Source organism: Anopheles ziemanni, chromosome 3 (assembly GCF_943734765.1).
Source record: "Anopheles ziemanni chromosome 3, idAnoZiCoDA_A2_x.2, whole genome shotgun sequence".
In the NCBI taxonomy this organism is placed as follows: Eukaryota; Metazoa; Arthropoda; class Insecta; order Diptera; family Culicidae; genus Anopheles; species Anopheles ziemanni.
In genome coordinates this window covers 16,370,802-16,514,980 of record NC_080706.1, presented here as the reverse complement: position 1 = coordinate 16,514,980, position 144,179 = coordinate 16,370,802, and the positions used below count along the sequence as shown (strand labels likewise).

General features: G+C 45.4%; 2 protein-coding genes across 2 annotated transcripts; both read left to right on the top strand.

Moving 5' to 3' along the window:
* Positions 1–26,629: 26,629 nt before the first annotated feature.
* On the top strand, positions 26,630–50,084 carry LOC131289333 (zinc finger CCCH domain-containing protein 13). The gene is made up of 8 exons (XM_058318566.1): positions 26,630–26,674; positions 38,488–38,647; positions 45,647–45,708; positions 45,803–46,779; positions 46,848–47,274; positions 47,359–47,516; positions 48,140–49,476; positions 49,552–50,084. The coding sequence occupies exons 1-8, from the start codon at positions 26,630–26,632 to the stop codon at positions 50,082–50,084; spliced, it is 3,699 nt and encodes a 1,232-aa protein (XP_058174549.1).
* Positions 50,085–66,637: 16,553 nt separating this feature from the next.
* On the top strand, positions 66,638–122,914 carry LOC131284214 (splicing factor 3A subunit 2). The gene is made up of 4 exons (XM_058313069.1): positions 66,638–67,190; positions 118,140–118,437; positions 118,545–118,884; positions 122,831–122,914. The coding sequence occupies exons 1-4, from the start codon at positions 66,638–66,640 to the stop codon at positions 122,912–122,914; spliced, it is 1,275 nt and encodes a 424-aa protein (XP_058169052.1).
* The last annotated feature ends 21,265 nt before the right edge of the window (positions 122,915–144,179 follow it).

Here is a 144,179-nt window from a genome sequence, read left to right as displayed (position 1 = left end):
TGACTAATGGTTGTGACTAGCAGGATGTTGTTATATTGCGCCGCAAATGCATTGTGATGAATAATTTGGTAGCTGCCTTGCTGTCAGCATCCGAGGCTGTGGGAAGCGGAAGTAGAACTCTGTCAGCAATGCATGTTGATTCTGGATAGCCATGTCTGGGCTACGAATTGTTTTATGGAATGTTTACTTCTTATAGAAGTGATGATAATATCAATCCATTATCCAAGCTGTTCAACTTAAGTAAAACATATATTGATAAAAACTGAAGAAGTCATCAATCAATGTTACATTCTTTGTCCTTTTTTCTGATTCAGTTCGACCAACAATTTTAAAATCAATATCCTTCCCACTATTTCTTCATCCTCAACCTACATTTCGATTCGCGCTCCGCTTCGCGTGAATGTCAAGCAGAAATGTTCAAATGTGTGAATTTTAACAAAAGAAACGAACATGATTTTCCATCGAACAACGCCTCACAAACCTGCACGCAAGCTGTTACACCCTCTTTCGCTGATTGATATGAAATATTAACGCAAAGCGCGTGTTCGTTTTCCGAAACTCATTACCAAAGTTCAACCATTTTTCACACGTTCCACGACCGTCAGCCAACCGTCAATTACCTTGCGAGTGGGCAAGGAAGGGAAAGTTTCTGCATGTTGAGGTAATGATTTTTTGGTTTCGAAGAAAGTTGAGTTACATTATATCCCCAGGTGCACCCAGGTTATAGTCCCGCAAGGAGGAGAGCCCTTGTTTATGACTGAGGATATTCCGTCGGCCGGGGAAGAAAATGGGAAAATTTATCAGGAGACAGTACGGGGGTCGATTTATCCCGCATTAAATAAACCGCCTCCTTGCATTCTTCCCTGAAGCTTTAAAGTGGGTTCTTCAGGCGCGAGGGCGAAAACCGTCCCGGATCGTATGAATATTCATGAGTTTTGTTGCAATAATAACAGATCGTCTTACAAAGAAGTCGATGTCGAATTGTCGTAGCTTAGTCCCACAACCGCCTGAAAGTTGTTTCTCTACCCGGGCTTAGATTATATCTCTCTTACATCCCAAATCTCGTAACCCGCTGGGGTTCCGTAGCTGCCTGTGCTCCAACTTTTCCTAGGAACGCTCCAGAGCGATTTGGTAATTACCTCAGTTGGTGTCTTTTTCGACGTGAGGCAGCAACGGGACGCGAAACAAAACCAAAACCCGGACGTGGAGGTTCCCAAGATTCCCCGATTCTCCATTAGGATTTCCGGCCCGAGATAAAACGGGACGCTTTCAATGGTTTTCCTTGGAGTTGGATTGGCTTAGTTTTTGGAATAATTGAATTTTAGTTCGTGATTAGAACGAATGTCTCTTGTCAAGGTTCTATCCGATCCTGGAACAAAATTGAAACGTGCTGACAGACTTCCCACAGTGCCATAGGTTTCACTAGGACACGCTGCCTCGAGTGAAGGAAATGAGTTTTTACCACGCGCCAACTCACATACACATCTCATGGGATGCTTAATTTCCGAAACGTGCCCCTTTCGTGTCGATTTCGTTCGGAAGGAAATTAAATTACAAAACTTTGCCCTGTAACAAAACCCGCCTTGTTGCAATGCTGGTGGATCCCTTCGGTCGCCAGTATTTTAACAGTGACGATACTCGCTTCCAAGGCTCGTTGGGATGCTCACAACCGTGCGATGCACGTCCGACGACGGGTGATAATGGCTGATGGTAAGTTTTTCCCCAAAGTTTACCCGTTCTCTGGCACGTTTCTTGTAACGATCTCTTGTGCGTTTGCTTATTCTAAACTTTTGCGGGTACGATTATGCTTCTCCACCGAAAGGTGATAATTGAGTCGTTTCGGGGATCTTTCGGGGAAGCATTTTTGGGATCCGTAGCGAAACTTTGTCCACGTCGACGAAGAATTGGGATTGCTCGAATGAGTGAACATTTGTCACAGCCGTTTCACCCGAGGTGTTGGAAGAAGTTTGCAGGCGACAATTACATGCGTTTTACAGCTTCATCAACTCGTTCGCTTTCGTCTTCAATGCATTGTGTTGCTTGCTTAAGACGTTTAACAAACCCTCTTCAGAGCAGGGAAGGATGGAAAATCTATTCCCATCTAGCCTATCAGCCAGATGCTGAAGTGGGTGTGATAATGTTTTCACAGCGCCGAAGCCTCCCACTTCCTGCGGGACGTACGACTACTCTCCACGGGCGGGTGACACGAGATTGGCCGTAAGTGGGTGACAGGTTTGCGCCTCGTTTGCTGCGAACAAGTGTTTGTACTCCCCGTTTAGCGATGCGTGGCGTTGTAGGGTGCGACAACAAGTGCGGTCAAAGTACATGCGGAGCAAACCCCTCGACAAAACTGGCATCCGTATATGCAAGAAGCAAGCCCCACTCGAATTATACAATTTTTTGCATAACATTACCCTACGTCGGATGAACCAGAGTTGTCTATGTAGTTGTGTGTGTGGTGTGACTAAGGACAGCAGATGGCTTGAAGAAGGTCCGCTTTCTTCGCTGGCTTCTTATGCGTTCGCTAAAGTTCACCAGACCGCAGCAAACTCTCGCACAACTTGCCACGTCGTGACTCGTTGCAACGGGCTTGGAAGGTAAGAGGTAATGTAATTATGGTGTAGAACAGCAGTGTGCCCTCCCACCTCCACCACCATCACCACCACCGCCATCATCATCATCATCTTCCTCGGTGCTTGCCGAGGCCTTGGGGCTGCGCTAATTCCAATGCACTTGTTTTTAGCGGCGATGGCAGCGCCTCCATGCAGCGCTAATGCGATGCAACTACGACGATGACGGATGACATCAGCAGTAGGCGTCACCGTGCATCGCAGACATTATGACATTAAGGACACGTTTTCCGGCTTGCTGAGACCGCTCATAGTACGGCAAACTTTGAGTGACATAATTCAGAATGTGTAACGAAGGTAGAATAAAAACAAAGTTTGACAGTTTAGTGGCACGGTGAAGGGAAAACATTTCTCCGTCGTGTGGGATGACTCTTTTCTGCTTGCTCAACGATGAACATACTTCTAAATGTAGTTAAACGGTTATGCTTGTTCCATTGTGCTTTTTTATCCACGCTTTGCGTTTACTCTCTCTATGGAATCAACGTTTACATGTTTCTCTGTTTTTTATCTTCATGTTAGGTTTATATCAGATGAGTTTTTTGTTTCAAAAATGGTTGCATACCATAGACCTTCTCTTTTTTATTGCGATTTGTTCAATGGCAAGAAACTTACGCAACATAATTTTCCCCGCTTCAATGGCAAGTATTTGTCCCTTTTTTTATTCACTTTTCGCAATGCTCACCCATAATGCACGCTGATTTCGCGTTAACAAATCACCAAATCATCAACAAAATAATTATCTTGAACATAACACCTGTGGGTAACGATCACGTCGATCGATATTGAGACTCCGTGGCTAAAACAATTAGCCACACCAGCCAGTCAGGCAGTGGAGCATACTTTAAAACATCGAGTGTTATTTCATCGAATACCGTCCGAGTCATTGAACATCGACACCAGGGGAATCGCGATATTGTTGTTTGGGAAGTTTTTAAAAAAAATATAAGTTTGTTCGCTCAGCGGATCAGCGAAGAAAATTAAGGGACGAATCTAAGATGAAGGAAAAAAGGCACTAATGAAATCGACGAAATCGGATGGAATGCCACAAAAGTAATGGAAAAAATATACAGAAAGTGAAACCATTTTCCTCACCGGTACACCGATGATGGTGTCTTACATGCGCCCTTGCGAAGTTGTTACATGTGCGTTCCGTGTGAGAAATCAGCATAAAATTATGCCGCTACAAATCTATCGTTTTCCACCCCATCATTTCTGGTCGCCGGACAATTAGCATCACACGCACTCGCACAGCTTTGTGCGAGCTTTCGGGGCGAATGAATGCGTGATGAAAGTCCACCGGCGGCGCACCTGTCGATGTCGGAGATCTTTTCCCTCGTTCATTGATTTGGAGCATCGGCGTGCATTGGAAACGGAAAAGCTCCCCTCCCGCTCTTTTCATCGACCCGACTGCTGCTGATGTCTTCATCTGCATCTCACCGTGTCGTTTCGATCTCTATTCGACGTGCAGCACAAATTACATTCGTTCCGTCGCCGTGGAATGGTGGAAAAGGAGTGGAACGTGAATGAAATTTTTTAAACCCACCCCGTGCCAGGAATGCTGCGGTTAGATAATTGTTAATGATTTTCCCCGGATGCCGGTGATGGCGTGCTGGTGGTGTTGTGTTTGTCTTTATGCTAGGTGTTGTGCAAATCCTATCACTTTCGAGGTGTCTCCGCAAGTGATTTGGTAATTTGTTTGCGTATTACTCTGTTTTTTTCCTCCTGTGCGGTGTCGCCGCTCATGCAAATATTTACCGATGGCGCAGGCCGATCTCGGGCCATGTTAGGCATCATTTGTATGCTTGCGCGTTCGAGCATTAAATCAACTCGTTCGTGACGAGTGGTGCGATGTTTTCCTCGCTTTGCCGCATGAGCTTACGAGGATGGTTTTTCTTAGCTTCCCTGTATGCAGGAAACAATCCCAACAGTCCTAATTTGAACATAAAAGGAGAATACAAATGATTTCGAATAATGATTGTTTTTTTTGGGAAACTGGTGAATTCAATTGGAACATGCAATTGAAATTTACAGCATTGGAAAACCGGTGTAACACAACTAAACTGCGAAACCATTGCCTGAAAAACTGCTCGTAAGTTCATTGTTCTCCAGTCGATCATTTGAAACGCTACCTTCTTTTAATTGCATTGGGATCTCACTGCGGGAACACGAGAAGCATAACATTATGCGAATGAGAAAGAGACTTTTTTGTTGCAAAGTATCCTCATTTCATGAGGTCCTAGAGAGTTTGTTCCGTCCTTTTTGGTGTCCAACCGACATGCCTCGCACTGGCATTTGCACCAATCACTCTAAGGGGAGGAAAAACGATTCCACGAAACCGTTTGAACGCCTTTTCGTCCCGGATCCATCGTACTTGTCGACATTGAATCGTGATGACCGTTTGGAGACATTTGCCTTTTTGTCTTATCTTCTGTTTTTGGTCCGCTTCGGAAAACATTGTTCTCGTCGTTGCTCTGGTTGACGATGCACGTACCCGAACTCTCATAGCAATACAATTTAACGACACTCTTGACATCCAGTGTCAAGTTCGGCGCTGTTCAGTATTCTGTTCCGAAGGGTTCGGGGTTTTTTTCCGAAACTCGAAAAACGAGTCCTTTCTCCATGGTGCGAACAAAAATGCAAGTGACATTTTCACTCCGTTCTCATCGAGTGCATGGAAAAAGGTTTGAATACCACTTCGGGAATTGATGCTTGTGTCGCTGGAAAGCTGCCAGAAATATCAAATGAAAAGAAAAAGAACGACCAATACTCGAAACAAGGAAATACGGCGCTTTTCTTTATCGAACTAGGAAAACGATGTCCCAGCGAGAGAAATCCGGTAAACTCTTCCAATCGATAAAAGGATCGGATCCTCATCGTTCGGGAGCACGTAGATGAAAGTTTTTCTCGTTGCGTTCCCGAAAGTTGTATGTTCTGCCCTAGGACGTCAGGTCGGTTAGTGCAGATTTCCAATCGACTTTCTACCCAGTGTAGAGCGGAGGAATGTTGTTGAAGAATAGAAAAATAAAATGCTGTAGAAATTGCCTCGGAGATGAAACAACGATCGATCGAACCGAAAGAGTGTTCTAAATCAAAAGTTTCGGAAAAGTGCCAATGTTCACATTCCGGCGGTGGACGCAGACTTCTCCCGGCCCAACGAGGGCTCCACGGAAGCAGAAACTTTCCCATTTCCATTTCGTTTATTGAATGAAATCAATAAGCAATTAAAGTGGCTTTTCCGGCTCTTGACCTAAGGGCTCGGTTCCGGCTTGAGGGAGGTGGGCAAGCAAATGAGACCATTTTCCGGAGCCCATCACGTTCTTCTAATTCATCGACAAAAAGGACAATCTGGCCGGGAAGGATGTTGAAGGATGAGGGTGAAGCCCATGTAGGGGGAAAAGTTTTCCCCATTTTTCCTGCCTAGTTTTTCTACGGCACGGCTCTGGTTCCTTTCCATTTCGCCGGCTGCATGTGAGTGGAATTCGTATTTGGCTTTCGTTTGTTGAAGTGGGTTGTGGTTTTTCCGGCCTTTGGCTCCGAGACAGACACACCAAAGATACAGGCTCAAACCGATGAACGTAATGCAAGCCCGGAATATGCCGAATGGGTGAGAGTTGGAGATTTTTGCTTTCTTGAGCGGAAGATGTTGCTCCTGGCGCCAGAGGGACGCTTCGCTTGCATCGCCCGCCCCGTTGAGTGTCGTCGAGCCGGAGAGGAGGGTGCGGTTTCGGTAGTAAATATTTTAGTTTGCTGCCTACGTTGGTCGTGTGGTTTCACCCCCCCCCCCCCCCCCCCCCGCGGAAAGCCCCGGGACGAATGGCAGAAGTTAAGTGAATTTGGCGCAAGAAGCCCATTCCGTTCCGACAGCTAAGCCCGACGTTATCTTGCGTAGAACTGGAGATAAACCACAAAATTGTTCCGTTGAAGTTGTGTGGAGTGTGTTGAAAATGTGTGCATTTAGTTGTGGCTTTTTTCCCATGGTACATTTTGTACATCAACTCACAAGATCTGAAAAGCCACTCCGACTTAGCGTGCTAAATCATTCAAAGCTTGATTCATGGTCACGGCGATAAGAAGTTTATAATTCCCCATTATTATGGAATATATATATAATATATTTATGGAGTTTATAATTGTGACATTATTATGGAAGGCAGGAGAAATTGGAATGGTTCGGTCGATGAATAACAAATACCGTTTCCAAAACTTTTAATCAAATTCTCATTTTAAATGGAGCGAGCATACATTTAACAAAACTTTTAATGTATTTCACGATAACAATGACCGTCCAGGTGCATAGAGCAGACCGAGGGTGTAATGAGAAAATTAAAATTTGCTAAACAAGTTTTACTTCTGGAATTAAGTGCCTTCTAGCGATAGGTGGGTTCCATTGTCGGGCTCCACTTTCTAAGCACCACTCCAAGTCAAGTTGGGCAGATTGAAACAATCACCTATTCTTTGCTGATTACGCCACCAACCATCCAAGGAAAGGGTGTGCATCGTATGGAGCCATTTCAAGCGGTCGTATGATGCCGATCATTGGCTGAGCCGGTTTCCACTGACCATCCATTCTGCCCATTTCCTGCCTGCCGGATGAGTTGAGGACCTCTTAAAGTGGAATATGATAGGAGATCGAATTAACGAACTTTCACTCCATTTTACCTTCGCTGTACGGTGCTGCTCTTTTCTTTGGCTTTTCCTCGCAGCAAGATTTTTCCCCCGATCGTATGCGCCGTCCATTGCATCTCGTTGGAACACGTGCAGTTCTCACCGAGCCACTACCAAGGCACTAGAGAAACTTTGTCAAGATATGGTACCTTGCCCTTTTCCATCTTAACCTCAACGAGCATGTCTACGGATAAGCCTTTTGTTCTGAACCATCACTTCTATGATGAGTTAATGGAAACGGCGAGACACACTTGCCCTCTGCTGCTACGTGTGGGGTTATGTAGCGTGTGATTATATTTCTTCCGTACCACCATATTTTGCACTTACTTTTAAAGTTTCCTATACTTTCTACTTTCAGATAATCTCGCTTCGTTTCCCCCGAGGAACTACAGTGCTGGGCAAAGACTAAGGTGAGTGTGTCATAAATTGGTTATTAGCGAAAAGGGAAAGGTTCAGCGATAGGTTCCCGAATGGAGTTAGTTATTTTTCTTCCAGCGTATGCCAATTTTATCACCTTTGTGCATCAGATATGTGACGCTGAGGGCTGATTGGTGGCTTTTATGGCATCGTGGTTTTATCCAGGTCGATATACTTCGATATATTTTATATACGTACGAATCAATGGCAGTTGAAATATTTGGGAATTTGAAATACTAGTAGGTCATCTATAGAACTTCGAAGAGATCTGTTCCTAATGATGCAAAAAGTTCAACTTAACTACAATGGAAGGCCACCTTAAGTAAATTACACTTAGCTTGGTTGTCCGTTCGAGGTATTAGCTTTCAAGGGACTTTCAATCTTGAAAGTAGTCAACCTCGACTACTACCACCCAGTGTTTCGATGTTTGAGAAATAGTGTCTTTAAATCCTGCCCGCTAAATTCAAGACCTTAACGAGACAAATCCATGGTCCCTTATCGCGGGTTCAATCAGTCGTCCGAACGGTTCGCCCCCGAAAATGGTCAAATGAATTCACCGGCTCGGAATTCCTGCCGCTTCGCTTCTTCGATAAATTATACCTGTCCAACGGCTGTCGGTCGATGTCACCTAAGTAGACGGATTTCGTCATTCAACGTTTGGGCCGCATGTGGTGCTTGGTTTTCTTGTGCTGAGTAAAGAATTCCGCCATTCAGTAGTATAGATTGACTTAAGTCTAGCTCATGCTCTGTTTGAGGCTCTCTGCCAGGGTGTATACACACGAGGCCAGTCTACAGACGGCAGCTTGCCTTGATTGCGGCTGGTGACCCCACTCCAGGAGGGTTCGGCATGCCTAGGACCTAGCGCAACGCACGCCAACTGGGCACACCCAAGAAATCGTGTGTAGTTCCGCGGCCAGTTCCTCGCTGACATTGAGCAACTCGATGGCCAAGAAAACGTTCCGAGCAAACCGAAGCGAGAATTCAAACCGCCTGTAGACCATCTGTTCCAAAAAGAGGGGGTTTGATACCTGGATCAGATATTGCGCCGAGAGTAGCATTAGGCCATCGTTGAAAGGCGTTGTCTCTGTCTGTGTCTCCCATTTTGAGCTGAGCGACGTCGGTTGAGGAACTCCAACGGAACCTATCTGATCGTCCCCATCGGTGACCTAGGTGTACTACACCAGCGTTGAACTTATGATGATGATGAATAAAAAACACCACTTCTATTGATTATCGCAAACCATCACACGATCTATATGATTCCGCTGACCAGCTTGACCCAGATATTGGACGTCCTACGTTGCTGGAAGAAGGTGACACAGTCGGTGTCGTCATAACCTGTCCCACGGATTCCGTGAAGGTGCAAAGCCATTAATTTTCCAATCTACTCCGAACCGCCCTTCGGATTCCTCGTCGGATAGCGCTGAGAGCGTTCTGTTGGAGCTTCTTCTGACCTCTGATGGCGATGACATCCAATTTCCTTCAAAAGCTTCTTCGCGTGCTAACCCTTTGCCCCCTACGGAATGAGCCTAATGGTGGTGTGGTGTAACCTTGACTCGCCACCATCCGCGAAGGTGCAACATCCACACAAATAATGGAATGCGCTTCGTTCGTGAGTATGAGTTGGAGTATATCGTGACTTATGGGGACACAAACTGCGTTTCTACCTAAGACGTTTAGTTGGAAGCATTTTTGGATTAAATTATTTCCAACCGAAATGTGAAGCATCGTTTATAATTCAATTTTGTTCGTTCCAAAATTGTGGCGAGGATATCTTCTTGGCGTGTTTGAAACGTATCTATCAACATCGATGTATCTTGATTTCCCATCGGTGATGTATGAATATCGACTTTAAATCAATTTCTCACGATTCACACCATTCACCGCTTTCCGTCGGCATTGAGTATGGGATCGTACCGAACGGCTGATTGATTAAAGTCCGGCTCAACATCAGATCGCAGACAATAGGATGTTCCTGATGTCATGCTTCCACATGGTCGAAAATGACTAAAGATTTGACCGTGAGGATGATGATGGAACGTTAAACGATACAACAAGCATTTTCACCTTGGCTGCATCCCATGAAAAAAACGTTGTTGGATGGTTGATCGAGACAAATTCATCTTCCCTTTGTCCCATCAACTACTACATAAACCTTGTTAAAAACTAACGACAATAATGATTATTTACATATATTTCCTATGACAAATTTTAGAACTAGCAAAACAATTGGTATGGTTTCGACTCAAATCGATACTAGACAGTTGCGTTTCGTTTTGGTGGACATAAATTGGGTCAAACCGTGCGTCATTTGTCATTTTGTCGACACGTTACGAGCAAATCATTGTGTTGTTACTAAATTCCACTAACGTATGCTAATCGCCGTTGATCTACATTAGATCTCATACCCCCGACTGAGAGCTTCGTAGGCCATTATTATTAAATCGTGTTAATTAAGTTATCATTTGCCATTTTCGGGGTAGATGACCCTGCCAACGACACGTCCGACACATGTTTTAGGTGCATGTGGGCAGCAAAGTTATGAAATTTTAGCACAAGCAACGACCGATGGGATGTTTTATGAGGGTTAGCTGAGTAGGTCGTAAATTGTAGATAGTTTCGTGACTTCTATTCATAAATTAAATTTCTCAATAAATGATCCTTATTTTCATACCTGAATTAAATCCTTTATTGAGCGTAAAAAAGATAGCATTTATTAAGTTTATGTTTTGTACAATTAAATGGTTTGCTATAGGCCCCAATGGAAGTGATTTCAATTTCATCCCGATTTGATGTTATTACCCCAAACGGCTGCGGTGACGAAAACAAAGATCTCGACTAGTTTGACGATGAATGGGCTAGATTTGTTTCACCCCGAGGACAGATGAGGAACGAAAGCTTACGATTGCTTACGTTAAGCCTCCGCCTCCTGCAATCGTTCTGTTGCCGGACGATGTGGTGCAATCAGTCGCGAAAACAGGTTATGATCGATCAAAACTGAGCGACCGAAAGTGAGCATAAATTGCGACCGCATTCTTGCGAAGGTAAAACCCCTCCCAAGGCACCCGAGCGGTCTGTGGGCCTCGGCATCGACCGTTCCGAAGTGGCTTGGAAGTTACATAATTGCAAGCAATTTTCAACCCTGTGCACCCAATTAATGAGCCACCGTTTGGTTGGGCGACCCATCGCTAACGAATTTGTCCCTCGGTGGGCAACCGGTACCGTTTTTTTATAGGTTTTGCTTTCTGAACCCTTCTGAGTGGGTTTTACTTTATGTTTTTCGTTGAGTTTCCCAGCGAAAACAGTACCTCAAATTGATGGCGTTAATCTTCTACTACACCGTCACAAGTTGTAGTGGGTCACAAAAAGGGGAAATAATTCCAAAACGGTTCCGGTAGGTCGAGCCGAATGGAGCGAAATTAAATCGTAATGTCTTAACCCAGGGGTCGGCAAAGTGCGGCCCGCGGGCCAAATCCGGCCCGCCAAATGATTTTATCTGGCCCGTAAGAATATTTTAGTGCTTCATACAAAAAACCCATCCTAATTTTTATCGGATTTGCTAGGTTTGTTTTCTTCCCAAAAATGAAGATGCAAATTGTTTAACGAGGTGTTCCAGTTATATGTTTATCGATAACATTTTAAATACTCTATCTTTTCCCACTTTTTATGAAATTTTGCTATTTGGAAAGTTCCTCTCTCCATTACAAAGGGTTTGAAAACATTAAAGCATCGTTTAAAGTACCCGGCCCGCAGCTTCGGTTTCTCTTAAATCATCTGGCCCTTTTTGGAAACCGTGTGCCGATCCCTGTCTTAACCATCACGAGGCCCGAGGAGCAAATCTGTCGCCATTCATATTTAATACATCTCCATTACACCCGAGCTCGTTCGAGATGATCCCTGCTTGCGGGGAAACTCGGTGTGGCCAACCGAAACCCGTCCGAGATTTTCGGGAATCCTTTCGCTCGGTCGCTTTAATGAACCATTACACCTGGGGATTTATTGCTGCCGGTAAATGTCAGGCTCTTTATTAATAACATCTGCAGGATATGGTTAGAAGCAGCGTGGAGCCACTGCGTGGTTCCTGGTGAGTAAAACATTAATGAAGGTGTGGCTCACGGAACCGCTCCACAAGGTAGTCGTCTTTCCGCATGAGAAAAAGGGTGAAAATGTAGTCCCAAGGGAGGGTGAAAATCTGTCGCAAAATTGACAGAGACACGTGCTTTTTAATTGCCAGACGTAACGTCGCCAGCCATCCGCAGGTATTTGCGTCCTTTTCCCAGCGGGGTCGGATTTCAAAGGCCACCGGAAGAATCTGGGGATGGGGAAATCAAAAGACCACGAAACGACGATTTATGTTCCGATGGTTTTTCCGCAACCAGGCGTGTTTTGGTTTTCCGGCGGTGGTGGGGGGTTTTTTGTTTGCCTTGGAAGAAAATGTACACAAAATCTGGAAGGTGTGGGCTTTCGTCCCGTGTTGACTTTCATTGGCGTGGAGTAAGGGCAACGAATGTGAACACACCCGACTGGATCGGGTGTAAAAACTCAATCCCGACGGAAAAAGGGTTACGAAAGTGAGTTCCAAGGGTATCACCACCGACGCGGATGAAAAGAGCCGAGTGCCCTGCCGCCAATCTTCGGCATGGGATTGATTTGTGACGGCACGTTGCACGAAGGTCGGAAAATGCTTGTGGGTAAGGTAAAATTATCGATACCCAACCGGCAGGCGACCGCAATCTGAGTTTGTTGGGCAACATCCTGTGGTTTGGTATGCTGATGTTTGCCCTCATGTCCCTTCCTGGCGTTTGTCGGAATTTTCTCCCTCCCGATGCGATGTGTTGGAAATGTGTTTTCCAATAATGTTTCACAACATTCACCCTCAATGTAAGCTGTACCTTGAAGGGTATGAACCGATGGCACTGGGGATTCGTTCCTAGACCAGTCTGCCGTCGGTTTGTAAGGATGTGAAGTGAATTCTAATGCATGTTTAATGGACCCAAGTGCGCCCAAGTGAAGGCAAAGGTAGATGTGGCGACTCTACGATGCTTTGAGATCGGGTTGAGCTGTAATTGTAAATATAAAATAAACATATGCCACTTCAAAGGGTGTGCGTTACCTTCACTTAAGTACCACAAATCGTTCAGACACGTTTAAAGTGACCCGGTATTACCCTGAAAGTGTTTTGTTCTTCCTTTTTGAATTAGCCCTGCGTCTGGTCTAGGCAATTTTAAAGGGCGTATCAAAGGGTGGACATTTTTCTTTCTCTTTGATTTTTGAGAATAAAAATAAAAGCAAGGCTATGTTGGGCTAATTACATTATAAACATAAGAAAGATTATACATTTAAAAAAATAGGAACTCATCAATGAAATCTTATATCTTAAATTAAAAACATGGATTAAACCTCACCAAGCTGATTGCTTAACAGATTTAGTTAGGATTAATAAATCAGGTTTTATTATTAAAATACAAATCAATTTTCAGTTCTTCAGGGGATCATTTCCTCCGTCTTATTACAACACAGCCGAGGTATACAATCAACGCGACTTTGAACGATTGCACGGGCAATTAGGCGATGAATAGCGCTTTTAATTTGCAAAGCTATCACCGACGGGCGGCATTATCTTCACTCCCCGGTTGACACTTTTCCTCTCCGGGTTGCCAGCTCTAAACATTTACTCAAGTCATTTCGTCAAAGTTGAAAATCGTTTTCTTACAAGTCCTATCATTAGCAAGATGCCGGCAAAGATGATGATGATGGTGCTGGTAAAGATGATACTGGCGGTGGTGATGAGCCCAGATTTCACGCGTTCGGTGCAAAAGCCGTCGCTGTGCAAAGCGAGCAGAAGCCCCCCCGTTTTTTTGTCGGCGGGGCTGCACGGGATCACGATAAAAGTATGGCCGGGTATAATCCCTTGGCGTCAAATTTATGTTTTTGCATAAGCCCATCCGTGGTGCGGCCGGAGATCACGTTGGCCTCCGGACCTGGTGGAAGGAATTCCTTCCACGGACGACGACGAGCGTGGCAGCAACATTCGTATGGCTTTTTCATGAGCCTCTGCAGGATGCTCCCCTGTGTACCGTACGTTTGTGTGTTGCTGGTGACTTTAACCTTCCCTTACGAAATGTGTGTGTGTATGGGGGGAATTTTTCGACGTTGCTTTTTTGGAGTTTGCCGAAGAGAAGTTTCAACATATCTCCAACACCAACGCCGGACTGAGCGGTATATTAAAATTGCTCCAAAAAGGACCGAAGCACGCTAAGCGAAAGGTGTTAAAACGGTTTATCTCGCCGCGGGATAGCCAGTTGCTCAACGGTTGCTACCGAGGAAAATCTGTTGAAATGCATCCGTGGAAAATTTAAGATCGCACACAGCTCATGTTTGTTTAACCGAGGGCTTTTTCCGAAGGATATTTTTTTTTCGAGTGGTATCAAAATCCAAGGAGTGGAGAAGTGAACCTACGAGAGCTCCGGGAGGATGTTTGTTACGATTAGAGTCAAATTTATGGCACATTGTGTAGCTCCATGCAGGAACGCTTACTCTCCCCGCGTGAAACATATACAAGCGAAATTGTAATCTCCTAGATATAGTGTATTTCAAACCACTTAAATAGAAGTCCGCGGTTCGTCGCTTGCTGATGTTCTAACGCACGACGTAGCTTCTTAAATTCTTGTTACAGCGTGGATTATTGGGAAAATTGATGACGCCATAAGAATCAACACCGCGACACACCCGGGAAGCGGGCCAGCATTAGCTGTGCAATGCACCGTAAATTTCGACAATCGTAATTTAATGCCGTATCAGCGGTTTTAATTAGCTCACACCAGAGGAAAACGGAAAATGCCATCCAATTACCCATTCGTAATGTTAATTAACAGTTATGGTGGTGTTTTTTTTTCGAGCACCCCTTCCGCCACCCATTTTGGACCCTGCTGGATCGGCAGCGGCTGTCGACAGCTTTTGCATAATTCGGCAATTTATTTCGACACTATCGCGGTAGCGTTCGAAAATCAATCGTCTTTAGTAAGCGAAACGACTAGGTGGAAGGAAAAATGGCGAACCACAAAAAACTGGCAAGACACACACACACACACACAAAAAGGGAAAATCAAATAAGAGAAAAACCAATCGAACCACCTCGTCCGGCAAATTCAATTTTTCCTCCTTCCCCCCTCACCAAACCCTCTTATGTGGGGTAATACTCACCCACCGCGGCCGAAAACTTCCTTTCGGTGAAATCGAAACTCTCGTCCGCTCGTTGGCGTCCCGCGACGTAAGTCGTAAAATAATCGAGCATGTAATTTCATTAGCAGAAAATGGCGTTCCCTTTCCCTGTGCCTTTTTGCGCGCCGGGAGGTTTTTCTCCTCGTTCGGTTCGTCTTCTACTTTGTCTGCGCGTTGGGGAGGGGGTTGGGGTTTTGCTTTCCGTTGTTACCCATTTTGCCGTTCGATCAGCTGGCCGATCGAAGGTCCAGTGTTAGCGGTAGCCAGCTTTCGTTTTCATTCGATTGGTGTAATGTTTTTTGTCGACAGTGCGATGTTTTCTTAAGGCTTTTTTTTGCAACCTTCTTCTAAAGGAGGGTGCAGTGTATTTTCCGTTCGTGAACCGCAGAAGCAAACACTTTGTGGATCGTTAGCCATGCGGTATGAAATGGAACTTTTCCCAGACGAAACATTGTGTTTGCCCTACCACCCCGTAACACGATACACTCCACATCGATGCATCGATTGATCGGTGCATGTGTACCGGACCTTCGGTGCAATTTCGTCAAGAAAAGCGTGATCCCATGTTTCGTGCTGCGGTTGTTTCCTTCGAACCGGTATGTTTTATTCATTCGGAAAACGGTAGCGACATTCTGCGACCGCACCGCAGCCGTCGTGACAACAATTTTGATTCTCGAAACAAGATGTTCGACCCGGCCGGATAGACACACCCAATTAATTTTCAGCGCGCCACAAATTGTGCGCTGCACGAAAATTGGTTCACCGTGCTTCAACAAGCCGCGGTGGCGTTTGCAAAGGAAATGGGAATGGAAATTGGACCAAATTTTCGTCGGCTCGTTCGGCGCCCGGGGGGCGGTAATTTTAGGGTTCGTTTAGTGCGACGCGCCTCCCGGTCGATCGGTGGGTGTTTGGCGTATCATCGTCTAAAACCACAAATTGCGGAAGAGTTGTCGACCGCCTGCCCGCCTGGAACATGGCAGAAGTGAACGAACCATTTCAAATTGCCACCTGAACGGAAGGGATGGGAGGAGAAATAAATGAGGTTGTAGGGTGGTAAAGAGCACGGGCGACATTTGATGAAATTGATGGGATCGTTGCAGATGCCACAAAGTTAGAAATGCCTAATGGTGATGCTTGCGTTCGGTTCGGAAATAATGATTACGATAATTACGATAATGGAGATGGTAATGGCGAGCTTACATCACTATGTTATTTATGTTGGAAGAGTTCTGCACTACTGAGGTTCCAAGCGTTCGAACGCATCTGGTTTTGTTTGTATAATTTCCTATAACGGTCTATAAATTCTTTGTTTTTCTGCATTGCTTGCTCCTATATCTATAGTTTTCATTTGAAAATTGTATTATATTCTTGAAAACGTCGGAAGCTGCTAGTTTCTGTTGCTTTTCTCTCCTTCTGTTGTTCTACTCGTTTAGGCTTTTTCACCCGATATGACATAACTTTTCCATCATCACAGTTTTAATCTTTCAGACGTCTTCCGTTCCAACGAACATTCTTTTCTTTCCTTGAACTACAACTTTGGGATGAAAGCTGTTGAACAGCATTGTGATCGTCTTGATAACACCATCACGTGACGATATGCATTCCATTTATCAGCACTTCCGGTTGCACCTTACAGGATGGAAAATTCCTTCAAGGTACTCTGTTTCCTCGTTGGCGTTATTGTGAAAATGCTGGGAACACCGCTACCGGGAAAGCTTTCGAGCCGGATGAATAAATATTTTCTTAAAATATACCTCACCCCATTTCCTACCCATTCCGCGTGCCATTTTTCCATGTCACCATTTTCATTTGTCATTCGTGGAACCACTTTATGCATCCTTGCATCCGGAGGCATCGCAATCCCGGCACAGCCATATGGCGGTGTTCTCGTGCACCTTTTTCCGACGAACAAATGTATCACATACGTTTTGATGTGCCGTTGCTAGTTTTATTGCCCCGGGGAGCATTCTTCAGGTGCAGAATGCGTTGATGGCTTACCGGCGGATTTGTGAGAAAATGCAATCAACAACGAAATTCCTCCAGGGTGAAATGTTATCGAGAAGGTGTTTTATGGGAAACAGCGACGACGACGAAAATGGATTCCAACGAGAATGTTGAATGAATTGTGCTTTTCAGGGGTTTAGTATCAACTGAACTCGTTTGAAATTTAAATATTAAAAAATAGAATGCACGTTAAAAATTAACATTTTTTAAGTAAGCCTTTTTGGATTTTTGACAGGTGTCAAATTCTCTTGTCTTGATTTTTGTATATTAGATAAACATGCAGAAGAGACAAAAGATCTTGCGACAAAGCACAATAGATGTCTTCAAAGGCATACCGGTCGTAAGGTGCGTACCGAACGCGCGTGATGCTGCTCAACCCGGACTCGAAACCGTGGAGGCCACCGAAGATAAAGCATTCCAACCATGTCCGACCAACGTCAAATGCTTCACCGGGGCAAAAGTTCAACCGAAAGATCCTGGCACGTAACCCGAAGGTTCATGGGGCGTCCGTATTCGGCCCTGCGGCATCGTTAGCAGCGCCAAACGACCTTCGTCGAAACGTGCCACGATGACAAACATGAACCACGTGCACTTGCAGTCTCCGTCTCTCGTCTTACACACTGAACGGGCGGCCAGGAGGTGTTTTGTGTACGGATTGCGCAACCAGCGAGTGCACATCGCACTTGCCGTGCCAGGTTACCGAGTTCGACCGGGACCGGGTTTCGTTCGCTCGAGGATTTGTTTATACACCTGAACATCTTAAGCCGGTGCCTGTGCCTCAGACGACGGGACATCTTTGGACGGAAGGTAATCCATTGAGCAGTAGCGAGCGTGCTGAACCGTGACTGGCTTGTTTGTTTTAATTAGGAAGCATTAGGAACAAGATGTTATGACACATTTAATTAATTTCTAGGAGCTTTCAGTCGAGATGAGAAAATATATTTGCATTGTGTGTTCATTTAAATTGCATTATTTGTATATTGAAGGCACGCTTCATCTTAATATTAAAAATATGTTTAGATAGACGTGTTAAAATCAAAACAGAATTAGTTTTACTTTTATTACAATCAACTATGAATGAATGTTAAAGAAAATTGGGAACAGAGAATTTTCTTAGCACGTACTTTTAATGTATCGTAGTTACTTGAAAAAGGGACTACAAATGCTAATGCCTATTACGTTGTCCATGTTCATTTGTCCGAAGCTATATAATGGTTGTTTCAGTTACTGTTGGTTCTTCGTATCAAAACCGCAGACCACCGGCTATCGTCCCTTATTGGCACGTGGCTGCTCTAAGCTCGCAAGATCGGATATCCTTCCGGAAGCGGGAAATCGATATTAATTGGATTTATGCTGTTTGATACCGGTGTGGCACACATGGTGAAAGTGTGGCCGGATGTGTGCCTTAAAGATGAAGGCAGTCCAATACCAGTTAACTCACCCGAGCCATCGGGCTCCGAGGCAGCGGAAAAGCACGTGCCGACTCAGTGAGATTTGGTTCAAAATTCAATTTTCTCGTCCCAATATTTGACTGGCCGAAAAGGAAGAGAAACCGAGATGTGCTACGAGCGTCTCTAGTGGAACGTTAATGAAGTGATCGAGCAAACGTGAACGTAAGGTGTCGCGTGTGCACATGGTTAAGGTTCTCTGTGTCGTGCAAATGTGGCCTGAAGAGGAAAGTAATATCGAAAATTAAGCAATCAAATAACATCTGACGTTCGCGCATCAACCCACCATGGTTAGAGAAAATTGAGTGTAAATTTGAGGTTGACGATTGAATTGAAGATGTTATTTGATTAGAAATTTGAGATGGAGGCACATTTTGAATCGATTTAATTTCCGGCAAAGGTTTGGTTACGATGTTGATCATCTACTTATTTTGCCGCCAATAGCTAATATTATTTTTGCAGACAGTTTCCGTTTTGTTCCTCTCATTCAAAATTCGTAGTTGTTGGTCGTTTCAATATTGTTATGATCTCAAGGGAAAGCTTGTACAGGAGAAAACCTGACCGCGTTATCGTCGTCCAACTTTTTAGAGGCTGGATTATGCAACGTTCAAAGATGGTACATCATATATATATTACTGCTAGGCTCCGACTAATCCTCACGGGAGAAAGCGCTTCCTTTTTGGCTGCAAAACTTCACCCCTCAAACACTTCCATATCGTGGGAGGCCATATAAATAAATGGTTAAACTTTACGCGGAGCCACGAGCCACACGAGGCGTGTGACGTTACAAAACCGGCATGTTCAGCTCGCATGCTCCGCGTTTCGTAACGGCAGTATGATAAATCATACGTGAAGCGGGATTAAAATCTGGCCTCTGGCTAATTTATTGCGTTTTGTTGGCCCCCTCCCCCGGCTTTAAAGTGAGTACACGCCACCGGCAATACCGTGTTGTCCACACCTGATTGTGCTCAAATATGTCTATCCACCGATCTTGGCCTAAGTTACCCTTTTTGGCAGGTGTGTACGAGGGCAAATCCTTATTGCTTTGGCTGTTGGTTTGGCTTATTTTTTCAACAACCCAAACATTTACACTGCAGTGAAACATTTTGGAGGACATTTTGGGAAGAAGGAAATACCATCGCGACACTTTTTGGCGGTCTCTTCCCGCCTCATTGCAATAAGCCCGGTAGCGTGGAAGTGTGGCGTCAAATTTATGACCCTATTGTTGACGATATGACCCTTTTTTGCACACTTTGTCTTTCTGCATACGTGATGTTGCCGATGGTTTCTTGCTTTAGGGACTTTTGCTTGGGCAGCACACAAAAAAGGAAGGCCTTCGCTTTTCGCTAACTAGGTACATTCATTTGCGGTGCGAATTCCCTTATGAGGAAAAGATGAACTATCCTGTCGTGGGCGGGAACGAATAGTTTATGTTTCCATTTTGATCTGTTGACCGGCTTTCTTTATCCTGCTGTCAATGCGATGGAATCATCCAACGCTGTTTTCTGTTTCACGGCGGAAAAGATTTCAAATCGCCCGTTTTTGTTAACGCAAATTGCTATTACAATCTCGGCCTGTGAACTGCAAGCAAACGGCCGGAACTTGCAGCGGAACATGATGAAGAGAGCGAAACATTCCCGCACGTAGCCATTAAACCAAGAAATGCACATGCGAAAGAAACATGAAACACTTGCAGCAAACCGAAAGATAAATGATACGGTAAACAATGGATGGAATAAACATTATCATGAGCAAATTAGTATCCGCTTCTTGAAGTGCCATTGCGTGTGGCGAACTTCAACTTCAGAAGCTCTGGTGGAGGGAATAAAAAGTACGCGTCAGATGATGATCAGTCGAGAAAGAGATGCTACTTTAATCGTGGGTTTGTGAAGGAAGGTAAAACTGTTTACTGTCAAAATAAAATGCTATTTACGACCGCTTGGAGGTGACGGATGGGTGAGAGAAAGCTCCGTCGCAGACAACTCTTTCGCCCAAAAACCGGAAATGGATGTACCTAAAAAATCAAACAAGGATGACTTTGCCACTCGTGTTTATTCACTCTTCCAAAAGCTCGTGAGCCTCTACCGTCGAAAGAAAATAAAGAAACCATGTTTTAGTGCAGCAGCCTAGCGGGGAATAATAATTTGACCATTTTAATGTGCAAAAAGACGTAAAAACATATCTACCATTCATTGTCTAGTTACAGTTGCAAAGGCACGAATTGCCTGTGTTGATGATTGTCGTTCGGTTTATCGTCGGTTTAGCGAAAAACAACTATGGCCGTCATTTTAAGAGCCATATCCGGTCGTGTTAGCGTACGATAAGCCCAGCGAAATAAAATTCGCGAACCATGCGTGCCACTTCTACGTTCATTTTTATTTCCCAACTTTAACATCTATTTTATCAACGTTGACATATCTGAGGTAAAATAAAAGAAAACAGCACATAAAAGCGCTCACATACGCATGTGTGGTTCGAATCGACCTGAGACAAGAAACATATTTGTTTTATTACATTTTTATGATACCTTTTTATGTCCGCGCTGGGTACCGGAAAGCATTCCATACGCCGCTATTTCTCTTGTCGAATGCATTTTCACAAAAAGATGTCAAATTGAACATTTTGATATCTTTATTAAGGTGTTGTTTACCTTCTACTGTATCTAGTAGCAATAATTAGACGATATTTGGTAATGAAAACGTGAAAGGTTTTCTTTCGATTTGTGTAAGAAAATCAAAACATCTTTTACTTGAACCTTTATGACAGGTTTTGAGGGGAACCGTTCACTCACAACCTTTGAAACAATTTAAGTAACATCGTTTCTCTGACAAATGGAGCTACTCCGGATGTAATCCAAGCTCATAATTTTGTGAAGCATAGAAAAGTACCTCGGCACAAGGGGAGCGAAATACATTTAATGCCTAGTCTGCAATTTCTGTCTACGAAATCTTTTTATCGTAATCGTTTTCATCCTGGAACTCGTTCTTCCCCATTCAGATGAACCTCACCCAAGTAAGGCTTCAGTCGGCGGGAAAAGTTGAATGCCGAATCGTGCTTCCTGGTGCAGTTCCTCAGCGAGCCTTCTTGTGAACACTATGAGCACGCACACGACATAGAAAGAAAACCTCACCGAGTCCGGGAAACAAGGACGAGAGGGAACACTTTTATTTGTCTCGACGCCACCACCACCACCAACAACCGCCCGGCGGTGAAAAGGAAAACAAGAAATCTCTGCCGCTAAATTTACCCATTTGTATTCGAAGCACATCATCAACGGGACGCTCGCGGCCTCCCGGAGGACCTTCAATCGTGGCGCCCGCCAAACGATGCTGCAATATGCTGTTTTATGTGGCCTCATGAAGAAACGCTGCCGAACGCGCACCCCGTGAGGCTCCCGAATGTGGTTGCGAATCGAAACGAATCAACACAATTTTGCGCTGGCGCATCATCATCACCATCATCAGCGTCATCGGATGCAGTAGAGTGAGGCAATTTGGGGAACTCCACGTTTTCTTGATTTTGGAAGGTCGAACAAAAAAAAAATACACATGATGGTGGGAGAGTTTTCCATTATCGGGCGGTAGTATTTTTCTCCCAGAGAAAACGAGTAAACCAACTGTGCGGTTGTTTTGTATCTGTTACTTTGTGGTAGTAGTTTATTGGGCGCCTTGTTAGGTAGGGAGTCCCGATGGAATCTGGTAACCGTAAACTTTTGAACTGTTTTAAAATGTTGTTTCATACCGGGGAGTATGCAGTCCGTCCAGCATTCCTTCTTTTTATAAAAAGTAAAACCGCACAGGACCAAAGAAAAACTTTAGCGTTGTAACCTGACAAGGTAGATTAGTTCCACCTTCATGGTTCGTGGTTTTTTTTTTATCTCTCTAGGTTCATTCAATCCCAGCTTGTTTTCCGGATCCTTGGTCGGAGGATGCTCCTAGTCGGTGTTATAGAGTTGCCCTCGGAAAGGGAGGTAAATGTTACCATTCTCGAGCTCTCCAACTTAGGTTTTGTTCTATCGGGCGAACCTTGCGGAAGTGTGGAAACTTTTCCAAGCAGCAAATTAACTTCCGCAAAGTATAAGCATTTTCTTCACGGCTCGTTTGGTTACCGAGAGTGGAGTCCTACTGCTTCAGAGCGTGTCAATGGGTAAGAGGATTGGTCAATAGGAAAAATAAATGCAAGAGCGTTTGGTTGGTATCTGATTGAACACAGGAGTTCATTAGTGATTGGTTTTAGTATGTGTTTGTTAAAAGAAAAGCAATCAATGTCTTTTCAGTGCCGAGAATGTTTTATATTGTCGGTCCACATAAAACTGAGTAGAACTTTGGAATAGTTTCTATCGAAAGGCTAATGAGAGTATTCTTTACAACACAAGCGCACAATGATCTTTTAGCTTAAATTGAATGTTTCGCTTGACTCAAGTTTAGATTTAAGATAAAATTATACAAAATGTTATACTTAAGGTCCTGCAGGATACTCCTCGTTTGTTCTAAAGGAGCAGTATTCCGTATTCATTTCTATTAAGCTTCTCATTCCCAGAACTTCTTTTCAAGTTTTGTTTCTTTAGTTTCCAAGAAGTACTGTTGTTGTATAATACGAAAACTAGTTAAAAGAAACCATTGCAAGCTATCTGCAAAATTTTCTCAACCGTGTCGTCTATTCCATTTCATTGACAAAAACACCGAGACCGTGTCAATTGAAGCGCGTTACAAAATCCCCGCCATTGCGGGATCTATTTCGAAGTGGCATTGTCCTGCTTATAGTCCTGGACCAAACGTCAGCCAGCCAGACACCGCTTCTCACCGTGATTGAGTCGTCCTGTTGCTACGCACCGATTCTACTCCGACACGGTAACACTTCAAATAGGATTAAAAGTAACGCTTCGATTGATTTAATTAAAGTATTACCAGCAAATAAATCTTGCGCCCCATGTTATAGGAGGGGATTTTGTGGAGAACAATTGCTGGTGGTGTGGTGAGTAGTTAATTAATTTTACCACCCAGCGTAAGAGCGGTCCGTTTTGGCGCAACGTTTCCCCATGGCACTGGTTTGGAAAGGCGCGAAATTTGAAACGGCTCAATAAGGTGCTTGAGTTTGTCCAATTTCTCTGGAATGGCATTTAGTGATATGCAATTACTTTTATATCTGCAGACCAAGTTGAATTGAGTTGGTGTTTGGAGTCTTACAACCTCATAGCTTTCCAATTAAATATCCAGTTTGCTTTTTGTTTCAGAACCGGAAGTTTCTGCATACTAGCTCAAATGCATTTCTTAGGCATCCGAAAACCACCGACATTCTTCTGCGTCAACAGAAAGCGGTTCCCTGAATGTAAACCATTTCTCTGTTCCCCGTCCTATTTTCACCAAGCGCCGGAAAAAATCTCATTAGACTAAAAGCTGTGGTCGGCCTTCCAAGGAGTCCACAGTCATAAGCCGGCTCGTCCTTCAAACTCTATCACTATCATTAGACGGCCGGCAGAAACGCAGCCCCCGCATCAACACCATCTACTTCCCATTATTGCATTTTCCATGCGATGCGGGGAAAGAAATGAAGACGGGATAAGTCAGCGGTGTCTTTTCAGCAAAAAGTTATCACCCACTTCGCGGGAAAACCTATGTTGGCTCCCGCGTTCCACGCCTTGCTCGGTAATTGCAGACTTCTGCGGTTTGAGCGGATGTTGGAGGCGCCATAGCCTCGCGCTCACAATTGCAGTACTCATTTGCAGTGTTATTTTTACAATGCATTCATCTAATGAACACATCCTCCTTCGTAGTCGTAGGTGAATGGAAGCTGGCGGCAACATTATAACGTGAAGTGAAGCTCCAATATTAAATGCAGCACTGGAGCACAAGGGCATTCTGAAAGAATGTAATTTAGCTCCGGGCGGAATTGTTTTTACCATTGCTATTTACATGATTTCAATCTCATTTGAGAGTGTTTGTCCTGGACAAATAAATAGTACTTTAGAATTGGTGCATGAACATGCGACACACATTCGTTTAGTTAAGCATGGATTAATGAAATGAAAACTCTCCAGGAAGTTAATGAACTTTAGCAAAAGTTTTATGAAGCCAGTCTTTTGTTTTAACAGTCACATCTTTCGTCCAATATCTCCTGATAAAGGTGGCCACTACTATGCACTTGCACTACTATGAGGTTGCAACCAATATCGAGCCAATTCAAAAACGCCAGATCGATCGATTTATTACCACTGGGTTCCGATGGTCTACCGTCGGTGCAAAGTAGTTCGATTTTACTGGGTCACTGGCTTTGAAGTTACGCCCGATGGCTTGGAGTTGAACGCCAATGGCCTGAAAGGGTGGGATGCAATAAAATATTATACCCACAGTCCTACGCGTCACGACCGATCAGCATTAAAACCGAACCCGGTGGGAGGGAGAGACTCAATAAAATATCGAAATCGCAAACATAAGCCTTTCCTACGCTGCACCGCTCTCCCAGAACGCTTCTGGAGCATTCCTGGCTGCAGCATCCGGCGACGGTCGTCCCGAGTTCGTTCGTTCGCTGGCTGCGATGCGGTTAATTGCAAAATATTTGCATTTTAAATTGCGCCCAGCGTTTGGTCTGCGCAATGGCGCGGGCGCTCGAGGAAGGCATTGAAATTTTCCACGATTGGGGAAAACGCTATAAGCGACGGGGGTCGGATTAAAAGAAGTGGCGCCATGGCGAAAAAATGTGACGGTTGAAATCGAATATTAGCAGCGTTTCAGCGCGCCCCGATGGGTTCCAATGGTGCATGAAGGCCCACTTGATGCGGGCAAACGGTTAATCAACACGGTGCGCCATAGATCCGGTGGGGCTTTCAAAGGGTGTTCATAAATTTAATTTAGGTTTAGTCTATTTTCTCTTTTACGGTTCCAATTTGTTCAAGGTAGTTAAATCAAATTGATTTCTTGTAAGATCTCTCTGTCTCTTTAAAGAAACAATCACCATGTTATACAAAAAACCGCCCCTTATCTGCTGCACGATATCTAATACCCTCCATTTTATCATCTTTTCTTGCAGATTTCGGAACACCGTTCGTGACATCCGCTTGTTGAACATTTCGCACACAAGCACCGCAGCAAAGCTCATCCATTGATCTTCCCCTGGCCGAACCACGACCTTATCTGGGACACCCGGTTCCGAGCTGCCTTCGTTCGCGCCCTTTCCACCCGACGGCTTCGACGATAAATTATTAGTTATGAGTTCTGACTCCCGGCACAAAGGGACCATAAATGTCGGAACGTGTGCAATGATTTATGAGCGGCTCAATCGACGCACTCGATTGCATTGACCGGTGGAACTTCGTTGGGAGGGTGACGAGGGAGGGTGGAAGAATGCGGAAGAATTGTAGTCCAAGTTCTTTTCTCGGTTCGGTGAAAGACGTTTGGTGGATTCGCATCGGCGCGTTGTGCGGAAATGATAGGTTGTACTCTCTGAGTGGGGCAATAAGTGATTCTGTTTAAGCGAATCGAACCGTGTTTTACCACTCGAAGGAGCATGACTGCAAAAGCACTCATAGTGTTTTTGTTTTTAAAATCATTTAGTTCAAAGCAAATGTTTTAGTTTAAGGACCTCGTTCCTAATTTCCGTTTGAACGTTTAATTTGCATTAAATGCTCTCAAGTGATTTTCAACTGTAACGTGCAGTGTTTTTTTTTCTACAATTTCCCTTTCTAGCAGCAAACCCACGCAACCCTACCCCGTCGTAAAGAAAAGGGGCTTGACCATCAATGAGTGAGTGCACCTGGACCGAAGTGTAAAACATCAAATGAAAACAGAGCAAATTGGCGATAGGCTGGGAAAAGCAAAAGCCGACGACGAAAGTGAAACTCTTGCCGGTCAGCCTTCACCGCCGCCGCCGGGCGGAAGTGCCCGACCCCACTTCGCCTCCGAAAAGTGAGTGAGTGAGTGAACCAGTGGAAGGAGTAGGAAGTTTGGTTCTTTTTAGTTTTGTTTGTTTGCATCGTTCAACGGGGCCGCCCAGGCAAGCTTGTGGGAAAAAGTTAATTAAACCAAATATTCATCCGTGCATCCGTTCGCGGCGAAACTCTCCGCTCTGCTTTCGACTGCGGCTACACGACAACATTAGACCGGTGACCGCAAGGGTCGGGAATTTTCACATCGACAAGTATCGCGCGGTGACGGCGAGAGGAGAGGGAAGGGGTACTGGTGGTGCCGGCAGGTTACACAAGCAGCGATCAAAAACTTCTCCCGGCTAAACGACAACAGCGGCTTCAACATGGAAACCGAGGAAATCATCAAACTGGTCGATGGGATCTATAAGGTGAGTAAGCAGCTTCGAGCGGCGAAGGAAATGAGATTTTGCTTTCGGTTTAAGTGGTGAAGTTTGGTTTCTCGTTTGTTATCAAATACTAACTGGTTTTCGAGCTGCCAGTACTCTCGTTAACAAGGCTTGTAGCAGACATGATCTACTTCTGGACTTCTGCTCTATGGCTTGTACAGAACTTTAAAGTCTTTTATATCGCAATCCAACCAAGATCAACTAAACAAGAGGCTAATGATATCGTAAATAGTTCAATATTTAATGCTGAATCAGTTCCAAACTTGCTAGGTTGTTCCAAACCTAGTTCTTAGAATCGTCCGACTTATCCACTATCTCCACATCGCGATAGAGCCATTTGAAACAATTAGAAGCACGAAGGACGTGCGACTGACGTCACGAGATTCCAGCGTCAGTTCTTCATTCTTCCTGCATTCCATCCTCCCCCAATAAGGGGCTAGGCTTCGTCGCAGCGGCCAGATTGTATCTCACTAGATTGTGGTTACAAATGGTTACTGTCGGCATGCGAGAAAAGGGAGAGGAAAAACCAGCCTGAACCAGTTTTCATCCACACCACGCCGAGCCTTTGGCAGAACGGCACATGCTGGTGCAAAAAGAAATAAAAAAACAAACGGGTGGCGTTAGTCTGTAGTCTCGGACGAATCGTTCGAGCCATCGACGTGGTGTGGTTGGAATGTGGGTTAAAGTAGATCAACCCTGGTCGGTTGGTAGTATTACTGTGTGATTTTCTAAGCTGGCTGGACGGACGGAAAGAGAAAAGAGGTTTGCGCGGCGTTACTAACGGAGAACGGTCAGAAGGACCTGACCCGGCCTGTACCAGGTATCCACAGGTGTGGCCTGTAGGTGTACCTCTCTCGGTGGAGCGTAAATATTTATGATGCGGACTCGTGAACCATTTTAAGGCACTAGAAGGAAATAGAAAAAGCGAGAGACCTGTTCAGTTGAAGTAAGACCAACAAGTAGGACAACGTGTAGGGTCCGACAGTCTATGCCAGCGGCAGAAGAGTACAAAGCTAACGTAGCAGTCTTATCGACAGCACTGACACCAGTGCAACAGCCCGTTCTACTGGGCAAATCTGGTCTTCGGCACGGAGCACGTTAGCTTTGATTTTCGACATTTAACCAGATTTAAACCACCTTCTATCCTTTCGGGATGAGTGGTTCGCTTGACCGAACGACTGAAACCTTGTGACATCAGGTCTAAACAGTTCCGAGCGCACGTTACCATCCAAGGACCTTGGTTGCCTGGTTTGTTTGCCAACGGACGGAGGCCCTCAGTGCCGGTTTCCGGTTAGATATCAACTCGTTTTCACGATGCGTTGCACACGGGAATGCACTTAACTACGTTGCAGTTCGGTGGTGGCATCTGCCGTCGCCTCTACGGACTCCGTTATTTCCGGTCTGATGAATTGTGTCCGATTTGTTGTAACTGGTGTTGCAAACGCTGGGCCATTTGTTTTGAGCGGCGGGACCGTCGGACCGGCGAGTGCGTTGTAATTCTCTCGGAAGAGGGAAGGAGTTTGGTTTAGGTGACGTCGTCAATGTGTAGCACAATTTGGTGTGTGTGTGTCCGATAACGCTTCCGACTGCAGAGTGTGGTTACACGGGCTTAACATGGGCTTATGAAAACCGACTGGACGGAACAGAAGGAATTTGTGATGAGTTTGGATGGAGTACGGGAATGCGTGTCATATCTGGTAATTCGTGAACCAGAAGAGTGGTCCTGGATATGCAATTAAAGTTTACATTGTAATGAAAAATGAGTTTGTAATTTAAATCAAGTTTTGCAGTAAAGTTCTCCAATATATAATTTTAACATCATGAATTGGTTTCTTCGCTCTATAACGTAGAAATTACTTGGTTCACAAGTGCCTTAAGTGTAGACATAAATTACGTCCTAAGAACAAGAGAAAAACAAATCCAAGCACTGCCAGAATACTAATTACTATCATAACATTAGAAAAAACATTTACCGACGCCATGTTCAAAGCAAACCGACGGTTAATGGAATAAATCTTCATCTCCGTCTCCCGTTGGCCACCTCTCGTTCCCGAAATTAAGGTTCATCAACTTAAAGGATCCTCTTAAACGTAAACCAGCATTCTTACGACACCGTCTTCTTCTGATCTGTTTTTTATCCCGGTACCAGCAGGAGAAGTGGCATACGAAGGATGTTTTCGCTTTCCACTTCGCCGCTCCTGTTTTCTGCTAGATTAAGCAAAATGAAATTCAGCATAGTCATGATTACCATTATCATCATCTTTATCTCCGGTATTATCATACGCGGTATGTAGTAGCAGTGACACGAAAGCAGGATACCGGCCTTTTCCGACCCAAGTGACTCCGCCCGTTTCCTGAAGGAACGAAGGGACGGACGGGATACTTGAGCGAAAAAAATCTTATTCATGGCGGAAAATACCGTAGATAAACGAGCGGTCCGTTTCGTTATCCTGTCCGGCGGTCCGACCTCTCGTTTGTCCACAAAACAGTCGTCGTTCGGTTTGCGATACCTGAAACATCGCGTGACCCGCTTTAAATATGCTGAACATAAACTGATCTTGACATGATTCGATTTGCGCTCGTTTCATGTTTCACGGTTGCCTTTTGCTGAATGAATCCGCGTTTGTAGTAATCGTAAGAGAAGACGGTTCCGTTTTCTTGTATATTTTCTCTGGAATTTCACTGAATCACTTAAATGCAAAGGACCTACGACACGCGCCTCAGGTAGCGTACTACCAAAGCACATTAAACTGAACAGCTCCACGAGGAGGGCAAATTCTCTTATCTCGCCAAATTGTTGCTCCAAGACGCTGCATCATTGCAATCTGACGCTGGCTTAAATCTTGGCAATCGTCCAACAGCTTGTGTCCCCTGCTCGGAACACTAAAGGCGCCTAGCGAACAGCGTGTGGTCATGATTTTGGAGGCTTCCGTTTTGAAATCATTTGCCTCGCCAACTTACGGCAAGTGGAAGTGTGTCACTCTGCTGGAGGTTATAATTTGGAAGGAAGGATATTGCAAGACACGCTTGGGTTTTTTTTTCGTTCAGTCCGACATTTTGCCATTGCCTCGTTTTATTGTACCACGTTAATATGGGGCGGATTAAGACGTAGAACGAAAAAAGGTTCCCCTTTGGATGACATAAATTGTCCGTCTGGGACGATTATGCATCCCGCAGCATTGGAGATTATGCTGACGCGAGGAGTTTTTGGGTTCTTTTTTTCCGGGGGCTGGTGATGTTTTTAGTTTGACCTAGATTTTGTGTGGATTTGGCATATGGAATGTTTTGTGAATTATATTCAGTTTAATTTTATTTATAAAACAATATACTTATGAGGAGTTGAACTTGTTTTGATGAAATTACCTGAAGGCAACTCATCAACCAAAACCAATTGCTTAGTAAATATGTCTGATGATCTCGCATTTACCGCAAGCATTTCTTCAAGCTAGCTAGCTTCTTGTCACAAAAATATCCTGTCACAAAAATGCCTTCCCACCTACTTGAAGATAAATCATGGCTGCATCTGGCAGTATCGATTCGCACACTCCCGACATGGTGGAAGGTGGTACACGCCAATCAACTTCTCATCTCTGGCTCGCGACGTCTCAACCCGTCCTCGCATTTCCAGCTATGCGAGCGCGCGGATGCCACCGTCTGCTTATGTCGACTCCGAAGTTTTCCGACTTTCCAACACTCCACCCCCCTCCCACCACTTGGGGTGGCGCCGGTTGAACGGCAAGGAAAGTTTTCCTAGCGCAAACGGTGAATTGAGTTATGAATAAGGTTCTATTCATGCACAAACGACCCCCGCCTTTCTTCGTGTGTGTGTGTGGATGTGTGCATGTGTTCGTGGATGTCACGGTACGATGGCTCAATTGTGTGACACGATGAGGAACAAGCATACTTCAGGCAAGATGTTTCCATGGCAAAGTTCGCCCCGATATCGGGGGGGAAATTGGGAATGATTTTCCCTGTGTAGTGTTATTTATTTGCATGATGATGGTAAGGGTGAATACATTTATTTTCCTCGCCGAATGAACCGCCGTTCTGGCACATGTGTGAAAAGAAAACTCGTCGTAAATGAATTAAGAAAACACACGAAAGGAAGTTCTGGAAGGAAACGCTGGAACGACTGGAAAGCATGTTCCCGTTGGTTCACAATTGAATCAGGTGTAAAGTGTCGCCATGCCCGACGAGCGAAATCCTGCCACGTACTACGGTTGATTGTTTTTCGACCCGACCCATGTGTTGCGATCGGATAGTGTCCCCTACTTTCTGGAGGAACGTGCGGTGTTTCCCGAGAATGTTTTACAACTTCCGGTCGTGGATATCGATTTGACACCGAGCTGTCGAAACGACGACACCAAACCGTATTTTCCTTGCCACTGTTGGTTTTACTAAGAGGTTCAGGAGCCCCAAAAAACGTTGGAAAACAACCCAACGTCAACCAAGCGTGTTGCTAAACTAAACTATACATAAAGTCGCTACTACCCCTGTTTTTCCCTTTCTCGGCGTGTTGCACAAAACACGACACAACATGAGCCCGGAAGGAAAAATCCTATTTACTGTCGGTGTGCGGCAAGATGGCTGCAAGAAGTAAACTCCCCATGAACGTCACAGCTGGCTTCGAACACGCCGGAAAGAACAGACGGGCCAAACGGAAACTTTACACGATTTCCCCCTAGTCCCAGGATTCCGTTTGGTTTCCTTCTGTATACTGCGCCGAGTGCAACTATTCCAAGACAGCTCGGTTTGGTCTGCCCTTGAGACTCCACGAAAAGTGCCCCCGAGCACCGAGCAGTCAATGCCACAATGGCAGACAAAATAGACAATAAAATTGACAAGCATACAAACTTCGCCGGTCGAAATAGGTTTGTCTACGACAAAAGTCTTCAAGACTTTCTTGGTTTCCCTTAGCGTTGTACATATTAGGTGAATAAATCTGGAAAGTTTTTTTAGTGTTATCGGATAAAAAAAGATAGAACAAAGTGGGATTTTTTTTTTATCAGTTGAATATTACACAAAAAATGTGTAATTAAAAAAGCACATACAACGACAAAAAAATCACGTCACGTGTGGGGAAGTATGAACCTTATCAATATAAAGCAATGAAACATTTAACTAATGTATTGCATGTTAAAAGTCATTCACTACTCAATCTCAACCGGTACATTTTTGTAGAATTCAAAGGGATTACCCTTGAAGCACGAAAAATCAATATCTTTTATCATCATCTTTCACTCAACAGTCTTGGATCGAAAAGTACCATAATCTCTCAAGGAAATGAGAAAACCACAAACCACCACTCCAACCCACAGCTGGGGCAAAACTTTGGCCAATATTTTGTCACACCCTTCCACCCTGCAAACCCTTTCCCAAGTTATTGCTGTTGTATTGCACACCGGGTTTTCTTTTCTAAATTGAATCGAAAGAAAAATTGCACTCCCACTTTTCCTCGGGGCCGCACACCACCGAGATGCTGTAGATCCGCGACAAGTTTTTCGTGCTGTCGTTGCAACATTGGCAAAGCGCAACCAAACCGTTCGAAGGCCCGATAAGCCGCGCCCGGGCCTGGAAACAAACAAGCGAAAGGAAATTTACCACACGCTCGATCGAAAGGAAAAATAGTCCACTTAAAATTGGTTTCCATTTTGTTCGCGTTTGTGCTGTTCGTTAGCTCGAAGGGACCGGGAGAGGTGGAAGGTGAGGAAGGGCTGAGATGCGCGAAAACAATTTTCCAACCGACACCAGCTCATTTGTTGTCGCTTTCCGATCGCAAATAGTTGTCGGTTGTTTATTTCTCGCTATTTTCACGGGCATTGAGGTAATCGATATTGGTTATTTACGATGGGAAACAAATTGGAAATAGTTTTCTTTTCGCGAAACAAATCACTGGAAAATTTTCAATTATCTAAATTATTATTTTCAAAAATTACTAGAATTACATTTTTATATCTGATAGTGCACTGAACGAAATAATAAAATGAAACCTACCTTCCAATCCTTTAAGCGAGACCAACTATCACAAAATCACGTGCTGCACGATTAAGCTCACACTAAGAAAAAACTAATCTCCAGGAAAAAAGAAAAACGAAACCTCCCACAACGACACTTCGAACAGCGATGGCCAACCGACGGGTAATCCGCTTTCAATCCCCAACAATGCTCACAATCCGAAGGGCACAGCTGCCCGCCGTGTCGTGAAAAACAAAACCGTGTGGAAAAACCCCGAGCCCGAGCCCCAACGGTGGGGAAAATTCGTACCTTAGGATCCTGCCTGCATTATGGTCGGTCGGTTGAACTTATTCGATTTTATTTCTCCCGTATGCCTTTTTTCCATCTCTCTCGCCAGCGAAGGTTCAATCGCTGGACTGACCACGAAAAAAAAGGACACCGGCAGGTTTAGCCTCGGAGCCTCGCTACCTTGGCAAAGGTGTGGTGAATTTTTCCGCCCCATCATTCCGTTCCGGTCTAATTCCGGTGCGGAAATTTTTTTTTCGACCATTCCCGCCCAGCATGTGTTCCTTTGGCCGGGATTTATGGTTCTTGCGTGGGAGAGGGGAGGATCATTTCCCTCCTTCGTTCCCACCTTTTTCGGTGCAACACCTGACACCTTTTCGCACACCAACCCACCGGCACGGCGTCACGACAGTAATCCCCTCCCCCACCCCAGTGCGAAGAGGATTAAATGGTCTTCATTCGTCTGCTGTGGCTACCGGAAATGTCGGCCGGTCATTCACATTGCACACAATCTGTGAGTGTGGGGATAAATGGCGTGGATGTGGAGCCCTCGTTTCCCAGACCTAAGGGGGTAAGGGTTTCCCAGACCTCACACTCTCGGTACCATTTGGAACCGCGTTTAAACACTTTCGGTGACTAAAGCTCGGAAAGTGTCGGGCCGGGATGATTGTCGGGTTCAGTGTGAGGTTAGACATTTATCCAACATGAGCCACCAACACACATTTCTTCCAACATACGCATACCACACCCAGAAAAAAAAGGTGGAAAACACAATGAGTTTTCACTTACATGCACCGTATTTTTTCGTACGTAACGTGAAGTGAAAATGTAACCGGCATTGGCTCCCATACGTCGCTTCCGATATCACTAACTTTCCGAGATTTCCTGGCAGACTGCTGTGACGGCAGAAAATGGATGAGAATTTTCCACATTAATTAAGTGTCGGTTCAGGGGTGAGGGGGGAAATGGTTATTGCTACAGATTCATTCACTGGTTGGTTGGTATTTTTTGGAAGAGCAAAAGAAGTGGTTCATGAAATTCAATTATCCCTGCCCCTCATGGTGGTTTATCAACTGAAGAGGAAGGTTAGGTTTTTGTCCTAGTAATACTCTACCGTATGTGTGTAAGCTATTAATCTCTCCTTCAGAATTGTTTAATTAATGATCTAAGATTAATGATTATAAAGTCCCTTCCAAGGGAAAATTATTTTCGCAAACCTTAAATTCTGGAATCCTTCTGGATATGTAATTAAAAAAAGCTGTTACGTAATCAAAGATACCTTATTCCTATGTTCTAACAAACTCTTGTTCTATTTCTGGCATACACGTGCAATGTTGCACAATATAGACAATTCTTTTAAAGCCAAGCATGGATGTTTATTGATGTGTGTGGGTTCGACCTTCGCGTTGATCGATTTGTTACCTTTACCTTCCTTCTACCCTGTTCAATAGCCCAAGAATTAGGACTTCTCCTGCCCAACCACGGCAGTAACGTAATGCTATTAGAGTTACGTTTGTTTTAGTCCCGTCCCTCGTGGGATTCACATCGGACGAACATCACCGAGTGCCCGGTGAAGACCGACAGGTTTTTAAAGTATAATTTGTTGCAAAAATAAAGCCCCTTTATTTCCCTACCCACCCACAGTGGTTTCCTCCGGTGGTTGTTTTTCACTTCAATGGCTTCCGATCGCTTATCACCTGGGATGGGACAAAAAAGCCGTCCGTGAAACCTTTTGGGTAGAGACAAACCATGTTTGTCCAGAATAGGGAAGCACTTGTGTTTGGCAAAAACTAACCTCATGGGACTGACATCGCCGGGCAGGCCTTGCGAATCCTTGCAGTCATCCATCAACGGGGTTTTTGAACGGGTTGAGCAAATCTCCATATGTATAAACATTTATTTTGTGGACACCAAAAGTGTCACCAGAACATACGAGACGCAACTGGCACAGTGGAAGGTTGAACGAGCATAATAATTGCATGGACCCTTTTTTCGTAAGGAGACCTCCATCCATCCTGACGGTTGATTTGCTGCGGGAATACACAACGGCACCGAGGCAATTTTCTAAATCTCATTTAAATATTGTTTTACATATAGCAACGTATTGCCGTAGTGCTGTTGTGGTTACCTTTGTTCATGTTTTGCGAAAATTTTGTAACGAAAGAGTTAACGAAAGGTTGTGATTTTATATTTTCTTAGTTAAAGATAACGCTTCTAATAGCTCTATGTTTGATTTTGAAATTATATTCATTTCAAATACCCCTGATTATTTCAATACTTGAGATATATTATCATTAAACTTCACCCTATTACCGTAAAAATTATGAAAATGAATCGATCTTTCCGAACGTCCAAATGAACTCATGAATGAGCCGAAACTTTCCTACAACACTAATTACAATAATGGGAGAAACTTGTTGCGAAACCCTTCCTACTCTGTGATCATCCAATTAACGCAAGGATGCTCTCAAATGCTCGGCATTATTTTAAGTCCCTGCAAAACCATCATCCTCTTATCATCTCTTCGATAAATAAGCATTATCAGACCTTACGACGGTATTGATGGCAGTTCTGTTTCTCGTTCGCGGAAAGAGGATATGATTTTATTACTATTTTTTTGCCCGTTGTATGTTTGGCGCAGACTTCTTGAAAAGGTTCACCCCGTTTTTGTCGGATAAACTTTCGGGCTCAGCCGTCGCCAAATCGGGCTTGAGTTTTCACATCCGGTAGCATTTTCAGCAGCCTCGTGTTGCCTCAGTCCTTTTTGTATCCTTTCCGTGTTCGATTTCGAAACCCCCCACCGAACACGGCGGCATTATTGGCATTGGATACCATTTTCTTGTTCCCCGTTATCCTTCCCATCGATTTGCACATTGGAGTCGCTTTGCATGCAAACCCTTCGGGATGTTTGTGAAAAATGAGGACAGCAAAATAAGCAAACACCATCCACACGCGCCTTTCCAACAGCCCGAGGGGACCGTTTGCAGGGAAACACAATCGGATTACTTTCCAGCCCCATCCCTTGGCGAACTTCCAAGGAAAAGGGGTTTGTGTTGTTTTCGTTGGCGCGTCGACGAGAACGCCGAACTGGATGGGACACTCCTACGCCCTTCAAATGGGAAAGTTACTCGGCAGCACTTGACTGGCCTGAGTGAGGAAGAAAGTATTGACGGACCCGGGGATGCTTTTCTGTCGTTCATATTTTTCCTCCTTCCTACCCTTTAACAAATTTTGCGTGCATTTTTATCAGTTTTTTTCCTCTATCTCTCTCTCTGTCGTTTTTTGTGGGTTTATTTGCCACTTTTCAGTTTTCAGTGCCGGGTTCGGTAAGGGTTCGAAAGGTTCGACAGGTTTGAAAATTGCATTACGAAAGTTATCTCATTAAAAGTTGCTTGAAGCGAGTGAAAATGGGAAATTGTTATCCGACCGTTACGTTCTCGATGCTCTCTTGGCATTATCATAAGCAAGTTTGGGTTACGTTAATGGACAAGTTGATTCTAATGTTAAACGGAGAATTTGCGAATTATGGTGAGCGAAAAAATTAAAAAAAGAATACGACGATGAAAACGAGGAGTTTCAAAATATTTTAAATAGCTTAAGTGATTATCAATTCCAAATTAAAAAGCTATAAATTTTGTTAGGTTATCTCACAGTGATTCAATTTTGAGTTGTGAATATTTTTATTGTCCTAGGCCAACATGCCATGCAGTCCACGCAAAGTCTCTCCTTTTACAAGCTTAGTCACAAGTACATACAAATTTAGAGAAGTAGTACATTTATTTTCCAATCCAATAGTAAAAAAATGACCGTCCTTCCACGATGTTACATGGATGCAGTTCAAATCTAATCTATCTTCACCATCGACACTCATCAGAGGGAAAATTGTCAGCGCATCTTTTCCGCTCCTCCACTAGGAAAACCCGGAAGCTTGCTCGCGTCGTGCGAAGCCTTCCCGTTCGCCATTCCCACCGAATGCATCCACGAGCTCCTCATATTCGTTTCGCCGGTTCAATTGGCGTCTTCAAGTCTGCACATACTACTTTGCATGCCGAAATGGGGAAAATTCGTTACGCCAAGAAGTGGGCGCCCGTTGGTGGCAGCGAACCGAAAAGGTCGTGAACGCCGGAATAGGAAACCCGGTAGAGAACGGCACGATCCGGATACGGTTCATCGGTGCCGGACCCGGCGCGTTTGATTGATCGAGAAATCGTGCATTATGACAATTTCCATAAATTGTTGATGCTTCCGAGCGTGTAGTCGGACGGTGGGATTGTGTTGGCGCTTCCACGTTGACTGATGGATGTTGCTGATGCGATGTTAACATGTGAGGTTCACCGAACAGGCAAGCCAGGGAAATTGTCTTTGGGCTCAGTGAGGCTAACTGGAGGATTTTCATGAAGGCTAGATTGATTCTGGATTGTTGTTTTTTTCTTTGACTGAGACTTAAACCCATAAACAATAATAAACTTGATCTACTCGAGGTGATAGCATGTATCAATTTCTATGCCATAATTTGCATATTATTATTGCTTTTTGCAATTTTAAGTGAGTCTTCTTGCCTTATTGAATTTTTGTTTGAATAATAACAGTGTTTGTAAAATAATGAAATTATTTCTGATATGGAATTGGTAGGAAATTGTTAAACTAAAAAGCCTTCCTGAAGATGATACTTTTGTGATGTGTTTACTAATAGAAACACGTGAATCTCGTCATTCACTGACGTTTGATCACTTCTCGATGCAGTCATATTTCATGTCACGGTTTGAATTTTAAAATAATATCCCGCAAGACGTTAACTCAGCCATCTATCCGGCGATCGATCGAGAACTTTCCGTTGTTGACCTCCCGAGGGCAACCGATGACGCCCATTAGTATCGATATTTATGTCGATGGTAATTGCATTCGACGGCGGGTGCACGTTTCGAATTTGCGTTGTTATTTTGCCTGTTTACCTACACGGTCGTTTTTTTTTTTTTTTAATGGCCGCCGACGCCAGGAATTGTGCCATCGGTCGCATCCTCGCACGAGAACGTGAGCTCGCGCCGATGTGGATGAGTCTTCGTGACAGAGGGCTTTAGTTGGAACTGCAGCTGGCGGGTGATGCTGGTCGACAATCATTTGCTGAAATGCTCATTACACGCAGTGTACTGGTCGTTGCCGCTCGTTACCGTAGTGTTGGTGGAACATTGTAGCCCATCATGATGCTCTCGTGGAGCCAAGTCGCACTTGCAACACTCATGCACCCCGCCATTAAGATGTTCTTCGAGGGGGTTTAAATTTGTTCGCCGTTGACTTCTTCAAAGCTGGTTGAAGGAGATTGCTTAACAGCATCCGCTAGACGTGATTTCCCAACCGGCGTTCATTTGCTGCCGCACGTCGCTACACCAATAATCATGTTTATTTACGTTGCTTCCCTGCCCCAATGCGGCATCTTATTATTTTTGTCAAGTGATTTCCTTTTTCGTCACTAATTGTTCGCAGCATCGCTTCGGTGTGTCAATGAGGAGAAACGATATTTGAATTTCCACCCCGTCTCTTTTCCGTCTCTTTCACAGAACATACTGGATAAGTTCAACCCCGGAGCACGACAGTTGATCAGTGCCGGTAAGGCGTATCTGAAGGCGCTACATGGAGCATCCGCCGCGTCGAACCTCTTCAATGAGGCGCTTGCCAAGATTGCCGTCAACGCACAGCAGGGTGGAACCATCGATATTGGTAAGCAAAACAAAAACAAGGAGAATAAAACTGGCTGGAAGTTCATCCCACGGTACATATTTCACCATCTCAACCAACTCCCCGTATCATGTCTCCTCTGGTTCAATGAGCATTTAACGTAAAACAATTACTCTTCTTTTTGTGCGCAACGCTTCACGGTGCGAATGCAAATGCGAATCGATCGATGCCCGCTCAAAGGAAAACACTTAGCGGCCCATTACTTGATCTTTATTATGCGACGATACTAGCCGGCCACAGCTTTGCCACTCTTGACCGTCGATGATAGCCTGGACTTTAGAGGTAACCTTTAAAATCTGGTTTCACGCGTTCGGAAGGTTTAAAATACTGGTTTCATTGGGGCGTCCTTCGATCGTGAACGGTGCATGTTTGCAGCTGCACGGTTGACGATCGCCGAACAGGTTACCGGGGAAGGTTAGCATCATTTTCATCTCCCTTCCATGTGGTCACCTGCCTCACTTAGAGGTTTTATCGCTCCGTCGTTGTGGGATGGCAAACATTATGCATTTGCCACCGGGATCCAGTTTCCGGTGCTTAGTCGGAGCCATTGCCTGGAGGATCTCTTTCTCGTCTTCGGAAAATAGATGAGGTACAGTCAAAGCAATCGATAGTCGCAAATCACAAGACCGGCGTTTCCCATTAGCTTAAATCGGAATTCGCTACGAGAAAAATAAACTTGATAAACTATAGGAAGGAAAAGAAACAGAACGAAAAAGAGTTGAAAGGAACATCAAGGACGCCCGCAAGCGTGACAACGAAAGGCACTCAAGGCTCTTGACGTGTGGAATGGAAAGCGCTCCGTTTATGCTCAACAGGAGTCAATCGATCGCAATGAAAATATATGTCAGTTAGTAAAGCGAAGAAGGATTGCTATGGCGGCTGATAAACTGCTTGCAATTGATTCCTTTGGAAAAATATCCAATACAAAGAACATTTTATGGTTGACTTTAAATTTAAATCAGGGATTTCCATCCAATTCTATCTACTATTTTATGGTGATGAATGCTAACTTTTTTCCGCCATTGGTTTGTTGAATGAAATTACCCTCCAATTAGATTGCGCTGCGGCGATGGCATCAAGAGTCATGTGTGCGTTTTTCCCCTACCTTGCTTTCGGTCCTCATCAGACTTCCATATTGTGCCCGAATCGTACGGCAGACGAGAATTAAATTAATCATCAAGCGAACAAAAAATAAACCATCAGCGCCTATGGGGCTGGCGTATAATTTTATCAGTCGGATTTATCCACGAGTGCCAATGTGGAATTGGTAGCAAAACTCGAGATCTGCTCTAATGGAGTCAATGTGGATTGCATTGGAGTCGTCTGTTGGAAAAACGAGATTCGTTTCCCGAATTTTCACCCGCCGGCGTGCAACAAGGCTCTCTCGGTCCTTTTCGACCACGTCCTGAAGCCGAAGGCTTGAGCGGATGGGAAAACCTATCGTCAGCCGCCAGCTATCTTTTATCCATTCCTATGCCTGTGATGTCTTGCATCGAAAATGAAAAATCAACATCCGAAAGATTCGTTTGGCTTTACCTTCGTTTTCGGTGCGGAAAATGCTTGTTTTCTTCATTTTTTTTAGATCATTTCTTTCCTCTTTGTGTTGGTGCTCCACCTGATGAGTTCAGCCGAGTGTTAGGGCCTGTTCCTAGGGTTTTTCTTTATGCATTCAATTTACCTTTCCCGCCCCGTATGCTGCTGCCGATGATGTGGAAAATTCAATGAAAATTCACCGTCTCCATACGCTGCCGGCTGCTGGCATTGGGAGTTTGCACCGGCCGTAGCCATAAGTCTATGGTCCCGGTTGACTTCGGTACCGGTAGCGATTCGACACTACGATAAGTGGAAGAAAAATGGAGTGCAAATGAATGCATGCAGCAAGCACCTTCCGCTCGGGCGTACTCATGTTCATGTTTCGTTTCCTCGAGCGATCGACGCCTGAGTTAAGTGACTTCGAACGTACGATACTCAGAAGAAATTTTATGCATTCACACGCTTTTGGAAGGGGGTGGCCTATTGAAGATTTTATCGTTTGCAAACGGATAGGTCTAGCCGATTTAAAATTAGCTCGAGGAACATTAGCTGCAAATAGTTGAATTGGTGTGTAAAGGGCCGTAGATACAATTTTACGTCGGTTTGAGCTTTGAGAAATCCTTTGCTGCATAAAAGTTAAAAAAAAATTCTGCAACTTTGTTAGCAAGATTTATTTAGTATTTCCTTAGTAACTGTAGCACAGTCTATTCCAAACAATTATTTTCATCAACAGAAACTTATTAGGAACATACCTCCGTTGAACATAGCATTTGTTGACAGCTAAAGTAAATAGCATTATAATATCCCAGATGCAGATGAATTGCTTTTTGCACACAACTTTACCCCCCGAAGGAGGCTCCATCCTGCTCCACTGGGCTGGATGATGGTTATTACCCTAATTGATATCATTACCATCGCATACAACGCGTTGTGCATACGCGTTGCACGGCACTGACGGCCCCCCGACGCCCTTCGAAGTCCTCCATTAATTAATTGCATGAAGGGAAAACCATACCCCAGGTGTGTACCATCCCAGCCAGAGGTATCCTTTCCGGTACCAGCGTCACCCGTCATTGACACCACTTATGATTCCATCAATTAACTGCATCTGCATCAACCACCACCCGGCGTCCTATCGCCGATTATCTCACCGTGCCGCGACCGGTGATGCCTTATTTTCCTCTTATCACATCGCGTGAATGATGCACTTCCTCCCGAAAGCCGCAATATGACGCTGCCGAGATTGAAAGTGAACGCACTCTTCCTCTCGCCGCTCGCGTGAGATTGAAAGTGTAATTTGTAGTTTGTCATTCGGTTCACAAGGTGAAACCCGGTGAACCCTCGGACAAACCGGGAACGCGAAACGAGTAGCGAGTTGGCCAGAAAAGACCGGATGGAGATGGAATAAACACAGCAGCATGTTTATCCGATAACCATCGCCGTTCGGTGTGTTTGTCTTCGGTATTAGCACCATGGCTTTTATGGGCTTTCTTGCTCGTTCGATGGCGTAAGCCTACGGCGTTTCCGGATTTCCAGAAGAAATGGAGAGTAGAGGCTTTCTATATATTTTTCTTTCAGCAAATGACATGATAACCATCTGCAATGTAATTTGATCTCAGAGGTTAACGGCTAAAATAAAAAAGACTGTAATCGGTATTCAGAGTCAAAACGGTGGTAGATATGGATGATGGGAAAACCTGATCCCAGCTGAAGCTCGATCCGGCCGAACCGGATCTGACTTGGGATTGATTCTGAGATCCTAATCCCGGTTGGTGCAAATCTCACGAGACCCTGAAGAAATTTAATTCCAACTTTACATTTTGATCCTAATAATGGTTCAAATCCTTATTTCAAATCTGGATCCCAAGCGAACCATGATTCTGGATCATTTTTGGAACCTTAAGATCGCGGAATTGGGAAATCCGATTGGATTCAACTGAGGCACTAATCCTAAAATCCGATGAGTGCGTCTTCTAATGTTTTATCGCTTCCATCCTCGGTCGTTTTTCTCACTTTCCAATATCACCAAACATAAAGGCTCGATTCCGTTTCATGATTTGCAAGCTATTTGATGCTAATCGGTGCGACCATGCCGGCGACTTTCGCACTGCATGATGACATTTCCCGCCGGAGTTGGTTCCGGAGTTGGCTGCATACCGTCGTTTGACGTTCGGTGACGATGTTGCACCAATCAGTGTCCAATTACTGTCAACGATGGACTTCGCGTCATTCGCGAGACGATGGCACACGATGGATGAACTAACTAGCCTTACCACCATCGGATCGGTAAATAAATGCCACGCCGAACCGCGGAGGTTTTCCGGCTGCCACCGATAGCGAAAGTGGTTTCTCGCCGGACTGCAACTTAACTCCATGCACCGCCGGTCGGTGTTTTCCATAAACCTTTTTTTCTTGCTTGCTATGTATTGACGCATCCGTCCTCACCCGGGACTCGGTGTGTTATGCTGATAAAATTGCAAATTGCATAAAGGCAGTCAACATGCTGCCGGTCTGTTTGCAGCTCATTTGTGTTTTTATTTTATTTTACCATCCTTGCCGAAGACCGGCCGGTTGCAGCAACGGCAGATGCATCCGCAGACAGTGGGGTGAGGTTTTTCAAACCACGTTTGCAATCGATCGGCCCCAATCGCGACCGGGTCGGGAAAATTGTCGCCCCCGGTTAGAGTGGGTGATTGGCAGCGGTTGCATTTGATAAGGAACGGACGGGACACATTCGACGGGTCGCTTCCGAAACCTGCCGAGATTGCATGCCTTCGTACGGCCATCGCCAGTGAATCGAATGCAAATCGGAACGATCGAAAGCGCAACCTGGCATTCCCCGTGTTGGTATTCGGTGTCCGTGTTTTTTTTTTGTAGATGTTGCATCCACGCGTGCATATAAAAATGCAAACCACGCATTCTGCTGGTGGCGCTGAGAAACCGAGGATCTCCGCTGCGACTGCACTCGAACGAATGCGTTTTTTCGTTCGCTCGGTGTATTTTTGTTTGCCACGACAGGCGCAAAGCTTTCGAATTCCCCAGCGTACGTGCTTCAACTTCAGCGGGGGGAATGACGACATGCCCGCGACCCAACGGGCGGTGGAAAATTTCGTATTCATTTCCCGAACGTGCGAACGAACCTACACTATGTGACGCTCCGCTTTCGTTTATGATTCCGATCTCCCGGGAGCGAGCGTGTCCATCGGGATGTGGACCCTCCGTGGAGGGCAGAATTTAACGACAAAAAATATGCATGAATGGCGGCCAATATACTCTTTCCTCGGTTCCCTTTTTATTATTAAACCAACGAAAGTTTTTTGTTGGTCATTTAATAAACAACCACTTGGCGGTTCGTGCACTCGTGCAAAAACGGGATGCTGCAGTTCGAGTGCATTAATATGCATCATGCTTCAGTGGAGTGTACTCCAAGTTCTATGGAGTGTAGAATATTTTTCACAGTTTTGGTGCAGTTTAACTTTAAAAATAGTGTGTTCGAAAATAAGTTCATATCTTGGTTAAATATTTTGCTTTTGCAAGGTTCTGCATTTTTTTAAAATAATCATAGCAGTTTAAGGAAAAGCGGGAAACACTTTTGGGGTAAAAGCTAGGCACCTTAAAGTGGCTCCAATCGTTATCATACGCTCGTAAAATAATCGATAAAAGCATCCCCCTATGGAGCTCGTTATCGTCAAATTACGGTCTATCGTTTTCGGATCCTTTTTCCGTATCGTCGGCACGTTTTGCCGTAACACAAATTGAATGCTCTTCGACACACATTCTTCGGATCTATGCCCTCCCATCTTCTTACAGCACTATTTCTTTCCATCAGACGGACAAAAGCCGGCCACCAATAGGGGACGTCTGTCTTTTAAAATTCGTTAGGCATTCGACCCAACGGGACACGGATAAGGATAACCGGTGTTTACCCTCTATGGTGTGGGGTGTTATCTGATAGGGTGGTTGATTTTTCCCCCGAGTTGACAAAGGTTTGATGGTTGTTTGAACTTGAGCAAGCGAAACTTTTGTTACATTAGTATCTTTTTCCAAACTGTATGGAAAATTTTAATCATTTTGTTTTTGATGAAGAGACATTCCAATGGCTATATTTTTAGTTTCAGTTCGAACATATTTCTAAAGGTTCCCACGTGCTATTTATTAAAATTCCTATGGAACGTTATGGATAATTAAAAACCAACCGTTTCTCTGAACTGATTTATGAGTTTTGTTCCATGTGCTCTTTGAAGTATAATTAATTTTTATCATTTAGTTTTACCATCCACTATAGTTCGTTATTTTTCATTGCAAAAAACCACGAAATGGTCCTTTGATACACTCCCCTTTGGGAACGAAAAGTGAAAAAACCTCCCCTTCCATCAAAAACCAGTAATTATGGTGAAAATTTGTTGTATATTTACTTGTACTTTTTGTGCACATTTCCATACGGTTTGATGTGCATTTTTCTTCCGCCTCGCATCCGTTGGCAGGCTTTGCGCAAAGGCTCGGTCCGGTTTTTTCCCCCCTCGAGCGGAGTCATTAATTTTATTTATTCTGTCCACAAGTGCGTGCCATCAGACAAACAGGACTGTGGAGGCGCACAAGCCGACGGATATCAGCAAACCCCTTCGGCACTTGTTGTCGATGGCCGGTAGCAGGATGCACGAGGGAAAATTGATATTTCATGGAAAACAGGCGCTCATATCCACACACACGCTCACAAAAAAAAAATGTCGTTGGCATCTATGGGAAATTGAAATGAATTGATTCCGAAGGGGATGAGCGCTGCGGGCATAAATTGCAACGAAAACAAACAGTGGAGCATTCATGCACCAACGTTGTTTTTTGTTTTCTTTTGCCTCTTTGTATTTGAATAAAAAATATAGTCCACGATGTAATATTTTTTCTGCATAAATTGAATTGAAACAATGTTGCCTTTTACAATCAGAACATCCTGATAAACATCGGAACGAACTATTGTTGTTTTTGACATAACACTTCAAAGTTCGGTGCAGTGAACAGGTTCATTATTTGACAACTTTTCCCTTCCATTTGGAATTGATTCAACTACTTTTCATTCCCCAATCCCGGAAGCTTCGATTTGTAACAAGAACGGTGTACGTGTAGCATTCTAGCAAGTAAGGCACACATACACTTATCGCGTAGAAACTGGCACCTTCTCTAGGCCAATCCCTCCTATTGCCATAAATCAACATTCCTTGCCGCTTGCAATGTACAATTAATGGACCAACGGTGGCTGCCTGAACACGCCGGTGGCAGTGGCTAACCTTCCATTTAATTTTACCCGCACCCACCCCCACACAACCCCACGCCCCCAAGACAGTCGACTTCGACGAGTAGAACGTGAATCGTTACTAAACCTTTCACCCACCGCCATACCTCATCCACTTTGGATGTGTTCGCGGTGTGTGCCTTTCTCTTTGCTGATTGCAGGTTCCGCCTTGATGAACATTGTCGGCGTGTATAAAGAGATCCAGGACCAGCACATGAATATCGTAAGTTCTCGCTGGAAAAACGCTAGATGCTCCCCGCGGGGGTTGGATTACTTTAACCTAACATATTTTCGTGTTTGCTATTTTCTTTCTGCAGCTGAAGGCATTTTACGTCGATCTGCTGGTGCCGCTGGAAACGAACCTCGAAAAGGACACCAAGGTGGTGCAGTTCGAGCAGAAGAAGTTCCTCCAGCAGCACAAGATGCGCTCGGACAGCTACAGCAAGGCGGCCGCCACGATGAAGAAGTACCGCAAGAAGAACTCAAAGAACACGCCCAAGGAGGCGGAGAAGGAAATCAAGAGCATCCAGGCGTTCGAGGAGGAGAAGCACAAGCTGGACCAGTTCTGCGAGCAGAGCCTGAAGAACGCCATGACGCAGGAGCGCCGGCGGTACGGGTTCGTGCTGGAGCGCCAGTGCTCGCTGGCCAAGCACTGGATGGCGTACCATCACTCCGGGCACGTGATCATCGAGAAGTCGCTGGACAACTGGAACGACGTGGCGGCGACGCGCGAATTCCTGCCCCCGAACGTGGAGAACATGTTCTCGGCCAAGCAGGCGCTGCGCGACGTCGACGACGAGGACGACGAGGATCGGGAGTCGATCGCGTCCCAGCTGCGCAAGACCCGCTCGATCGATGCGTCCTGTCTGGATATGCGCTCGCTCGGGGACGTCGCGAACAGCACGCTCCAGATGCCGCGGGCCAAGTCGGAGTTTAATCTGAACAACAACGGAACGATGGGACTGGGTGGTGGTGGTGGTGGCGTTGGACACCATCACGGACACCACACGACGATGATGATGATGGTGGGAGGGCGAGGCCACGATGCGGCCAGCATGATCGGGGGCATGAGCAACGGCAAGCCGGACATTTCACACTGGGAGCGGCCGACGGTGAAGGCGCTGTACGCGTACCTGTCGTCGGGTGAGAACCAGCTCAGCTTCCTCGAGGGCGATCGGATTGCGCTGGTGGGCGATCGGGCGAAGGGTTGGCAGTTCGGTGAGAACTTGCGCACGCAAAAGTTCGGCTGGTTCCCGATCGCATACACCGAGACCGAGCGGGACGACAAGGAGAGGTAAGACTGAGGACTCCTTTCGTGAGGAACGTTTATTAACGAGACGTAAACCTGTTGCTTCTTTTTAGCATCAGCGAGTGGGTGAAGGCACCACCGAGCGACATCGAGATCGAACACACGCCGGACACCTCGCTCGAGAGCACGCTGGTCGACGACAGTCTGTCCAAGATGACCGGTTCGTATCACGGCGGAGAGGACGCCTCGCCGACGCGCATGTTCGGCGACACCATCCAGTACCGGCAGTCGAAACAGTTCCGCCGGTTGTCGCGCGGCGAGAAGCCGCCCAAGCCCGGTCCACCACCGCAGTTGCCAGCCCCCGTGCCGACGCCCGTCGTCCCGAACAGCTACAACGGGGGCAAGCAGCGTCACGATGGTGGCGGTCCATCCGCATCCGGCGGTGGTGTACCGCAGTCGAACAGCTTCTCCTCTTCCGGGGCGCCCCCGATGGCGGACAAACGCAAATCGGGCTCGGCTACGATGAATTTCAGCAAGCCGGTACGTCATCAGCACGTTGGCACGAAAAACTAAAAAAAAACCCTTCATAATGATGTGTCAAATCGATTTCGTTTCTACAAACAGCCATCGAGCGGCAACCAGAAACCGAAGGCGTCCCGCAACGGAATGGCCAGTGCCTCGCTACACAGTAGCAACGACAGTGGATTCTCCAACGAGCCGCAGCCCCAGCCGGAAGCGGACCTGTACTCCGACGAGGAACCGGTCAACCGAGTGCCAATCAGGTGCGTTTGCTTTGTCGCTTGTTTGCCTTCCCCCCCTACGGGGGAATTTGCATCTCGTTTGCTTGTAGTTTGCCTGCTAACCGAGTTGATTTGAACATTAATTCGCCTTTTTTGGGGCTTTGCGGGGTCGGTAAACTTGGGGCGTGAATGGAAAATTCGCGAATAGGTAGTTTGTGGGCTTTTGGTGATGTTGAGTAGAACCTCACAATTCTTGCTCTACAACCTACTGTTTTAGTGCCTTTTGAAAATACATCTTAACCCACTCATCGTGCTTTTCTAACCTTCTTTATAAACACGCTTCGATATTTCATCTCGAAAAAATGTACATAAAACTGTGAATAGTGGTGTGAGGCGAATAAGTGGTGGATAAGTGAATTATTTATTGTAGTGTAGCTTCCTCACCTCACTCGGTTCATCTTCAACTAAAACACAATAGAGTCTTCGGCTAAGGATTGTACTCACCTGGCTCATGGAGAAATTGCGTCTAACGGATTTAATTAGAAATCTACCGATAATGCACGGTTTGTTACTAACGAGCGATGGAAAAAAAACGCATGGGATATGACTAAGGCCTACATGAACCGTCGATAAAACTCTACTTCCCTCACCGATCGCTACACTAGATCTGCCCGGTCGGAGAAGAACCTGCTGAACGATCAGACGATGACACGCTCGAATGGACGGGACAGCAGCGTTCCCTCGCCCCGGTATGACGATGACGACATCTACGGGACGATCGTGCCGCCCCGTCCGCGCCACCAGACCCAGATGATGCGCCAGGCGAACAGCTACGGTAACATCGCCGAAAGCAACTCCGGTACGCTCGAGTACGGCTATCGCTCGCGGAACCGTGGCACGGCCGAGGGTCAGCCGAACCAGAGCGACTCGCAGAAGATCAAGCGCACGAAGTCGTTCTGGAAGTTCTCGAAATCGGAAGACCACATCCTCGAGGGGATGGCGATGTGGAAGCACAACGACATCATTCCGACCGGGCGTGAAAAGCGCGAAATGGAGAAGAAGGAGGCGACGCTGAAGCGCAACATGCGCAAGAAGGAGCAGCTGGAGAAGCAGAAGCAGAAGGAGATGATCGCCGCGAAGGCGGAAGAGGAGCAGCAGAAGGAACAGAAGGAGCGCCGCAAGGAGAATGGGGCGCGCTCCAATGGAGGCGCCTCGGCGAACGGTATGATGATGGAAAGTGACAGCAACACGAGCACGCTGGTGCGCAGCAATCCGCGGGAGTCGCGCGATCGGGAACGTGATCGGGATCGGGATCAGCAGCGGGAGCCGATGCGCGAGCGACCGCACAGCATTGCCATGATGCCGGAGCAGGAAAAGTTCCCGATCACCAAGTCGGACATCGACAAGCGCATCTCGAAGATCGACCAGGAGTTCCACCACCAGCACCAGAAGAAGTCCAGCCGTGGGGGGCAGGATGCGGAACAGGATGCCCGTGGTGGACGCTCGGGGCGCGACCGGGACGGAGATCGCAAGCCATCGAAGGGTGGTGGTAAAAACGATGGCAACAACAACGGCAACGTCAACAATCGCCACAGTTACGCCGGAGATCATGGACACCGTCACCACTCGCACCACCATCAGGACCAGGAGCTGTACGGTGAGGCCCCGGTGATGGCGGGAGGCGGGAAGCAGGGAAAGGATGGCAAGTATCGGACGACGGATCGCGAGACGAGCCGGAACCGCAACAACGACGCACTGAACAAGTACTACCAGGACCAGACGTTCGACGACTTCTCGATCATTCCGAGCGACTCGATCATGATGCAGGACACGAGCTTCTACGACGACGATGGCATGATGGACGATATGATGCTGATGAAGACGGTGCGCCGCAAGGAGATCCTGAAGCAGTACTACTCGAGCGGCACCGACACCGAGCGCAACTCGTCCAGCTCCGATCCGTACGACTGCATCGTGGTGGACGATCATCTGGTGGCGACGGGTGGAAATGGCGGCGGTGAGATGATGATGATGCGTGGAGGGCAACGGGGTGGTGAGGCGGGCGGTAAGAGGCAAGAAGGCCGTCCGGATCGGAAGTCGAACGGCGATGGCATGATGCGCATGATGTCGACGGGAGATCGACGCTCGGAGAAGAAAAGCATGCCTGAGGACAAGATGGCGTTTTCGACATTCCGCGGCGGTGCTTCCGGTGGGAATGGGGGTGGAATGGGCCATCATGACGACGACGATGACACCATGATGGCATCGATGACCCTTGACGACGAGCTGATGGACGACGAACCTCGGCATCACCAGCAGCACCAACAGCAACAGCAGCAGCAACAACAACACCAGCACCAGCAACAACAGATGATGACGCGCGATCGCCGATCGAAGGGGTCGAAGATGAACGGCAACGGGGGCAACAACGGACCGCAGGAGTCGAAGTACGAGTCGGAGCAGGAGTCGCGCATCAGTGCGAAGGTGCAGAACAACGGTCAGCAGCAGAAGCGCAAATCCACCAAATCGATCGCCTCGGACGGGAAAGCGTACGGTCCGTGGTACGACCTCTGGGGCGCGGACAGCTCGGTCCACAACCAGAAGCTGTAGGGCAGCTCGGAGCAGCCGTCGCAACCAATGGTTAATCAATCTTTATCGCTGGCGTAAAGATTGCATTTCAGCCGAAACCCGCAAACTATCACCACACCACAGATTATTCTGACACTCATTACGTCATCCAGCAGAACACAAAACAGCCTAGCGTTAAACAAGATAAACCTCACAAAACACAGATAACCCATCCCAAAAATGCTGTCCAAAATCACAAACAAAAACAAACACGAATACAAACTCTCATCGGACGGGTAACTGATTAACTTTCGGCCACAAATGAAAACCACCAGCACGGACCGATTTGGATCGCAAAGAAGAATTTCTGACGATGATGATGATGATGATTACCACCATGCAACCATTCCCAAATGCACGCAGCGGGCTGCAGAAAGCTTCGCTGTGGAATATTTTAGCTGTTAGTAACTATTTAAATGTCATACGTTTTACAATGATTCTGTAACTGCTGCTGCGCACATACATTTAATTATTTGTATTCACCTCAATCCAACAAGCAGCAAGCAGTATGTTGTAATGGCGCAGAACCATCCACGGTTCTTCGTGTACTTAAGATCGAAAAGAAAAGGTTTCAGCAAATAGCATTCCGTTAAGATTACAATACTCTACCCTGTTAATTTTTATGTCCACGTTAAATTGTTTCGTTACTTTTCATATTATCAAATTTTATTTCTGGTTGCGGGATGTATAAGAATGTTATACTCTATTAATTTGTTTTGACTTTCAACCGATCAGTTTCTTCTTTTTTTTCTGCGATAGAGAGTGAATAGTTTCCATAAGTTTAGTCAGTATTGTTTACTTCAATCGACCTTTTTTCCCCCTTGGTTTTACCTCGATGCCCCAACATGCATGCATCCGAATAGCACAAAGTCTTTAATGTGTAGGACATCTGCTCAAAAATAAATCCTTGAAAGTTGAATTTGAAAAGGAACATAATAGTACTAGAAATACGTCGATTGATAGGTAGCACAGGCGCTACATAAACAAATAGGATAAAGCTGTAGGTTTACTGTAACAGAAGATAATGTGCCAATAGTATGCGAAATTTTCGCAAAAATACGATGAGAGGATACTTATGAATAGAAAGTGACGTTGAGTTGAAAAACAAAAGCGAAGGAAATATCTAAAACTCCTCAAAGAGACATACATTTTATGTACAGGTAATCAAAAAGTATCCGATTCCGTGGGAAGTAAACTGGTATTAGTCGGTTGATGAAAAAGGAGCAAAAAAAAAGTGTTAAACAAAAGAAAAACAAAACCCCTCCATTTTACAACGAACGTTGAATGTAGGAATGTATTAAAATAGTCATGTTTGTACCCATTTGAGTGTATAATCTAAACATAAGAGAGATATGCTTTACCTTGTCGGAAGAGGAGCCACGCCTTGCCATACAGCATTGCTTACGGCTCTGATTGGGAAGTGTTTTGTGTTAACAATTGTAACATCTATTCTATTGTCAATAAAGTTATGTTAGAAACAATTGCTCGTCGTTCATTAAATATTCAAAAAAAATTCAAATTGCAATCGATGGGAATTGTGAATTACCATGTTTGGAATCTCCGAATTACTAGACATGTTATCATTCGTTTTAAATTCCGAGAACTTTAATTAACGTTTTTAAGGGTTTCCGGTACATTTTTTTTTTGCATAATCGTAGTCATTCAAGTACTCAAACTCTGGCAATAATACCAACGAATACTGAATAAGTTATTCAGTCTGATCAATCGTTTTCCTCATTTCTGGTTTAGTTAACATATTCAATTTCGTTTTCGTCGATCAACTCGTACCGATGGAATATTTACTCGATTTTGTGGTGCCCTGTATACTGCATACATTTAGGGGCAAAATTTAAATGATCCCGACTTTTAACGGAAAATGTTGCTTGATGTTGATTGAATCGAATGAAACTATTTTTATTTTGCCACTTTTTGTTCACAGTTCATGCAATTATAGCTAAGTTTGCTGATCTTTGAAAGATAAGTCTTAAAAGTGTACTGTGTGCCATTGCATGATAGAATATTTCTTCTATTAAATGAAAATTTGCCAAAATAGATGAGGTCCTGAAAAAAATGTTACTCTGTTTTTTATACGCTCTTTGATTTATCGCCTTTAATTTTCAAAGCTACAAATAAGGTCTTATCAAAAAAGGAACTATGTTTTGCTTGTTAGAAAAAGGTATTTTACTTATTGGTTTATCATCATTTCGAACGTCTTTCCTTTAGTTAAATATTGACAGTAGCGTAAGAGATAAGAAACAATAAACAACCAAATGCATATGATGAAAGTCAAAATCATGGTAGCAAAGTTGCATAATACTATAGTTTGCCTTCGACCATTTCCGGGAGCTGCCAAAGATAAAAAGCATAAAGGTGTGTCAATATTGACGCTTTGAAGCACGCTGCGCTCTCGGGCCGCAGAATAGCACAGCATGCATAAATCAGACAGGCTTCCCGTGGCCACAACCAAAAGTTGTAACATAAATGTTTGTTCAGGTCATTGGTAAGCTATCACTGGTATTTTCCCCTCTTTTTTTGTTCAAATATAATTGCTGTTTTTCGATGCGAATTGACATTACAACATGTCCAGCTGTAATCGTGTAATCATATTTCAATTGCAATCGTGTTTAATTGGAATCTATTTACGCTCGATTGACGGAGGGGGGATGTGCATCACCATCGTTATTTAAGGTGTCAATCGATAGTGAGCATAAACAAGTTATTAATTTAATGAGATTATTATTAGTTATTCAAATGAGCGACCAAACATGCTGAAACCGTTTAAAGTATTTAAATACATAATCCAATGCCTAGAGGAAACAAACGGAAGGATGAAATAATTTGAAATTGATACCAATTGAATAGTTTGAAAGTGTACGATACCTAAAGTGATTTGTTTTTAATAACGAACGTAAACATTTTGGCCCATACTAACAAACACCTTTTTCTCTTCTTGTCTTTCTATTGGCTCCTATTTCCTTTTTCTCGCATACCAACCCATCCATGCTTTTCCATCGTCTGTTTGTTGTTGTTACGTCGTATTGGAAAATCTTAATTTTCCACCCGCGAATGCAGGGCTTCCCAGTTCGCGACGGTGAAACTGCGCACGACGAAGACAAACGACCGTTCGGCACCGATTATCAGATAATTAAGGGCCATCGGAGAGCTTCCCTCTCCGTCGGAACCAATCGCCATCATCCGCCCGTCCAGTCGGGGTCCACCCGGCACACCTTCCACCCCAACCGGGGCCAACCCATCCCACGCCGCCAAACCCTGTCCCCTAGGTCTTCATCTTTCGACGGCAAGCGTGGAGCTGCATCCGGAACCCAGCGGAGCCAGCACGTCTCTGGACACCGGTCCCGACCATCAGTGTTCCGTGCCTGCTGCACCACTAGCGCCATCTAGTGAGGAACCACCGACACGCCCATGTCCCGTAGAGGAGAGGATTCCGCCGGAGATGCAGTTTTAAAGTGCAATGATGCATATCGAATCGGAATAATCGTTTTTTTTCTAGCCATCTGTCAATCTTCTTCCTTCGGGATATCCTTCCTTTCAGGACAAAGAAATGCTCTGTTCGTGAGTTGTTAAAATGTGTAGGGGAAGCAAGAAGGAACATTTGTCCTTGGAAACTAGCTTGTCCTGTGCTTTAAAATAAACTACAAATCTAGCAGACATTCACAAAATATCCCTGAGACTAGTTTTTGATCTTTGGCACCGTTTTTAAACGTTGCTCTTCACTTCAGGAGCAGCGTATCTGTCACCCCAATCCAGATTCGTCTCCATGTCGCCGGAGCAGGAATGTAATTACTTTGTCCAGACCGATGACCGGAATGGATGATGATGATTGACTTTCGGGGCAATTAAACCTTCATCGAGCGCAATTAAATCGAAATGCTCGTTCGGTCGTCTGGCTGTCCTGTTCAATTATCCTTGTCTATCCTTGTTGTCTTAGAAAGTGGAACCATGAAATGGACTATTTGAGCTACATTTTTTCCTGTATTTTCCTGTCTTCTAAATCGTTCAAAAGATCCTGACTAGTGCTAGGAGAAGTATTTTCTTGCCTTGTGAGATAAAAAGGTAGAAAAGGGAATAATACACTTATGCAACGAATGAGAAACATTCCACACGGCATAGATACTAGAGACGGGTATCCAACGAAACGAAAGTAGATAGAAACTCATATATTGACCGAGCAGGATATGGTAGCAACTAATCAAAATAACGTAACGTACTTCAAACAACATTGGTCGGTAGATTGGAGTAATTATTTCCCCTTTTTTAAGAAGAAAACAAGCAATTTTTGATCGTTGCATGTTGAAAAGTGACTGTTTTTTGTAGAACGCTAGAACTTCCGGGTGGATTTGGAGCAGGCGATGTTTGAATGAACATAGTGATAAGTCTTTATCGGTAGTACTGGATAGGGCTGTTTGGGAGTAAAATAAAACGAAACAAGTTCGGGTTTGTTTCGAGTCCGCCGTTCATTGAAACAGGAGAAATCAAATAATCAAACAGGAATGAAAAACATGTTAACAAAATAAAACAAAACCATTAGAGTGCATTTTAGTGTGGTAATGGGTTTTGAAAAATGAAAGAAATTTTAGTTAGTTATGTTTACTAATCCCTTAAGATGTACTGATAAAGTGGTAAGTCGCTTCGAGAAAGTAAGACATTCATAAAAAAAAATGTTAAATGTTTGAAAACTATAATCTGATCTGCCTGTGAACAACATTTTCCTTTGTGCCAAGACCCACATAACACATTCGAACAACGACAAGAACACAACAGCGTCCTAAGCCTTCTAAGTCAGGTTCTTCGGGGAAGAAAAATCCGTCCATAATCCGTGAGCCGATTAAGTCGCATTATAATTCAGTGGCCTCCCGAATCCCGCATCATTTGAATGCTCCCACTCCCAATTAGCGTCCGGTTTTCATTCCACACAGTTCTCTTCGTCACGCCACCAGATGCTGTACCGCACTTTCACTGCACCTTCGCCCCTTCCTCCCGCGAGTAAGTCACCGAGAACGAAGCAGGTCGCTGACAAACGGTAGCCTGTAGGTTTCTTCACGCTGCGATCCATTTTGTCATCAAAATTCGAGGGTGCTGCAACCTTTTACCCCGCGCCCCGTAAAACCTCGGAGGGATTCGTTTTGCTCGTGCAGAAGTGCATCACTCAGTGCCTTCTCATGTGTCTGAAGAGTTTTGGGCCCTTCTGTGCGCGGGGATGGGAAGTCTTACAGGTTGTGGGCTTCGGTTAGGTGCAGCAGAGAACAGTCATACTCGAAGCCGTCGGAGCTTGACTCGGTTAGACTCGGCAGCCAGAACTGGTTTCAACTCCATCTCACTCCATCGCTCACTCTCGGAGTTCTCTTTCCTCTACTCGGTAGCTCGATGTTCTTTTTCAGATTTTAATTCGAAGTCCTACTTCTCCGCTAATCCTCCGGGTTCCTCCGTAAGCGGTGATCATCATCAGCCAGCGGAGTTCGGTCGATGTCTATACCCTGGAGATGATAGGTTATTGAAAAGAGTGGGCCCTGCTGAAGCCCTTCGTCTGCACCTTCGCCGGGGCAACACTTTAGGCCACTATCTCCCCACTCGCCACCATCAATTTTCAACGTCGTGTTAAGACCAGTGAACTCAAACGCAACCGCAGCGATCGGTAAAAATCGGTGTCGTAGCCAGGCGACCATCGCATCCAGACCGTCCTGTTCTAACCTGCACGATTCGGTCCTGTCTGGTCAGTGTCTGGCTCGACGAAACCGTTTGAACGCTGAGGTTTGTGTCGACGAATCGAAAGCGAGTCGTCGTTCCGCTGACCTCTGCCGGATGATGAGTTCGATGTGCGTCCCGATCGACCATGGCAATTACAACGCTTTCCGGGGTCCGCCTGAGGAGACACACCGGGGCGATGCCTCACGTGAACAATTAGGTCGCATTGGAACGAACCTTCGATCGGTACGAACTCCGGAGGGTTGCATCGCAGAAATACGTCGAAACGCGAAGGAGTCGAAGGAAGAAGCGATGATTTGTTTGCCTTCGCCAGCGTACGATCTTACTTCTGCCCCCTTTTCCTTCGAGGTCTCTATCCATTTGGTTCCCGTTCCCTTCCTTCAACCATTCGTTGGAGGGACCGTCCAGGCCAAGCCCATGTCCCATCAATTTGTGCCTCAAGACGCCCGTCCACGTCCTCGTCGCAGGCAAGGGTCAACGCTGCCGTTCTGGGTTTTGATATCTTGGTCCGGTCCCTCGGGGGTTCTCCTTTTCGGGGGACCTTTTCGTCTTCCCTCTCCCGATCGCATGCAGCGCACGTGTGCGTGTGTGTCTTGCGTTTCGCCTGCTTCTGCGTTCGATGCTTCCTTCAGGGATCTACGTTGATAAATCCATTTGTCGAGCGTTTCTGTTTTGGTCGACCAGTTCGTCGTTCACGCAATCTTTTCCTTCGCCTTGGGTTAGCTTTGAGTCACATTATCATCATAATTGCACAGTAGGTAGAACATACACGAGTCTTCGAGTCCGCGCAGTATGACTTCTCCGGGCAGAAAACCCGAGAGGGAGGGAATAAAGGGAAGACAGAAGGGACACACCAAATCACTAAAATCATTATGCAACAGCCCAACCGAGGATGGTGTGATTGTTTTCAATCGATTCTTTCGATCCCTTTTTATTCTTCTTCCTTTTGTGACCGGACGCATGGGTGTTAAAGCCGGGGGAGGGAAAATTGACAGCATAAAATAGGGCCCCTTTCGGATAACGCTTGGTTACGGAATTAAGGTCCGGTGGTACGCGAGCAACCGGTACCACTTCGAACAGCTTATTGTTTTAAACTTTCCCCCCCTGGAGTGCTGGTCATTTACGGTTTGCCACTTTACTCTAGAACAAGCGCTGGGCCAGTGGAAGATAAGAAAATGGAGAAAGTAGAACATTATAGATGTCTCAGCGGTAGAAAACCACAAAATTGTACCATAACGGATGAATCATGCTTTGAAGGAACGATGTGTTGTGCTCGTTTGGTTATTTGTGTCAACTTGAACTCGTTTGTGCACGTGTGTTATGATAAAGAAACGTCCCTTTGGTTGATTTTTTGTTGAATACACATGTGTGTTGAACTAAATAGTTATCGTCACCATAGTGACCATCCACTTGCTCTATTTTATTTTTATTACATTAAATTTGCTTCACAGTATCTCACTGTCTCATATCCTCTAGCTCCTTGTCACCATGTTTAACGTGTCTCCATTTCATTTCAATATCTGTAAACTGTAAAGATTGCATGTGCGGCATGCAAATAGCGGCACCTTATACCACGTTTGTGTACTTAATCGAATCAAGCCCCCCCCCCCCCCCGGAACCAGCAGGGCGTTGGGTCATCTTCCTCCTCCCCATATATGTGCGATCAAGCGTCCATAATAAAGGGATCGATTCTATACAGAGTGCAGTACGCTGTGTGTACTAAAGGAACCTCTGATAAGGGTGGCTCTTTGTCGTCGTTGTTACCGCCGGCCGGGGGAAGGTTGCAGTTGACGAGCCCTAACAGCAGAACCGATTGACTCAAGTGCTCCATGGCGTTCTATCTCGTGCCGAGGGGAACCGTGGGAAAATAAAATGAAAACACTGAGAAGGCCAGGACGTAAGCTTTTACAACCAAAGGGGGGAGTGATTTTGAAGATTGCCCGAAAAGTTTGCCAAAAAAGAGGAATAAAATGTAATTCCTCCCTCACCGTGATTGGTCATTCGTTATTTTGGCTTTGTTTTTAAAGTCTGTGGTTAGGCAAACGTTTACTACCCTCTTCAATATGGGGGTCCCTGAATGCGGAAGTCTTTACATGCGCCATCAGCTGTTCGGTGTTCGGCGTTTGTTCCGGTCCCATGCAATCTTTAATTACTACGCATATACAAACAGTGCGACGTCGGTGGCGCAAAATATCACCCTTCAAGCTTCCAAGGTTCACCCCCGTTAATACTACTTTCCCCGAGCTCCAAACCACGCAATGTCGAGCGATAAGGGCGTCTACTAACACCACAACGGTGGCTGCCTGAAACCGCAACACTTTGACGCAAACTGTGTGTTTTTGATGCAGCAGTTTAGTAAAAGGGACTTTTATTTTCAGGGTTTTTTTATTTGTTTTTTTTTGCATTTTTGCTATTAAGGTTCCTTGCTCCTGAAACTTCTTAAAATATGAACATATTTAGATAAAATGTATACACACATTATAAAACAATAGTCAGGTTCTACCTGTCTATGAAATTATCAGTAAAAGAACACAACTCGAAATGTTGGATTGTTTACGGCAGCCCACGCCTACTTGACTTACAACTGATAAGACACCCTTCTCACACGTTAGGAAGTGGTTTGACCTTCAACCCTAGATTCACAAATTATTCCTTAATCGTGATGAAAGTGTACCAAACAACTACAACCATTTGTCAAACAAGAGTTCATCGCAGTGCGGGTCTGACTGACCTCGGATTGATAAAGATCTTTCGCTTGTAAGTCGGTTGGGGTATTCCAAATCTCAGTACCAACAGTCGACACTTCTTCTTATCAGCGTCCACCATCGGAGGGGACTGTTTCATCAGCAAATCGTAATAACCAGTACAAATCAGACGTTTTGTGGTTATGGGAAAGTGTGTTTGTTTTTTCCGAATTACGCAGTGGGGAATTGTGTCCCTCTCTGATTTCATTGAACCAGGAAGATCGTTCGTTTTGATATCTTTCATGGTCTTTCAATTCGATTGGATGTCGTTTGACGATGAAGTAGAGTGATAAATACGTTCTTTTACAAGAGAGCTCTGTTGCATTATATAGTATTTCTTGGAATATGAGAAGATTTCTTTGAAAATCAAATTTTGCATCGAGTCAGATACATCTTTGTAAAAAATCTCAACCACCTCACAACGTGGCAATAAAACGCGCCTCATAAAAACCTGCCACTCAACCATTCCCGGTAGATTTTGATCGGCAAAACGCATGGAAGGACAAAGAACAGTTAACCAACCCAATCGCCTCCGACTCCTCGACCGAACCCTTTTCGCTTCTCCTACGTGGGGACTATGTTGCACCTCTAGCAACAATTCATCGCTAACCATTAACCTAATTTTCGAACGGTCCCAAGAGGAAAACCCTTCCCGCCCACTTACGGTGCACTTGTACGGACCATTTCATCCCGAATTTTTGCTAGTTCTGGAGGTTGCACGATGGGAGAAAATGGAGATGATCCGTGGGTGAAATTCGATTCCACATCAATTTTACCGCATCAGAAGTAGAGCCGAACGAAAAATTTCGTCAAGGCAGTGATTTCTAGCAGTATTTTTGGGGAATTATTTGAATTTAGTTATTTAAAAAATAAAAGGTTACTAGTACTTTCTTATTGATAAATTGGTTAGATATAAATCCCAAACAAGATATGATGAATAATTTGAACGCATAAATCCACTTGTTGCGAAACCTGCAATGATTTGATGATTTGTGAAACATTGTCACCGATGGGACAGAGAAAAATCCCACACAGCACGCAAACCCGCCATCATCTGTTTTGGTTTCAGATTTTCGGCTGAATTATAACTTCCCGCTTCGCAGCGACAGCGACCATCCTCAACCCGCTCGAGCGAATGCAGCGGAGGAAGCCGGCATAACGATCTTCACGAATCATCATAACGATAGCTCAAGCAAACGAGCGAACCTTTGGGGGTCTTGGACGCCAACGCCAACGAAGCACCGAGCATCGCGATGATCGTGGTCGCGAATCCGATCCTCCTCCACTCAACCGAACGATATGGCGCTAAAACGTCACTTTAGTTGCGGTTTGTTTCTGCTTCTTTCTGGAGCTCTCATCTGGTTTGTCGCAACCGAAGCGCACTGGATGACCCCGCCCGTATGCTGCCGGATGGTTGCATTGTGCATCCCCCGCAGTGCAGCCATGTGCAGCCTTGTCCCTCTCGAAGCTGGTGCTGCAGCACATATGGTTGCCATTTGACGGGACTGTCATTTAAATTATCATAAATCGGATCGAATTTCCATCCACCCATCATCCTCAAGCGTTGTGAGTTTGTTTTCGCTTCCACTCTGATCTTTTCTTCTCCAAATCTGCTTTTTTATTCCTCCTGTGTGTATGTTTCTTTTTTTTCCACAATGCTGTTAGAAAATGGTTAAAACTTTTGCGTACAAAACTGCGAACGAAGTGCCGATTCTTTCGATCCCGATCTTTGCCTCTATTCTTTACCCTGCTCTCCTCTGATCCGCACGCAACTTAGCATAAAGTAGCTAACGTTGGGTTATGTTTTGTTTGGACTCCTAGCGTCCCTTCCCTCTACCGGGGCCCGGGAACCCGCGCACTTCACGCTTTGGCAAACATAGGCCCAAACCGTCGCCCAACATTTTCGACCGGATCGATGCTGGATGCGACCGATCGGAAGGGACGCGCCAGAAGTTACGGCAGAAAAGTGGCTCCGGACGATCTAACCAACCAATCTGCAAAAGAAGAAATAAAATTGCCGTCCTGCGGGCTGCCGCAAGGAAGGAAGCACCGAGCAGAGCAAAAATTAAAGAACCAAAAAAACGCACGAGGCGACCAAGACGGGAAAACCAGATACAGATGGGAAGTGCATAGGATGCAAAGGAAACCGGGGTGTGTGACGAGGGTGGTGTGGTGCGGCATGATGTGTGCACTACATTCGACCAGTGACGAGAAAGCGGAATTGAAAATGAAATAAAATTTGAAAAAAACGAAACCCCTAAAAACTGGTGAAGCAGCGAAGGAAGGCGAGGAAAGGGAACTTCAATTTGACAGTAAAACAAATTCGAATGAGAGCAAAAGAAGAGAATCGAAGAAAGATAGAAGAAAAAACAAGAAGACGAAACAACAAAAAAGGTCAAAGCAAAGATGCAAACGAAATGAGTAGCGAGTGGGAAAAAAAAATTCTTCCTTCTTCATCCAACTTGAGCGAATGGTCCGAATAAATGGTGTGTTTCGGAACTAACAGCAAGAGATGCGCTAAAATCCACGATACTCCTCCATCCTTATCCACACACAAACAAACACACACATACACAAGCACACACTCAAGGCGATGAGCAAATTGCTCGAGTTCTTCCACTTTGCGTCCGCTTCGTGCCGTCGGGCGGGGTGCAAAATCGCGCAAAGTGCATCGCGCCAACGTGCATCGTTCGGTGGTGCACTTTTCCCTTGTTCTTTTGCTCTTCAACTTCTCCCTTTCCTCGAAGCAGTACGCCCGAGGCTTCCGTACATCCGCCGTAGCCCGTGGGCACAATGAACCGCTTTCATGGCCGGGCTTTGGGGTGCGTTTGCGCGAGCCTGCTCTCGAGCCGTAAAACGCTAAGCCCTCGGATTCTCGTTCCCTCCGCTGTGGTGCCTCATTCTATACAAAGCCTAGCGTTGGGTGTTCGGTGGGGACGTCAGGGAGGAGCGGTAAGGGAAGCCTTTTGCTGCCTGCTGCACCGTTTGCGATGAAGGATTGGGAAGGTGCACCGAGAAATTATCTTCGAGCGAAGGAAGACCAACAAAAAAAAAGGAACCTTTTCCCCCGATTCTGGTCTCAAATGCATACACACACACACACGCTCGAGAGCAAACGATTTGAGTAATGATCGAATCCACGATGAACGATGAAAACTGTCGAACGAAACTCGCTGCTCGATGTATCTTTTCTTTCATTCGTCTTTCCTCAAGCAGTTTCTTCTCTCTTCAGGAGTCCCTGAGACTTTCCGTATAGTTGTTCTTTTCTTTCGATCTTGTTGTCTTGGTATCTCTGTCTCACCCCCTTGTTGGAGTTACCGTCTTTCGCCCAATTGCTCTCCCCTGTGTTTCCCCCTCTCCTTCGTCTTATCAAACCAGGACTCTTCCACCAGGAAGCGAACCAGCGATGCACGTGTGCCCATCATGAGGCCGCATCATGTTTTCTGGCAGCAGATTTCGATGTCCCTGCTGCTACTCCGGCAACCCGCTGATGTTGATCTTCTGCCAGAAGAGGGTTCTTGAGCGTGGCAAAGAAAAGAAAGGAAAAACAAGGCAAAAAGGAAATAAATAAAGCACGAGGGAAGTGCATCCCGGGTGCCTTACCATGTTGGCTTTGGCTGGTTTTTTTTTCAAGAATTTGCAACCGCAAGGGAAAAGACAGAGAGTCAGTTCTCCCTATGATGCACTTTCCCTTCGGTTCCTGGTTTATTTTTATCACAACCGCCCTTCCACTTTGGTGCGATTTTTGTAAATATTATGATTCGCTACTACGCGATCTACACACATCCTCAACTGCGATCGCAACATCTCCTCGCAACGGCACATGTCCCCACCCCATCCCATCCCTCATTCCCCCACCCAGGTTCTGCCTGGAAACACTGTCACCCCTCGGGAATCGCATTTGCCAGCCCGCAATTCGCCGTTGACCTGGAATTATGGCACATTACGCGTAAATATAAATATCCCCAACAAGAGGCATCGAACGCACAGCGACAGCACCGTGGAGTTGCGTGCGGAGTAAACATTCATGCTGCTGCGCCAACCCCAACAACGGGGCGGCGATTGTCATCGGAAATCGGTCTGGGGCCAGAGGATGTGTTATGAAACGGAATCTTTGTTTGCGCGAAGGTGCGGCATGTGAAATTATTCTTGCCCGATGTTTCCTACAGGGAACACTCTCCAGTTGTGCTTCACTATAACTTGCGCTCTGGTTCTTTTATTTTCTTTTGCGCCGAGCACCAGCGGAGCAATGGCATAAATTATAAGCCTTTACGACGTGAGTCCTGTGATGTAATGGGTGTAAATTTAGCCAGCGTGCCCATCACTCGGGAACGAGCGGCCTGGCTTTGCCGCTGTCACATTAGGTAGATCTTTTTACGAGACAAACCTAGGACACCGTCCGAAACTATCTTTGTGAGGATGTTTCAATTGTTTTCAGTTGCTCAAAAGTTGGGTACTTCGGTTACAATGTTGCCACTAGGAAGGATGTGTTCTAATTAACCGCACTCGCTTCTTCAAGTGCCTGAGGCTTAAGAATACATAAATGGTTAAGGTTTTATTGCTTGTCAAATATTGAAAAATAAACTATAACTCTAACTTGGCAAGATGTTCTTTTCGTTCTCCATCTTTTTATCCTTACCACGGGTCGTCGATCCCAATTCGTTTGATTATGTTTCTTCTATGACGATTTTATTGACGTGCTGTCGGTGGCGCTAGGTTTATTTTTATTATGGTACATTAGAAATATTATTTTTCAACCTACTCCTACGATCGAAGCCCCGATAGGGTTGACGACTTTGGTCGTTTGGGTGTCACTGTTCGCTGCCTAGTTTTATTCTTTATTAGGTGAAGTTAACACGGAAACCTCTTTGGCAGCCGTTTATGTTTTATTGTGCATTCGGTATGTTTGATCGTTATTACAAGTCAGTTCAACCTTTCAACAAACATGATGCCTTTTGCTTTTTTTAATTAGATCACTCGTTTAGGACAGTCTTTTCTATTATGTTATGAGTTACCAAAGTCTTGTTTCAGTTATAAAAAAGTCAGATATCCATTTCAACATAATGTTAAGAAAACTTTGCTTTCATTTTTCTTATTCATTTTATTATTTTCTTCTTCTTCCTTGTATTATCATTATTATTATTATTCTTCGCTGATGTAGCGGCTGTCTTCAGAAGTGCCTTACAGTTAAGGGCTTCCTATAGTTTTACTTTTTGATTAAGTCGAAAATCAGTTCTCAGGAAAGAGTCGGCCTTCCGTTGGGTTTTCCCATCGACAGCGCCGATTTTCTAGCTCACAATATCATGCTGCCGTTCCAAAAGTTTGGTTGGGATTCACATCTGCACAGAAAAGGTTTATAATAATGTTTTTTATGTTTGTTTAAATTGACTTTTTTGTTCAATTTTTATCGTTACAATACTCTTGTAAAGCACCTAAAAGTTTTGACTACTCATTTTGATTTGGCACTGTGTGAAAAACCGCCAAACCAACTAAATGGGATTTACTATTAACTATAGAATTATTTTTAAATTGGCGGACCTGGGGGTTCCCGACAGTCGAGTGGTTACGCCGGTTAGAAAATCGGAGTAGCACTTCTCCCAAGGCGTGAGTTTGAATCCCAACTGAGTAAAGAACCTCCTCTGTACGAGAATACTGACAATCCACAAAGGCAAAGGGATAAATTCTAGTAAACACCTACTGGGTAAATATGATAGATGACGATATTTACTTCTTCGTAAAACATTGAAAACATCAACTTAAGTAATTTTTCACGTCCCAAAACGTCAAAGTTAAAAAAATTTAAACCATGTACTTATTTTAGTTTCTCATGTTTACCCCTTTCAAGAATTTACAAGAATGTTTTTAAGCTAATAGTGATATGTCAAAGCATACTATACTACTAGTATAATCTACTACACGCTAGTATAAGCCCATACTAAGTATAAGCTACTGTTTTCCGAGTTCCAGGACGAAATTATGGATTAGATGACGAGCAAAACAAATCATTATCGGAACCGTCTCATCTCACACGCTCACTGCTCGATCGCGCTTCTCACGCAATCATCTCATCTCGCGCCGCTGCATCCGATCATCGAGCGATACGTCATCGTTTCTTTGTTTTCCATCATCGAGTGCATTGCGTTGCACACCAACGCGCACACATGCAGTTCGTGCACATCGACAAAATCAGGTTTCCGTACACGCTCGATCGAGTAAGTTGCTTGAGTGTGTGTTGCTTGATCTTGCGCTCGCAGAAGTGCATTGCTGCAGAGGCGAGAGTGAAAAGGAAATGGCGAGTGATGGTGGGTGTGGGTGAGACAGCAAAAAGGCCTGTGCATATGCAACTGCACCAGCGATGGGTTTCGTTTGTTGTTGCGCTATTTCGCTCACACACCCGAGCGATCGTATCTGTCGCTCGCGTTCGCGGTTTCGTTCTATCGAGCGTGTTGGTGTTTGTTATCTTTACATCTCCGGGGTTCTGTGATTCTACGTCAGTGCTTCACGCGCGGTTCGTACGAAGCAGCGCGTTCAGGATTTCTTTTTCTTCGCTTGCATGCATGTGTATCGTGGTGGTGGTGGTGTACTGGCGTTGCTTTAGTCTCGCGCTTCGTTCTTGCGCGCTGATGCTGAAGAGCGCGGCGGACCGCGAGTCAGTTGTACTTTGGTTGGATAGCGGCTCGGACGCACGGTTGACTCGCTGAAGGCTAGACACTGACGCAGCTAGTATCGCTTCGCATCGCATCGCAACGCATCGTGTTGCCCCTTGGACGCGGGCAGAGATACAGAGTGCTTGTGTGCCGCAGCTCGAAAGGGTGCGATCGGATCGACGATCTGCTGTGGGAAGTTCGGTGTGATCTCCTGGTGGACGAAACAGTGCCTGTTATCTTCAAACCTTGGAGTGTGTCCTTTCGAAACGACTTGCTCGACGAACGTGATCGAGTTAAGATTGTGCGAAACGAAAACAACTGTAGGTCAGTTTTGTTAGCAGAACGAAACGGAATCGCTTTGAAACAAGAAAACTCTGTGAATTAAAACACTTGCCGAGCCGAGCTTGGAAAAGTTTTGTTCAGAAAACTTTTTAAACCGTCTAGAAGACGATAAAGTGCCCTTAAGCAATACTAACCCGTGTAAAGTGTTCTTATCGAAGCAAATATTAAGTGTGATTATTACTCGTTAGACTTTGAACCAGCCGAAGTGCAAATAATTATTGGTAAACAACGAACGATAAACTATAAAAAAAATCAAGCGTTTAAAAGATTTTTTTAAAAAGCTTGTTATTGTTCGAAACAATTTCGTTTCCTAACGCGAACAAGTGCCTTCAAAGTGTTCTAAGAAAAGTGGTGACCTGCGACATTTGTCTCCGTAACATCTCGCCGTAACCGGTTTATTGGAAATCACGCATCAAGTTGCGCCATCGCCTTAACTGAAACGCATTCGAGACTGTCTTTAAGAATACTTTTCAGAGACGAAGACCATTGTTAATAATCATCAATTACGTTGGACCAGACTTGGTTGGAGAGTGTGCAAGTGCAATCGACAATTGGCAGCCTCAATTGACTGTGTGAATCGGCGAAAGCAAGTGGCATAAGGCGTTTGGAGTTATTGAGACTAGTACATTAGTTAGAGGCAAGTCTAAGATTCTGATCTTGAAGTTTCGCGTGGTGATAAAAACAGATCGGAAGCAAAACCGTATTTCGAACTGCGGAGGATTTTCAAACCGGCAGAATACCGATGACGATGAAATACTGTTCGATATTTCTCGAAAGTCCTGATTGATGTTTGAATGTTTGTGCGATTGAAGATCTGTGAAGTTTGCGAAGATCTAGTGTGCGTTATCCTTTGTATCGGGAAGGTTGACACGAAGGCCTGCTTTGATGAATAACTAGTTAAACTGAATAAAGTAACAACTACTGCCAGAATAAAGTGTTCGGAGCCACTTGAATTGAGTGGAATCACGTCGAGAGATTTGAAGCGAAACCAAGAATAACTTGTTAAACGCCCGCGTCTGACTCGAGCAGTGAGCCAACTCGATCGAGTCCCAGTGAGTGTTTGATCGTTTTTTGCACGATGGCTAAACCGTTCGCACTGCCGGACGCGCCAGGCCCGGGCGGTGGAGGAGCTTCCTCTTCCGGTGCCGGACCGCCTGCCGGAAACGGGGCGCCTTCCAACCCCAACCAAGGAGCACCTCATCCAGGTTACCAGCCCCCGAATCAGCAGCAGCAGCAGCAGCAACAGCTACAGCCTCCGCAGAGTGCTCCTCCGGTCGTCACTCAAGGAAACGCCGGAGCGTTCCCTATGGCTGGGCCCGGCCATGCCCCATCTACGCCGATTCCGGTGGCCAGTGGCAATAACCACTACTACCACCCGTACCCACAACCGATGTACCATCTTCCGCCGGGTCAGAACACCCATTTCTATTATCCCGGATATCCGGGCAGTCCGTATGCTCACCCGGTTGGAGGACCGTCGAATGGAGGTAACCCGGCGGAACTGCCACATCCGCTGCCGCACGTGATGACGCCTCCGAACAGTGCCTTTGCTCATCCTCCCTATCTGGGAGCCGCGAACGATGATCTGGTGCAGGCCCTGTACGAGGCACTGCATCGTTGCGGAGTACGAGGTAAGCGACGAACCTGTTTCTACGAATGTTTTTCCCCGAATCTAACTCTTTATTTCATTTAGTCTGACCTTTAAAAAACAAATTAATATCAGGAATGAGTACACTCACCTATCGACTAACAACTTGATTATGATGGTCACAAACCCTTACGTCATACGGAACATCGTGAACATTTCTTCTGATGATTCACATGTCAACGTGGAGGAATAATTTAATACCTCAAGAGTCGCTTGGGCTGAAAGTAAAATGCTGCAGTACAACGCATCGAATTGATTTTTCCTATGACTCGAACGTCAGCACCCAATAACGTCATAGCGTCTGTGCAGAGATGACGTGGAAACTTGTTTCGAATCGGACGGAACAAATTAATTTGCATAAAATTTAATTTGCAAAATTCTCTTTCTGTTCTTGCACATCTCTTTCTGTCTGTTTTGTTATCTTGAAAGAGAGGTAGAAAACTGGTATTAACACTAATAGACACAAGTACAAATTCTCTAAGCTCATTGCCATCATTATATTTAATCACGTAAATGTAACTGACATGTAATGGAATATCCTTGTTCCCATCATTAGCTTACGATTCAATCAAGTCCGTTTTATCAAGTTCAATCAAGTCCGTCAATATGTTCGTTTTATGGTTTAATATGTCCGAACTGATATTGATCCATTACTTCCCCCAAGTATTTCCTTACCCGGAAGAAGCAGAATGTAATTATTTAACATAACTTTTTACTTACTTCTGCATTTTATGACAATCGGATTCATTGTTTTTCATGATTCAAAAGTGGTTCCGAACATGCACTTCCAACATTCAGGTAATGTCTCCTTAGATGGCTTCAATTAGGTTGATGCCTTGGATGCAGTAAAATGTACGGTATTCTTTAGGCAAATTAATCATTTTGCATAAACACGCAAGCGTGCTTTCAAAGTTTGATTGATTCCTATTCGATCAACCAACAGCCGTAATGTTTAGTCGTCCCAAATCATCGCCTTCCCCAACGATGAAAGCGATCCCTCTTGGACCCCGGTAACTAATCTTCAAATGGACAATGCTATAAATTTTATGTTCCATGCCCCGTGGCGAGTCCCGTCAGCGCGTGTTAACTAATCGGTACCCATTTTTCCTTTTCCTTCCGTTTCCCATTTTTACGAGGGCATGCCTCCGAAGGGATAGCCCCCGCAGCACTACTCGGGGTGCTTCCGCTTAGCGATGATAATTTTGACGACAGAATGTATTTACCATTTTACTGCTGGGTGTAGCCAGTGCTCACGGGTGTAATCAGAACGGACGGGTGTTAGTGCCAAGTCCGCTAAGTGATTAGAGGGAAGCGGGTGATGAAAATAGCGCTACATGAAAGCATCGGAGGGGTGGACCGAAAGATGCACTTCAACAAGCGCACCAAGTGCGGAGGTAAAGGAAATAGTTGCCGGTGAGAGATGGTGAGATCACTCGCGAAGAACTCTGGGGAAGTAAAGGGCGGCGCTCGTTGGAATTCGATCAGTTGAGATTAACTTCATTCACGCGCGTTACAACTTGTCACGGGTGAGATTCCGCCGAACGTCGGGGGTGATGATGGAAAGAGGCTGGCGGTTTGCATACACGAGAGTCGTATGCATCGACGTCGCTCGTCTCGATGCCATGGAAGGCGGAGACGCAAGCAGCGAACCTCATAATATGCTAATTTATTCGTCTTTGTCCTGCTGCTAAGCGGTACGGATCGATTCCTTTCGTCGTCTAGGATGTGTTATAGGCTAACCTCGCCCCCGTCCTCCCTCTTCCACGTCACACAGAACGTAACCCTTCGTCTTCCAACACTTCGGTCGACTTTTTCGCGACCGTTTGGAGCTATTAACGCAGCGTAAAATCGTTTCACTGGACATAACTGGCTGGGTCGAAGGCAGAAATTCCGTTACATAAATATTTATACTATCCTATCAATCTTCTATTAACTAATTGAACACTTGACGACCCGTACCGAGTCGCCGAAGGAAGGGGTTTCTCTAGTTTAATGCGATTAGATTTTTTCGGCTGCCAGTAAAATCCCGCCGGTGTAGTTAAATTTGAGGTCGATTGTAATTGATTTGAATTTTGACCTGCTTGCTGGACGCACTGCTAACACAGTTAATCGGGCGTTCTTTTTTTATCGCCCTTTTTTTATTCAATCTCACCCCCTAGCCCATAACGCACTCGTGTCAAGTGGTCGGTCGAGGAATTTAGTGACCTATAAAAACGCGTGACCCATTACTCCCCCAACGGGTTTACGATTTTGGCGTGCCTTTTAATTTGAATTATTAGATGACGCCTTGGTTGATATTTTTTGGGCACTCGACGTTCCCGATAACCTCGGCTCGGAATGTGATATATTTAAGTAATCTGTACTCCTGATAGCCAAGCGATAGAATTCACACGGTTAGATGAGAGTTGATCCGTAGATTGTTACGCTTTTATGAGACATGCACGTTCCGTTCCAATCGCCATCGAGTTGCATGTCTACCCCGTCAAGGCCAATGTCTCGATCTAGTTGTTACATTTACAACCCGACTTTGTCGTACGCGAATCTATTCGCAAAGCGTTTGTTTTTGTTTGAACATTTCCTCGTTTTGCACCAAACTGCAACTGTGACTCGGGAAGAATGCATTTGTTGTTGCCGATGGCGTCCCATGCGGGTTACCGATAGTTTTACTGGCAAGCGGGTGATGTGACGTAAAAATTCGACGTAACAAGCCGACAGTGGGTTAGACAGTATTGCAGCAGAACTCGAGTGTGATACTCTTTTTTTTGTTCAAGAAAGCATACATGCGTTCTTTGTTGCGATGTGCAGCAATGCACTTTCGATGTCAACCACGTGCCCGTGCGGAGGTGGTGGTGGTGGTCGGTTCCCGATGGTCGCTTCTTTCTGATTTCTCTTTGTTTCCGATCGTTGCGAAATCGCGCGTCACAACGCGCAGAAATGAAGCGCCGTGGCGGAAGATGACGCCGTCCGGATCTCAAGTGGCTGTGCCGTACGTTGTCGTAGGTTAGCTCATAAAGTAGCGGAATCGGTGTGGCATGGAAGTGCGTCGCTTTTGGAGGAAGGTTTAAATATAAATCTGCGACACGGGTTTTGTTTTTCGTCCGATCGATAAAGTACCTCCCGAGAGACGCCGAGTAAACAGCACGCGGGTGAAGGTCACTCCAGTTATTGAGATTATGGTTGAGGGTGTGGCCTTGATGCTTAGTTCCAGCTGAGTCGCATTTCATGATGATTCAGTTAGGTTTGGTTCAAGTGAGGAAGCAGTATTTTTTCCAATTAAATAAATCTACCAACGGTAGAAAGTTCGATGTCAATCATTCGCCATTCGCGAACCAGAAAGTGTATCAACAAATAAACCATCCCTCGCGTAAATTACACTTTCTTGGCCGGTTGAGGTTTACTCATCGCTCTTATTGGCGTGATTGTCTTCTCCAAATCGGTTCAACAAGCAAATATCTCCAGAGACCAGTAGTCCAGAAGATGCACAGCTTGTCAAGTGCAAAAATAAATACGCATACAGTGTTGCGACGATCAATAAACAAATCGACTACCGACTAGCGGCGGGTATCGCGAAGCCAATCATCATTTTCAACCATAAGTCAGTCAGTCAGTCAGTTGGTAAGACAAATTTGCCTACCAGCGAGAAGAAAAAATGGGTGCCTTTAGTCATCGTTTGGTTCCGCTGGCACACGCCAGATGAGGAGTCCTTTACATGAACACCAAGTCGACGCTCCAGCGGATAGGCAATGTTTATGGAAAATATTTATTTATGTTAGTGTACGACGTGATTCTCGGTGGTCCGTTTGAAAGGTTTCCCAAAATCAACAAGCTTTGTTTTTAGCTTCTTTTTTGAGACCCATGAAAGGATGCAATGCAAGGGGTAGGAAAATGAAAATGCCTACCCTCTGCAGGACCGTTGGCAAACGACAAGCTAATGTTTCCCGAAGCGTGGTGTGCGCGCGCGGTTTTGGAAAAGATTAATGATTCAATACAGACAGTATGGCGAAGGCAAGCGGCGAACGAAGGAAGATTGCTTACTCTCGGTTGGCAACTGTTCTGCCGTCGCCCGTTGTCCTTCTTTATTTGGTTTTCTCGGCAAGAATGGATTGTTTCTTCTAGCCAGGCCTTTTTGTTGCCGTTTCGCATCAGGGTCTGAGTGGAAAACCATTTCACACTTGGCAAGAGCGTGGAGAAACGAACGAGCCCCGTGATGAAAAATAGTCACTGGATGAAGTGACGGGCTCGTGTGGTGTAATATTTCTCTTAGGGAATTTCTTGCGTACGACGATCGACCACGATCGTTTGGGTGCGGTTTTCAGTTTTGGCTTTGCGGAAAAAATACCCGACACCCGTACCGGCCGACGCCGTATGATTGAAGGGTTTTTCCCGGAAAATACTGCCACCTCCCCAGCCGTCTGTCACCGATGCGTCTCTGCGTTGGTTGTTTGATGATGCTATTTGTTTGTTTTGCATGTCGTTTTTCCGCCATCCGGAGGTGTGTAACGCGAGATGGCGGTTGGTTGTGTGCACATGATCCGCGTCGTGAGAAGATGTTCCCCGGCAAGGACCCGAGAGAACAGGTCCACACATGGCAACGCACAGTGTTGCGCTGGCCATTAGCAGCGCATTCGTGTGCAGTGTTTGAATTGCTTTCGTGCGTGACTGGGCACGGAACGAGGCGACATGGGGTGCGTTAAACTGCGCGCGTTAGAAAGCAAAACAAATCATTAGCCATCGACGGCACGACGACAATCGGGATCGACACCGATAGAGCAGCACACGGTGACATAATAGTTAAATGTTAATGATTTTCATTCATTACTTCGCGCGCGAGACACAGAACATCTCGAACATCATCATCATCATGATGAACGCTTACCAACGTTCCAGACGATTTTCCTAGACAGTAGATGCAAGCAGACAACGAGAAAACATAAGCGACCGAGCGAAACATTTGTTACACGCTGCGTGATAAATTGTTGTTTCTGCTCGTCAAACATTGATTTTTATGTCGGGGATAAATTTTCCCGAAATGAGGTCATTTCCTGGTAAATGCTTTTCCATCCGTCAACGTCGGGTAAATTTACCGATCGGTGCGACAACGGTTTACATCGTTTGACCCTTAACCGGTCGGAGCGCTAACGATAAAAACATTCAGAACAAATCGATCCTGTCAGCGTCCTTCCGGGAGGAGCGATTGAACAGATTTGAATAACAAAACTTCTTCCCATCAAACTTGAGGTCCTAATTTTTCTAATTCTACAATGAAGCATGTAGCACACAGACAATGGATCAAGTTGGCCGGTTTCGTTGATCGATCCAGCGTCCGGAAATAATTGATTTGGAAAATCCATCTAAATTAACCAAATCAGTTCAGGAAAAGCTACCGTTTGGAAAAGATGCGGAGAACAACTAACTGTAAATTGACTCGTAATTTTACACCCCGGGCAGGCAAAGACATCCTCGTTGTGATGATTGGAATGGTCTTTGCGTTTGAAACGCGATTGAGCGGTTAACGAAAACGAAACGACAAGACCCGTAGTCCAACGAGTCACACTAATCGATTTGTTGCCAGCGCAGTTCTTGACGGAATTCAATTTCTTTTCCCCGGAGTGTCGAAAATTTAATCGTTTCGTCTTTTTTTTTCTTACTCACGTCGAACCTGCTGGAGAGGAAAACTTACATCGTCACTGTCAAAATTTCTCCGATCGAAAGAGGAAAATCATGATGCGGGAACGAAGGATGCTGCGTCATGGTAATGTAGCATAGGCTTCCAAACACCTGTACTTTACGACCACCACACTTCTACGACCACCAGAACGAGACAGTTTTTGGTCGTTCTAAGTTAGAAGCTCACTCAGTTTCGTTTATCGATTTTGTTTTCTTCTTCGCTCACCTCAAGAAAACTCATTTAAACACTCGTAGAAAACAGCAGAACAAGAAGAGGTAGTGCGTCAAACGGTAACCAAGGAAAACATGCCTGCGTCATGCTGTAATTTTCTTTAAACTCTCCCCCAAACCCACGTGCTGTCCGGTGTTCTTCCCGACCCTCTCGTCCATTGGGTGGATAATCGGGTGAAAGATTTTTCCTCCTCCTGGTTGGGAATAAATTCATATTCAACCCGAGTTCGTTAATCCAATTCCCCCTTAGACGTAGTTATAAAAGCGTCCGAGGGGCTTTGATAAAAATCATGGCACGTGTGCGCGTGCGCTTCTTCACCTCGATTGTTCACCGATCGCACGATGAATCAGCAAGCGGCTCGCGGTGGTGAGTTTTGCTTCTCACTTCGTCTCGCTCGCGTCGGCTCGTTGGCTTTCTCGGCGGTTTTCTTCCAGCAGCTCATTTTCCTTCGATCACTCCCCTCGCAGACGGATTCGATCAGGTTTGTTGTTCTTGTGCGCACATCTTTCGACCATCGCCCATCCCGCCCTCCCCTCCTTCGATCCACTTCCCCGGCATCGACGTCAACGAGCTGACCGGGAGTGAGTCATAAGCGAACTCCGATCGCGTGTTCAGCATCACGACGTTGGGCTTGTGGTTCGATTTCGTACCTACTTCCCGTGGATGGGGATTTTTTTATTGCCCCACCATAACGATAGTTGTAAGGTGTTTTTTCCCATGTCGCAGCTTTTATTGTTACATCCGCAGTGCACTTTTAATCTGCGATGTACAAGAGATCATTTTTTTATTACTCATCCAGGGCGTTTCCTAAAACCACGCCTTGTGTCTAGCCGGTTTCCACGAATGGGAACCCGTGGCGATTGAAGGCGGCATATGGTGAAAACATGAAAACAGTTCTTAAATACCTTCTAACATCGATACGTGCAGAACGAGTCGTATTATCGTCGGCATGGGAAAGATCAGATGAAGACTTGACCAAAGCCTCCTTTGATCTTGCAGCGTGCATATTTAAATATGCAATTATCTTCGATATTTTATTTCCCCGACTCAACCGGTTCTAATAGCATTTAATAGCTCACCATATGCAGTTCTCGGCCGATGATCGATCGCGATTCGCGCCCGGTTTCCCGTAACCAATTGGCACTACAAGAAGAAAACCATTCGTCATCTTCTTCGCGCGGATTAGGTGATTGCAGAAATGCACATTTAACCCGCGGTTCATGCAAATCCTCGATCAAAGCCATTTCCCCGCACCTGAAAGTCTGTGAGAATGTGGCCCTTTGATGGTTCTTTGTGTGGCAGTGTTCAAAAGCTGCCTTTCAAGACTCCCGAAAGGGAAGGATGCAACTCTGGATGCCATTCCATCGATATTCGAACGAACATCTCTGGAGGTTGACTTTTACGAGCCATAATTCTTGTTCGACATCCCATTTCCCAGAAGCCCGAGTCAGACGCACCCAGTGACACCTTCGGGATGGTCTGCATAAAGAAACCCTTCGCCATGTCTCCGATTGTTTTATTACGTGCTCGTTGGGGAGCAGTTCTTTTCTGGTTTCTTATTTATTTCGTCTCCCTTCTCCAACTGGCCGTGGCGGGATTTGAAATGAAGCGTGAAATTAACCTTTTGCCAATTGGCTTCCAGCCGGTGGTCCGAGTTAATTATGACTGGAAACCAATCGGATGGACTCGATGGTTGATGTTCGGTCCGTTTTGGTAATAAAATGGTTTAGTTTAAGAAAACCTGAAAAGCGTTCCCAGGACAGCAAAGGACCGTGGGAAGGGTTTGTCTGAGAATTTGCCAACACCAGAAGGAAATGATGTATTTTTGCGAGTCAAACCATTTTCGCCATCCGCCGTAGGCATTATATTACCTCAGCATTTTCGATGGAACATTAAACTACCAAGTTTGTGTCTCATATTTACGACTGAAAAAGACATCAGAACTAAATCAATCAATCTTGGCAGGATAAAATATAATACATCTGAAATTTAACTTCTGCCCATTATTCACGCCGATGTCTCGTGAAGCAGTGAAGAGAGGTATCGCGAAGAATAATCGCTGGCACTTTGAAGCCCACCCGTGTACATTCCTCTGGTAACTAGCCAGGTGAGGTTGAAGTCAACCTGAAATGCAGCCTTCATGCATCTGTGCACTTGCACTTGCACTTGAAATTCCTCCACCTCGCTGTCAGTACCGAGAAATGGTGCACTATGATGCGGCACGCCATCCACCGATGCAGCAGGTCTGAGTCAATCCACCCACGATGACGACCGGTTTCGTGCAATTGTACAATGTCAATGCAATAGCTTATCTTCCTTCACAACCCTCCCCTTTCGTTCCGGTTGGTTTTGACGTCGGTGCCATCGTACCTCGGCTGGGTTTTTTTTTCTATTAGTAGCCGTGCGTTTCACCGTCACCGGTGCTAATTAAAAGCTCTTCAGAACTCCCGCCTCGACAAAGCGCTCCGGAGTGGGTTGCATTTCGTGGAAAAGTAAAATGCGCTTCGCCCAAGCCGCGACGCACGCTCCGAGCTCGGGTACGGTTATCTTAATTAATTTCTACGTCCATTGCCCGCAAGGATGTGTTAATGGCCCGGCCGTGCCATCGGAAGGAATTCTTTTGTGCGGCGAGAGTGCTAGCTCGCCTAGAAGTTGTAGTGCGGGAAATTTATTCAACCGTCAAACTATCCACCTTGCGCACATAAAAGGCATGTTGGTCGGGGCAAACCATCAGCCTAAAGCCCGCCGATAGACACCGTAAATTTTAATGTCAAATTAATGTTCCTTTGCTTTGCCAACGCAATAAGCGTTCTATCTTTCAGCTCTGCGTAAATTGTTTTGCACATCAACATCCTCCACCGTCGGCGTGGGTTTCAGCAACGGGTTCGATAGAATTAAGTAACTGCCATAAAGCTTGCCAATCGGTTGTAATTCCGCGCGAGCGAACAAAGGATCAATCATTCGTTCGCTAATCCGCCTTAGGCAATTCCATTTCCTTCCTTCCATGAACAGTACGGGGCCGCGTTCGGAGGCGGTTTCCCTTCGACATCCGTCTTGGAGGAGTGCTAATCTACTGCACAACAGTTTGACAAGTGATTAGTGAGGATTTTGCTCGGTACATTACTGTCAGGCTTTAGCGTGGCGCGCCACCTGGACGACTAGGATCGGCAAACGAAACCCGAAGAAACATATTCTTATTCCTAATGAAGTGTTTGAGCTAAGGATCGTATGCCTCTTTGTAATTCCCATCGGAAATCGCTTACCGCTACGGTACCGGATAGTCACGAGCTTACTTCCGCAAGCTAAACAGACATTCCTGCGTATCGCCGCCTCACCGAAATGCCTTTTTAACGCCACCGGATCGCATGCCTTTCCTTAAACCGTCGCAACATAACCATAAATAAACATACATCGCGGCGATCGATCGCGTTGAACTTGACATTGACAACTCTGTCTATGCTGCTGCACATTGTTGGACTTGTTTGGAAAACGCTCAGCATGCCATGTTGCTGCTATTGGATCTCAGATAGTAAACGAGGTAGACAAGAACTTACCTTCCAATCATTCGTGCGCCAAAAACGGGCATTATCTTTTTCCCTCGCCCGATTGCGGTTTTCGTGCTCTGGTCCGGTGCAAAAACCGTTTTAATTAGCACCAACCATGACGTTGTGACGTTCCCATGCCCATGTTAGTACCAACCCAGAAAAGGGGTTGCTGACCGGGGCCAGCTTTGTTTGTCATCTGCAGCAACGTCGTGAACCCTAACCCTGAAGGACGTCTGAGATGGTGTGACGAATTTGGCGATTCGTTAGAGCCTTTCTGGGGTTCACAAGGGGAGACATGTTCGGAGCAAAAACATGTTCCACCACGCGATGCACGCACAGTTGACGCCATATGAGTAGAGTTCAATTCAGTTCAAACCCTCTTCAAGTGAGCATGATTCACTTCAAACGTAGCGTGGTTGCATCAATTATTTACGTTTGTAGCACGTAGCTTTCCGTGGACCGCAACACACTCCCCTGCAGGCGGCCAAACAGATCCCGACCAAGGATGTGCAACGGTGAAGAAAACCCCCCCGGCTCCTCCGAACCATGGCGTGGAGTGTTTCGATCTTCCTAACGCTTCCGCACCGCTTGGCGTCGGTTTGTCTAACGGCGTCGTAGAGGGTGAAGCGGCTGTAGATGGAGCTGATGGAGGGACAGCTAGACCTCGCACATACGTGCACCCAAAGTTCGCACTCGCAACGCGGTAATCGGTAACGTCCGGTGCGTGTATGTGGTCTTTCCCTGCGGCGCTTAAATTAGCGACATGTTAATTATCTAATTAATTGCCAGCTACCATAAAACGCGAGGCATGTTTCAGAAGTCAACGAGGTGGGTGAAAATTAGCAACCGAACTAGCTCGGTGCAAATGGGGGGTAGAAGATAAGAAAATGAGATGCTGACTTGCGGTGATTACATTTCGATGGGAATGTGAACCACCTGGCAGGAATTCAGCGTGCCGTAACTCATATCGGAACTTCCTCCCAGCGCGTGCCTCATAAAATATGCATTCCCCAATATGGCAACCAAACCAGTGGGTAGGGGGGTGGGGGATAATCCACCCGGACTTAATGTTGTTACCGCCTGCTCGAGCGGGCGATGAATTATAGCACAAATAGCTGCAGACTCGCCAGCTCTCCCGAAGCGTATCGATCGATTAGCAAATGAACCAACAGTTCGAACCGGCAAAATCGCTGACTCGCGGTTAACAAAGGGTAGAGGAGACGATGCTTGCTGGGCAGGGGTTGAGGTGAGGTGTCAGGAAATGACAATTTAAACGGTGCATGATCTATGACCGACCGACCCGGGTGGACTGGCGAGACCCAAATGTCTAAAGCGGATAGATGGCAATCGAACTCGCGAGCTGGAGTGTTGGAAAATATGACTCACACGCGGTTTTATGCCCCTTCCTTCCCCTTTTTTCCGGTCCGGATCCGTTTCTTTGTTGCCACTGCTGCGTTTTCTGCGGTGCAGCTATTTTTCCACTCAGGTGCGCTTTTCCGCCGGCAGCTATAACCACGCTCTAAACACTGCCTGGTTCGCTCGGTTACAACGTGCAGTGCCGTGTGTTAATTGAGCTCCGTACCACAAAGCGAACGTTGGTGAGGTGGCTAATCGACGACGAGGATCCTGAACGTGCGTTCTAACATAGTGGGTTTTATCTGCCTTTTGGTTGAAATATAACCAGCATAATGCAACAGTTTGGAGCGGCAGGGCAGGCGAAGGGATATGGTTGGTAAAACACACACTGCATTGTGGCGATACTTCATAGGATTGAGAGCGTAGGGTTAGGAAAATGGTTAATTTAACCACTGAAATGATTCTGCAGAGAGGGTTAAAAGCTACTGATTGGATGAGGTTTCGATAAATTGAATTCGATAGCTCGAGTAGGGAATGATTAATATTAAATATGAACGAAACCATCCTACATCAATAAGTTCGCGGAATGGATCGCAGCATACCAGGAATAACAGCTTCTGTTTTGCTTGAGAAAAACAAAGAGATGTCAATCTTATTCGATGTTGATATCGCTAATGTTCTACTGGAGGAAATAACTCGCCAGCTTTCTTGGCTATAACGGGTGCGGAGATAATTTGATGGATCTGCTCGAGATTGATTTATTTCCAATCAGCGCGGGGCGAGTCGCAAACGACCTGATAAACACGCAAGTCACATCATTACGCCTTTTCGCCCGGCTGAAGGATGAACCTGAATGTGCATTGGCAACGATCACGTAGAGTTAATTTCAAGAACTTTGCAGAGAAGAAGCTTTCCCCGCTTGAGTTTTCCAGCGTCAATTATCGTCCGCTTGGTCCGTTCGATAAGCCACGCCAAACCGTAAGGCAAAGGGAGAGCGTTCTGCAAGAGAAAGAATCGATCAATTTCGCGTGCTTAATCGGCGTAACTCGAAGCATCGGAACGGAAATGTGTTGCTGTTCTTACTATTGAGGTTTTCCTCGCTCCACTAGGCACGTGGAAGATTTCCGAGCTGCCACTAATCGCGCTTGACGAATGGACCCGCCAGAGGGTTTGCCGTTGCATTCGAACGTTCGATTGGTTGTGGCGAATCTCGAAGCGAAGAGAATCAATTGCAACGTCCGTCCAGCTACCAGGCTGTGAATCATCTCCGGCGAGGAAAGCCTATTTCTGGCACGAGCCAGAACCTTTGCGAGCCACGCAGCATTAGAGCGAAAATCAAGCGGAAAAGTAAGCGTATGGACGGAGAGAAAGCTAAGAAACCGCATGGTTCCGTTTGGGCGAGCGTCTTTTCACGATTTTCCGATTCCGAAAACTAGATAGTCCAATCCGGTGTATCGCCAGCCGGATCGATTATTGTTGGAACAAACAAGCAAGATCTTGAAGGAACGCGTACAAATCATAATCATTTTTAAGCTCCATCCCCAAGCTCTCCCATCCGACAACCGGTCAAGATCTGTCGAAGGTTACGCGAAAATACATAAATCATCTCGGTCGAACGGAACGGGAAGGGTTTCGGGAAAAAAGGGAAGATAAACGTAAGCGACGAACCTTTCGTGTCGAAGGACTAGCGCATAAACGCTTCGCTTTGGCGTAACCGCAACACCAGTAGCTCAATTTATGTTAAAACATGTTTATTGGTGATTTTTTTCTCCCTCCTTCCCTCAACTCTGTTCTTCCACACACCGGCCTTTCGCCAGTGGTTTCTTTTCCACAATCGAATTGTCTTCCACACGTGCCCGGCGGGTGGTGTTGGTCGTGCCTTTCTTATGTCTTGCCATTTTTTTGTTTCTTGTTCGTCATATTATTATTTCCATTTCGTTTCTTCACCTTCACCAAGCGCAATCCGCTTTTCTGCGTTCTACTGTGGCTTGTGATGGTGTTTCGGCTCATCTTCGTGATTTTTCACTCGCGCAAACATCTTTCACAGGGCCACGGGAGATGATTCTCCATTCCGTGTCAAATTATTTCCTCGCCATTTGTTCTGGGCGTTATTTCTCCTTCTGTTTTTCCAGCAAATCATTTCTCTTCTGCCTCTGAAGACAGATAAAAAAACAAGAACTCAAAGCACAATCACGCAGAACAGTAGCTGGCTATCATGAACCAGTAAGCTACCGTACGCGGCTATCCTGATAGCTTCACGAGCCACCCTGTGGTTTCCTTTTTACCCCCTCATACGCTTCACAAAGCTGCCGGATGATGGATGGAAGCCGGCCGGGTTGTCGAGGAGCGATTATCAGGCGGCCGGGATGGATAATAATCTGAAACGCTGAGGGAAAGAAAGTTTAAAAAACGGCCCAAAGAGAGGCAACAGAAAAAGAACGAAGAACGTCTGAAAGGAGTACAAGCGAATTGGGGCTCTAGACAGCATGGATCAAGAGAAGACTTGCGAGAAAAAGCTCCCAACGGGTAGCGTTGGATAAAAACCTTCCCCAAGTTGAAAAGAAGATTCATGCCGAACATTTATGCAGAGCACGCCACCCCGCCCGGGTGCCGAAAGGGTGGCCGGTCTGCTACCGTTCTGTGCGCACACCTTCGGTGCCTGGTTCACCTTCCCCTTCACCAGCCACCTTTAATGGTTTCCTTTGCAGACATGCTGCTCGTTGGCAGGAGGTTCGTGCTCCTCGGCAGAACGTCATTAGTGGCAAGCGAGCATGAAATTGAATTCTGCGAAAATGCGTTCACTTCACCGGCCGATCTATCTCCGGCTGGGGTGGGTTTTTTTTTTCTTTCTCCTCTCATCCTCCTATCCCACATCGATCAGCGTCTTTCATCGACAGCCGGTACCGTGTGAGCTGACTCCTTCTGGGGGAATAAAGGAGCCACGGTGAAATCAAACCGTATCCTTTTCCATCGTGCCCATCATTTTCACGGGCTAAAGCTACCGCAGAAGAAGCTCTAAAGATAAGGATTATTTACGCAACGGCATGAGGGAAGTCCCGGACGTCCGTCTAGTTTGCTGACGATAAGCAAATGCCGAATTTGGAGCAAAAGGGGTGTTCGTTCCGTTTCAAATTTACACGCTTTTCACACACGTGTTACATACTGTTTTTGTTCGGTTTTTTGTTGGTTCTACCTCTATTCGAGTGAAAAATGGAGCACGTGCCAACGGTAAATTGTAATCCGACGCATGTTGATGCTAAAAACTGTTCCATTGCTAGACATGGTCCATTTTTACCATCCGAAGCTTTTCGCGTCCCAACTGCACCGTGTTTGTTTTCGTGATGGAAAGTTTACCCAAACAATGTAAACCATCCTCCAACATCTCGATCGCAATTAGTCACCACCACGAAAAGTGGGAATGACTAACGGCATTGCCCGGCTGCACCGAAACACCGGCGAGCCGGGCTCCAAAGTTCCGACGCCGATCGGAAGAATGTGTCGTCCCCTGGAACAGGTTTTCCGATCCGGTGTTTGTCCGTTCGATGTTGTCCGTTTGGAAAGGAAAAAAAAATGAGACGAGAAATGAAACACAAATAAATAAAGGTGGGTGTGACTCATCGCACATGGTCAGGGTAAGTGCAAACAAGCGCGATCTTCGCCACAGAACCAGGCCCATGCCTGAAACTGCTGAGTGGGGAAAATAAAAATTGAAATGAAATAAAAAAACAGTTAAGCCGTAACCTGGCGGAGAAGGTATTTTCAGGGTAGTGGAGACGAGTAAACACGAGGAGGTGGCAGTGAAGGTGCATAGGATGACTCGTTGTCTGGAGCCGAAACTGGCTCATATGTTGCATCAGATTTACTGCATCGGTGGTTTCAGATGTGCATTATTGTTTTGATTTATTCTAGGGTATATTGACAAATCAACTACAATTCCTTAAGTGTCATCCGCTAAAGAAACGTTTGTTGAAACGATAGATAGCTGCCAACCTTGATGTCTAACTTCTAACGTTCCACATTGGTTCCTTAATTGGATGAACCCACGGAGTCATTGGAAACGGATGACCAAAAGCGATCAACCCTTGTACCGATTGCGAATCGCTTCGTGAATGTAATCGTTTGTGATTAAAAAAAAAGTTCCGTCGAACGCGGAACTGTCGTCGGATGCATCCTTTTACGAACCATTCCGCTCACGCCTCGCAACGGCGAGCCATCGCTCGAGACATAATCCTTTAAAAGGATAATTAAAACCAATGTCCATACAAAGCGGTAAACGGGGAGAACGAGAATGCTTTGAACCGTTTTTCCTCATGCTAGAGGTCAAATACCTTCCGGGATAGCATTCCTCCAAGGATATGATACCTTCGTTTTAAGAATTTTTCATCACAACTTCGAAGAAACCGTAAAATCTAGCGACATCTTTATGCTAGTCGCTCACTTTCGATTATTTAATTACACTTCCTCGGTTTGTCTTTTATGAGAATTTCGCCCGCCGTCCCAAGACGCTCGTTAAATTAACTGGCAACCTTTCCTCTATCGTTTCTGCTCCTCTCTCCCTTAAGGCGCATCGGTTTTACGTCTAATCGTCAATTGCTCGGAAAACGGAGCGCGAAAAGGAGAAGACACTTTTCTTCGTCTCTCCGCGTTTCGCTTATTATTGCTTGGCCAAGTTATTAGTGGTCCGCAGATTGCAACGGAGCGATGTCGGCAAGTGCATCGACCGCAGTACGTTTCTTCAAGCGGTTTCCTCGCCTTTCCTTTGAACGATGCCTGGGAAAATGCTACGCGGTAGTGGGCGGAACACTTACCGTGTAATGACAAAAAAGGAAAGTAAAGAAAGACGCACAATGGAGTCACCCTTCGGGATAGGGATTATTTAATTGTCTCTCGTTAAAACTGAACACACGTAACGCGGATAAAAGAGGAGGTCTAGTAGATATGAAGTATTTTATTTTTTCAGTTATACTTAATCAACGCTATCAAATTTTTGAGGCCTAAATGAAGTCCTTATTCCTTTTCCTTATGCTGTCGGGTGGAACAATTTATTCCATGAAATTGATACCATTTGATGGATGGTTTGAATAACACCTTGATTTCGCTGACAATGTCAGAACATTGCTTCGATACAGATTCTCCGGAAAATGATGGCTCTGATGACACATTTACCGACACCTCCTTCCTCCCACCAGAACCGGCATCATTTTCCCTTTTTCCATATTTTGTGAGAAAGAGAAAAAGGCGTATCGAATGATTTGTCAGCTTCAAGAAGTAGAAGTATCGAGTTGCTTCGCGCTGGAAGTAAACACACACCGTCCGTGGCGACGAGGACGACTTCGAACTGATACTTCACCGAATAAAAGGCTCGCCGATTCCTTGCCGCATCACATTTCCCAGTGGAGCGGAGGAAGAACACGAGCAACTTGTAAGCTTGTGCTTCGAAATCCTCCCGGGAGCGCGCACGATGTGGGCTCGAAAGAGGTGGTACCTACGACGGGCGCTATGGAAAAGGGTCGTAGTTCCAGACGTCGAGCGTTCCCGGTGGTGATTCAACGTTAAGATACGCACCCCAAAACGATGGGCAGAGAAGAAGCAACTGGCAATAAAAGGGTTTCGTTCGATTCGAACCCGTGGGGACAATGCTCGGGTGAAAGAAAGCTCATCAAATGTAATCAAGTCTAATGTAATTGAACACCGGTTACCAGTGCGCCAGGAGATGCACTACTCTGGCTGGTACATGAGCATGGAGAAATTTGTTTTCCTCTTTTAATTTATTCACTTTTTTTAGAGCAGCGGAAACCGTAGCGAAGGACCTCATTTCCATAAGTTTCATGTTGCATGCGGGTGTCGATATGCTTATGATTGGCCCGAGGAATCTTTTCATAGTATGGCTTCAATTGAGTGCTTTTTTTTAGTTTATGAACTCCTCATACAATGCTATCCATTTAATTTGCTTCATGTTTCCTTTGTGATTCTGAAGAGTGTAGCTATCGGAGTTCTTTCAAAGAGAAGGAAATTGAATTTTAATAGTATGGGAATTTTTCTTTCTTTTTCAAATGACGATGAATCTTAACAGGTTCATGATTGATACCCCGATATCTCGGTTATTTCTATCTAAAGGATAAAACAACATCTATTCTACAAATTGTGATAAAAAAAGGGTTAACTCTGCGGAATAAAATAAATTCTCCATACCGCCGTGAAGTCGCATAAACAGAATCGTAAACGAACAGCACTTGCTGTTTACATACTCGATCGCAAACATCGAACTCATTCTATCACTCGACCCATCAAGTACCTCAACCCCAAACCTCGCCGGTCATCAATCCCCCCCCGTTTAGGAAAATAAGGCCGATATCGAAACGTAAAACCACGGTGCGCTATCAAATTCTCCCCGTTGGCGTTGGGCAAAACCCTTCCACGATCCGAACAGGTACGGACCTTGTAGGAACTTGTCAGAACATGAAGCATAAATGATTGCGCGTCCGTTTTTACTTCTGTGTGCCCGGGCTGCGCAATACAACACCGAACGGAGAGACCTCTCGTCGGAAGCAGTTGAAATCATAACCGCACAATCACTGCATCGGCCGCGATGTTGTTTTTTTTATTTTCTTGCTGACTGTACAAGAACGAGCCTCCCCAACATAAGAGAACAAGAAAAAGCAGAAACCTCTCGAGGGCTCACAGCGGGTTGGAGTTTTACGACGGTTTTTCTTCGAGATGCTTATCGGAAACGTATGAATACATGTATGCAGATGATGAGCCCGAGGCTCGACGCGTATGTGGCTGTGTGTGGTTGTTATTTTATCTTCTCTCGTGATGGGCTTATGTGGCACGCATGCCTACTTATGATGCCCGAGGTCCCCCCACACCCCCTTCGAAAATGGTCTTGATATTCCGAAAAAAGAACCGTTCATTTCTCGCTCCCAAAACCGACCACGGATCGCGTCAAAAATGACTTCCACGAATGCATTAACAGTAACCATGTTATCAGTGCTACTGTGTGTGTTTGTCCGTGCACTCTCGCTGGGTGGGAGTTTTACGGGCAAATTTGGATCCACCAAAACCCATCCTCGTTACCCTTTTGATCCCCATAAATGAACATATCCGAGGGCACACTTTTGGATTGTGTTGTAGGATCTCTGCTTGCAAGCAAATGACGTCTGCTTGACGGAAGGGCGCGTCGGAAAGATGGTTTTAAATACACACCGGCCCACGGACGGATGTGTTTTTGTTAATGTCGACGATGGTAACATTTTAATTCGTCATTTGAATAAATAAAACCGCGCCGGGTCCATATTGGGGCGCATGTTCGCGGACATAAACCTTCCTCGCAATCTGAGGTGGAATCGAGAGACACCCGATGCAGCGAAGGGCCAAAGCATAAGGGATAAGCGATAGCCAAAACAGACGATTAACTTTCCCGAATGCAAGGGGTGTGTGTGTGTGTGTCACTGACGGACCGAGGATAACTGAGTTGGAAAGAGGAGAAATGGGGAAGGAAACTCGTCAAATCACGGTCCATTTGGCGCGTTTTTAGTGGCGTTGTTTTCGGAAGACCCTTGGATTTTCCTACCCCCCTCTCCCGTGGGGCTCCCCAGTGCCGGTCGGGGCCATATACGGACCGTACCTTCCCGGTTGGAGTTGAAGAAGTACCGTTAGCGAGTTTAAAATCAATTAAGCTTTTAAGCTGGCCGGGCGTGTTCTGGGCGCGCGCGGACAGCTCGAGGCTAAAAGCACGGACAGACACGTGCCCGGGCGTGGATGCTTCTTGCGTTGCTACCGGCGGGGGTCATATCTTGATGGTGTGCACCGCGAGGGAAAGAACGACGGACGACGAAAAGCCTGCCAAACACGTGTTACGCATTTAAGAAACCTCCGGGTAACCTTTGGTTGTTGCTTCGGGAAGCGATGGGACAGGTTTTATCATGCAAAGCGTGACATTTTCCTGCGGAGCTTAAGTTTATTGACCCGTGTAATGCACCTTATGCGGGATTTGCCGACGAGTTGAAGTTGCAAAACAGTTATCAAGTAAATTTGGTGCATTTGAATATTTGTTTTGTGTAAAATATTTTTTTTTAAAGCACATGTTACTGACTTAAGCATGACGCATTTCATCCCATGATCGTGTTGACTTTTCTTTGTCACTATCAATTAACCTGTTATCCAACTCGGACAGGCCCCTCAGCCTTCCCTAGTTCGAAGATCATCTTCGTTTGCTTGCGGACAAAAAGAAGCGAAAGTAAGCAGACGCGGAGAAACGAAATTACATACAACCGAACACACCCTCCTTCCATTTAGTCGGAGCCCTGAACAAGACAAGACAAGACCACTAATAATCTTTAAGCAGTCTTAATTCCAGCGTGGAACGAAGCGTCCCCCGTCCAATCTGTCGGTAACTATGTTTTAATAAGCGATATAACAATAAAGTGAAAAACATTACAAACGATTTATGTTTCGCAAATCCCGCGCTCGGGAAGGAAGGAACAGCTCGGTGTTGCGAGTGGATGCGATGCAGTCACACACACAGAAAGAGATTACTATTCGCGCCGAGAGACGTAGTAAATCGTTATTCACAACTTGCTCTGACGTTCGACGCTGCAGAGTGGTAATCGCTGCAATCGCGTTGGTCGTAGCCTGCGATGGCCCGGCATGTTACAACACGGTCGCAGATCAAAGACCGGTATGTAAACAGCGATGTTAAAAAGCTCGCATTCCCCTCCGGACGGTAAAGGTTCGCGGGGTTCAAGTGTGTTGATGTAGGCGACCGAGAACCACAAGTGCAACAAACGCACGTTCTCAAATGAACACCAGCGACAGAGCAAGAGCGGGTTTGGCCCGCGGTTTGTTGTTTCCAATCCGATCCGGTGGCTCGTGCCACAACTTTTGCGCTTTTTTGCACCGCACGCCGAATGTTCTATCGCGACGCAAAATAAAGTTTAATCCTAGACCGGTAATGCTCGTGGGTCGTGGCTCGTGCGGGTCTGGATTTATGTGGTTCTTCTATGCTCGAACGGCCGGGAGTAGGGGTGCTCGGTGAGGTGGAAAATCGTGCCACCAACGGAACTCGATCCCACCAGGGCGAACAAATTATTATTATATCTGTGTCAAACAGCAAACACATATTAAAATTATAATAAAACCCTAGAACCTCAAGCCCACACGGGACTGGCGAGGAAGGAAACGAGGGAGGAAGTATGGCAAAGGGCGGTGCGGAAGGCAATATTTTTGCTCATTCTACTTTGGCCTCTGCAGTGTGCGACAAAAACTGCACCGTGCTTGCATCATATGCTGCATTGTTGCTGGTCGGTTGCACTTGGTTTTGCACCGTTTTGTTCGCCTAAAGGCATCCGAAACCTCGACACACAAGTGTTTGTTAATTTATTACTCTCTTTTTTCTTGTGCTTGTTAATCTTGTGGTTCTTTTAACATTTATTTTGTTACTTTTTTCTGAGTCGTTGTTCCTGTTTCTTTTATGAATGAGTTCAGTCCTTTTTGTATTGTTTCTTTTAAACAACTCTTTTTGCACTCGGAGAAGATATTTCTTTCATTGTTTATTGTGTTTTTGTTTTGTAGCTGGTGTTATCCTCCGCCGTTGCAATTAATCCTCTCACTTCATTATCACTTGAATTAATTTCCTTTCACACAATTTTATCCTCTTCGCTCGTCCCAATGCCCGATGGTGAATGCTTAATTATATAATTACTAACGACTTTTTCGAGCGAATTCGCGCCGGACTGGCTCCGAACGGGATATGGGCGGGTAATGATGAATTTAAATGGACTCGCTCGTCGGGGTCAAACGAATGAAAATGGATCTTCACTCCCAACGGATTTCAATTACAATTTAAACTTAATTTAAAAAAAACCCATAAAACTACACACAAGCGCGATTTGCAACGCAACGGGTAACTGGGACGAGAAACGGGAACCAGCGAGGAAATCAAACCATCCCCACCCGAAGGAGAAGGAAGACGTTAATCGGCACCGAATCGAATGTCTTCTGCTGATGGGTGTTATTTGGCGTGAAGGAAGTAAAAGGAAGAGAAAAGAACGGGGAAGATAAAAAAAACCCCTACGAAACAAACGCATTCAAAGCAGCGCCAAGCTTTGGGTGATCTTTTAGCACGTTGTTGTGACGTTGTTATTACTGATTGGGATGGTTATTTGATGTTTTCTATCCTCGCCTGGTGTGTTCTTACGGGCCACATAAGAACACACGCCCTGGAAAGGGAAGGGTGTCAGTGAACTTTGGCGCATCCAGCACGTGTTGTGTTTTGTTTTGCTTCGGTTCGTTTTAGTTTCGGTTGAAACTTCGGCTGAGGTTTAATGATAAGGTGGAGTTTCATTTCCTGTTTCTCTGTTTCAACCGGCAGAACTAATGAATTTCAAATGATTCCTCTTATTTCTTGTATTTTTGTTCTTGATATAAAAGTATTTGTACATTCTCGATTTTTTCAAACCTTTCGTAATAAATTAGAATAAAATGAATCTAGTTTCATAATCATGTTTGTGCCTTTATGTTGCAGAGTCGATTGTTTCTCAGTTTAATATAACACCCCAACTCCTTACATTAGTGAACAATCTGACACATTCTGAACAGGCAATGAAAAATGTCCTTTACAACACACCACAACCACCACTAGGCGCTATGCGGTAACACATCATCATCAGAAGCATCGTTGGTATAGCATCATCCTCGAGCGTTTCAGAATGTCCATGACATTTGGAATCATAACACGAACTTGTGCTCACTAAAAGAAGCATCAGAAAAAAAACCAACGCGCTCCCCTTCCACAAAGCAGACCGCAAACAACCGACAACAACGATGCAAAACGGTGCATAAAAGCGCCCGATGCTTCACCGTGTGTCAATTGAAGGGTAGGTTGCATCGTGCAGTGATGCATTCACAACGCGTTTGCAGCACGATCTCCTACACGTGCCACTCTGCCCGGTTCCTTCCTCGTGTCACTCACATGTGGTGCGCCTCGCATAATGCACTTTTCCCAACATTGGTGAAAACGAAAAAAAAATAACCATTTAACACTTGCATCCGTGCCGGTGCATTGTACCGCAGCTTGGTTGCGTTTCATTTGCTTTCGTTGGATGCACTTCCCGTTTCTCCTTTCTACCATTCCAGAAGCGAGGGAAATTGGAGTTTCGTTCGCCATTCCCTTGTCCCATTCGGGGCTACAATTATTTCACTCTACCGTGGCATCTTTCTCCTATGATCAATTTAAGATCAACTTCGGTTGCATTACAAGCATGCTCGCTCCCCTTGCGTGCGGTGTTTATTTTATTTGGTTCGGAAAATGTGCCCCTTCTGCGTTGCGGTACAACATTTCATTCAAAGACGCAAGTGAAAGATGAAATGCATTACATCTCGCGTATTGCACCGCGCTCCTGTCAGCGATGCGTCCAAAGAACGTACACATTTTCCACCGGGTGCGGCGCAAAGGAACAACTGCATTCGATCGTTGCATTTTCCGAAAAAGGGGGACGCGTTTTTGCGCGCACGAAGAGCTAGGAATTGGGAGGACGAACTAGAAGTCTCTGTTTGCAAAGCGCGCAGAAAAACCTTTTCATGTCACTTTCGCCCGGTTCAACATTTATTTCCAGCCATCCACCCTTTTTTCCCGATCGCTTTCTTTCTTTCCACGCCGACACTAGGATGCGTTTTCTATTTCTGTTCGGTATGCTGCATTCTTTCTGGTGACTTTTTTTTTTCTCCGCTCGGCATGCGTGCGGAAAAGGCAACCATTAAACATTTGCCTCCGATTCGGCGGGTGCGAACGTGAACCCCCCGTCGAGTTTATTTTAATTCCGTAACATTACGTTTGCAAACTCCAACCCGAAAGAGCACCTTGAGCGGGTGATGATTCTGGGGTTGCCCGTTTTGCGATGCTGCCAAACGGAATAACAGTTCCGCGATTCTGCAACACGTACTCCTATTTCTGACTCTTTGTGCTCCACACCACCACCCCCGTTCCCACGGAACCGGATGCGAGGCAGATGCAACTTCTTTTCCCCTCCACCCCGAAGCAGAACGGGCGAACCAAGTGAACCGGGTGACGCTGATGTGTTGTTTTTCCTTGGACGAATTTAATTTACTGTGACAAAATTGCAAATAGCGCACCAACATAGTGCCACCAACACCACCACCATCCAGCATCGGTACTCTGCACTCCGTTTGATTTACGATTCGGGTTAAGCATGGGCCTTTACTGCCAGCATAGTGACTTCATTCGAGTGTCGAGAACCGTTCCGTAAAATATAAAACAAGTTCTTTTGCGTTCGCGCCTCATTGGATTGGAGGGGGGAGGGGGGGGCATGGGGAGGAGTTGCCAGTTGCCGGGGGTTAGCTACAGTTAACCCTTGCCACCTTTGGGGTGTGCGAGGGTTAATTAAACCGTAACCGATTCAACTCTCCACCACACAACTGGTCAACGGAGTAGGCTTTGCCGCGTGCTGGATTTATGTGTGTTTGTTTGGTTTGATGCATTTGACAGAAAAAGGAGACTTATGTTCATGTGTGGGTTGTTTTAGAATAGGGACATATGACAATGAGTGGGTTGCTGGAAAACGGCAAGTGCAGGGATCTTTGTAATACCATCGGTAATAAATCAACAAGACTTCGAGGCGGAAAAGTGGAACTTGGTTCAGCTTGGATTCGGAACCTTACCTTTTTACATGTTGAGTATTTATATTGAGTTGCATTGGAAAAGGAGAATTAACCATAGTTTGATTTACACTTTGTGCAAAAATAGATTTAATTTTCTCTAATATTTCTATATTTTTCCCACTACCATGATTCTTGGTTTGGAAGTCTTCCGGATATTTCTTTTCCAATTCCTCCGGCACTTCCACATGACACCGGAGGCGTTGCCGCACCGCTAATTATGGCAACTGCCTGCCGGTGGATGATTAAAAATAAACGCACACCCGACTTGTCCATCGTGGGTTTTCGTCGTCGTCGTCGTCTTTCTTTGTTGAAGGCGTCGGTTATTGCGTGCCTCTAGGATTTTGCCGCGCTCTAGCTGCACTTTTCCGTGTCTTCCGTCACGCATTCGGTGTTCGCGCATTGGGCGAATGCGTGTGTCAACGATTGCACACATGTCCCGGGAACGCCCGAGGAGAGAGCAGTTACAGCAAAGAGTAGAAGAAATTGATTGCTTCACGAGATAAATGTTGTTCTTGGGTTTGCGGTTTGTGCTAGGAAGGAAAATTAATGTTCATTTGTTTTTATGACTTATCCTTCCTAACGCACCTCATGAAGAGTTGTGAGTTTAATTCTATTTTCATGTTTTTTGCAGAAACTTACATCAACAAGAAGATAGTAAAGATATTAATTTGAGTATTCTACTATGTTTTTCAAATCACCATGCGTCTCCATTTCGAAGAGTTACAGTTTAAATAGACAAAAATGTCCTAAATTACCATTTGCAAGATTCAGTTTCATAAAGATTTTTCAATCAATTGCTCAAATTTAAAACACTTTGTAGAAAATTTTCAACAACAACATTGTAGTGTAGCGGGAATTGAGGGTTAAGTAATGATCCTTTGATATAAATAAACGCTTGCACAGAAAAGCAAGCGAACCACAGAACGCACTCTGGTAATTCCAGATAGGTAGAATTTATCACTGCTTTACGACAATCCCTTACGAGCTTGATGGCGTCTTGATTCGATCATACTTTTTATTGCTCCTTTAGTGGAAAAACGAGTGAGAACGACCAGCGTCCCTTCCGTCCGTCCGGTGAGGACAATTTGTAGGCACACGAGACTTAAAACCTCGCCCGCCCTGGTCCCTCCTGCCCACATTCGAACGCTCGTTAAGTACGTGCAACAGATTAATCCAATCCTGGCCCGTGCGATAATGCAAGCGTTTACGTGGAAAGTGCCTTCCATCCTACGCCGGACGGTGGTTGGCTCAGTTTCGACCATTTTCATCGCCCGAAGTTGGCGAAAAAAGTCAACTCGCGGTGGCCACGGGAGGGCACAGCGACCGGTGCACTGGCAGAGGTCCTCTAATAAATGTGCCTTTGCCTCACTGGCCCCGGTGTTGGTTGGATGAAGAAAGAAACCAACTTGTCACTCGCTGCCATTAATCACTCGGTTCAAGATTGTGCGAAACTGGTGTCCGACGGACCCACGCGGAGAGGGCTCACGCTCCTCCGGGCCAATCTTCTGCAAGCCGTCGACGTCCGAGGCATTGATTCCTCGCTTGAAACAACGCTATGGAGCAGTCGCCAAGTTTGCAGAGTTTGCGCGCTATGATTGGCAATGATGAGGTTATTTTTCCCGCGTTCGTGTTGATGATGATGGTGGTCGTTCCCTTGCCTTTCGTTGGCCCAATTGGACACTTGGGCTAACACCTAGCGATGGAAGCGTGCGACGGGCGTTGGACCTGATGTCGTTGGTGTGTGCGGATAATGTGCCTGGTCGTTAGTCCAGCAACGCTCGTTACTTTGCAACCGAGTCGGGGGGGAGTTCGGCGATTCGCCACTATCTCGAGTGTCATCCGATCGTGGCGGATACACAGCAGCGAGCCCACGCTAGACCACGCCAACCTGAACATCGCCTCGAGGGCCATTTTAAATAGTGTCGTTTGCGACCAGCGATCCTCAAACATCGGGAACAATCCGGGGATCTCTTCGAGCCAGGGCTCCATTGTAGCCAGCTAATAACCCCCGTGGTGTGTGGTGCTGCTCCTCCCTTTGGAAGAGTGGATAGCAGCAAAGTATTCAAACGCATACGATCACCCCCACACTCCTTCTCACCCCGCTTCCTCGCGGGGAGTTGTACCATGCAATCCTTCGACTCTTTGTCTAACGAGACGCGACGTGCGAGTACTCGCTGGAGTCCGCGCACGCTCACACGGCTGGACACGGCACGGTGGAGCCTAGAAGTTTCAATTCTACGACGCAGTTTCTTGGTTGCAACCCACTCCGCCCGCCCGCCTCCCCCGTTCTCGCGAGAACTCCTCGAGCCCTCCGATCCTCGTATATCCTCGGTCCGACCCGATCCCGACTTCTTCCCCGAAGCCCAGCGACTCCAACTCTATCCATCTCTCTTTCTTCCTATCTGCTGGTTTGCTGGAAACGTGCCATTCTGGTTTCACCACGCGTACGTGTGTGTTTGTGTGGCTCTCTTGTGTATATGCATTTCATAAATTATTCCCGCTATAAACATATGCTTATTATAGGTTTTTGCTGCCATCTCGCTTTCGCTTGCAACTCGGGGGTTTGCAATTCCTGCGAGGACTCGAGGGCATGGACTTGGAGGCACCATCCTGACACCCACCCGCTTCCACCCCATCGTACTGTTTGCAGTTTGTAGCGGTAGATCTCTTGCCATCTGATTCCGATGGCGGTTTTTCTCGATATCGTGCGCGCGCGCGCGACTCCTTCAAGGCCTGGGCCTGTTTAGCGTCGTTCGCTCATTGTCCGTTGATTACTGGTGATTTCTCTCCCCTGCGTCCCCCTTCCCACCGACCGTTTATTGTCTGTTTTTGTGCGTTCTCTCTCAAACTGCCAAGGAGATATAGCGGGCTGTGGACTGACTCCTTCTTCAACGGCGTTCTGTGGTGGATGCTGATGGGGACTCCTTCGATCCCCACCCATCGTTTTCTTGTTCGTCCCTTCCGATCGCGTGGTGCATTGGTTCGCGAAGGGGCGAATTGATGTATTAATCTGACGACGAGCTCCCGCAGCTGTGTCTTTCGTGAGTTCTGTTGATATTGTATCGGATGTAGCTTGTTTTCTTTTTGTCCATCACTCTTCTATCTCTGCCTCTGCACCACGCCGCCGATCATTTGATCGATCGTCTGCAGAGAGAAAATCTTTTTTTTTCCCCCAACAGACGCTAGTAATTGACGATCCTGGTTTTCATGTTATTTTTCTTCTTTCAAGATCGACATTACATTCAATTTACTTTTTGTTCGACTCGCTTCGATTTCCTCTCGCTGACGTAGTAGGATTATTTGCCATTTTACCACCTGATTTCATCCGACCAGCCCCGATGCGTAACCAATCATCGGTTCCAGTATTGGCCCGGGCAAATAATGGGGAATATGGCCAACTTACACCATAATCCGCGTCGCATTTGGATTAAATTAATAGGCGTGCGTTTGAGCTACTTTTTCCGGGACGAAACCAAAGGCTTGGCTCGCTTGGAGGGTACAATAAGAGGTGGTTTCGTAATAAGGCAATAAATGGTGGTCCGTTTAAACAATGGTGTTGATGGTATGAAACGGAGCGTACAATTTGCAACACTTGTCTACTAACAACTATTGCCAACGGGGAGGCTACCGTTGAGCTCAAGCTTATTATACTCACCCTCACCATCCATTGCTTAAATTGTCAAATGTTCAAAAAAGAAAATACATTTTGCTTCAAACTGATTTCAATACAACTCTAAATAAATAAACTAGTTGGTTTTCATGTTTAGCCTACGCAGAAATAATAACCGTTCTCTTCGTACTGGTTTGGTTATGCTTGTCATATTCTTGGCGATTGCATAAGTCTCGTTCTGCGGACATAGTTTTACGATTTAATACGCTCTCAAATATAGAAAAAAAAGTAAACAACTAAACAACCTGTTCAAGGACCACTACGGAACCCCAAGCAGGACCGCAAAACCGCAACCGTGCGCCAACGCGGATGACGAAATGTAGGAAAATTAGTTTAATTTTTCTTGCATCTTGTGCGTGGTGTGGTGAGTTGTGTGCATTACATCTTTTCCCACTCGAAAACTCCTCCTCTTTCCTGCCGTTCCCTTCGCCTTTTGCCTTTGGGTTCGCTTTCTCGTGGCAGAAAAACTCAAAGGCTAGCACGCGACCGCCATCGGGCGACCGTTCCGTCGTAGGTGCGAATGCGGAAGAGCTACGCGTTGGTGGACAGCTACAAACGCATAAACACATACACACACCACCCCTATTCAGTGCAGCTGCAGTTCGATCTTGCATGGTGGTGGCTGGTGCATCGATCGCGATCGCGGTGTCGATGGCAAATCACTAGCATTAAGACGCGGTGTTCGCCAACGTCTCAGCGCAGCGTTATGTCTTCGTCGTGCTGCCGAACCTCGGAGACCGCTCGACGACGTCCGATGGCCGCTCATTATGCTGCACGTCTGTGTACCGTACTCCTGTTTTTTCTAGCTACAGTTCTTTCCCGTGTTTACTGTAACGTCTCGGGCGCCGTTCTGTATTTATTATTTTTTCGAGCTTCTGTTTCGGTTTCGAAAGTTTGTCCATCGTTACAACTCCGAGCTTCGGCTTGTAGATTTCATAATTTCGTCTAATAATATTAATTACCCATCGATTTTCACCGTCAACACCGAACGTCAAAGCAAGCCACCGAACGACGCTAGAAACAAACTTTCCCGCACCAGAATTGGTTTGTTGTGGGGGGACTGACGAAACCGGTAGCAGTTCGAGTTTTACAGTAATTCTCTTCATCGTTGGCAATTAATTATTTCTTGGCTCTGGCTTTGAATAAATCGTCTAACCGGCGAGCGAAACTGGCAGCCCAGTTTGTATGGTGATCGTCGGTGATGCATTATTCATGACCGACATATTATTCCATTTCTGTACCTTTGGTCCACAGCCCGGTTCTAGAATCGGTTTGAGGGATATTTGTTTTATTTATTCTAAACTTGATTTCTTTGCGATAAATGCTTGGAACACGTGCATTGGAGGTTATACGATCATTACTCAATCATTTTGACGTCGAGATATGACATAACTTAATTTCTTCTGTAATGGTATCAATCATAATATTTTTAATATTTATAATATTTATAAGATATTAAACTCAGATTTTTTGTTACATATCATAAGGTTTGCCTATGAAATCTTGTAGAACACTTAATCTAGCTGTCAAATAATTAATCCACTAAAAACCAACACCCTTAGGCATTGCTAATCGTGGACACTCCTACAGAAGATACGATCGTCAAAATCAGTCCACATAAACCAGACCTGACACTCAACCCACCGCGCTAAAGTTGTACCGGTTTGAATTGATCAGCTTACGGCGATTAGGGTTGAACGAATTCAGCGTGAACTGACCATTCGCAATCGGATTAGAGAAGCCTACACCGCTTCTATGGATCGTTGTATGTGCTTCTACGATGGAAGGATAACTTTCCTGCACATAAATGGCATACAATTTGTCTATCTTTCTTACACTTTCCCGAGTTTCACACCGCCGCACTACAGAAGCCAATACATATCCGAAACATGACACACTTTTTTTTATCTGGTGTGTTGTCCTGACAGATTTTGATCTGGCAAAGCACACACACATGGAGGCCGCGAGGATCACCCGGGGTCCTGAAACTGTATCCTTGCCGCCTGCCTGCGACATAAAAATGTAAAATATGAGCAACTACGCGCGTGCATAAAGGAAAATGAGATGGAAAACAGCCTGAGGATAATTGGAAATCGAGTCGGGGTGCGGACAAGGAGACACGCGCGTTACGGATCGAGCATCCGAAGAAACGTCGTAGACTCCGACGAGACGACGTAGAGAAATACTAACAGAGCAGTTTCGGGTTCGTCAATTTTTATGCACAAATTTTTCTTCGTCCTTTTTTCGTCACCCACTAGAATGTCGAGCTCGCGGCAGAAGGGCAGGGACTACTGGGATGTGTCGGATTTGGGCCGAGATAAGAATTCCTCCATATGCTGCCTTTCGGAACATTCCGTTGTAATCCGAGAAAGCTCGAAACGGTGCAGTACACACACTTGAGATTCGGGATGTGTTTTTTGGGCTGTGGGTTCCGTTCCCGCTTCTCAATGCTTTCCATTTATCGAAGGACTGGGTCCTTCGAAGCGCTGAAGTGGCTCGAGAAGTGGGAAAAAGGCTCCGGTGGCAGTAAATTAGGGGTTCAATGGTTCAAGCCTTGCGTACGCGCTTCGCATCATCAACGTCATAGTCGCACCAAACAATATAGGGACAAGAACCTCGAACATATGGCCACATTCGTGTGCATCGTGTATCCTTTTACGCATTTATCGTGTTCCGTCACTTGTTCTCTACCATTTTTCATCCACATATACAAGCTTTTGAGCGTACGTTTTCCTGTGGGAACTAATGTTTTTCATTAGCCGGGGATGAAATGAAGGATAAAAAGATCCTTCAATCGGATACATTCACCTGTCTGTTGTGAGGACTTCTTATGAACCTTTACGCTTGCCGTTTTCTTTTTTTAACATTTTCAAATCAAATATAAAACGATGCTAATCATAGCCCTTATTTTTCTTTTCTCCACAGGTACGATTTGTTTATCTTGCTCTCAATTCGGTTGGACCAACGATAGATTTCGGGGTAAGGTATTGAGAAAAGCGGTGGATGATGACTTATTTATTTAATCTAGCTTGAGAACTTTTTGTATAAATTACAGTAGTCTGCAATATCTAGTTAGATATGTTTAGTTTTTAAAACCATGTTAAAGAACAACGATCGATGAAGTTGTACGCTAAATAGCAGTCTTTGTCCAACAAGTTAGTCGATAATAACGGGCGTTAGGTGTACATTAATTAACCACAGTTCAACACGGTTAATCTCCTTGGCTCGTGCCGTTTAATGCCTCGTCATTTTACGGCCAACTCGGGCGCTCCGGTTTGTAGTTTGTTTTACCGAAAGCCTTCAATTAATCTGAACCGCCGCCCAACGCTCCACCAAACGAGGCACCACTTGGTCAAATATTCAATTACGGTTACGCCTGGTTATGGCGACCGAATTATAACAATCCGGCCCGAAAACAAGACCCGCTCGGTTTGTGCGCTCGCCTACATTGTACCCGAGGGTTCCCTCAAGGCTAGCTGAACGTGCAGGCGAATGCACAATTCCAGTTGCACTCGAACCCTCACCTTGAAGCCGCCGGGGGCATGGGGAACGCCAAATTGTTGTGCCCATGTTCGGACACACCCTTTCGGTCGGGCACCGGAACGCTCCTGTGCGAAACCGTTTTTCCTATGCAACGTAGGGAAAATGATCAAGTTCAAGCCCGGGTTGTGAAAGCTCGAATGGGATCGAAATAAAATAATAAAACCCCCAACAAGGCACGAGATCCGTGTCCAGACGTTATTACTTCTGGCCCCGTGCTGCATAGAAACATGGCTACCGGGCGGGTGGCGGTGCCGAGGGCACTTAAGAAATTGGTCAATATCAATTATGTCTTTCGGTCCACGCGATTTCAACGATTTTTCATGATTCGAATGCTTGGAAGGGTTCCGTTTAGTTCCGACTGACCCTGACGGTTACGAGCGGAATCGCGTTTGCATGTTGGCACAAGACACTAATGTTATTTTGTGGTTAAACGCAACAATTTAAAATCACGAAGTGGCAGTAGAAAACAGTTTAAAAAGTATGTAAAAGTTGTAAAGTACCAAAAGAACCCTTATAGAATATATGGTAAAAATGCAACATCCGTAAAAATTGTGTTCTAAAACACCCTCGGCCGGGGTGCTGTTGACGGAAGCCAGAGTTCAGGGTTTGCTGACCGTCACCGGTAGCGCGTTCACTAATGTTGTCGTTCGTGCCTCCGCTTTATCTGGCCCTTCCATTAAGTCATGCATATGCTCCAAGCTTCCCTAACTTTTAGGCCTGCCTGAAAGCCTCCCCTTTGCCGAAGCATGATTATTTCTTTGTGCAATTTTATGCAAACCGGCCCCGAACGACACCGTAACCCTTCGTGCCAAGTGGCGCGCACTCAAAACTTGCCCCTCGTGAGGTAGGGGGAAGGTTCGACTTGAAGCACCCCCGCCCCGCCGGTCGTAAACAACAGCCTTCTGCCGCCCACCCGCTCCCTGCCGAGAGCTATCCGCAGGCCAATCACTCCCCGGGTGGACAGCGGTCGCGGGCTTTTTGCGCGCCAAAGTTGTGCCTCCGAACGTCTATAAGGTTGGTACACGATGGACGACGCGACCTGGCTCTAATCTCGGCCCGGCTCTAGCCACACTCTCGGAGGCCCCGTTTGATGCACTCGGGAGCCGCTTGGGTCGAACGAGGAGCCGGTTTTCTACCTCTTTTTCCCTCCCTTTCGTTGTGTGTTTGCGCCAAAAACCAGTTTCCCGCCACCAGGTTAGAATATCGCGCGCCGCGTATCACGACTCCTCGACGCGGGATGCTTTTTTTCTCTGTTGCCGCTGCTGCATAGAAACTCCAGCGTCTTCAACACCGTTCCGATCGCCGCAGCCCCGGTCGAACAGGACGTGTCACTTCCCTTCTGGCGATACACCTCTTCCAAGGATCTCTCTCGTTTTCTGCAATTGATCCGTCGATCGCGGCCGGATCGTGTTCTGGAAGGCGTAGGACGCGCGTGCAGCGTAACGAGATGCAAAATGAGGCGTTCCTTTCAAGTGTCAGGCTCGGTGAGGGTGTGTGTGTGTGTACGTGTGGATGTTTTTCTTCCAGCATAAATACCCCCTGCCGGGACGTAAAGTTGACTCCCGTTGTGAAATAGTCGGCCCTAGAACGGGTGTGTGCTGTAATTCCTATCGACTGAGGGACGCGAATTGAGGATACACATATATATTCTTCTTGTCAGGCGAAAAAATCATGTAAAAGCTCAACACACACACACACACTCTGGAGACATTGTAGCATGGGTGGAAGAACCTTAGATCCTATGGAAGATAGGAAGCAAAGGGCCGTGCTGACTCTGGCGTGTGCGAAATGGCCTCGTGATGGCCAGGAAAGATGTCAATCTGTGTCAGCTCGTCGGCCCATCGCGGAAAGGTATCTCCACTCCGCGCCGATCGTGACCCAGTACGATGGTCATCAGCTTACGGCTATTATGATCGCCTTTCCCCGGGGGCAAGCACATACGTTCCCTCGTGTTAATCCCTCCCTTGGCATCGCTGGCGTAACCTACTTCTGACTTCTCGCGTACCCGAAATATGGCACGTTCCAGGAAGCACCCGATGATGGGTCTCTCGCCAGAAAGGTTGATCGCGTGTCCAGTGTATAACCCTATGTAGGCCAACCTACTCCCTTCATCCAGCGACACCGAGGGCTCATCAATAAGGGATATAATTACGCCTTATCATCAGCGTCTTCGGAGGAGAAGGGAAAAGAAAATCAGGTAGCACCGATGGAAGACGCGGGCCCTTCAGTGCCACGGGTTGGGAAAATAAAAGCCACTCCTTTGTGGGCACCAAACGCGATACAAGATTAATATTTCTTCCACACCTTCCCACCCCTTCGATCGTTGGCAAATTATCGGACGCCTCGATGAGTGAGTATCTTTCCGCCGAACCCCGATCGGTTCGGAGGGCAGATCCTTCGTGCAAACTAATGAGCCCGACCGAGCGTCGGCAAGGGACTAACCGGGCCGGTGCAATAAAAAGACACTTCCATCGGTTATGATGTTTGCCTAATTATTACCCTAGCGATCATGTCCCGTGTATGTGAGAGGATCGTGCGTGCAATAAAATAATGGCACGGACGGTTTCGCTGGAAAAACAACCGAGAAGAAGGAGTACGCGTACAGGGAGAACATGGATCGATGGTTGTAAAATGGCGCTGGGGGAGCAAGAACATGACAGTTGTGTCGATGGCTTTATTTCGTGCCTGTTGGTGGTGCAATCCACTTGCTGGATAGTGTTTTACAATACGTTGCGTGGTGATAATCTGCCGTGTTTATGAGCGAATTCAATTGCGCAATGAATTACATGCTGGAGATGCTTAGTTAAGGCCAAAATGGTTGAAGTTTTGGGTTTCAAAAATATCCTGTTTTTTTTCCTCAGAATAAAATCAGAACTGCAAGAAACATATGAGTTCTCTTGTATGATGCAAGTCTGAAAAACAAATGAAACGTCATTAAGTGCATCCACGGTCAAAGAAGTTCCTAGTTCAAGCGTTCTATTCATAAACCGTCCTACTTCGAGCCCCAACACGAGGCTGAGGTTCTTGCACGTTCTTCCCAACAATAAACCAACTCCGATGATGACGCTACCCCCTTTTGCTGCAGCTCCTTCCTCCTTCCTCCCAAGCTCGTACGTCAGTCGTGCCCGGAGGCAAGTGTTTGTGATTATAATAATAAAATATTTACACTTGTACCCAGTTGCATAACAGAGGCGGTTGGTACCGAACGGGCCGCGGCTAAACATATGCGCGCAGGCCAGACCAGAGATCTTCATAGACGACGACGACGACGACGTCGAGGACCGAGGGGGCACGATAATGGAGACTACTACGATGGCTCGAGCGCGAACCATAAATTAACCATCCGTTTCAATTGGTTTCCCTGGGCTGGGTGAAGGGATGGCGATGGAGGTGTGATGGAGTTGTTGCGCTGGACGGTCTCGCTCGATGCTTGGCACATGTTAATGCACATATGCACATATGGGTCTCGGAGTAGCGCTAGCCGTTGTCCCTTTACGCTCAGCCGCTGTGTCTTTGGCTTGCCTGCACTTGATGTGCAGTTCTTTTTTCCGCAACTCTCGTTTGGCACTTCACCTCCTGACCAAGTGCAAGTGCAGCTAACAAACAGTACATTCACACACACACCCATATCACGTTCGACCGCTAGAGAGTCACACACACACTTTTTTCTACGCTCTTCCATCGTTAAATCAATGCGCGCCTCACGATGAGCCTCGTTCGGTGCATCGACAATTGTTCCGTAAACAAATGTGCATCCAAACCCTTTTCCCCCAGTGCCTGCCGCCTTCCCTATCGCCATCTTGGAGCTAACAGAAGAGATACGATCGACATTACGGCGGCTTCGCAACGCAACGCGCACTTGCCATGCCTTTGGGAGCGGTTATTTTAAGGAACGCGCTTGAACTTCAAAACCGCTCCGAAAGAGTGTGTCCGCCGTGCGTCGTGGTCGATGCCGCGATAGCGCTTATCATGTTTCATGATAATTTCCCGAGAATCCCGTTGACTTCCCGGAACGCGTGGAGGCGCGTGTGCTGGCCACACCCCGGGCGGGTTTCATCGGCTCCGTTCATCTTTTGATGTGTGGTTCGGTTTTTCTTTTCCAGCGGAGATCCCAAAGAAGTCGGCCGATGATCATAAAATAGGTTTGGATATCGATTTTTATTGCATTTTCCGTTTTCTTTTTTTCGGGTTTTCTTGGGAAAACCGATTACGTTATACGATCGAATTAAATTGATTTTTAAATATCGAATAAAGCGCAGCACGCTATATTTTATGTTCACACGTGACGCTGCTTGTTGTTCACTTTAACCTTTCGTATTTATGACCCTATTATTCCACGCTCATCATGATCCACTTAGTCTCTTGATGTAAGTTTTTTTTTAATTTGTTATTTGTCTTCATCCTCAATCAACTTGCTATCATTACCAGACGGCGGGACTGTAATTTTTGCGCGATCATTAGACCAACCTTGACAAACAATTCTAAGTACTCGCGTGCTCCGTTTCATCGGTCTCTCGCTTGCTGAAATGTAATTCACCGCAAGTATAATCGATCCGGACCGACGGCGCACGTACTCAAGATCCGATCGATACTTCGACCGATGTATCGACCCGGCGGTGTTTGATTTCCCACCGCGCCATGATGCAGGTACGACACATATTAATAAAAATTTTATGCTGCAATGCAACCGCGGCCACATGTGTCACGGTCAGCCCACCGACGAGGGAGTGGAGTGTTTTGACGACAGGCCGCGTCGTTGCGGTGCAGGTTCTCGAGGCGCTTATGCTCTCGGCATTGCGTCCCATCATCATGCGGTGGAAGAGGGTAGCTTGAAAAATGGAAAAATGTATTTATCTACACCTTACTTTGAACACCGCCGAGGCAACGCGCGAGTCCTTTTGCCCCTTGGCTTGCGTGGCTTGCGGTCGAAGCGTGTGGCGTTTAAATAAACATGATATTGCAGGGTGCAATTGGTGAGTGCATCTGCAACGAGCCAGTCGGGCGAGCGCTACCGTGCGCTCGGGATGACGATACTCAAAGAACCACCAAGAGATGATTACCCTCGGGCTGATCGGGCGGAAGGTACAAAAAATGACACTAGATAAATAACAATGAATGCACATATCATTTAATGATTGCTCGAATTGCCCCGGACAGGGTAGGAAACCACCTGGAGGAGGCTCAAGCCGGCACGATCGACGAAGAGCAATGAGTTGCAGATTGATGCAAGGTTGCTTTTTTTAAATTAACTTTGATCGTCAAAGAAATGATGTAGAAAAATAAAAATATCCCATGAAAACACCGTGCAACCCCCAACACTACCTACGCTTGTAACAAAAAAGTGTATGCTGTACCTTTTTTAAATGTGTGTCATATCACACACAAGAAGGTGCAAACGGATCAGCAGGGTAGCTTGTAAGGTTTTTTAGCACATCGATGCATCGAGAGAACTTCCATTTGATCCATTACACGGGGAGGCTTCAAGGGAAGCCTACAGCCCTCCGAGTTCCGAGGTTGAATGCACATACTGTACTTCCTTCGTGGGTTGTTTTATAGGGCTTTTAAAAAAAACGTTTACAACCTCTCCTACCTTCTGCAAGAAGAAAAAATGAGAAACGGGTAAAATAAAATTAAATGGAGTTGACAAGTTGAGCTCAACGCCGCGCGATGGAGCTTGTTTTAATACCATCGGAAAGAAAAACGGTGCTCGACAGTGAAACAATTAAAATGCACCTTTTCTGCCTGTCCAACTATGACTTGATTGACACTGGGTTCGGTGTTAGCAGAAGCATAAGCACACGATTTGCGCTTGTCGTGTTGCAGACGACACATTCATTTTCAGGTTTAAGGTTATGCATGGCTTATGGATGGAAGTGTATAATCCACAAAAGCACACCTCGTTATTTTCAATTCTGAATGTATGATGGTGCATTAAAAAAGAAAAACTTTTCTAGTTTTCCACTTTAGTTCGGATGTTCTCTTAGTTTGATCACTGTCAATTAAATAAGTGAGCGGTAACAAACTACTATGAGACATTTTTATTATCTAGTTCAAAACCTCTTGATGATTTATTATCGCATCTTATCAGAAATCAACTACACACTTACTATTTTTAACTATCGCTAGAAAAGTTTCCATTTTTGATTGATTTTTTTTTTAATTCGTTTTGATCTTTCACGTCTTTAAGAAACTCATAAGAAATGGTTTTTCATTTTTGTATTATGTTTTGTTTTACTCTTTTAACAGCTGTTATGTACATATTTGTTATCCTCTTCATTTAAATTTAACAAATTTGACCTCCTTATGCCTAACATAACTTACATTTTTATCTGATTTTGCTACTGTTTATATGTCTTCATATCTGTTACTGCTTACTGCCGTTGCATCCTTCGCTCTAAACATGAGGGCAGTAATTAAACGTGAATCTGTCATGTCGGTCCAAAGCGCAAAGGGCACACGCTAGACATTGCAGGGCTCCGAAGGTTCTTCTCCAAACCCTCTAGTTTCTTCGTCGTGTGTTTCGCGGGTAACATAATTATAGGAAGAAGCCCATTTAAAAAAAATGACAACACGAAGAGAATGTGAAAATCAACACACCGAGTCCGAGATGCATGCATTTAGATGCACATTTTGTTGTTGTTGTTGTGAGGAATTAAAACAACAACACAAGACGATGGCTAGATGAGTGGCCGATGATGGATGGATGGGTTCGATGACGACGGGGATGGCGAGCATGGAAGCATGCGCCAAACGAACGCACCGCCGCACAAACCGATCACAAATTACCGACAAATACGTGCACTATTTATGCCACCGATCGGCGCACTCGGACGCTACTCGCGGCGTGCAATTGCAACTGCATCGGGCGGCGCACAAGATCGGCTCAGGAAATGCACCCGCGAGGCTCGACGTTTCAGCAGCCTGCTCGGAAGCGTGTGTGTGTGTGTGCATCGTCGCTCCGGCTGTGGTTAACCTTGAGCCGGACCTGATTGCATAAGCGAGATTTCCTCGCGAGATCGCGCGCGCCAAGACGTGCCGATCGGAGTTGGTTCGTGGTGAAGTCGCCAGGCTGCCTCCTAACGTTGGTTGGTGTCGTTCGTCTGTTTTTCCCCCCCTTGCAGCTCGTTTGGATCCAGCCCGTTCCTGGGCCCGCGCTCTCCCTCTTTTCGTCTCCCCAAACCCAACCAATCGATCAACGATATATTTACTATAGTTCCCTTCTGCCGCCTCGTACCATACCGTGTCTCGCGGTGCATCTGTGGACCGTTGTCAGCTTCATTAGACGGCACTGTCGCTCCCCGGTAATGCAACTTTATTTGCCACCCCGAGCCACGCTAACCTTTGCTCTCTTGTTCCTTTCCCCCCGTCTCCCTCACTCGACTCTTCATTACCAGCGCGATGCAGCTGCAGTAAATGAATTATTCTAAGTGCACATGTGCAATTATTCACTGCTCGGCTCTGCTCACCGAATCGATTGTTGTCCATCAAAGCTGTCTTCTAGTGGCTCATCAGGCGTCTCGTTCGGTCTCCCTTCGTGCCTCCCTTTTTTTTGCAGCCCCCCTTCATATCCTTTGCAAGGGTTTTAACGTTCTATAGCAACAGAAGGCTTTGAGGATGGTTTATAATAAAAACAACGATAGTGGCGTCGAAAAGCCACGATTCAAAGCTATAAATATGTAAATGTTTATTACAGGATAGTTTTGCGTTTCAAACTTCCCTTGCAATTGTTTTGTTAGAAAAATGCTCATCGTTTTTTCGCTTCTATCGAAAGCCATCTTTAAACTCATAAAACGTTGAATAACCGACTGCAGGGTTAAGTTCATGGTGAAATGGGTGTTGTTACAGCATTCGCAACGTGTCAAATGCAAATGTTGCAAACGCTTTGATTCTTCAGCTACCGTTCTATGTCAGTTCGGACGGTGCTACCGAAAAGGGGCGGAGAAAATGCAAATTAAGTGCATCGGTGAAGATGAATCTGCTCGATTTGCAAACGATTGTTGTTTCGTATTCCATTTCCGCCACGCGGGTCTGGAGCGTACCGCCGAAAGCGGAAGCGATAGATTGTGCTCTTTATTTTTAAAACCTAATCGAGCCCTTGAAGCAGTCGCCGGAAGGAAACCGCATCTCCAGATACTTTCAAACGCAGCAATTAAAGACAGGAAATGAAACAGTGTGTTCTTCTGCAAAGGTAATGCAAATTACGTCGGTTAAAGTTGACTGCGAGTGTTTCTTTTGCACATGAGTTAAGATTTTCCTGATTGCGTTTTTTCTTGTCCATGAAGTCTCTTTGATTTTATTTATTTACTTTTCATTTGATTTGCTCAACTTCAAACGAATCAGACAAATATGTTGATGTTTTTGCAGTTTCATTTCTGCCAAAGGGCCCTCAAGGGCCAAATGCAAGTCCTGTTCATAATCCAATCTAAGGGATGGCACTCGGCTATGGCGGGAATAAAATAAAAACCTACCCCAACCAAACGCCACTGATCAGTAATTGGCCCTAATTCGTTCGTCAGAACTGCCATCCGCCGCCGGGAGCGGGAGCTCTCTAATCGAAGCCGGGAGGGTTCTTTTCGCACGTCGTTCCCTTGCGCGGACTTGTGCCGGGAAGAAGGAACATTGTATTACTTTTTTTCCGCACCACTGAAAGGGCTGCAAGGCCTGCTCCGTTCGGTTGTAAATCATTTGCAACGTTAATCCAATCAACTTCCATTTAGCTGATCTGCAAACTGTGCCCGGGCCTGATTCCTACAGCGCTCTCTGAAACGGGGAACACATTCCTTTTAAAGTGTGTGCACACCCGTTCCCGACGAGAGGCTGGGAAAACTCCACTTCGAGCGCGCATTTTCCACCCTCTAACCTCGAAGGAAAAAGGAGCTTAAGGGGGGAGAAGCTAGCAATTAGTCAATTAAGTACACACGACCCAACCGTTCGACGTTTAAACCAACAAACGTCAAGTGCCGGGAGTTCACAACACTCAACCGGGTGCGGGTGCGCTCTTCCCGGGGGTGGATGTTTAATGAATGAATGCACATGCAACTGCCACTGCGATTCGCAATCGGACCTCGGCAGAGCGGCAGTCGTCTCCGTGGGTCGGTGTGTTGGGTTATCGCCCATCAGGACCGATGCTAGCGTCATCGACGGCTATCCTCGGATCGCTCGGATATGGACATTACAAAATTAGTACCTTCGCTCCAAGGACATCGATTGTCGGCTCCGGAATTGATGGAGTTCTGTGTGCTTTTCTCTAATGACCAGGCGTGCAGGAGGGCTTGCATCCCTCATGTATGCGATTACTAATGAATCGCTGCAAATGAAACATGTCTTTCCCGGGGTTTTTTCCTTTGCCCTAATTGTGAATGTGAGCTACGTTTGCGACAAACAAGGGCCTTGGTGATTGATCGATGAGCATTTGCTATCGATTACCGGAAAGCAGGTAGTTTTCACTATAGTTGAACTATCCGTAAATTGTTCCACAAGAATAGAATCACGACCGTGCCATATCATAAAATATGTTATTTGAATTTGAATAACTGCAACAAACGTAAAACAATTAAAATAATTCTCTGTTTGCATGAGTCACATAACGGCTAATGTCCCGTAGGGCACTCAACGAAGCATGAAACATTCGAAACCAACGCGATTAGTCACTTGACCCCACTGGATTAGTCATGCACCACAGTTCGCGTTCGATGTGGCACGAATTCCTTCCTATCTGCCGGTGCTATTCTTCATTCGTTCCAGAAAAATACACATTCGTCCGGCATTTGTGGCAAACCCCTTTTTTCTGCTGAAGATATTCACCCTGTCCCGTCCCAGCATCCGAGCCTTCATGGTTGGAATTGTTTTAGTTTTCTCCGCTTGGATGCTGTGCTTAAAACAAAAGAATCATAAGAAACCAAATAGAAGTATTCCTTGAAAATCTGCGCACCAGACGGAACGAGGGATATAAAATACCAAAATTGTGCCCATTTATCCGTCTGATGCAATGGAGATAAAATTTCATCATCTTCCTCGGTTTCACTTTTAATTCGAGGTCTGGCGAACAATGCCACGCCTCCTAAAATTCCTCAATAATAGGAAGCGATCCCTTTATCGAACCTCTTGTCTGATGCCAAGCAATCCAGACGGCTTGAACGGAAAGCATTGGCGCAACCTTCCAAGAACCTATTTTGGCGTCAGTTTGGAGTATCTTAGAAGGTCCGGTTTAATGTTTCACCGTGCAAAATATAAATTTGATTAGTTTCGATTTTAGAGATTTTTTTCAACGAATGTTAGTAAGTTATAATTGAGTCCAAACTTGATGAGTTTAGAGTGCGAGCAATTTTAAGCAATTTGCAGTAAAGCAATCATAAATCGGAAACATAACAGAACTGCATTTTTCTCAGTTCAAAAATTGTCATTACAACATGTTTTCAATATACAGCCGCTCATAAATGAAAGGCAGTTAATTTATTTGAAATTCACGGCAAACCTAAAAATATCAAATTATGTTTAATAGCTTAAGGCTTTTGCTTATTTTTATGTTCGACTAAATGCACCATCTTATAAACCCATAAATCATTCAAGCCAATTATCCAAGCGCAGCATTCGCTTTGCCCACCATGTTAAGCTCGAAACCATTTTGCAAAAGGCAATAAAACTTTAAACAGTTTCTACACTCGTCACAACGAAGCCCGACGCGACCGTTGCTTGTAAATCTTAAATTTTCATTTCCATAGAACGAAAGAGAATTAAATTATCTAAAATAACCCGTCTAATGGCTATTGCTCATGTTCATCGGTAATGATGCAAGTCCGCTTCCTTTCGGTGAAATCCAACTCGAGGGTTGATTTTTGGCAAGACGCTGTTGCTGCTACGGCCGATCGGTTTCTTCTTTATCTCCGTTAATTTTCTCTCTCCAACTTAATGCCTGCATCCCTCCGGACCAAAGTGCGCAGTTTTACCGTCCCGTTTTACACCCGACGTCGAGTTTACGATGGTGGATTAATAACAATAAATAAGAAACGGCAGAATACGACCGCAGGATCGGTGAGCCTCGGACTCGCACCAGGTCCAGCCATACGCAACGCGTTGCAAACGGAAAACGCACACCCTTAAAAAGGAGGCTCATAAAAATTATTCAACAGAATAAAAGAACTCCAGCCCGGCTCTTGGCTACCGGGCTTCTCGCCTTGCCGTGCTCGTTCGCCGAGAGCGATGGAAAAAAGGTTTACGACAAAGGATTTCGGTGCGCGTCAGGCAACGAACCTGCTCTCGGTCGTTTTCGATTTTAAAGGTGCTAAATAAATCTTCCCTTCCCGAAAGTGGGCTGCCGACTGCTGTGATATGACCCCGTTGTGTAGGGACGTTCTTCACCCCACCTCCCCTTTATTCTCCCACTCGGTGGCTGCGGTTAGATTGTGGCTTTGGTTGCTGCAGGAACGATCGGACCAGAAAACCGCTGGACGTGCAATTTATTTATGTGAGTGCCTTAAAATACCCCCGTATTTTTGCTTTCGACAAACGGTTCACGTTTCTTTTAAGTATATTTTTAAACGCGAATAAATTAATTCGCCTTGCATCAACACCACATGATTAAATGGATGGATATTTGGATGAACGTTTAAAATCAGAGTGTCGATTATTTTTCTTAACACTTGAAATAAATGAAAGACATTTTGCATTAAGAAAATAAAACGTATCTTTTCAAAATGGCTTGAAATAAGTTGCACGCTTATCGGCTACTGTATTCATTGGATCTCCATTTCGTTAATTACATCCATCAATCGCATTCGATCCATCCGCAAAGAAATCGCGTTTTGTTCTGCAACATTGTAGCGAGCTTTAAGAAGTGTTCAAAGAGAAAAAAAATGATCCAAAAATGGTGAGGAAGAATACGCAATCATCTCCCATTACCAACGTATCCGCGTTTCGGGCGCAATTCGGAAGCTTCCTAAACAACGCTACGACCGGGCGCGCCAGCAAACCGTGTCCGGCTAGGGAACAGATGGCTAGCATAAGAACCAGCGCTTCTGATTGCCCTCGACTGCGCCATTACGGGCATGTTTCGCACGGGGTCGCGGAAAACGTGACGATGCACCACGCTGCAGGATTAATATTTGCAGCTTCTCTGCTCCCGTGTCTCGATCTCTGTGGGAGGAGGAAAGAGATTACCTTGCGGTTCCGTGGACAGTAGCCAGCTCGAGGTTGCCCAAGACGTAACGATGTAACAATCGGGGCCGGTTCGGGCGGTTCTGTTCTTCCACATCGTTCTCTTCTTACCCGGCAGCCTCGGGTCGATGACTTTCCCCCCAGCCGAACGGTAGTTCGATGTGGTGTTTGAGGTTTTCTCTCGTCTCGAATGGGGGATTTAAATTTCCTTTCTTCGTTCGCGTTTACGCACTCACACACACACACATCGATTGTTGATTGCGATGCGATGTAAGTTGGGGATACAAGGATTGAGTAACCAAAACGCAACCGATTACCAACGCTTGAGGGTAACCAAACCACCTCATCCCAAGGGAGGTGGTTCGTGTAAGTCCGGCAGCTACAACCTAGACTGATTAGCGTGACTAAGGTTTAGAACGGCTTTGCCCCCCCAAGGGGTCGGGGGATGAGGTAGTAGGTATAGAACAATAAATCCATTTGGGAGGCTGCAATAAACCGATCGCGATCGAAAGGGGAACGGTAGCGAGCGAACGAGAAAAGAAAGTAACAACTCAAGACGATTCTTGACTGACGCGAGCCTTTCCTCTCCTGGCCCCGGTTTCTGGCTTCCTCTTGCTATCAACCGGGAGAGAGGGAAGAAGCGAACGACAGCAAAACAACGGACGAACACGCCAGCCCGTGGCCCGATGGTTGCGGGCTCGTCGTCTGCTCGATCGTTCAAATCTGCGGTTGCTTGGGTCTCGCGATCGCGATCGTTGCGTGGCAAAACAAATGATCTCGTATGTCTGCGTCGTCGCTCTGCGCAGAACGAAGCGGGTAGAACACCTGGGCCTCGGACAGTCGCGTTTCAACGACCCCAGCGACAAACAAATGGTAGAACGAAACGGTAGAAGAGCTGGGGTGAGATCAACGAACGCCAGTTGGGAGACCGTGAGACGAGCACTGTGGGCGGGGTGGGATGGATGGGGAGTATTTAAAAGGGATCATCGTCGAAGGAAGCTCATGGAGTCGAAGCAAACCGTTTAAACACCATTTTCACTGTGGTGTTGTTCCTTCCCTCGCTGGAACGATCTTCCCTTTGTGCGCCTTTTTCACTTCCAAATCGAAAAAGCGCGACACAAAGTGACATTGTAAGCGATGGCTTTAGCGCGCCTGCGCGAGGATACGGCGTTTTCCCGCTGCGATCGACTGGGACCTTCCCGATGTGCCGTTACTTCACGTATGTAAACACAAACATGTGCAGTGATGCATGCCAGTAAACAAACACTGCCTGTCTCTCCCCCACGGCCTAATCCGAACTCGATTCCGCTGGTCTGTAAACGAGTTTGGACGCTGTTGTGCATCCATAATCCGATCGACGACGCGATCGCGCGCGTTTTTCTATCCTTTCGCGCCTTTCCATGTGCGCATCTTGGTCGCGGACAGTGATGTACCATACCGGGATTGTATGTGTGTGATGCTTGGGAGATTTCCTGCTAAAATGTGTTACTCAAGCATAGATTTATATTTAAATAGTTTTCTGTACGATAACTTATATTTGATTTAACTACAAACATATTTAATAGGTTTTTAAAGTATGGCTTTTCGTACTGTCAGTTGGGTCTATTGAATGAAGCTAGACCTATATTCGATTATGAATAAAATTTTTAACAATTTCGATGACTTGTTTCCCCCAACTCAACTACTTTTTTAACCCTTATTTTCTAATAGCCTTCAAAACAATTTGTTCAATATTATAAGTAAAACAAACATAATTAATTCATATTTGTCACAAAATAATAAGATAAAATTTATCAAAATATTGAAGAAAAAAACAGTTAAATCTTAATAATGAACACGTTTTGAAGAAGATCTTATAAAACTTCAAAGATTTCGGAAAATCGAGATAATAAACGCTGTAATCTTTTCCGAACTGTACATCCCTGTTCGTGTAGCCTTACACTTTCAGCTACGACGCTATCTTCTACTCGGGTCATTTACTAGTTCTTTTACTTAGCTTTGTCGTTTTGTTCGTTCGCCAAGTCTTTTCCTTCTTTTATTTCTGATTTCTTCGTGGTCTGTTCTTAGCGTCGTTCTTGTCGTCTACCATTTTCTCGCCCGTTCGCTGCGCAACCCAACGCTGAAGGCTTGATTGTTTTGGTCCTCGTTCTGTTTTCATCCATCGTTTTCACCTCTCCCATCCCGTGCTCCCATGAACACCCGTGACCGAGGTTGGTTCCGTATGCACCACCTGCTCAACATGACGGCCATTTCCAACCCCTACCCATCCGGACGAGCGTGATCTTTCCAGTTGTGCCAGAAAGAACATACGGTTCGTTGTGTTTCTTCTCCCCGTGGGTTTACTTTTCCTCTTACCTACTACGATCGTACTTTCTTTTCCATCTACCACCACATCCATCCTCGTCCTCCGGTTCCCCTTGGTCCACAGTCGGCCACGTTTTACGCTAGCGTTTTTACGTTTTTGTTTTGTTCCGTTCATTCGTCTACCCGTCCGTCGCGTTCTCCTTCGCGCTTCGTGCAGCTTCCCTTCGCTCTACATCGTACGCAAGTGCACACACAGCGTCTTGATCATATTAACCGCCCTCGTCTCCTCCACCTGTTCCTCTCACCACCCTTACACACACACACAGGCCCATTTTAATACTGCTTCCCTTCGTCCTGATCGACGCACAGGTCAACCCTGCGCGACACAATCAGCTTCTCTCTTTTGCATCCTTCAACCCCTCGGGGCTGCGGTGTCCCTCGTCTTATCGTACCAGGGCTCCCAATGGCAACCCTGCGTACTACCATTCCTTCTTCGTTTCCTCTGCACCCCTCCCGGTCATAAGATTGGCGTCCACTCCGGGTGCCTTTTTTATTTATTTATCGCTTTTATTTATTTATTATTCACGCTTCTCTCTCTGGACATGGTTGTGCGTGTGTTTGTATGTGTGTCTGTGTGTGTGTGTAATCACGGCCAAGTCCGTAAGCGGCCCATCTCCCGCGTGATGGTCAAACGAGTGCGGTGCAACTTGTGCCCGATGCAGTGGCCAACCCCGGGATGCACTTTGTAAGAGGAAAATGACGCGGGAAGGGACTGACCGAAAGGGGCAGGTAAGCGGGGAAGGAGTGGATTTCTGTTTTGTTTACAATCAGCTTCGTTCTGTGGCTCGCTTCTCCGCTTGGCTGTTCGATCTCTTTCTCTACTCCTGCTTGATTTTTACTTTTCTGCCTTTACGTTCTTCCCATTTCGTTCATTTTTCTCTGGTCCTCCACGCCATCATTTTATGGATGTGATCGTTCTTTAATGCTGCTGCCTTCTTTTTATTTTTCTTTCCCCTTTTAGCTGCAGCCTTCGTGCCCTACCCTCCATTGGTGCTCGGTACGCCCTTATTCAATCCGTTTTACGGCGCTCGGGCGTTCGTTCCTACGAGGCGAGTGTCCAAGTTGGGCCTGTCATTCGATCACACGAAAGACGATCACTTTGCTCCCTTTCGCGTCTCTGAACCCTTCGCTTGTTTGTTGTGTGCTGTTCTCCTTTCTTTCCCCAACCACCTCCCCACACACTCCCATGTGCCACCGTCACGTTTTTGTGTGTTTATGCCCACGATTCTAGGTGGATCTTCGAACCAGCAAACCCGGCCAAGGGACACCTTCTGCGGCCGGTTCTGTACTTCTATTTTTTTCTCTTAACAACGCTTAATTTTTACCTTTCACTCCGGCCACCACACCCTGGAGTACGTGGCCTCCATTTGGCCCTACGGTGGAGAGGTTCTAGCCAAGATAATCCACCATCCTTTGCCCGGATCTCAACTGGTTGCATCGGGTGCTGCATGTGTTTTCCATGGAGATCTCTTCCATTGGATCCGGTTCTTTTCGACGTTTTACGAAAGTGTTGAGTTTGTTTGTTCGTTTATTGCATCTTTTTGAGAATGTTATAAATTTATAGCTTCCTTCAAATTTGCCTGCAATAATTAGTTTTATTACTTTAATATAATTATTTTCCGTTGCTCTTGACCACATCTCAACCGGGTTTGCTTAAATTTCGTGCCTTTTTATTGCATTTCCATTTTATTGCTATCGCGCACCGAACATGCACCGACTCGTTTCGTCTTGTTCAGATTTTTCTTCTGTGCTTGCCCGTTCTTGGTTTATCTTGGGATCACGCGATCACGGGTTCGTTGTGTTTGCATGTGTTTTACTTTTTTTTTTCCTCCGGTTCGTTAAGGGCAGTGTTGTTGGTAGGAGAGTGCATCGACTTTTCTGTTTTGTTATCTTACGTTCGTCTTTCGGTTTTGACTTTTGGCGCGCTTTTCTAGAAACACATTGTTCGGTTGGCCGGTTGGCTTTTACGTATCAGATTTATAAATTAAAATTGATGGTCATTTGGGTTAGATTTTAAAAATGAATGACAATCTTGAGGTAAACTACCCTCAACATTCAAACAATATTTACATCCAAATAAAATTTGTATTTTTCTATTTAAAAAAGATTGCTTCATTGACCGGAGCATACATCGATGTAATAATCCAAAAACGTTTTGAAAAAGTCTTACAAAATGCACTTTTTCCTACTGCGGTCCTACCTAAAGGTTTCTAAATTGATCTCGGTGTTATCGAAACGGGTTTGCTCTCCCCTTCCTCTCCGTGGTGCAGTAAGAAGCTTCTTGTTTCTTACATCTCCTTCTTACATATCATTTCCCTTCCTCAGGCCCTTTCCGTGTGTGCCGTTTCGACGGTTCCTTATTCGTGTGAAGGCGTCGCGCAAGATAAGTAGGCCACGCGGTGGAACTGGTTTTCTTCGCCCGGGCGTTAACGCAACCGAGGCGGCCAGATTGTCACTCCCCTCGGGCGTGTATTCTTGCCGGCGCAACGGTGCTGTTTGTGGCCACCGTCCCGTTCCGGGATAGTGCATTGACACGGGGCCCTCAGAACAAGTTCGCCCACCGTCCGCCCCACACCCCCGATGCTACCGAATGCAGCACACTGGAAAAAGGCAGCAACCACGCAGAACGCGAAGCCCTCCGGGAGCCGACCGAGCCGACCGCGGGTTATCGTTTTTCATATTCAAATGAGGTGAAACATATCTGCCGCCGTGGGTTTCGATTTACTCTCGGCTGCTGCTGACCTGCGTTGGCCCGGATTCGGTTCTTTTTTTCTCTCCTTTCCAAAGGGTTTTTACTCCCTCACCTTTTTGTCCATATCTGCTGGAGGAAATGGAAATGGTGCTTCCGTCACGGTAAAGCCCGGGACGTCATAAGGGGATGGAAGCAGCTTCGTTTAATATACGGGCCATAATCCGTCCGCAGAGTAGTGGATCGTGTAATAAATGGATCGTTTTTTTTTTACTTTCCTCTTTCATTCTTCAACGGAGGCCAATCCGGCATCCTGGTAGGATTTGGTTAATCGTAACGATAAATCAATTCATCCTGTCCTGGCTGCAATGGCGGCTTTCGGTGGCATATCTGTGGGCTTTCAGGGACATTGGCGGTGATGGGGTCGAGGGTCAGAAAGCTTTGTGGTCGGCAGGAGAGCGAAAAGGTTTCTCTTGTGTTGAACATGAACATGAAGTTAAAGAAGTTTTTCAAGAGCGATTTTAAATGTGTTTATGTCCATTTTCAGCAAATGAAAATGTTTAAATAAAGGAACGACCTTTGGTTTCTTTAAAAAGTATAGTAAGAAAGAGATGTGTTACGATAAATCTCTTACAAATTGAAACACTAACTGCAACTTGACCAAACCAATTCCGGAATCGGGTTCGGTTTTTATGGTTTGTGCAGCAGGGCATAAATAATGAGGCACCAAAAATGCACTGTTAAATTAACTCATCATTCGTTCCGGATTGCTTAACACTGTGAAATGCTTCACGTTTTTCTCACCCCAAAAATAAAAGTACAAATGGTGGCACACGTTTGGGAGAGGCTATTTAGCATTTCTCGATCGCTATCGCTACTCTGTTAACAAATGAGACACGATGTTCACTGTTTGGGTAGTTTACATGGGAAAGGCTTGCGGTTTTAGGCACCTTACAAATCATCGAAACGGTTCGATCGCAGATAAGAAACGGTGGCCATCCAACACCCACTCATCTACGATCGTGTGAGTGATAAAACAAACCACCCCCTGGGAAAAAGAGCAAGCCGCGCGAACACAAAGTGTTACAAAAACGGCGTCAAGCACCTCTAATGGGAAGGGGGTGGGAGGTAGGAGGCATGCTCGAGCGGGGAGGGAAGCGAACAGCAACAAGAAACGAGACACCGGTAGCGAGACATTCCGCGAGTAAACAAGGAAACGCGCGATCCGCGGCAGACAGTATGGCACCGGGGAGTAAAACCGCGAGTCAAAACAATGCTCCCATTAGCTCGGTGTGTGTTGGAAGGTAATGAGAGTAGGGAGGGAGGGAGGGAGGGAACGATGTAAACTTCATCTTTGGAATATGACTCGAGACGCAAGACACACGGCTGAACGCAAACATCGCACATTGGCGAACCGATTAGTCAATCAACGGTCAATCATGATGTCACACTGCCTTATTTGTAGTTCGAGCGTATGTTTGTGTACATACTTTGACCGACAACATTGGACGGCGCAACGGAAGGCGAAAGATGTTTTGCCTTATTTATCGTCAGTGTTTTTATTTAATATAACCAGATAACGAGAGTTGTCGGCTCGGCTGAATACATTCACTGCCTCTGGCCGATCGCCTCGAAGTCGATGACGTTTGTGTGCATATTTCTTTTCGCCGCATCGCAACAAGGTGGCCACGTGAGAATTTTAATTATCTCTGCGCCGTATAGAGGAATGTTTCTTGTTGAATACCGCCACTCCTTGATCGATATTCCGCTCGGAACTCATTGAGTAAAATTTTTCGCCAATCTTTGGGTCCATCAAGGGATGACAAAGCCGAGGCCGACAGGATGTGGAACCCGTGAGAATGAAAGTGAAATTGGGTTTAGCTCCCTTTGCTAATTGATAAGTCCTTGGGAGTTGAATGGAATTTGAAAGACATTGAAAGCACAACAGCAATAAGATGTTTAATTATTTAAATTACATAACAAAAATTTAGGTTTAAAAATTAAAATAATGGTTGAATGCCAATATTTGTAAATATGCAACAGTAAATAGCATCAATAATGTTGTCAAAAGTTCAATAACCTATTTTCTTAGCAATACAAAGTTATAAAACATTGTATAACTTTAACAAACTAAACATAGAAAAGATAACAATCAGATAGGAACAAAACAAAATGATAGTAGCATAAAACATGTTTTTAAGAATGTGATGCAATAAAGAAAGCAATAGCGCTGAAATGATACGATTTATAAAATATAAACCGATACATTAAAATAATGCATTACAGTCCTCTTTGTATATTTATGTATTAAACTACAATACACAAAATCATGTTTTGTAGACGTGTTTTTTTATAACTCTTTTACCACCTTGACAAACAGCCTTTTTCTTTTCCAATATATACTCCTTATCGGAGCAGTTTTATTTTTTCCTCCCAACCGAGCCTTTTACAATGACTGGGCGGAATTTGTTGTTTCTTTTTTCATATTCAAACCTTCGCAACGTGCACCGTAATGGTCAATCGGTGGCTGGCTAACGGTTCCTTATGTGCTACTACGTCACACTTATCGTTGCTTCCGCCGTTGCGCGTTGAGTCACCGGACGAGCATTTTAATTGAACCTAGGAAAGGGTGCCGATTCGACGCGATATCCTTAGCAAAGTGCCCATGTTGGGCTTCCATTTGGCAAAGCGGTGGGCTTCAGAACAGCAACAAAGACTTTTGTTACTGGAGCAGCTTTAGCGTCCTTCCGTGTTTGAGGAAAAGTGACAACGGTACGAAAGGAGAGCAGAACGTTTGCTAATATGCTGTATGCCTGGGCTGTGGAATGGTTTGTTGAAGGATCGAAACGTTTTAAAGTAAACCGATTGAAGTTACTATAATCAATGCTTAGAATGTATGACAGTTTTAGTATAGTTTTAGTACAGTGTTATTACATTTCGTTAAAAAGTCTTTACCTGTAATTATTTGTATCCGTAAGCTCGTAAAAGACTTTGGTTCTAAACGTTGGTGTTTTATTGGATTCCATTTTCCACAGAGAGTCCGCCGACACCGCTCTCCCAGTCGCCCCCGAGCGCCTCTTGCAGCCCGTCGGCCACCGGAGGCTTCTGCGCTCCGCCCCAGACCGCGTTCTTTCCGCGCACGCCCGCCAGCGCCCCGGCCCTGGGATTTACGAACGGGAGTCGCCTGTTCTTCCACCCGTCCGCCCTGGCCCAGCAGTGCCCGCGGCCGGCCCCCACCCAGCCGACCCCGCTGTCGGCCAACAGCCATTCCAGCAGCAGCGGCATCAGCAGCTCCCTCGACACTCCCTCCTGCTCGTCCGGCACTCCGTACTAGTAAGTGTCATCCTGTGTAACACCTGTGTCCTCAGTCAGAACATTTGCTTCTCCGACTCCAAACCAACTTTAACGTGCGCACTCTATTCGCATTTTCCTTCCCACAGCGTGCAGAGCCAGGCGCAGCCAGTACTGTTCCAGTGGCAGGACGATGGGGACTCGAGCGAATCGGACGGCTCGACGTCGCAGGCCACCTCGTCTTCCGGCTGCAGCCCGTACTGCTACGGGCTGGACGAGTCGGAGTCCAGCCCGGCTGGTTCGCTCACTCCGTCGTCCTCTAGTGCGGCCAGCCCGACCTCGTCCGGCGTGACCGTGTACGCGGCCGGCGTGCCGCCCCATTTGGACATGGCCATGGCCCGTCGCGAGCAGCTGCAGGAGTTCCCGGGCAAGATACCGCCGCAGCGTAAGCGCCGATCCCGCACGCCGAAGCCGAAAAAGACGAGCCGGGTAAGTGATCGCATATTGGTGGTACATGACATTCTCTAATGGTAAAATACTTACCATTCGTTGAATAACTGAACACTAATCATATCTTACATACAAAAAAAGTAAGAGCGCATAAACAAGCTACGTTTAAAACGAATAAATGCTTTACCCATAAATGAATGACGTGGTACCAAACGAGTTGATAAAGTTTTAAAATTCAAAATAGAAACTTTTATTTTATGATACTGCTTACCAACATCGCCAAAGAGATAAAATGTATTTTTGAATGAACCAAACATTAACACGCCATGGCTATTATTTTTGATAGCCAGCTGTCATTTGTTCTAAAAAGTTTTTGTCGCATAAGTAAATGAAAATGTATTTTAAAAAGTATAATAATATTTAATAGCAATTCTTTGGGAGGCTAAGATTTTCTTTAGCCTTCAAAATCCGTCGGTTTAGCAAAAGTTATAAACAAATTTTATTGTAAACGATTGTACTAAAAAAGTGTGCTGAAAACGCTTGGCAGTGAACGTGTTAAGGTTATGTTTTGATAGTGAAATGAACATTGAACTAAAATAAGTGAAACTTATGCTAATTTTTTCAAGAGCCTGTTTTGTGTTGATTTTTATGTTCAGTATTTGTCATATAAATCAATCAAATAATTGTGATGAACACCAGTTGGTTGCTGCAAATCAAAATTTGGTTGAAAAGAGATCAACCGCAGCAGGGGGCGGTTCGTAAAAGATCCAGTTTCAGTTGCACCCACAAGCATACAGAAGACCAGCGTCTTGAACTAGCCCCGACAAGTGGACCATTTGGTCCCCACTCTTGGCTCTGGACTCATTACGCTATTATGCTGCATGCCCCACGGACAGCATCGGAACCGGAGCATAGCACTATCGCTGACCAGAGAAGACGCAAAGAGACGCACCAACAATTACTTAACGTGTCCCCGACCGCCGATCGACGATCGACGATCGGTTCGTTTATAATTAGCCAAGCTGGCAGCCTCCACTTGCCCCCCCGGCATTTTTATTCCCCCTTTTTTGCCCCCTTCCCTCCCGTAAACAAACCACCCAGCCCGCGAGCTGAGGCGAAGACGCTTTGTTTGTGTTTTAAACCCCGCCGCGCCACGTCATCACCGTCACGCAATGGAACCGTTCCTTCCTTCTTCCCGACGCCGTGCTGCGTTATGATCGATGTTGCTCCATTGATGTATTATGCGCGGGCCTGTTGTGCTACCGGGTTCATGTGTCGTTTCGGTTTGGATGCTGTCGTTCTTTCGGGTTCTTTACCATTCTTCCTTCGCATGTGACTTCATCTCGGGTCTAGGGAGATTTTTTTTTTTTTGAATGTTGCGTTGTTTATTCTTCGTAAATAAACAATTGATGGCCTCTATTTTGCGGAACGGGCGCGCGGTCCACTCGAGGGGATTTATTTTCTCCCCACGGCACACATGGGGCACATCGTGGAAATGTGGAGCATTATTGTCACAAAGGTCGCTGCGGGTGGGGAAAAATGAACCACCGAAACGGGAGCAGCAAAAGAGACATCACACTACGATTGCAGTCGCGTCAACGTTCAATCACACTTTGAGCAAAGCGGTCGGTGTCATAAGGTGATGCGGGAACCGAATGGCAAGAGTGCCGTGTTTACTTACAAATCAAAACTCAAAAAAATGCACCTTCATCAGATCGGACAGTAGCGTCAAAGTAGCGCGCCTTACGCACGACCAGCGAGTGGCGGTGGCAGAACCCCTACCCACGGTTGACCCAGCTTCGCAGCAGGGGAGCGAAAATCGGTGTTGTTTATTTAATCGATACCCATTCCACTGCTCGCATGATGCCAAGTCCCAGGCCGAATCTCGCGCTGCGTAATGCTTGCGCGTGGTGTTTATTCTTCATTCCCTCGGTTTCTCTCTTCATTTCACTTCATCACTAGAAGTCGTGCACGTGTACTTCTTTCGACACGTGCCAGAAGGGGGGGACGGTAAGCGGGATTTGTGGTTTAAACATCGCTCCAAATTACCCTCGTCCGATGAGCGATTAACGGTGGGAAAACGGTGAGAATCTTAATCAAATCAAATCAAAACCATCACGGTCAAAACGCTGGAAACTGAAGTGGATGAGTCTAATAAAAAGGTTTGGCTAGCCGTTGACCGTTACCTTGGTATGGTGTGTTGAACAAAAATCAAACCCGGGCTGCCCACCGTTCATTGACCCACGCTAGTTGTCGCACGGTGAGCATAAAGAACCATGCGCCTCCATCCAACCGAACACGTTTTCCCAGCACGGATCGAAGGTCTACCGTTTATTTGTTTGGAGATAATTCACATAATGGTTTCCAAATGCCGTTCGGGCGTTGTTCATGAATTTTCATTGCCCAAACAAAAATGCCCTGGTGGAGAAGGGTTTGATAGGGGAGGGATGAGAAAGCTAGCAGCATCGAGATAAGTTTATGTCGAGAAAAACAATTTATAAATCTTGGCACTTCTGCTTAATACCCCCTCAGAGTATTTAAATTATCGTAAAACATTCCTATGAGCACAAACATGTTAAAGAACTTGGCAAACAAATCAAAATAGTAAAAAAGAAAAGAGGAAAAAATGGAAAATAATATTCATAAATTCTGATATTTAATTCCAACAATCTTATAGCTTGCAAAACACGACCGTTATATTCTCGCTTTCCTTTTCGTTGTTCAACACGCCAGGGTTAATAAAATTCATATACGGGGAGCGTACATATGTGATTTTATTATCGAACACGCGCAGGTTTCACATGACGCCAAAACGACGTGATTCGGATCGCTCCAACAATTAGATTTCGTTGGGCGCATATCGGTTTACAAAATCATAATCCTCTTCCACGTAATGCAATCCGATCCAAATAGAGATGTCGTTCCCTTCGGTGTCCCACTACCGGTAACCCACATTTCACTGCACCGATGATCCCCCTCTTATCGTAAACGAAGCGTTGCAAAAGTAGAAAAAAGAGTACATAAAAAACAACCCCACCCTGATCCTCTGGATAACGCTTCTCGGCAAATAGAATCCCAGTGAAAGCGTGGCGCTACTTGAGCGAGTGGAAATGATAGTGTGCATCACGCATAATCGGGGCCGTTGCAACCGCAAAACCACAATCAAATCACGTCCTGTGTGGATGCACGTGCCGCGCTTGCGATTGTGCATTAGCGCGTGGGGTGAGAGATTAAAAAAAAAGAAGAAAAACAATATCCAACCGGGGGGACGCTGGTGGTGCGCGGGGAAAGACGAACAACACGATAAGAACGTCTGGTAATTGCCTACAAATCGTCGCCACCATTATCGACGCCATCATCATCTGCATCGAAACAGCAGCCGCCGTCGCGTGTGTTTACTATTCGATATATAGGTTAGGTGGAGTATGTTTTCGTGCCGTTTATCGAGCCACCGCCACAACCCTCCACCCGGTGCATTTGCAACCGGGTTGCAAGAGGGAGCCTATTTAAAAGGGGTTAAATTACTGATAATACTTAGCTTGCGGTCACCTCGACGTTTGTCGCTATCGTCTTGACTGGACTCGTTTGGTTGCGCGTGTGTTGCCGGTGTTTTTTATGCGAATCCTTTACACCCCCTTTCTCCGACCGATGACCCCCTTCGTGGCGTGACCCATTTTCATGCATCCTCGATACCCCGAGGGATTGAAAGTACGATCTCCCAAGCTAAGAATTATATGTTAGAATCGAAATGAGTCAAAGTCACTCTGGAATATTTTATTTGAGAACGTCAAGAAAAAGTAAAAGATTTATTTTATTACACCGAAATTATATTTATTGCTTATTTGGATTGGTTATTGTAATGCTTCTAGCTTTCATATTTTTGTATTTTTTGTTTGTGTAAACTTCGCTTTATATTTTTCCGTGCTATGTAATTTATGTTATTCTAATTTATGTTTATTTCTTACCTTCTCAAACTCTCTTCTAGTTCTTGGAAAAACCATTCATGTGGCAAATGGCTGTGACGGCTGCCCTGATCGCTCTCGGATGCGGCTACTTTGCTGGCCGGTGAACACAGGATGGGTGGACCCGAACCGGAAGCTCGCAGTACGACCGGCGGCTTCCTACATTTGCCCAACCATCCCGGATCGAAACCACCAGCCTGAAGAAAACAATAACTAAATGCCATTTCCGTTACGACGAAACAGAAAACAACGGACAGCACCAGCGTTGATGGGAACTCAACTTTAGTACCCTCAACTCCATCGTACGACCTGCGATCATCAAACAAGAGGAGCAGCGATGCCAGAAAGTTTAATTTTATCAACAAATACACTTTTAACTGTAATTTTTCCAACCCAACGTCACCAACGACTACCGGGTACTATTATAGTAGAAGTAACGAGAAGAAATATAAAAGTAAATAGCAAAAGTGATGAGCTGTAACACCCAATTATCCGGACGGAGGTAAACATGGCTCGGAGGAAAAAATAAAAACGTTTTGACAATCGTGATAGAAACAAAAGCATGTCGAAAAGTTTGACAGCTGCAAAATTGCTAGCTAAATGCTCTCGGAAGTCGATGCAAATTTCATATTGGTCTCAACTCGCTACGTGCTACGAGTAATCAACCAAATAGTGTAAGGATGTTTGCTGTACCACAGGGATTTCGTGCTTTTTCTTCCTCATTATCCCTCACATATGTCCTCCAGGAAGGGTATGCTTTCAAGAAATTGTATCTTTTGGATATGCTTCGATCAACACGAATGCCATACAATAATTATTGTAAGCACAATTTCTTATCTTCAAAAGATATCAAAAACTATATGTCACATTAGAATCTTTCTTCCACATGGGGTTTAACTACTTAACATACATTGATTTTAAATTGATTATTACATTTTACTTGACTTGTCTGCTGCCTTCACTTCTTTTGTAAACGAATTCATAGCATAATCGCTTTTCCCAGTTTTATTGTATTATATAACAAACGATACCAGCTAATTATCTATTGCGTTTACCATAGCGTTACGTCTTCAAAGGGAATACAATTTAAATGGTGGTGGTAAAATGATGCCTAAAACAAAGAAAATAATTAAAATAAGCCCTTACTTAACCGATCGTAAGCTTAAGCAGTATTAGACAAACGAACAATAACATTTATGCTACTTCATTTCCACGAGCAACCAGTTAATAGAGCGTGTAATGTTTAATTTGAAGCCTTTCAAATGTTTTATTTAGGCTCTACTGGCTCTATTGAGGGTAGTCAGAGTGCAAAGGATCTCTCTTTATATACTTCTTAACATTATACACCCGACGTACCGGCAATCCGAATTCTATATTGCCCTTTGCATAAATTTATGCAAATTTATGATCTTGCTTTTTTATATCGGCTTTTGAAAACCTAACTAAAGACAGTGTTTCAAGCCTTTTTTATTGCCATTGAACTCAACGATTACCATTCACCCTTCAGCTGATTTATGAATAGACACAGCACAGTTAAACTATCGAATAAAACTTTTGAAACTATACAAACGTGTTCAGAAAACAGCTTTAGAGAGTTAATTTTTGGGTATCCAAAACGATAAAACTATGTTGCTGATCTCTATATCCAATTCAATTGATTTCTTTTAAATAAGTGAACATTTGCAGTGGATGCAATCAATTCATAGTGAAATGAAGGCAGCATGATGATTGGATGTTACGTAAGAGTTATAATTGCGGGAAGATTTCAATCCAAGAAGCATTTAGTTTTGTACGTTTTTGCACTTACTTAAGTAGAATGAGAAGGGAGAAGGTGTTCTAGAGTACGATAAAAGACCCATCCAGATAATTATTTCATTTGGTTTTCTCGGTTTCTCAATAGCAAACATATCATATACATTTCAAATATAATATTTTAATAAGGTGTCGTTTGGAAAGAGTCTCGATGATTCACCGAAAAACATCAGCAAACAAATCCTTTAAGGCCTCGACGTGGCTTGGAAAACCTCTATGCAAATAGAAAACAATAACTGCCAGACCGCATAGTTTTATATCTAGCGTCGTTTGAAATGTCTGTGAGTTTTCAACGTGGTTAGCCTAATTTTTTTCTTCAGTCTTTTGTTTTCTTTTTGTACAGAGTTATGACAAGTCGCGCCATGAAAAGGATCGTATTTTCAGAATAACCTAAGTTGTTACATATCGCGAAGAGAAAATTGTTATTCGATAGATTCGAGTACATTTAAAGATCAGTGCCAACGGATAGAGCTCTCTGTCTATAATCTTTGCTCTAATGAGCTTACGAGATAAAGCAATGGTATCATTAAAGGCACAACACGTAGTATGGTAAGGCGATCCGGTGCTACTGCATCAGGCTGGAAACGACGTGCCTTCAGAAAGGCTGTCATTACACATTAGGATAAGTTATATGACGATACTATTTACGACAATAGCTAAAACGAAGGTAATATGGAAGAGAACGGTACAGCAAACAGAAAGAGAGACATCAATCGAAGGGATTGCCGTTACATCGAGCAAAGGGAAAGCCCATCCATAAGAAATAATATTCCAAATATTCGCGAAGAGAAATTCCCACTGTGTTAGGTGGCCAAAGATTTTTATTTTGTTTTGCCGATTTTTGCTCTATTGTTTTGTTTATTTTTGTTCGTTTTTTCTTTGTCGTGACCATATTTTGTCTTACAAAGTCTCAGTTTTCCATCATGTTTAGTTTTGTTCAGTTCGTTTACGTTGTTTTGCAATCGAAAACAGATAACGCAGCGTACACGATTCCTGCATGAAAAAACTTTGATTGATCTCACTATCGGTACACAGAAAAGCATGGGCCCGGTCCTACGGCATAGGGCAAGTTCTCATATTGGGGAAATGTTTAAAACACCCGACACAATTGCATCGGCACAGTAAATGATGAAGGAAGAACATGGAAAAGTTAGAGGATAACGGTTACGTTTCAAACAATCCGTTTCGATGATTATCTAATAATTTGCCTCTAGGTAAATGTTTGGACATAAAGTAAAAGTTTATGAGATAATGAGGATCGTGTGAATTAATTTGGTAAAAACGTTTTTTTCAGAAGTGATGTTATAAACAAACAAAGTTTTTCGAAAGTAATGTTAACATCTTAACCCACGAAAAGAATAGAGGACGAGCTTTAAGAGCCGCAATTGTACCGAATAGCGTTGTCAGAGCACCATAGATTGCACCAATTTCTCGTTGGTTTAATACTTTAATCTGCTTTTTTGTGCTTTTTGGAGATAAGAGGGCTGTGATGTAGATTTTTGATCTCATTTATGCAAGAAAGAGCGATGGCATTGAATAGAAAAAAGATGTACGAGATGCAAAATACGACGGCGTAGGTATCTCGCAAACTAAAATATAGAAAAGGTATCTTTGGAACATGTGTTGCTGTAATGTAAAGAATAGTAAGCAAATAGAATAATTTAATGTAATTAATAATCTGCGATTGGATTGGTGTGAGGCATTTTTTGAGACATTTATAATAAAACCATGAAGACAGTAGTGCATCATGCGCATCTTACACAGTTGGTGCATTTCAAATATTGAGTAAGAAACTTGTATTATTACACGATGCGTTCGCCATTCTTGTAGTAGAAAAGCGTCATTTATGGTGATGTGTCTTTTTTTTATCTAACGTATTAGTGATTTAGAGCAATATACCGAGTTAAGTGACAAAAGTCGTTGGAAACTGTATCTTTTTATTACAAGCATAAATAAAGATGAATCTTTCACATCAAATAAGAAGATTTTGTATGATTTCAGATAAACACAACATTTGGAAAGATTGGGGTGATAATCAACAAAAAGAGGGAGTGAAATAATCAAATCGGAAGGAACGTTGGGAACGGTTGGCTTTTCATAGCTACTTGGGAACGTGCTGGAAACGAGCTCCTTGAAGCATTGCACCGCAAGCCATTTTATCGAAGCTGTAGACTCTCTTCTTTTTTGAGTAAAATCCAGTGATTTGATCTACCAATATTGTTTTGTGCAGCTCTTCTATGTTAAATGTCGCAAAATGGTGGTGAATAGCGTTGCATAATGTAAACTCCAAGTAATAAAACAGGGGTTTCAAATTAAGAGATTTGTGGATTATTCAGAGTGGTTTGACACCATTAAACTGCACGATGAACTTAATTCAACTGAATCTTTGGGCTGAATATTTGACAACTCTGTTTCAATAGAAATTTCTTTGAAGATTAAACGGATTCAGATTAAGCATGAATAAAATAAATTTATAGAAGTCCCATGGGGACCCGGAGCGGATTTATGCACAACATCAGGTTTTAATTACCCACCACTAGCTCAACATTTTCGCCGCTCGTTTTTTGGGCGAAAAGGCGAATTCGTAACGGGAAAATTTGACCTTGACGCCCGGATGTTTTATGTCGAAGGTCGTTGAATCGGTACTTTTACCGGTTCGGTTAACCGATTTTTCCTAAATTGCAAATCAAGGTTGCTTTACCTTTTCGCCCTTTGGGCGAACCCGTCCCCACACAGGTGTTTTCTCAAAAGGAAGAAATGGTTACATTTATATCTTCCACATAGTTGCGCGTCTTGAAAAGACCAATCATTTGAGGGTTCACTTGTGGAAATTGGTTGAGGACCTAAAAAGTTAATAACAAATTGGCTATTTGCAGTCAGTATTTCAAGTTGTGACCAAGGTGTTTGAAGCTTGTTGATGCCGGCTTGCGCTTCGTGCTTCGTGGTTCGGATTTCATCGGCTTTTCGAAACGTCAGTAGCAAGTTGACTGCCCGACAAGGCAGACGTATTTTGCGTCCGTGTGGCTTGGAGAACTATATTTTTGTAGGACAACAGTCGAAAAAGTATAAGAACGTGTAAACATACTCCAATCGAAACGTAAAATGTGTGATAGTGATCTATAACTTCATGTCGTAATCGCCTGTGCCGTTTGTTTTACAGAACAGGTTCAATTTCCACTGCATAATCTTATGCCACAGGTATCTTTCCTGTCGTCCGTTTCTCCCTCCGTTTGGTGCGCGGTTTGACCGATGTTGATTGTGTGTTTTCTCTGTCGCATAACAAGTGTTTTTCTTTACGGCGGTACCGTTTTGTTTGCCATCAACCCTCCACCAAGCTCTCCACCTCTTGTGCAGTGTTCCTAAAACGTGTGTGCATCGGTTTTATCCGACAACGAGTGCGAGAGGGAAAGCAAGCAAGCAAGCAAGCAAGTGGTTGCCTGCAGATGCAGTTCGATCGCTAAAGAATGGATGCATTCGTGATGCAATAGTGTTCAAAAGGAAAGCCCATCAAACCAGTGCCGGTAATCAGTGGAAAGTGTCTTCTTTTGTGTTATCCTCAAGCGTAGCAAATTAGCAACAACGTTGCGTACGCCTCTGTGTTGTGTGAATGGGGTTTTTTTAGCTTGTGAAATGTAGCGATGAGAATGACGTGTTTTCATGTTTGATATTCAACAACGTATCCTGACGAGTGGAGTGTTTCGTTCCGGTTTCCCGATCGTTTGCCACAAAAATCGTTGAACCTGACGCAGTAGTAACAAAAGGTGTGTATTACAATTTAAAGTCGCTATTTTAAGGGGAAAAATGAACCGGGGATAACCTATTTGGTCTATTAGAAACGACGTAATATTGAATTCTGATTATAATAAGCCACATATTATGAGATTAAAGGTAGATAAATTAATGTATTTGATTGTATTTATTCCTCAATCAAATAAGGTGACCGCTAGCTAATCATGTGACACGGAAAAACACTTCTTGAAAGAGAACTTGTTTCGAAGCTGGGGTTTTAAACTGCAAAACTCTGGACTGGGAATTCGCCATGCTGTCGATCGTAGCCTTCCTGCTGGTGAGGTTTTTCATGTGTTGGTTTCCTCTCAGCTTGCTTTGATCGTCACATCGTTGGGTTCTGGTACGTTTCCAATTTGACTGCGTGCACATTATCGCGAGTGTACGTTAGAAGAAAACGCGAAATTGAAAAGAAATCGGCAATCAGCAAAAAAAAGTCCAAGCTGCTGACACACAGAACCGCAACCAACACAGAGGGATTTTTAGGGGCCGCGAAACGCGATTGGGGTGCAATGCGTTGTGGGGATCCGCGGGTCGCGACTCATTGGGGTGTGTTGGTGCGCGCGATCGAATTCGATCGATTTGGAACGGCATACAGCAGCACACGTTCCGTCTTTAAACAACTGTCTTCGAGACGCTTTTTATTATCATCCCCCCCGAAAAGCGCGACTTTTGGTGGCTCATTTCGGATTGTTTTTGTTTTTCGATGGGACGCTGACGCTTCGATCCATGCTTGGCCACATTGTTCCACGTAACGGAGCGTGTTGGTATTGTGTGTTAAAAGGGGTGGTTTTGTTGTTGTTGCTGTTGTCCAGTTCGGTCACCGACGCGCTGCGTCCGATGTTTGTTTCAGCTCGATTTCATTTTGTTATTCCTTTTCCCCCTCGCACACAAACCGGACGGAGTCGCGCACAGACACAGGCGCACGGTTGCTAGACTGCATTCCAAGGAACGCACGGGACAGTGGGAACACGATCGACGGGTAAGGTGTGCAAGGGAATCGCTGAGGATCGAAGGGACGCGAGGGTTGCCCTTCGTGTGATTGTATTGGTTTGATCGGAGCAGGCGGCACACAGTAGGGAACTTGGCGGAACTTTTGATTCATTCTTTAAATAAAAAAGTTTAAAGCAACATAAATGAACGTCATGCGGAACTCGTCATTCTGTAAAATACGCAACATATTTAATCACGCATTTTTGTCATTTTGCCCTTCTTCGTATGAAGGCGGTCAAATCATGTTTTCCACCAAAAACGAGTTCAAGTCATAAGAAATATAATGTTAGTTTCAATTCATATAGGATTTATCTTAGAACAAGAAATATACCTATGTAAAGTTGCTAGAAGACGAATACAATGTTTCACTGCAATTAAATAAAATATGATACTTCAGCCGAAAGTGACAGTCATTGGGGTTATTAAACATAGAAATATTACTTCAATTTTTTGTCAGTAGAGCTGTCAAATTTTAATTCATTGCAGAGAAATATTGCATCCGTCCTCTTGCAGCTTTTATTTCAATTCAGATAGGATTTATCTACGAACAGAAAAGATACCTATCCAAGACGAAGCTCTTGAAAACTCAAGCTCCACAGAATGTTGAATCATTATGTGGTATAGTAATTAACCTTGTTAGAACGCTCTAGATTTCTTGAGGATATATCTTGGGTTTAAATAATTAAAGAATGTACAGTTTATTTAGTACAATGAAAAGAATAAATCATCACATTCATAGGGCACAGAGTTTTTTTTTTAATTTTGTAAAATAATAGATTAAATTTTGCCAGTGATTGTATACCAGATGCAATTTGTGGTGCATCTTTTAATGATGCATTTCTAAAGTCTATAACCCACAACAAAACTCTAACTCTTTGTCCGCCTGGCCCCCCCTAAGTGGCCCACTGTTCAACTCCGCGCCGCAATAGAACGAGCCCGTTGGACCGCAGGTGGTGCGCGGGGCGGACAAAAGCGCGAAGGGAACTCGACTCCACCGTACGACGTCGTGGTTACGTGTCGGACACCTCCACGGCTGAGGAGGTGTTTGTGAGCGCGTGTTTGTTGCCCAAAACATATTGGAACCGACCCCGCGGAGAACTTGTCCGTCCGGTTCGTCTCTTGGTGCCGGGGTAAAAATGTAAACCGTACAAAACACTGGCGTAGAGTTGGTCGCCTGTGTTTGTTGCCCTCGATGCTGCTGTTATGCTGTTGGCATTAAAAACATTTTACTTTTGTTTCCCCGACACGTCGTCGGCCGCGTTGCGTTACGCGATGTTACCGTTTCATATGGAATGCTCTTCGGGCTTTGAACTGCAAAACAATAAAAACCCTCGCTGCATCTTACCTCGCGTACATGCTTGTTCCGGGGCCATCACCTGTGTCATCGACGTGGAATTTCTCCTTCCGAGCGGACATTCCAATCCGTCCGCGTTTTGCGGCGTCCGTAAACATAACGCTCTGCCCCGTCGTTAGCAACCGTTACTACGTCCGAAACAAATGTTTTCGTTGGGCCGGCGGGGGACGGCGGCTTGACGAGGGTGTGCCGAAGGACGCGCACCATTGCATGTGCAGCCCGCGGCGCGGGGGCAAAACCCTCAAGGTCCTCGGTGCAATGAAGCGAGCGAAATTTGTTTATTGCGATTCTGTGTTGCCAAGAGCGTTGCGTATCCAACCATGCGAAGGTTTTGATGTTTGATGCGCGCGTTTGGCTGGAAAACAAGAAACCACTCTAACCTTGCAACCCCTTTGGTCCGTGGCCCGTGACCAACAAGAATGTCAAAAAAAGCGATACCAAGTGAAGCAGGAAACACGACGAATTAAGGGTTGCCACAGTGTTTCCCTCCCGATTCGAGCTGTTTCCCTGCTTCGAGCTGATGAAACATCAAACGAATCGCTTCGCGAACCTCCACACACTTCTCCTTCGGACGTCTCCCCTGGAATCGTCGCAATCGATTTCCCTACCCGACCCGAACTGTCCCCAAAAAACCGGCCTCGATGGAGCGCTTTCTCCGCGTGGCCGACGAAAATCAACATAAGATCGTCAGCGTGGCCCGAAAGTGGCCGTCATTAGCATTAATCAGAAGAAGCTAGCGGCTAGCGACACCGATGTCACCAGGTTTTTGCTGGAGGTAACTTTCCAAAACGGCGAAACTAGAGCTTCCACTGTGGCAAATCTGTCTGTTTGGAAAGATTTTGCTCACTTTCATTAAAGGTCACTACGAAATTGAATCAACTAAGTTCAAATGTTGGGCAAAAATAAAAAAAACCATATCTGTATTGATTAGAGTTGTGTACATCTGATTCAGATTCATAAATCTCATTGAATATCTGCTTTTTGAGGGATTCAGGAGTCTTTCGTCAAGAGATTCATGAATCCCAAAGACACAGCAACTGAAGAAGAAATGGGTCGAGGGATCCCCCGTTTTTTTTTTTTTGGTCGCATGATCCACGCCAATGAAAGAATCGTGGTGATTCGTGACAGATCCATGAAAGATTCATGAAGATTCATCAAGGTTTCGGAAGATTCATTAAGCTTTAAAGATTCGAATCCGCAAAGATTCGCAAATCATTCTGAATTAGTGATGTGCGCTCTGAGTGAGAATGAATGAGTGATTTGAATCTTAATATTGAATGAACGATTTAAATCCTAACAGATAGTTTTTGTTACTCCCTTTGATTTGAATTCTTAACAGGGATTCGAATCCCAAAAGAGTAAACGAGTGGGTAAAAGAATCGCTAGTCGTCATAGAGATTCGATTCCCATGTAGTGATTCCTAAACTGGGATTCGAATCACTACATGGGATTCGAATCACAACTTGGGATTCTTTTACCCACTCGTTCACTCTTTTGGGATTCGAAGCCCTGTTCAGTATTCATTTTAAAAGATTTAAACATAAAGATTCGAATCATCGTGATGATTATTCACTCTGATTCAAATCTCTACAAAGAGTTGTTATTCTCATCACTAATCTGAATGAATCTTAGGTGAAAGATTCATATGAATGAATCTCGTCAAAAGATCCATTAGGCACAACATTAGTATTGATTCTTTTCGTTTCTAAACCCCATTTAGTACCCCGTCACCCATATTTGGGTGACGCTATTTTTCGTTAGTTACTTTGTCAGGGTGTCAGGAAAACGGCCGATTTATCACTTTTATTGCAAACCCATCATCCCCCCGGGGTGATTTGTTTTTGATTTCTTCCCAATCAATTTCGGTAGATTATCCTTCACCAGTTAAGCAACCTACTACTATCTGCTAACGACCCGTTATTTATGTCCTCACCATACCACATGTGGGTCCCGGTTTTCCCGGGGAGGGATTTTGAGTCATAAAAATTCTCTCCATCCCCCCCTCGCTAGTGGGCACATTCGCCCCTCTCACCCCCATTGTCGGCGAGTGGAGTTCATAAATATAAAAAACGCAGTCCATTAGTGTCGCTGACGAAATATGCTGGTCACGTTTGGCACCTCTTCGGGCGCATCACACCTTGCTCGCCACGGTGTGGTGAGAGTTCATTGCTTCACTTTTCACCTGCTGCTGTGGGGGATGGGGAGGATGGGAGGCGTGGAGGGTTTTTGCGGCCATAATAAAGGCATCCACCGGGAGGTGACCGAAGAAAGTTACCGGGCACCGCGTGTGTCCGTGTGTGTGTATGTTCTTCATCGTCGTCACTGTCCTTTCCCGCGGGACGCGTTTTCCTCACGGGTTGCGATGCCACCCGTATCTACTCGCTTTTCGTTTAATAAATGGCCACTCGAGCTTATGTAAAAGTGACGCCGAGACAAACCGGAAACGTGCAATCGACCGTCGGGTTTGGCCCAACTCTACCGGGTCCTTGTGTGGCGGGGTCGAAGAAATCGGGTCTGACTTTTCCCCCTGCCCCGAGGGTTGGGGATTTCGAAACGGCCGGTGACCGGTTGGATGTCCCGCGGGAAATAACTAAAATGTTACCACAACCGCCAACAACAGGTCACGCGGGGAAGGGGGCGGGAACCGACCAATATGCTTGTGTGTGTTGAATTATGTTGCGTAGTCTCCATCCACGTGTGCCCTTTTCCATTGCAAACGAGACTCCAAAAGGCTCCACTGGCACTGGCTCTTGTTTTACTGTTTCCGTGTGTTTGTGTGCTGTGCTGTGCCTATTCGAGGATAGTTTTCTGAATGGTCTACATCGCTGGCAACATAACACGCCGCCTGGAAATAGCCCTCCCCCCGCCGTTTCCCGTGAAGGGAAAGGTTGCGGGCAGAACCGCGCGTGCCCGTCCCGTTGACGTGTTAATGTTGTTTGGGATTTTTGTTGTGGTGGTTTACTCCGTTCGGTCGCTCCCTGAACGCCTGTTTCTGGTGTGGTCTGCTGTGTGGGTTGGGCGGGAGGGGGAGAGGCCAGTCTGCTGTGGATTGTTAGCATAGTTTTTAGCATGTTTTAAACGCCCAACTTTCGGCCTCGAGCAAACGAAGCGAAACTAACATCCCCCTCCTACCACCCCAACGCTGGACAGTGTGTGCGCCTAAACAAACTTTAAACTAACCGACAGCTTTAATTTGTCGGTAGGAAATCTTTCAAAAAACATTTCGGCTTGAAAGGACTGATAAGTCCAAAATGAAGTAATTTTAAAATATCAAAGTGGTGAAAAAAAAGGGCCGAACTCTTCGATTCATTTCTGCCCAACAACCACTCAACACTGTACACAACTCGCACGTGCTTTCCACAGAACCATAAGCACACGTGGAATGGCTTTCCCGGACAAAGGTAGCTAAAGTCATTGAACAAAAGTTTAACAAAAAAACAAGTAAAACTAAACAGTGGCACTTGCAGTTGAACATATTTTTTCCCCATTGGCATCCCTTTTTTGACCTCAATTTTTATTCCTGTCAACAGCAGGGGGGGAGGTTGTTGAAGCTTCGTGGGGGGGGAGAATTGTTTTTGCCAGTTGCACTTTTTCCCGGGGCTGCCAGCCAAAGCTCTTAATGCGCACGCAAAACAAAAGCGAACGAACGAAAATATTTAAAAAGCCATTTTTTGGTCACAGCAAAGAATTTCCGGCCCGCGTCGGGAAACCGGAGTCGAAGCTATAGGAAAACCTTTCGTGCATCGAAACATCCCAGCTGTTTCGTGGTTTTCGAGGGGGGTTTGTCTCCCGCGCCGGAAGTAGTGCCGGAAATGGACCTGCAAAGGGTTGGACGTTTGAAGGGAAATGAATGAATATTTTAATGGTGAAAGGAAAAAAAAATACAGGAAAAATGGGGAAGCAGGGTGAAACAGATGAGTCATTGGTGGGGTGGCACAATGTCCCATCACGAGCAGAGGAGGTAGATGATATTTCTGCTCCACAGGGAAATTTTCGAAGCACGTCGTTTCGACGGAAAAAATCGTGGTCAATATTCCATTGACGTTCAACGGTTCCACGAATGGTTGATCGTGGATGTACTATCAATGTCGGCAGCGCAAAAATCAACTTCCCCCAATGTTTATCTCGAGCGAACGAACGACCTTGTCCTTGGCCTTCACTTAATTTGACAGTCGCCGGAAGGCATATTATCCCGACGACCTGTCACGAGTCACTGTTTATGATGAATTTCTTACGAACGATGGCGGCATAATCTCCGAGGCATCTTTCGGGCAAACTTTTCTCTGATGGTGGATTAATGTCGCGAAAGACGCCCACATTTTCGTAGCAAATGCCGGTCCTCTGGCCGAGTGATAAACTCACGCTCAGGGTCTAAATGTCTCGAAAAAGCCCAAGCAATCGATCGCTGTCCGTCTCGAAACAACAATTGCACGAAGGCCCCCGAAGGATGTGCTGAATATGTATGGACCCTCCTTACGGTACATTGGACAACACCATCAGCAGCGAGCCCTAGATTGGCGTGTTATCGATCACACGAAATGGGGTTTTGTCCCAAAGTGTGTGTGGGTGTGTGTGGGTGTGTAGCTGCCCCCGTCTCGATGGCGATGGTTTGCATATTAATTTCCCCTTGGTTGTCCCAAGAACGAAGCTGGCAGAAAATGTTTCCCCCTATCGATCCGGATCGCCACAAGAGCCGCCGCCGGCGGCGTAGAGTTCGTTGGAATGTGGCCTCCTTTGCATATTTGGTTTTTCCAAACTCGCCATCACCATTCGCCGGCAGCAGGCTCCGGCATCCTTCGGCCAAGGCAAGTTTTTCGATCCGCGTGTGCGCATCTCTTGTTTGAGGCTCGTGTAAGTGCCTTTTGCATTTCCACGAAGCCCCCTCCGGTGTGGGTGTTTGAAAATGAAGGTTTTCCACCGAAAAGTACGTGGTAGCACTGATGAAATTTTTCGCCCCAAATGCGGCCCCGGGTGAGGTTGGTGTAGTATTTTTTTTTTCGTCCATTGCTCCAAGAAACCTAACGTGTAATTGGTTGGATAAATAATGCTACCGGCTGGAAGGAAGATAAGGATGTGACGATGACGACGACGACGACGAGCGGTTTTCTGAGCTGGGGTCCCACGGAATGTTTATTTTCCGTTCGAGTCCGCTATTTAAACAAACCATCACCAAGTCGCGACGAGACACGCGAAAGGAAATGAATTGATTCAACACATTCCTCCCGCGAGAGCCGCTGCTTATCGGTGTTGTGAAATGTTTCCCTCGTCTTTGCATGCGTCATTGGGTGACGAGAGGGTGCTGCTGCAGGGGGGAAGGATTTCCGTGAGATTACACCACCCCGGGCCCGGGTGTGGCCGGTTCGAAGCATTTCCGGCTAACGAACGTGGATATAGGACGGGTGGTGATTGATTCGATTGACGATGGTGTAAGTGATAGAGGCGTTATCTTTCGCCGGCCACGTCTCCCGAACCAAAGAGACAAGACGATACACCGAAGGGCGCGCGATTCGCGAACGGCGGTGGATATTTGCCCTGGACGGGAGAAAAATTAAAGAAAACCGTCAGCGGGGACTTAGAAAGAAAAAAAGCCGGCGATGGTATGGACGAGAAAATAACTGTCACCCGAAGGAGATGGATGGCGTTTTGGAAACTTCGTTCGGTCACTTGCCTTGATGATGGGGAAAAATGTGTCAGTTGGAGGGAAAACTCGAGGCACGAACCAGAAACCCTCCGGAAGCAGAAGATGTTTGTCCACGCAGATGAAAAGTGCATCCGGAATCCGACCAGCGGAATTAATTGTTAAGCCCTGCGGCTGATGAGGCAATCAATTTACTTTTCCAACTTATCTCCGAAAAATTTCAATGCAAGTAAGATAAAGAAATTACCATATTTTTGCAGTTTTCCCTGGTAATCGTTCTTTTTCGTGAACTGGGGGAAAACCATAAATCGATTTGTTTGTGTAATTTTGCTTGGCCATCTTTTTACAGCGTTTTGAATATAAACAAGCAAGTCCATCTGTCAAAAGATGCTTGTCAACAATTGGGGTCATTTGAGGACAACACTTTGTTCGACACGGATTGTCAAAATGTTGTACAAAAAGTAAACTAAAACATTTTATTTACAGTCGGCCGCAAAATTGAGCATACAACTAAAGGAGAATTAGTTTTTCTATCACAACTGCATGAAACATTGAGAAAATGCAGTTTTTTCAATTTTCTTTCGTAGTTTATTTATTGAACATGTAAAAAGTTCCTGTACGATAACGATACAAACGTCATTTGGTACGTCGTGCGGTACTGGTTTCGTATAATGTGCTTAAGTCACTCAAAACACTTCCCCAGATCAATGGACCTCAATCGAATGGCACTTTTAGGGTCCTGATCAAAGTACCAGTCGAAAAACAACGATTGACCAATGCCAAGGTAGAGCAGAAAACTGAATATCGTGATGCAGGGTATATAGAATAGAAAACTGCATTTGAAGACCAAAAATTAATGGAATCGATGCCAAAACGGTAGCACGCAGTATTGAGCCCCAAAGATAGTCATACAAAATACTAACCAAATGTGTCTTTTTTTTAATATGATCCCAATTTGGACCCTAGATTATGACGTACATAGATCTGTACGCTCAATTTGGTGTTGATGAAAAGGCTTTTTTACCAATTATTATTTTACTATAAAAAATAGTATGTAAAAAAAAGTGTATATTTGTGTTGTTTAATAAATTTGCACCAAGACAAGCAAGAATGCTGAAAAAGCATTAATACGGCCTGGCCGTTCAAACCAAAACTTAAAAAAATGGCTATCAAACTAAATTAAAAAAAAAATAAAGGTCAATGTTTGCGCGAGTTATAGAGAAAAATCCACTGCTCGTTTGGTTGTATGCTCAGTTTTGCGACTGACTGTATGTTGACATTTTATTGTCATTTTATTTTATTATGTTTGTTAGCGTCGGTTGACACGAGAAGCAATTTTCTGGACTTAAATGTTAATATTCAAAAGGCTGTAAAAACCTTATGGTTCAACATTCTCCATCGATTTCAAGCAATCTTTTATTTTAGCTCACTAAACCCAAACAAACTCCTATTAGATAAGTAAGCAAGCAACACGCTCGGCATAGAGATGATCGTTTGTGTCATTTCGATTTAATTAAATTCACCACCGTGCCCGGGGTTTTGTTTGGTAATTTCGTATGCATGCTTCTAATTGTGCCGCGCCGTGTAACGGAAAATCGATTCCAGGCGCACCAGAAACGGGCGCCTGCTTGTTCCATTCCTAATGAGTTGTTTGCTGAGATGTTTCGCCGTCTCCGGATGACGATGATGGTCCTCCTTCTTCTCGTTTAATTGATTGGTCGATTGTTTTCCCGACGGCCGTATATTTCCTACGGCACAGCTGACGCAAGCGATGGCAAAATGGCGAGGCTTCCAGCGAAGTTTCGGGTTTTTCCTTTCCCGTTTCGATAAACAAATGTCACTTAAATGTAAATCTTGGGGGTCTCGTTTTTCCACCGCCTTTGGAGGGAACGTCCGACGACGCGTCCAGTAAAGAGCAAATCCGATTAGCTATTTAGTGTATAATTGAGACGGGCCTTATTAAAGTGCTGCTGACGCATAATCTTGCCCCGCCTCCCCCTGCCCGCCTTTAGGTTTCTTGTCCCGATGATCAGTCTCTAACTGACGAAAAACTTTCCTGTGCAGCAATCGGTTGCGTGATTTTTACCAATTGACGTTGTTGAGGAAAACATTTCGGGGAGAGGGTGTGTGAGTGTTGTGGGCAGCGTTTGCAGCCGTTTCGCAGCTGATTGCGTGTCCTTGCGTCATCCCAGACATCAACCCAACCACCCACCGATCAGTGGGGATCCGTTCTAATTGGGTTTCTGCGCGATTTATCGCAAGGAAGGAGGCCGAAGCCGGCCGGTTTCGAATTTTTTTTCCGGAGATGGAGGTGATTTTTCTTGGGACCGCACGCCCTTTATCTCCGCCAAGGCTCAATTTGTGGTTTAACTTTTCATCATCAACCCGAGCTTTTTGGCTTACCGCGAGGCTTCATTCGTTGGAAAAACAGCGTCGGGGAAAAAAAATCCACCGGCAGAGGTTCGCGATACTTCCATAATTCTGTAACAGTGTGCGCACACCAGATTCCTCGCGGGCAAAAGGGCTCTGTTTGCCCGGAAAAGCCTCTGCAACCCCTTTTTGGCAACCTCGCCCCCTCAACAGACAGTGGCAGAATTAATCCCAAGAAGAATGATGACAAATAGATGATCACGTACTTCGCGGGATCCGGGTTTTCCGGGGGGTCGGAAAAATGCTTCCAGAAGTGAATCGTAACCATCCTACCCTTTTCCCCGCGAATCGGAGGAAAATTTGTGGATGACTTCTTTTTCGCCATTGTTTTGACTTTTGCCTCGCAAACCGGGAAACACTTTTCCCGTTCGATAGACGCACGCGATCGATTTGGCGCGTCTTCTGCTCGGGGGTTTCTCCCCTTCCTTTTCCCCTCCCTTTCTAACCGGTTGGATAAATATTTATATAAATCCATCCCCGATGGCGGATAGGCGGAAGGCTAATGAATATTAAAGAGATACTTAAAAATCGCCCCTTTTGGTCGGATCGCGCCTTCGTTATCAGCCGTCGGTTCGGGACCCATTTTTCATCAATTTTCCACCTTAATTTACCGTTGGCGTTCGCTCGGTGGCCGCCACCGAACGGCGGCACGTCGTGATTGCGCTGTCCAGAGAAAACGTGGCACAATTTGTGTCCCATTGTGTTTCGGTGTCGTGTCTACCTCGGAGAGCTCGGATTTTTTTTTTGGAGGTCTTTTTTCCTTCGTTTCCGGTTCCGAAGCGAAGAGTCAACAACCGTGCGGTTGGTGGACCTTACTTGGCGGACGGATGTGGGTGTCCTTTTTTTTTGCTGCCTTATCATTGTTTGGTCATCTTCTAATCAGGCCTCATCCGATTGCGAGCAATTGCCAGAAGGATGTGTTTATGCGCAAAATAAAGAACGAAATTAAAGAACCTTTCGAAGGGGAAAAAATAAATAAACGTCGGAATCTTCCAAGGACCCGGTGTGGCCTCAAATTTGGTAAACATTTAGCCGGAATTGAGTCACTGCTTCAAAAGGAAAGAAGGAAGGAAAGAAAAAAAAGCAACGATTCAATTGTACCTAGGAAGTTCCGGAGGGGGTCAAATATAAACGTACCCTCCTCGGGCACGAGTAAGAAGTTGCTTTTTTTCTTCCCCCCGGAAAAACATCCGCCAAGTGCCAACCTGTTTGTGCTTCCGGTTGTTTTTCGCTTCGGGGAGGGAAAAAGGATTTCATCGGTGGCACGACACACAATCAAGCCCCCGGGGTCAAGTGAAGCCATGAGAAAAGCGGGGGGTTTTTCCAAGGATATGCGGGCGGTGATCGGTTCGATTCGAGTTGAATGTTATCGATCGTGCTGCAGGAGTTATTGTCCTTTTTTTACCACTCAGTCGGTTCGGCAAGAAGAAAATCAACCCCTCTTCATTCGATTGAGAGCTCCGGTGGTGGCTTTTTTCCTTCTTGCTTGGAGTGGAAAATTCCCCCCCACTTGCGAAAGCACGACGAACGTGTTGCTGGTGCGAAAAATATTGACACGCCGTAGCAGTGTAGGACTTTGCTTCTCTGTGGGCAAAAAGCAAAATTTATGAAACTGGGGGAGGGAAAAGGCGAACGCCTCACATTTTCACTTGTTAAAACGGTTTGTCAACGGTACTGTCGCGTCGTTCTTTTTCCCTGTTTTTTTGCGAACAAACCATGCAGTGAATCGTATTGAAAAGGGATCACAGATCGTTTCGAGAGCGTTGCTGCCGCTCGAGTAAAGGTTAAGAAAAGTGGAAAGCCGTGTGGATGGAAACTCTGGCAGGCACGGTTGGTTGTGTGTCACAAACAGTGGCATTAGAATATACATATTGCATGAAAAATACCCTTTCGTTTCCCGCGGAAGCGATTGAGTGTGGAAAAAATGCGACACATTTTCAACCCACCCGGGAAGTTCGATTTTCCGCTCTCGGAAGGAAAACAACAGCCTCTGGGTTTTCCCTGCGTGCCTTGTTTTCGGAACACTTCTAATAGAATATTTATTTCCCATTCAATGCCCCGCGTGTGTGTCAAAGTGTTGTTTTTCGTTTGTTACGGTGTTATCCTTGGCACAATTTTTCCTGCAAATTCTAACGCGCCACCATTTCCCACCGTTCGATTGATTCTTAATCGAACGTTTTGCCGACGGGAAATCAAGTGGCAAGTCGTGCCCGAAACACAACTGTTTTGTATTCGGCACGGATTCCGATACCCCAACTCAACGTGTGGGTGTGTGGGTGAACCGTAAAGTTCAATTCCCGCCACAGTTTCCCACCCAGGCCGTTTGTTTTTTTGTTTTTTTTTTCGCGCCTTACCGACAGCTTTTCCACTTCCGCGAAGATTAATGATGGATGAGCGATTAAGTGATTTCAATTAACGATATTATACGTTCACGGGCCAGTGAGCCATTTTCCGGCCGCCGGCTTGCGTGTGTGCGTGTGAGAAATGGAATTTCAGTTTGGAGTTTTCCTCCGTGCTTCCCCTGCCCCCGGGAAAATCTTTCACAGGCATTGTGGAAGGGAGTTTTGTTGTTTTTTTCCTGTGCGGGCGGAAAAGTGTGCCCCATTCAATGCGGTTCAAAAACAAATTAATCAAATTATCGCATTTATCGTTGATTGACAGAATTCCATTATTTGCTGGCATTGTAATGGTTTCCATGTTTTATTGCTGACTTTTTAATAGCTTTTTTTTTAACTATAAGCTTTACGTTCGATTTGTTATTGGTTATCCTTTTAATTAAATTTTATCCTTTTTTAGTTTACAATTAATTGTTTATTCTGTTCAACTTCAACATTTGAAATGTTTTATTCTGTTCAACTTTTTCATTTCCTTCGACATCAAATATATCTTCTCGACTCACCTACAAACCGAACACGTTTGGTTCCAGTGCGCAAGAAGCAATTGATTGTAACCATTCTTCGCCAATCGGTAGTGGAAAGAAACACCTGCGTGTCCTAGAAATGAAGCAAGGACTCGTATTCCGTCGTACATCCTTTCCTAGCATTGATGTTTGTGTGCCTGTTTGTGCCTGTGCCAAATGGTGCCACTGTTGCCATATGCGATGCCTTCCGTCCGTTCGGATTATCGACCAACCCAAACCGTGCCGCGAAGCCAATCCTTTTACCAAAATCACTGACTTACCCGAGCCCAAGCCCCGAGGCTTCGGCCTTAAACCTCTTGTGCCTTCGGCCTTGCCGTCTGCCATTATGTAGATTTCGTTTGGCAAAGAAAGTAGAGAATAATCCATCCTATCGGTGGGACTTGGTGCCGGGGAGGGGGGAAACAACAGCTTTTACACACCCGATTGTTTCCACCGTTCGGGTCATTGGAGCGATTTTGCCACGCCAGCTTCAGTCAACTTCAAGGATATCCCCGCTCGATGACGTCCGGAGGTGAGATTTCAGCGATGAAGTGAATTGTAATTGCAAATCAATTCCTAATGTCATTCGCTCACTTTCGGTTCGGTGGCTTGCTGCTGCGCACCTGTACTCCGGCTGGGTGATGGATTCGAGTTTTCCCGGACAACGGTAGTCCTCATTCCTCGCCCGGTCCGGGGTTTCGCATCCTTTGACCTCCAATCCGTTGGCTGCCCGGCAGGGTGCCCTCAATCTGATGGTGATGATGAAGTTGAGATGGTGTTGATGATGTGAAAAGGCCGCTCATTCGGAAGGAGCGGCCACCGGATGAGCACATCTTCTTTGATGTCTGAATGATCAAAGGTCAGATTGGTGTGCGGCGTGGATGAAGATTTGGAGTCAGGGCTCAGTTGCTACTTCCAAGAAAACCTCCGGGAACGGGTTTGGGCGAGTGTCGGTTCGGAAGGGATGTTAGATTAGTTGCACTTTTGAGCGCATAACAGTTGACCGACGGAAATTTCCCTACGAGTGGCCACGTTGGGCTTTTTGAACTGAGGAAGCAACTATTGGGTTATAATTGAAAGTGCTTGCTCTGCTTGTGCCTAAGGCAGCACACGAGATTGAGGTTGATACGGCTTTCATTTGGGACGAGAGACGGTAGCTTGTCGTTATTATCCCCAAGGATAGACATTATTGTGGTGTGTTTCGATGCAAACCAGTGTATCATATTGAGTAGTGTTTGGAAATGGGATACAAATAGGATTCTGGGGATCCTGATGGGATCGATTCGGATTAGATCCTAAATCCGGGATCCTCAAAATCTGAATCACCGAATTGGAACCGGGGTCCGTGACAACCGATCGGTTACGATGGGTAGAGAATCGGTCCACATGCACCAAGGTATTACGAGAGGGCTGACTAACCAACTATATAAAGGGAAAAAACTTGGTAAACTGTATGTAAAAGTTAGGCTAATGAAGAAATTCCATTAGTTCTGGATCTGCCATGATTAGAATCAGAAATTTAGGTGATCGTTTGGACTATTCCTGTTATAAAAGGGATTCGAATCGAATTTGGAGGATCGATCCCAAGTCGATTCCGAATCGACTGGATCTAGACTGAACTCCATCGGAATCCATATCCAGAATGTGGATTCCTTGAGATCTCCACCTGGTCCTCGGCATTTGGATCTCTCTTTTGTCACCTTGTACAAAAGGAACTCGGCTCGAATTCGGAAAATCTATCTCGACGCACTTTAAGATCTGCCGAATATAGTCATATCCTGAATACGAATTTAGATCTCTTGAGATCCCGATCTGTAGTGTTTGGGATCAGGAATTGGGGTCTTTTGAGATCTGGAACTGCGATCATCTGTCAACTAAAATTCGTACCGGCACTAGTACTAAGGCAAAAGCTTTCTAAATAACGTAGCAGAAGGTCAATTCTATGGAATGAATCAATTTACTTCATCGCATTTAACATTTTCACCATTCTGCAGTCACTTTTGTGGCGGAAAAACTGCCAACAAAGCCATATCGTTTAGATTTCCAGCTCCCGGAAGATTTGCTGCTAACAGGTGCAGCGGTGCTTGTGTGTTTGCCTCCAAGGCATCGCCATCTTTTCTTCCGTGACCCGGCTGGTGGTGGCCAATTTTGTGCGCCGTGTTGCAGTTTTCCAGGTGACTTGTTCGTTCTTTTCTCGTTCGCTCGCCAATTTCCATCCAACGCTCGCCGTTTGTGGACGTATGCTGTTGTCCGGCCCGTCCGGATTTTTTTTCCATTCCGGAATGGTGCGCAGTTGGGTCAGTTCGCTACTCGGTTGCGCTACGGTTCATTGCGTGCAGCTGGCAAAAAGTGAATATTTATCCAATTTCGCCAACGCCGCCGCCGCCGCCGGCTGTTCGACTTCTTTTTTCCATCATCCCCTGCGTCACGATCGTCATCCGAGCTATTTTCCCTTTTTTT

What these genes read in the sequence shown, in the direction of transcription:
- LOC131289333 (XM_058318566.1), top strand. Translation starts at nt 26,630, where the DNA reads ATGGAAACCGAGGAAATCATCAAACTGGTCGATGGGATCTATAAG. An exon ending in TGGTCGATGGGATCTATAAG is followed by an intron (nt 26,675 to 38,487) that starts GTGAGTAAGCAG and finishes TCTCTTTCACAG; the next exon opens with AACATACTGGATAAGTTCAA. An exon ending in AGGACCAGCACATGAATATC is followed by an intron (nt 45,709 to 45,802) that starts GTAAGTTCTCGC and finishes TTCTTTCTGCAG; the next exon opens with CTGAAGGCATTTTACGTCGA.
- LOC131284214 (XM_058313069.1), top strand. Translation starts at nt 66,638, where the DNA reads ATGGCTAAACCGTTCGCACTGCCGGACGCGCCAGGCCCGGGCGGTGGA. An exon ending in GCATCGTTGCGGAGTACGAG is followed by an intron (nt 67,191 to 118,139) that starts GTAAGCGACGAA and finishes CATTTTCCACAG; the next exon opens with AGAGTCCGCCGACACCGCTC. An exon ending in TCGTCCGGCACTCCGTACTA is followed by an intron (nt 118,438 to 118,544) that starts GTAAGTGTCATC and finishes TCCTTCCCACAG; the next exon opens with CGTGCAGAGCCAGGCGCAGC.